Raw genomic sequence first — 144179 nt, 5'->3', positions numbered from 1 at the left:
TCAGAACATGAAGACGATGAAGGTGGTTGGAAAATCACTGAGGTCCACTGGTTTGCCCTGAAGAGAGCCTCAGAGAGTGGAGGAAATCTGGACCTGTTCCTCCGCTTCCTCTGTGGCCTTTCCTTGCCGTGCAACCAAGAACTAGTGGGGGAACTGCTGAAGGCTCCCCAGGACTGCAGGCAAAGCAAGTCATGGACAGTCAAGTTGATCAAGGAAAGGATAAAACGGAACCCTCCGGAGAAGAATATCAACTTGTTCTACTGCTTAAATGAGCTGAAGGACGACTCCTTGCTGAAGCAGGTCCAGAGAAAAATGGAGTCAAAATGTATTGACTGGGACAACATGCCAAATGACATGTGGTCTGCCCTGGCTTTCTTCTTACTGACAGACAACGAAACCATGAAGTCCTTTTACCTGAGGAAATACGTCCCATCGCCTTTGGGGCTCAAGAAGCTGTTGGTGGTGGTCAAGGCTTCTCAAAAATCAGTGTAAGTGCTCTAAAGTCCTTCGAAATACGTAAAAAATCAGATAGCACAATGGAAAATCTAAAAACAAGCGCAACCAGTCACCAAACACGACGACCAAACAAAAAACAAAACAACTGCAAATACAAAACACACAACAACAACAAAAACCCAAAACAATTGCATCTCACAGAACCCAACAATGAACGCATTAACTCCCAAAGATGTTTTTGGAACACTTAGATTTGCTACCATTTAATTTAATTTAATGTAATTGCTGGCCAGCACTAATTTCAATGTATATTATGCTCCAACTAAGTCTTTGATATCTGTATGACAACAAAGAAAATGTTGACCTAAGGTTCATCTTAAAACACTGGCAAATACAGAATCATTAAGAATGTCAAATGTGTCGAAACTTGGGTTAATTCAAAGGTTTGATCTTGAATAAAATATAAACGATTCACCCATCGTGGTCGTACGAGACGAACGTCCTTGTTGACGACATCCAAAATATTGTAAATGAAGACTGCTTCACAGCCTGTTCATGAGTGTTCCTGTTGGTGACATAATATCGCAAAAACGATTAGTTTTCAGATTTGTCAATTGGTTTTGTGATTTGCTCTTGTTTTATTCCTCATCTTGAAATATAATTTATTAGGATTCAAGACAGCGTACTAAAATTAGCAGGCCTTATGTTTCGCTCACCCTCACGTTTTCCTCCTGCCTTTTTTCTCCAGTCAAACTTTTTGTCACCTGGACAAACGCAGCTGTCACCTGCTGGCTTCCGTTCTCAGCTCTCCATCCAACGTGAGGCATCTGGACCTGAGCTGGAACGATCTGTCGGACGACGGGGTGGAGATCCTCTCGAAAGGACTGGCCAGTCCACGCTGCATCTTACAAGTCCTCAGGTAAGGAGCTCCTCCTCTTAGTAATCTTCTGTGGTTCCGGTCAAACAATCAATAGAATCACTTCTGTTGTTATCCAAGGAAAAGGCAGACAAAACGTTACTTTCAGTAGAACCTTCACAGCTTTAACCAGGTAATAAACATTTGTTGCAGGCTGGCAAACTGCGGAATCACGAAGGGAGGGTGCGTTTTTTTGGCTGAGGCTCTCCAGTTAAACCCCTCCCGTCTTCAAGAGCTGGACCTGAGCTCCAACGATCTGTCGGATGAGGGGGTGGAGATCCTCTCAAAAGGACTGGCCAGCCCACACTGCATTTTACAGGTCCTCGAGTAAGGACCACCTACTGTTCATAATTGTCTGTGGTTTCGTTCGACCAATCAATCGAATCACTGCTGTTATTAGCATAATGAACGATTCACTCATCGTGGTCGTACCAGACGAACGTCCCTGTTGACAACCTTTAAAACAAATGAAGACCGCCACAGCGCATCCTGTTGGTGACATCATCACTAGATAATACAACATATCAATAAAACGATTAGTATTTTCTGATTTGTCACCGGGTTTTGTAATTTCCTCTTTTGTTTATTTGTCATCTTGAATTAAAATCTTATCATTATTCAAGGCAGCAGACTAAAGTCAGCAGGCGTTATGTTTGGCTCACGTCTTCCTCCTGTCTGTGTGCTCCAGTCTATGGAATTGTAAGCTGGGAAAAGGCAGCTGTCACCCGCTGGCTTCCGTTCTCAGCTCTCCATCCAACCTGAAGCATCTGGACCTGTCCGAGAACGATCTGTTGGACGAAGGTGTGGAGATCCTCTCGAAAGGACTGGCCAGCCCAAAATGCATCTTAGAATCCCTCGAGTAAGGAGCTCCTCCTGTTCATAATCTTCTGTGGTTCCGGTCGACCAATCAATAGAATCACTGCTGTTATTAGCAAAAAGAAAGATTCACTGAATGTGCTGGTACGAGACGAATGTCCTTGTTGACGACATCCAAAACGAATAAAGACCGTCACAGCCAGCACATGAGCGTTCCTGTTGGTGACATCATCACTAGAAAATACAATACATCATATCGATAAAACCAAGGGCGTAGGTTTGGTCTCAATATTGGTAGGGATGATATAACAGCACAACACGCAGGTACACTTTTTGCTTGGGACGGGACATAAGACCGAGCAGACTGCGTGAACGGCGGTCAGGGCTGCATTTCTCACCAATAACAAGCTATTTAATTGACAGGCTAAATGATAAGTCTGTATTGATTTATATTAATTTACACACTGCAAATTTACAGTACAACGTGTTAATCTGATCATTTTTCTTAAATCTAGTGGAATAATTTTCTTCATCTTGTTTTGAGTTTTAAAGGCTAACAGATTAATCTGTCAGATTCTTCCACGTACATGTAACATAATTTTGTACTGAGAGAGAGTGAGGGTGGGAGATGGGAATAATCAGCCAATCAAACGTGCGTTTGAGGAAAAAAACACGGACTGGCTCATTAGCAAGTGAAAAAGGGGTAAATGTAAGTCTGATAATCATAAAAATAATTCACTTAATAATGGTAGGGTCAATTCCATCACTTCAATATATGGGAAGACAATCTAAATGAGCTGTATAACTGAACACATTATATAATGCAATTAAGGTTGCTTAAAAGTTGGTGGGGACAATTTGAGCATCCTGAAAAGTTGGTTGTGTTTTGTTGAGCATCCTGAAAAGTTGGTCGTGTTTTGTCCCCATCATCCCTATGCAAAACTACGCCCTTCGATATAACGATTAGTTTTTTTCAGATTCGTCACAGGGTTTTGTGATGTGCTGTTTTATAATTTATTATTATGATTCAAGGCAGCACAATAAAGTCAGCAGGCGTTATTTTTCACTTGCCCTCACGTCTTCCTCCTGCCTGTCTTCTCCAGTCTACATGATTGTCACCTGGAAAAAGGCAGCTGTCACCCGCTGGCTTCCGTTCTCATCTCTTCATCCAACCTGAAGCATCTGAACCTGTACGAGAACGATCTGTCGGACGAAGGGGTGGAGAACCTCTCGAAAGGACTGGCCAGTCCACAATGCATCTTAGAGTCCCTCGAGTAAGGAGCTCCTCCTGTTGGTAATCTTTCAGGTTCCCTTCCTGACTTCAGGCAGTTATATCATTTGCTGCAGGCTGTCATCGTGCAAGATCACCAATAAAGGATGTGTTTTTTTGGCCGAGGCGCTCAAGTTAAACCCCTCCCATCTTGAAAAGCTATACCTGATGGACAATCAAATAGGATATGAAGGAGAGAGGGTCTTATTGGACGTCCAACGGGATCCCAGCAATCGCCTGAACACTCAGGTAGGATCAAAACATTGTTGCTTGTCTGAGTGTTCGGGGTTTCCCCTAGGATTTTTTTAAGCTGTGGTGGTGGCGGGCTGGATCGGATTCAGACAGCGTGCCGTGGCAAAAATGTTTTTATATCGTAACAAATAGGATTTTTTCTTTTTTTAAAACAACATTTATTTTTTTCCAAGAAGAACCATGACCAACATCTATTTGCAAAGTTTGCATCCAGCCTTCACTTGATTTTTAAAAACAATTTGAGGGCTCTTTCATGAAGGAAATCAGCAATAGGTGGTCCATATATAGTCAATGTGATGCGTGCTACCAGATTGTCCCCAGCCGGTTTTGAAAAAGGACAAGAAAAGATGGAAATATGGACATATGGACATGGTCCATGCAGCGTTTTAATGCTTATTTGTGAGTGCAATAAAACTCAAATGACATTATCTCCCCTTATACTTGAAGTAAAAACTGACATGGACCTCAACTTCAGCACTTTCAAATGTGACCAGCCAGTTGCACGTGGGTGACGTAACTACAGCGTGACGAGGCTAAAAAGATGATATGGGTAAAGTGTCGCCGACACGTTCCGTGTTAAAGGGTTAAAATGCCTGTGACACGATACAAAAAACTCTTAAATAGCATTATTATTCATTCATTGATTTTCCATGCCGCTTATCCTCACGAGAGTCGCGGAGGTGCTGGAGCCTATTCCAGTGAACTACGGGCAGTAGACAGGGTACACCCTGAATTGGTTGCCAGCCAATCGCAGGGCACACTGGAAAAAAAAACAACCAATCACGCTCACACTCATACCTATGGACAATTTAGTCTTCAATCAGCCTACCAAGCATGTTTTTGGGATGTGGGAGGAAATCGGAGTTCCCGGAGAAAACCCACGCAGGCACAGGGAGAAGATGCAAACTAGACAGGAAGGACGGAGCCCGGGATTGATCCCTTGATATCAGAATTGTGAGGCGAATGTGCTTACCACTTGGCCACCGTTCATGATTATTGGAAATACATTGCTTGATATATTTTAATATATATAGACAATTTGACTATATACAACAATTTGGCAAAGCACAGATGACGAGAAATTAGTCTTTCAATCTGCCGTTTAGCCACGCCTGTCGTTATAGCGCTCTAGCGCCTACAGCTTGGTGGTGACGTCAGCAGAGTAACGATTTCAGCTGATTTAGAACCCCACCCATTGAGGGGGAAGAGCTAGAACGAGGAAAATGCGAAAAAGTAGCATTTCATTGTTTTAATCTGTCTCCTCCAATATTTTTACAGGATATTCGTTTAAGTATTTTCCCCAATTGCAAAATAAATGGTATGGTCATGACAAATAACAGTCTTGTGCTAAATGGAATATGAAACAATAAAAATGCATTTACTCAGTACGGCAGGGCTAAACTACTGCATAATGGTCAAAACTGCCGACTTCTTAAACCTCCCGAACAGTATTTTATGCCACCGGACTTAGTCCGGCTTTTGTCATTTCCCTGTCCCAGCTTTGGAGACGGAGGAAAGAGCCTATAAAAACAGAAGGCGTGACAGCTAGGCGCTAGGTGCTAACCCGAGCCGAGCGGCACTGCCAAGTCTCTTTGTCGCCTTTCAAAACTGAAAAATCACACAAAACTACCCCCGCTCGTGTAACACAAGGCAGCGGGGGTGATTGTCTTCACCGATCGTCCAGCCCCCGGCGGCGAGCGAGTTTCGGCTCGTTGTTCTGCTGGGGCCCCGGCGGGCAGGCAGTGCTCGTCGCCGGGGACGCAGAGGGGAATGAATGCCGAAAATAGAGCATTCTCAGGGGACAAACAGACCGACGTCGGCGCGCGTGGCTGTCCAATGCCAAGCCGAGGATAGCCTCTATAGGCAGGCTTGCGAAGAGGACTGAAGTGGAAGTGGGTGGAAGTCTGGACACAATCGAGAAAGGCTTAAACACCGGAATTACTGTACTGGCCCGAATATAACATGGTGTTTTTAGCATTGAAATAAGATTGAAAAAAAGGGGGTCGTTTCATATTCGCGGTCTAGACATTATACCCATTCACAACGCTAGATGGCGCCAGATATCATTGAAACGATGTTATGTCATGCCAGATCTCAGCAGTCTAAACATTATACCCATTCACGACGCTAGATGGCGCCAGATATCATTGAAGCGATGTTCTGTCATGACATCTCAGCTACTCTCAAGTTTGCATTATTTTATTGCAATGTTTTTCCTTATTCAGATTTGTTTCAAGACTACAGTTACAGTTAGACTTCACTTTGATGGTTAATGCAGTTATTGCAATTTTGTTGTTTTATCACAATAGATTGGTTTATTTACATTTCAAAAACCAGAAGCCATTCATTTACGAATGTGATTGCACTTTAGTTTACATATTTGAATGTTCAGATATTAAGATTTGAATGAGGCAAAATAACATGCTTTTTCTCTCAAATATATTGTTATAATCATTTGTTTCGGATGTACTGTAATTATTTTCTGTATAAAAATTTGGTGTTCAAAAAGTCTTTTTTCAAACTTGAGTCTTGAAAAAGAGGGGGCCGTCTTATATTCGGGCCAGTACGGTACATTCATCAAATTGAAATACCTTACTGTGGATCTTACCCCGAGTTCCAACTCCGCGGAGTCCGCGCCTACATCAGGCGCAAGTTTACAACAGGAGAACTGATGTGATTTTCAAAATAAAGAGAGTAAAGGAACAATTTGTAATTGACGTGCTATTTCAGATGACTTACGGCAAATAGTACGTAATGATTTAGCTATATATATTCATATAGACGTTTGTTTAATTATCCAAATTATAAATTAGAATATATCTTTAAAAAATATCTCTCATTTGCAACACGTGGCGGTACATTGCAATCTTTTATGTGTTGGGGAAACCCTAGTGTTTATTCATGTTCAATTCCAATTCTTTGTGTTTTTCTTCAGCTTTGATTAGTCGGACTAAGAGCGCTTGATCCCTGATATCAAGATGGGTGAGTCATTCCAAATATTTGTTATCAGAAGACGTTGAGCCCATTTGATCTCCTTCCGATTTAGTTGGGGCCTACTTACTGTCCGACGACCTCAAAAGCATCAGGTGTTGGCGCTACGGGCAAAAGAGGCCCCACTCACAATTTGAGGAGGTTCGCCAGCTGGCGTCGGGTGTTTTGCTGCGACGCCGCTACCGGCAGGTGGAGTTCAAGGAGAAGGTCTACGATACTCCCGCCAAAATGCTGGCATTTTTTTCTGATATGCATTGAAATGTTTGTCACGATTATACGTCTAATTGATTTGGACTGGGAGGGGCTGACCAAAAGACTTCCAGCACTGTCAATGGCAGCCAATGAGTTCAATAAGTACCCTTTGAAAGTTTTAACTTATGTTTTTCACAAATTAAAAACAAAAATGTCATACGTACACTTAAAATTGTTTTGTCTATTTTGATTAAACATGGATTGTTTTCACATCTTCATGTAAAAAAGAGGATCAAATGTTGTTTTGTACGAGAACAGTAAAGCCCCAACCTGAAAGAAAACATCGAAAATCACCAAATAATCCACCACAACCTGAAAAGAAAATACACTGGAAATGTTTCATACACTTAACAAGCATTCCTGATGGTAAAGAAAAATATATGACTTTCAACTTTCAACGCCCTCCCCCGCAAGACCAAACTTCCTCAAGGATGAATCATTGTAGAAGGTGGTTACTTCGGTATCGTTCCTCCAAACAGTTCATTCACAACCGACACAACAGTAAAGCATTGAGACAAGTCGTCACTCGCACACTCTGGAAAGAGACGACGTGAAAAGGCTGGCCGGGTAAGTTTTCTGTTAAACTGAAAGGAAAGCCACAAGTCGCTCATTCCAAAGTTTGCCCGTAAGTGCTCCTTTGGTATGTTAGCTTCCCGTCATGTGTGATCACGATCATGTGTTTAAATATTCCTTTCCTCATCCTCTTTTGAGAGAGACAAGGGTTCATTATCAGTTACACAACTTCCTCTTCAGAACAGTGACTTTCCTCATTGATGCTTGCCATGCAGGGTTGTTAATAACACCGTTACAAACAGCGTTATTTTTGTCAGTAGAGAGTAATCTAATTCATTAATTTTCCCATCTTTCAACACCGTTACCGTAACTAAGGATTTGAAGGCTTGTGTTACTACCATTTGGGTGAATGACGCGGGGGGGGCAGAGGCAAAGTTTGTCTTTTGTGGCAAAACATGTTGATGACCCCAAAACACAGCGTCAGGAATAAAATTAACAAGATATATGCTCGTTAGTAGCTTAGCCCATGCTTATAAATACAGGAATCCCAGCTGTGTATATGTGGGGGTGCGTGCGTGTGTGAGCACGCGTGTTTTTAGTAGACGCCGATTTTTGCGTTCCACACCCTTGCGAAACGAATCCTAAAACAAAATTAATTTTGACCGATTTAAAAAGTATTGTTTTTGTTCATTTCATTAATTTTGGTGGGGTTTTTTATTGCTTTACAACTTTTACAGACAACATTTTATCGTCAAAGTTCATACTGTATTGGGAAGTCAATTACAAGCAATGACATTTTTGGCCACCAGGGGGTGGCTATGCCCTCCCAAACCAGCTCCCCCTTAATCTTCGCGTATGGAGGGGGAAGGAGGGATGGGGGTTGTGATACTGTTGCAAACGCGATGCTGCGTGGCTCGGAGCGTTAGCATAGCATTCGCGTTCTCGCTAGCATTAGCATTTAGCATTGCGAGCATCTTACATCCTCAGGCAACAGCGCATGATGTCGGTGAGTGTTCTTGCTCACTGACTCTGAGTTTGAGTTGCCGTGTTAGGCCGCTATTGTCTGTTGTTCCTCTCTAGTCTCTCTGCCGGGAACGCAGTAAAGAGTTCCCCCCGGAACACAACATGCCCCACATTAGTTCCATAGGTGAATTAAGAACACTGAATGAATGGTCACCACGCATAGAGTTTGTGGCCTTCAGGTTGGTACTATTAATTGAAAATAACGAACCGTTTCTCTGTTGAGTATGCATTATCATCAAGTGGGCGTTGTCCTTTTAGACCAGGGGCGGGCAAACATTTTGGCTCAGGGCCACATTGACTAAAAATTTGACACATGGGCCGGGTCAGCACTAGATGCATACATATCAAAGATAAACATAAAAAAGGCATTACAGTGTTATTACTCACATTACCTTTTAATGGGAACAATGTTGTTGATCACCCGTTTTTGCCATTGCATCAAAGTCCAGTGTCAGTTTTGTTGTGGCAATTCTCAGAACAGACCTGAGGTGTTCATCACTCAACTGGGATCGGTGGGGTGCTTTGTTGGTGATCATCACACTAAAAGTCTGTTCACACACATACGTACAGCCAAAGAACACCAGCATCCTATCCGTCCTGGGAGTGGATCTCTCCTGACTGTGGTACTCCCCAAGGTTTCTCATATTCTCCCAAAGACTCTGGAGTTTTGGGAGTTTTTCCTTGCCGACATGGACGGTCTAAGGATGGGGAATACCCAGGACTTGAACTTTATTTTTTCATCTTTGTTGCTTCATTTGCTGTTTCTGATTGTGTATCATATTGCCTCTGCAAAGCCCTTTGAGACAACGTTGTTGTGATCCAGAGCTATACAAATAAAAGTGAATTGAATCCTCTGTGTCATCTTTTGGATGTTTGGAAATTTGGCTGCATTTAGTGCAGCATAAAACTCATTATTTTTAAGAAAGTTGAACTTCTCCTTCAAGACAGTGTCACACTGGAGATCAATCAGTTCCAACTGCAACTCTTCTGGCCAGTGTTGTCACAGATTACTTGAAAAAGTAATTTAATTACTGATTACGCCTCAAAAAAGTAATCTAGTTACTTTACTGATTACTTCATTATCAAAGTAACTAAGTTACTTTAAAAATAATATATCAGTTACTTTGTACCCATTTTTCTCCCTTTGCCACCTCAACATAAGAATGACAACAGAAAAATGTCATTACATGACTTTACGATGATTGAATTTAAAGGGGAATATTAGAATTTTGCGCTAGCTTAGCCACTCCAGAGCCCTGAAACTAACAAATATCTGACAAACTGCTTGGAATTTCTTGAAATCAACTCCACCGACCATTTAAACCCCGCTAACTCTAAGCCTAATGTCAAAACTTCTGAATTTCGGGTTATGGTTAACAGCATATCAGTGCTAATGTAAAAACAATGCAAACTGACTGCACAATAATCAACAACACACAAGTGGATTGTACAGTACGATAAACACAAAGGTGGTGGCGGGCGCGGATGCGCGGGCACAATCCGGAAGTACTCCTCTCAACACACGCGCGGTCAATTTGGCCACAAAACGTGGCGGCAACTAAGCACTTCACACTCAAATGGACTTACAACACATCCCACAGATGCTAAACTAACACATCGCCTCACAGCATAAATATGCAACACGCATAATATGTAAACAAAGCTTGCCAACTTGGAGCGATGACTGCCCGTCGTTGCTACGGCCGCACATGAAGGGGGTCCAACTTTTTGCTGATACCCTCAAGATAAAGGAAAAATACTCACCTTCATTCATGGATATCCACAGATCACCATTCCCTCGCAACATCTCAACACTCGGCTCGAATGTCCACCCGCCTGGCCTACGCCTTTCTCAATCCCACAACACATGTGACGCGAGACCAAAACAGGAAATGGCTAGGAGGTTTTCATAGAAACACATACCGGTGTAGGTTCACTATCCTCTTCCCCTCACTATCCACTCGCTCTCGCTATATAAGCTATATAATTGGCCGAGGAAATGCTGTCCCGTGAAATGCCTGTTTAAAAATGTTCCCGTTGTTACTTTTTGCGTTCGCTTAAAAGTGCCCATTTAAAAAGGAAAAGCGATGGAAGATACTCCACGCAGAGCGTATTATTAACAAATGTTAAAGTTGTATGAACATATAGCGAGAATAAGGAACGTCACTGACAAGCGCAGGCCCCCGCAAGTGAATAGTGAGGGGAATAGGATAGTGCACCTACACCGGGAACCTTTTATTTTAGCATTTTCTATTCAAAATGCTCTTCGTACATGACTACAATATTCTTCATTCTACATACGTTATGAGGCAATGAAAAAATACTAACCTAGAGACACTAAGGAAACTAACTTTAATCAGATTACTGGTGTAGAAAAAGAAACGCGTTAGATTACTCGTTACTGAAAAAAGTAATCGTAAATGCGTAAATTTTGATAATCTTGCGTCGTTACGAAAAAATGTCAATAAATGGCTCAGTGGCGCCCCCTTGACCCCTAAAATTTTCAAAAAGGCCTCTCCTCTCAGGTTTTCAACGTAGAGCGATGAAATTTGGGGAGTAGATACCTTATGCCTAACTGCTCAAAAAAGCCTCTTGCACTCATATTCCAAATCCAACAGGAAATCTGGTATTTTGGATCGAATGTGAAATTTTTATCGGTTCACAGTAGTTTACATTTGGAGGCTTGAACATGCACGAAAACTCACCAAAATTTGCACATTTATGCAACTTTGCGTAAATTTTGATAATCTACGAAAAAAAATAACGAAATGGCTCAGTGGCGCCCTCTGTAACATTTCAAAAAGGCCTCTTAAATTAGGTTTTTTCTACGTAAAACAATGACATTTGGGGAGTCGATACATTGTGCAAAACTGCTCCAAAAAGTCTCTTGCACCCATATTCCAAACCCAACAGGGAGTCGGAAATTTTGGATCAAATGTGAAATTTTATTGATTTACATTTGAGACCTTGTCACCGAGGGAAATAGTTGAATTGTCTTCAAAATTGGTCAGACTATTCAGGAGACATATGAGATCTTGAGTTTTCAAAATGGTGAGTTTTTATTCAAGGGTCTGACCTGGGTGTGGTCCCAAAGTCCGCCATTTTTGGGCAAAACACCAAATTCAGAAAATGATTAAAAACTCTGTCATACAACGTTCAATCTTTTTCACATCTAGCATGTATATGAGATATCCCAGCCTGAACACGACTGCATTGAAATATTACCCATTAGGCCTGGCGCCCCCTAGTGGAAACAGGAAATGGTCTTCTTTACGAGACAGGCTCCTCCTCCAAGAGAAAAAAATCTATTGACCTCAAACCTGTTTCAGGGGAGCCTCAAGACATGTGTTCAGGTTCCTGATGAAAAATATTGAGGTTTCGTTGAAGCGGAGAGGTCCAAACCAGAAGTGAAAATGACCATCGACAATTTCTCGTCAAAAACTTTAAACAGTCATAACTCGGCAGATATACAACATATCCGCGCCAAACTTCCCATGTTTGTTGAGATTTATACCCTGAATGGTCTGGTAAGGGTCATTTGCATCAACTCTACAGTGCCAACTAGTGGCGACAGAAAGAAGTTTTTAAAAAAGACCTCTCCTATTGGGTTTTTTCAACGTAGAGCAATGAGATTTGGGGAATAGATAACTTATGCCTACCTGCTCCAAAAAGCCTCTTGCACCCATATTCCAAATCCAACAGGAAATCAGGTATTTTGGATCGAATGTGAAATTTTTATCTGTTCACAGTAGGAGTTTACATTTGGAGGCTTGAACATGCACGAAAACTCAACAAAATTTGCGCATACATGCGGCTTAGCGTAACGTTTGATAATCTTACAACGTTACGAAAAAATGTAACAAAATGGCTCAGTGGCGCCCCCTTTAATTTTTCAAAAAGGCCTCTCCATTTAGGTTTTTTCAACGTAGAATGATGAAATTTGGAGAGTCAATACCTTGTGCAAAACTGCTCCAAAAACTCTCTTGCACGCACATTCAAAATCCCACAGGAAATCAGGTATTTTGGATTGAATGGGAACTTTTTATCGATTTACAGTTTGCACATTTGAGACCTTGGCACCTAGGGAATTAGTTTGATCATCCTCAAAATTGGTGAGACTGTTCATGAGGCATATGAAATCTTAATTTATCAAAATGGTGTGTTTTCATTCACGGGCCTGACCTGGGCGGGGTGCCAAAGTCGGCCATTTTTTCAGCAAAACACCGAATTCGGAAAATGACTGATAACTCCCTCATACAACGTTCAATCTATTTTAAATCTGGCATGTGTGTGAGGTATCCCAGCCTGTGCAGGACAAGATTGAAAATTTACAAATTGTGCCTGGCGCCTCCTAATGGTAACAGGAAATGCCCTTTTTTACGGGACACACTCCTCCTCTAAAGGGAAAAAAATCAATCAACCTCAAACCTGCATAAGGGGAACCTTAAGACATGTGTTCAGATGCATGATGAATATTATTGAGGTTTGGTGTAAGCAGAAGGGTCCAACAGGAAAGTGATAATGACTGTCACCATTCTGTCTCTCCACACATTTTGAACAGTCATGACTTGGCAGATATACATGATATCTGCTCCAAACTTCCCATGCTTGGTGAGAGTCTTACCCTGAAGAGTCCAGTAGTGGTCATTTGCATCAACTCTGTAGCGCCAACTAGTGGCAGCAGAATCTGTGGCCATTGCATGCTTGAAAACTCAAAACAATTTCTCATCCCAAAAAAAGAAGCGAGTTTAAAGCATGTTAGGTTCTAATTAGATGATTAGAGGGGGGCTGTCTGCCACCACCCCGTCCTGTGTGACGTCCGAGTTGCGCCAAAGTGCGAGGGCCCGTTCAGTCCTGCTTGCAGGCCTAGTTATTATTGTAACATTGGCAAAGAAGTCGCCAGCTTGTGCAACAGAACACGGCTACTGTTCGCTGTAGCCAGCGCCAACAACAACAGAACATGAAAAGAGAACGATAAAACTTCCCACTATTCTGCGCCTCACTCTCATCTCTCACTCTTTCGTCAGTCACATGGTGCGTTCAGGAACAGCATGCAAAACACAACCACCACATTAGAACCCGATTCGTTACATTATTATTGTTTTATTATTATTTCAATGGTACCTCGACATACGATCGCTTCGACACACGATCTTTTCGACATCCGACATAAAATTTGACTCGCCGTTTGTTTCTACATCCGACGACATGCTCGACATACGACGACATGACAGTGCCGCAGACGGACGCGCGGTGGATTTCTCTTGTGAGAGAAATCAACACAGATTTCAAAAAGGTTGGTACAGGTGGTGAAACAAGGAAAAGGTGACGCTTACAATTGAACTGAAGATGCAAATGATAGAAAAATATGAGCGTGGGGTGCGCATCTGTGAACTGGCTCAACAATACCGTAGAAGCCGTAGAATGTGTACAATCTCCACGGTCCTCCGACGACCTCCGTTCGCCAGCATAATCAGTTAAGGTGACAATTATTATTGTGGTAACACCGCCAAAGAAATCGTCAGCTTTGTCATGTTTTTATCATTTACTTCAGAACTTGTCCAACACAATACACCAACTGCCCGCCGCAGTTGACAAAACATTAAAGTTTAACAAAACATTAAAAGTGAAAGTAAACTCTCAACCGCACCACTCCCTATCTCTGTCACACCAGCGATGCGGTGCTTTCAGGTACAACACGCAAAACACATCCGCCACATTAGAACCCAATTCCTTACATTATTACAGGAATTGTTATTATTTTATGATTCCGTTTTTTTATTGATAATTTATTTGTTTTGCTATGTATAATTGTCATTTGTAATAGTACCAGCAGTATTTATTAAGGATTTAGTATAGGGCAGGGGTGTCCAAACTTTTTGCAAAGGGGGCCAGATTTAGTGTGGTAAAAATGTGGGGGGCCGACCTTGGCTGACGTCCTTTACGTAGAACAATATATATATGCAAATTTTAGCAAGCCATTCTGTGTGTCACATTTGCTTTATTATTTTTTCAAATTAATAATTTCAACAGTCTGGCAACTAGCCTTTGTGGCGTACTCTTTCGAATCTCGGGCTCTTGCGAAATACTGCTGCTTTGAAATTAAACTAGCTTCAAGTTGCTTCAATTTATCACTACTAAGCATGTGCCGGTTACTGGTTTCACGGTTTACTGTGGTGTGAAAACGTCGCGGTTTCAAAACCAATAAAATTTTCCGTCAGACCGTAGTACGGTATTCGCTATTTTTCATGTGTCAAAAATGCAGCCAATAGTGGCTTGGCGCGGCAGCGCTCACCCCCTCCCGTTTGTTGCTATGTATGAAAGTGACGCTATCGGCTAGACAGCCAGCGAACCCTAAAACAAATACTCCAAACATAAGGCGTACTTTTTCTTCAATTTATTGAGCTCTCAAATCGTGGTAAGTGGAATATACAAAATGAATACATTTAAAACATTGTACAATTGTATTTTTCCATGTGTGAGTAGCTTCAACAGATTAGCACCATGAAAAACTACAAAACACACATTTTCCTTTCAAATTTAATATACAAACTAACTAAAAGCTTACAAAGACGAATGTTAGCCTAGGCTTAGCTGGGAGAGCAACTTCGTCGAGTGTTACAGCCGCAGAGTGAGAAAACAAGCATGATTCGCTTGAATGAAGGGGTAAAGGCGATAGCATCAAAGATTGCTTATTGCGAAAGATGCTCTTGCCCAAAGCACAAATCCACGTTCGCTGGATCAAGGAGAGGTCTCACTCCCAATGTTTTTTTGTTTGTTTGTTTGTTTAGATGAAACCTTTCCACAACAATATTTACACTTTAAACCAGACATGTCCAAAGTCCGGCTCAGGGGCCAAATGCGGCCCATCCGGCCCCCAGCCTCAGTCATAAAATGAATAGCGTCTGGCCCACACATAGACTTAATAAATTGGTCAACAGTACTGCTACCAGCATATGAAATAGCTTACACACTAAATGCTGCTCCTCATTTACCCACTAAAAGGCAGCAGCACTCTTAAGCAACATTAGCACGTGTGACCCTTTACTCCCAATTTTCTAAAATGGCGACAATCAACAAAAAAAAAGAAAGTTGACTGCGACTGCCGACGCCTTAAGGATAGGTGGAAGTTGGACTAATTCTTCACAAAAATACGCAACAACCGTATCTGCCTCATTTGAAAAGAGACAGTCGCTGCTTTTAAAGAGTTCAATGTGAGGCGATATTATCAAAAAAGACACGCTGACATGTACAACAAGATTACAGGGAAGGTACGTAGCGATTAGGCATGTGCAGGTATGAGATTTTGACGGTACGATAACTGTGGGCAAAAATACCGCGGTTTCACGGTATCACGGTATTGCAATTATAGCTCCAAAACGTGTTATTTTGAGATGTATGCGTTACATTTTTTATTTTTTTCCCATTCAACAGTATTTTTTTTTTATTTTTCAGAACACAGTTGCAAATTGGAACATGAATATATTGTTAAAATAAATTATCAGTAAAAAAAAACAAATATTTTAAATAAAATTAAACTAAATATAACTTATAGACTATACCCACAGCCACAGCTCAAGTTGCTCAAGATTAGAGCAAGAACAAAATAATTTCTATAAAAAAGTAAAAACCCTTCTGAATAAAAATTTTTTAAAATTCTACTGCATGACTTTTTTTTGAGGGTGGAAAAACTCAAGTGAAGTTTCGCGATTTTCAGCCACTGTGTCAGCTCTAGTCTACAAGATGTCATGCCTTTGTGTTAAAAAACAAAGAATTCATAAGTTAATAAGTAAGTTAAAAATTTATAAGTTAGTTTAAAGTGTAAATATTGTTGTGGAAAGGTTTCATCTAAACAAACAAACAAACAAACAAAAAAACATTGGGAGTGAGACCTCTCCTTGATCCAGCGAACGTGGATTTGTGCTTTGGGCAAGAGCATCTTTCGCAATTAGCAATCTTTGATGCTATCGCCTTTACCCCTTCATTCAAGCGAATCAAGCTCGCTTTCTCACTCTGCGGCTGTAACACTCGACGAAGTTGCTCTCCCAGCTAAGCCTAGGCTAACATTCGTCTTTGTAAGCTTTTAGTTAGCTTGTATATTAAATTTGAAAGGAAAATGTGTGTTTTGTAGTTTTTCATGGTGCTAATCTGTTGAAGCTACTCACACATGGAAAAATACAATTGTACAATGTTTTAAATGTATTCATTTTGTATATTCCACTTACCACGATTTGAGAGCTCAATAAATTGAAGAAAAAGTACGCCTTATGTTTGGAGTATTTTTTTGGGGGTTCGCTGGCTGTCTAGCCGATAGCGTCACTTTCATACATAGCAACAAACGGGAGGGGGTGAGCGCTGCCGCGCCAAGCCACTATTGGCTGCATTTTTGACACATGAAAAATAGCGAATACCGTACTACGGTCTGACGGAAAATTTTATTGGTTTTGAAACCGCGACGTTTTCACACCACAGTAAACCGTGAAACCAGTAACCGGCACATGCCTAGTAGTGATAAATTGAAGCAACTTGAAGCTAGTTTAATTTCACAGCAGCAGTATTTCGCAAGAGCCCGAGATTCGAAAGAGACCACAAAGGCTGGTTGCGAGACTGTTGAAATTATTAATTTGAAAAAATAATAAAGCAAATGAGACACACAGAATGGCTTGCTAAAATTTGCATATATATATTGTTCTACGTAAAGGACGTCAGCCAAGGTCGGCCCCCCACATTTTTACCACACTAAATCTGGCCCCCTTTGCAAAAAGTTTGGACACCCCTGCTTTAAACTAACTTATACATTTTTAACTAACTTATTAAATTATGAATTCTTTATGTTTTTTAACACATAGGCATGACATCTTGTAGACTAGAGCTGACACAGTGGCTGAAAATCGCGAAACTTCACTTGAGTTTTTCCACCCTCAAAAAAAAGTCATGCAGTAGAATTTTTAAAAAATTTTATTCAGAAGTGTTTTTACTTTTTTATAGAAATTATTTTGTTCTTGCTCTAATCTTGAGCAACTTGAGCTGTGGCCGTGGGTATAGTCTATAAGTTATATTTAGTTTAATTTTATTTAAAATATTTGTTTTTTTTACTGATAATTTATTTTAACAATATATTCATGTTCCAATTTGCAACTGTGTTCTGAAAATTTTTTTAAAAATACTGTTGAATGGAAAAAAAAAAAAAATTAACCCATACATCTCAAAATAACACGTTTTGGAGCTATAATTGCAATACCGTGATACCGTGAAACCGCGGTATTTTTGCCCACAGTTATCGTACCGTCAAAATCTCATACCTGCACATGCCTAATCGCTACGTATCTTCCCTGTAATCTTGTTGTACATGTCAGCGTGTCTTTTTTGATAATATCGCCTCACATTGAACTCTTTAAAAGCAGCGACTGTCTCTTTTCAAATGAGGCAGACACGGTTGTTGCGTATTTTTGTGAAGAATTAGTCCAACTTCCACCTATCCTTAAGGCGTCGGCAGTCGCAGTCAACTTTCTTTTTTTTTGTTGATTGTCGCCATTTTAGAAAATTGGGAGTAAAGGGTCACACGGGCTAATGTTGCTTAAGAGTGCTGCTGCCTTTTAGTGGGTAAATGAGGAGCAGCATTTAGTGTGTAAGCTATTTCATATGCTGGTAGCAGTACTGCTGACCAATTTATTAAGTCTATGTGTGGGCCCGACGCTATTCATTTTATGACTGAGGCTGGGGGCCGGATGAAATTTGTCCACGTGCCGCATTTGGCCCCCGAGCCGGACTTTGGACATGTCTGGTATAGGGTTTTGGGCTGTGGAACGAATTAATATAATTATACTGTATTCTTATGGAAAAATCCCGCTTGACTCACGACCATTTCGTCTTAAAAAACACGTCTTGAAACGAATTAAATTCGTATGTAGAGGTACTACTGTATTCCCTTTTGTCCACTTCCAAAAGCATGCAATAAACAGCATATTATGACAAAACTCTTTCCGCCACGATTATTTTCTAAAATGGTTGACCATTTTTAGGTAGACAGAGTGGGGCAAATAATTATTTAGTCAACCACTAATTGTGCAAGTTCTCCCACTTGAAAATATTAGAGAGGCCTGTTATTGTCAACATGGGTAAACCTCAACCATGAGAGACAGAATGTGGGAAAAAAACAGAAAATCACATTGTTTGATTTTTAAAGAATTTATTTCCAAATCATGGGGGAAAGTAAGCATTTGGTCAATACAAAAATTTCATCTCAATACTTTGTGATGTACCCTTTGTTGGCAATAACGGAGGCCAAGCGTTTTCTGTAACTCTTCACAAACTTTTCACACACTGTTGCTGGTATTTTGGCCCATTCCTCCATGCAGATCTCCTCTAGAGCAGTGATGTTTTGGGGCTGTCGTTGGGCAACACGGACTTTCAACTCCCTCCACAGATTTTCTATGGGGTTGAGAGCAGGAGACTGGCTAGGCCACTCCAGGACCTTGAAATGCTTCTTACGAACCCCATCCTTTGTTGCAATGGCTGTGTGTTTGGGATCATTGTCATGCTGAAAGACCCAGCCACGTCTCATCTTCAATGCCCTTGCTAATGGAAGAAGATTTTCACTCAAAATCTCTCGATACATGGCCCCATTCATTCTTTCCTTTACACGGATCAGTCGTCCTTGTGACTTTGCAGAAAAACAGCCCCAAATCATGATGTTTCCACCCCCATGCTTCACAGTGGGTATGGTGTTCTTTGGATGCAATTCAGTATTCTTTCTCCTCCAAACACGAGAACCTGTGTTTCTCAAAAAGTTCTATTTTGGTTTCATCTGACCATAACACATTCTCCCAGCCCTCTTCTGGATCATCCAAATGCTCTCTAGCGAACCGCAGACGGGCCTGGACGTGTACTGGCTTCAGCAGGGGGACACGTCTGGCAGTGCAGGATTTGAGTCCCTGGCGGCGCATTGTGTTACTGATAGTAGCCTTTGTTACTGTGGTCCCAGCTCTCTGTAGGTCATTCACTAGGTCCCCCCGTGGGGTTCTGGGATTTTTGCTCACTGTTCATTATCATTTTGATGCCACGTGGTGAGATCTTGCGTGGAGCCCCAGATCGAGGGGGATTATCAGTGGTCTTGTATGTCTTCCATTTTTCTAATAATTGCTCCAACAGTTGATTTCTTTACACCAAGTGTTTTACCTATGACAGATTCAGTCTTCCCAGCCTGGTGCAGGTCTACAATTTTGTCTCTGGTGTCTTTCGACAGCTCTTTGGTCTTGGCCATTGTGGAGTTTGGAGTGAGACTGACTGAATTTGTGGACAGATGTCTTTTATACAGATAATAAGTTAAAACAGGTGCCATTAATACAGGTAACGAGTGGAGCCTCGTTAGACCTCATTAGGCCTTGTTAGAAGTTAGACCTCTTTGACAGCCAGAAATCTTGCTTGTTTGTAGGTGACCAAATACTTATTTTCCACTCTAATTTGGAAATAAATTCTTTTTAAAAAATCAAACAACGTGATTTTTCTAATTTTTTTTCCACATTCTGTCTCTCATGGTTGAGGTTTACCCATGTTGAAATTTACAGGCCTCTCTAATCTTTTCAAGTAGGAGAACTTGCACAATTGGTGGTTGACTAAATACTTATTTGCCCCACTGTATATTTACCTAGAAATAACCATTTCGATTAATACCCATTTTCGGCTTAATCTCTTGGATTTTAACATTTTAGCCAGATACTGTGTTTGAAAAGAATATCGCTAATTGACACTTTTGACCTCATTCTTTCCTTTTTACTGATTTAAATTTTGTAAAGTCTGACTTCTTTTATCCAGGAATCCTTTTGCTTGTAGACCAGCGTAATAAAATACAGAGCATCGCTCAATATGTAACACGTACTTTCAGGTTGTTTTTTTTGTTTTTGTTTTTTTTTTTGTCTTTTACATGACCTAAATTGAACACAATGATAAAGATTGAATTATTGGTCATTTTTATTTACGGGTCATTTTATTCTATATTGTTAACATTTCCCATTTTCTGTTTCAGCACAAGCACATACACTACAATAGATGCCTTATTTGATCAGTGTCATTGTTGTCAAGGTTCAACTTTGGTTTCGTGTAGAAGTTATATTTGAAACATTTGTATTTTGTTGTTTACCTGATTAGATTACATCCACACTCAGCACAGGACTGTTGTGGCTACATCCAATGTTTAAATAATTGGCAAATTACATGCTGCCCTTCAGCTAGGATGTCACATGCAGCGAAGAGCACCACACCTCCACAGCAAAGGTGAAAATGCAAAATAAATGAGTTTGCAGCATAACCAGGATTTCTCCTGCATATAAAATTTTGAGGTGGGCACCTCCAACTAATTTTGAGCTGCCTGCGGCTACGAAACCTTGGGCATCATGAAAACCGTTATCTGTTCAATGCTGCTGTAGTTGGGTGATATTTTTGACTGCATTGTATCTGACAGACTTGAAAGTTCAACCTTAAATCATTAATGGACAAGAAAAGAAGAACAAGTACCATACTCTCTTTTCTGTCACGGTTTGTATTTTTTAGTGCGTTTTGGTTTGGTTCTGTTTCTTGGATCTTAAAACGTCTTGACCTGTCCTTGTGATGACCAATTCATGTTACCTGTTGCTTCTATCTGGTCCTTGTGTGTCTGGCCAATCAGCTTCCCCTCTACCTATGTGCTCACCAAATTAATCTGGTCTCATTACACAACGACCTGTGCATTTAGGCTCCCTGGTTTAGTTCAAAAGGAGCAGTGTGATTTTCGTCCCGGCTGTGGAACGGTGGACCAGCTCTACACCCTTGGCAGGGTCCTTGAGTGTGCATAGGACTTCGCCCAACCAGTCTACATGTGTTTTGTGGATTTGGAGAAGGTGTTCGACTGCGTCCCTCGGGGAGTCCTGTGGGGGGTGCTTCAGGAGTACGGGGTACCGAGCCCCTTGGTAAGGGCTGTTCGGTCCCTGTACAGTCAGTCAGTTTGGTCCGCATTTCCGGCAGCAAGTCAGATTTGTTCCCAGTGAGGGTTGGACTCCACCAAGGTTGCCCTTTGTCTCCGATTCTGTTCATAACTTGTATCGACAGAATTTCTAGGCACAGCCAGCCAAAGTGTTAAGAGTGTCGGGTTTGGTGGCCTCAGCATTGCATCTCTGCTTTTTGCGGATGATGTGGTGCTGTAAGCTTCATCAAGCCGTGACCTCCAACTCTCAAGTGAGAAGTGATTTGGATGAATATCGGCACCTTCAAATCCCAGACCATGCTCCTCAGTCGGAAAATGGTGGCGTGCCCTCTCCGGGTCAGGGATGAGATCCTGCCCCAAGTGGAAGAGTTAAAGTATCTTGGGGTCTTGTTCACGAGTGAGAGTAGGAGGGAGCGGGAGATTGACAGGCGGATCGGTGCAGTGATGCAGTCCGTAGTAGTGCCAAAAGGCGAAGCTCTCGATTTACCAGTCGATCCACGTTCCTACCCTCACCAATGGTTACGAGTTATGGGTCGTGACCGAAAGAACAAGATCACGGATACAAGCTGCTGAAATGAGTTTCCTCCGCAGGGTGTCCGGGCTCTCCCTTAGAAATAGGGTGAGAAGCTCGGTCATCTTGGATGTACTCGATGTCGAGCCGCTACTCCTCTGCGTTAAGAGGAGCCAGTTGAGGTGGCTCGGGCATCTGGTTCAGATGCATCCTGGATGCCTCCCTGGAGAGGTGTTCCGGGCATGTGAACCGGCGGGAGGCCCCGGGGATGCACTGGAGAGACTATGTCTTTCGGCTGGCCTGGGAACGCCTTGGGATCCCACCAGAGGAGCTGGCTGAAGTGGCTGGTGAGAGGGAAGTCTGGGCTTCCGTTCTAAAGCTGCTGCCCCCGCGACCTGACGATGGATGGATGGATGGATGGATGGATGGATGGATGGATGGATGGATGGATGGATGGATGGATGGATGGAGGGAGGGAGGGAGGGAGGGAGGGAGGGAGGGAGGGAGGGAGGGATTAGTTCAATCCTTGTCAAAGTCATGTTTCTTTCCTGTGCCATCATCCTGCCTTGTTCTTATAAATTTTCAGAATTGTTTTTTCCAAATTTTTGCCTAATGCTTTTGGACAGATGCATAATGGCATTTGTTGCAAGTATATGAGACAGCTTATTACACAAATTTAAGGTGTTTACAGTAAAAAAAAATATATATGGGTATATATATGGGTGTTTTGTTGATGTCCTAATATTTATGGATCTTACTGTAATTGCCCAAAAGAACATGGACCCCAGAGAGCTGAAAAGCTGCTCCAAGTTATCATAAAATTGTTTCAAGCTAAACTGGTGGTGCTTAATTTGAAGGTTTAAACGTAAATTTTGTTATTCCATTTCATGCTTGTTGAACATATTATTTAATAAAGATAAAGAACAAAATCTACAAGTACAAGGAAACATTCACACTTGTATCAAATTTTCACTATTTCTGCCCCCATTTTGAGCCAGAAAAAACTCTAGTAAGGTAATTAAAGCTATAGATTCCACTACTTTTTTCCCCACTGATGGGGAAAAATGAGGTGCCTATTCGAGGAGAGGCCCATATTTGTTTTAATGGACAAAGCACCTAGCGATTTATTAAGACATAGTGTCAATTAGTTTGGAAGCTGCAATTTGATAATACACTGTATTCAATCCATTTTGATTATTTGCAACATGAAAAATAATTTGTATATATATTAAAGGGATGTTTTTTTTTTCATACAGTTGTTGGAATTCAACTGTGTTACATACACTGCCAATTTGTGACACCAAGAATGCACACATCTTATTTACCTTACCAAACATGGTTAATCAATTTTTACTCTTAACTCCGTACCTAATTCAAAGGACGCGCCTGGTGCTGACATTGGTTTGTACGGTGCAATGCCGATCCCTGGTGGGAAGATGATGAAGTACATGTTCACCAGATACCATTCTGCAAATTAAAAATAAAGATTTGTGGGTACAATGAAGATAAAGTGTGCAAGAGTGCCCGCAAATTCAAATTTATGAATGAATGGGGTTCAACGCAAAATTATTAAAACATTCATCCATTCTCTCCAGCATTTGTTCTCATTACACTGACAGGTGAGCTCGAGCCGACCCCATCTGACTTTGTTCGAGGCCATTTCGTGATATATTTCAGTCAGTTTATTGTAATATTCTGTTGAATTCAAATTAGTGTTATGTTTTATTTTAGAAGGCTATTAGATGTGTGAAGTCGGCTAGTGCTTTCACACCAAACTCATTAAACATGGCTTCATAGAGCTTGTTTTGTGCACATGATATTGTAAAGCCTTCTACATATTGTTTTCACACACCTAGAAATGATCAAATTGCCCATATGGATATACAAGGTCTACCAGGAAAGTTCCATATTGCCAATGAAATCTAAGGTGGAACATTTTGACTAGTATATGATTATTCCATTTGGTGCAAAAACAATATAAATACATATGAGACATAACCTATTGAATGGTGGAAATTGTTTGAAATTTCTCTTGGTCTCGTTTTTCACATAATGTCTTGGTTATACACATAATGTCTTGATTTTGGGGTACGTAGACTTTTTACAACCGTTGTATGTGAAAGCATGCCTCAAAGAATTTCAATAGCTGGAGCCGAGTTGACAGAGACTCCAGGATGGTAATTAGAGAAAGCTAAGCTCATTGATTGTAGTATAGTTTAAAAATAAAAGAATAAATTGTTTTTAAAAAGCTGTTTATGTACCACAATGTCTAATGCCTACTCTACCATGTATTGATTGTGCGTCCTTGGTCTAAAGGGACGGGACTTGATAAGCATATGCTTCTCCCGTCAGCCCTTGTCTTTTCTTTGTTTTTTTTTTTGTTTTGTTTTTTGTTTTTCTCTGGTTAATCATATCACAAAGCCATCTTGTAACTGTCAATGATACCGATGATGATGACAATAAATAAATAAATAGTTAGAAATATATGTTTTGTGATACCAGTCTTGAAACTTTTCAAACATACCTTGTTGAACGTAGATGATCGCAGATTGAGATCAAGGAGGGACAAGGAGGTTTATTCTGCCGTTTCTTTTGATTCCTATGCTTACCATGCATTCTTTCCACATGAATGAGCAAATGCAATCTCCAGTCAACAAAACAGCAGATAAACTCTGATGTGGTGTATTTCATTTTACCTTCACTATCGTCTGTCATAACCCACCCAGACGATAGTGTGTTAGAGAAGCCTGCTGAAAGAAAATCCCATTACTATCATTATAAATTGTGTTCTACAAAGGTACATTCTCACAATGGAAGTCAGCAAGCTTTCTTACCTGGTTGAGAGAAATCCAGCTATGAAATCTGGAAATTACATTAGCAGGTGAAAAGCAAAGACAGCCAACACTATTGATCTGAGAAGTTTAATTTAGTTCTTCGACTGTTTGTCTCACTCGGCACTCAATGGGCAGATTAATTGAAAATTAAAAAATCAGTCATGGAAGACAAAAACACAATGGTTTTAGATTGTTTAGCCCATGTTCATTTACTTTGTTAGCTCAACCAATAACGGTCCCGAAACCATTCATTTTTAGCTGCATTTGCACCTTGAGTTTGTTTTTATTTCTGATGGACACAATCGTGACTGGATTGTATCGTACAGGTCAAACAGCAACTGCCTGTCTGGTTTATCAGTGCAGTGTCCAATTTGGAGAATTAAGAAGGTTATGTTTTTATTTTCCTAAGAAGAATGCTGAATTGGAAAACATTTCTGGTGTGAGAGAAAGTAATGAATTGAAATCCCTTTTCATAACTCGAAGCATTATCCGAACATCCCTGCTATATAATACTGCTTATTAGCAATATTGCATTGCAAGGAGGCATTTTCAAGCACACGGCTGTTTACACAGCATCTCTACTATAAAACTTCATGCTCTTATTGGCAGCCAGTCCCACTTTACAATCCCCAGACAGCAATTCTGCATTTAACATCATCCATAAAGGCTTTTATCCCAAAGTAAAGTATGAGTGTCCCTTCCACTCAGATGAATTGCTAATTGCGTGCAGTGATTTAATGTTATTTATTCCTCAGCAAGGTTTTTATGTTGGTCCAAATTAAACATATTGGAATTGTTGTGCCTAATGAGGCTGTTGGATATGATAGAGTGACTCCTGAAAGGCCCGACAGTGAAGCCACTAAATTTGCTTGACGCCATCAAATGAGAAACTATCATCATACATGCTTGTTTACACTGTGGTCAGCAGACAGGCTGTCAGAAGGTTTGGGGGAATTTTGGTGAAAACAATGCTTATTTTGACTGTTCACATCCTCTCAAATAAGCACATTCTTTTTCCCATATAATATGCTCATTCTAGTGACATACATATCTACAATGATGTTTGCAGCCACTCAGGACATCAATTGCAGCAGTTTGCAGCAGCATTTTCCCCTTCAGAATAAAACTACACTTGTTGTGTTGCATTATGGCTGCAGCTAACTGGTGTAAGAAAATAAATCAATCAGTCCATGGGTTAATAAGATCTGGTCATTTTTACGGTACAAACATCAAAAATCAGTCTGAAAGAGTGCCACTTTGATGAGTCTGTGGGGGGGGGGGGGGGGTCAACATGAAAGGTTCCATCCTAGAAATCAAACATTTCACTCTGCTTCTTTGCCAGCTTGGCCACCTCTTGTCGTATCGCCTGTACAAGTGCAGAGGTGGAGAGATTGCTCAGGGGAATGCTGTCCGTGTCCTTCCCCACCTGCTGCAAGCTTTTCTGGGATGCTGCTGTGCTCTGGGTGGTAGGCTGTTGGTCCAGAGTCTGAGTGTACTGTAGTGGGAGTATGGAGGGGCTCCCCTGTGGGTAGCGAGGATGAGGGAAAGCCTCGACATAACCCGGCAAAGGAAGCTATAAAAAATAAAAACAAAAAAGGTTCGATGACAAAATTCTGCGTTATTGATTATATAATCAAAGCCAAAACTTTTGCTAGTATTTCTTGAGTTAGTTAATTAGAGTGATGAAATGTAGTGGTGCCTTGAAATACCAGTGACTTGACTTAATTTTCCTACATCCCACTTCAGTTTGACTGATTTTTTGTTTGTTTGTTTGTTTGTTTGTTTGTTTGTTTGTTTGTTTGTTTGTTGTGTTTGTTTGTTTGTTTGTACTTATTAGTATTTAATGTGAAAGACAAACACAAAATTGCATACAATTGTGCAATATAATATGTTTATATGTTTATAATGACCATAACATTATTTTATAATCTTTTTTTTTCTTTTCTTTTTTTACAAAAAAATGAAAAGTATTGTCCTAGCCCGCATGAGTCCATACCTTGTGGAACCACTTTTTGCTCCAATTATGGCTTCAAGTCTTTTTGGATATGTCTCTATAAGCTTTGCACATCTTGACTTGAGACTGAGGTCTTTGCCCATACTTCTTTGCAAAACAAGGATTTGCTAATAATAAAACCTTTCATAGCTGCTTTAAATTTCCTCAAAACTTTATCCCTGACTTGGACTTAAAATTAGTTATCAGGTCAAATATAAAATGGCATAAATATAATCAATAATAGTATATCATACTCCCACGTGACACATTAAAACTGTTCAGACCAATCGGACACTCAGATTCCCATTCTCCGTGTCAAGCGGCTGAACAGGACAGGTTAAAAAAAAAAAAAATTGTCATCAGGTCAACATTGGATCGTCCAGGAATCATCAGGTAACTTCTGAAGACAACTGGATACTTTAAGAAAACAGGCTTAATAATTTTGCACACCACAAATTTCATGTATACTTTTCTTTCCAGGGCACAATTGTATGCAACTTTGAGTTGATATTTTACATAAAGTTCCAATAAAATACTGTATATGTACTGTATGTGTGGTCTTAACATGACAAAATGTAGAAGTGGTATGAATGCTTTGGCAAGTGACTTATGCTGCCCAAAAGCTTAGACTTTTAGTCCAATAGAATAGAATAGAATAGAATAGAATAGAATAGAATAGAATAGAATAGAATAGAATAGAATAGAATAGAATAGAATAGAATAGAATATTTGTCATGGTAGCAAATACAACAAAATTAACATTCAAACCAGTCAGTGAATAAGGATTTGAAAAAAAAAAGCTGTAAATAAATTTAAATATGACACATTGAATTTCAGTTTCATCCTTGTGTCTACTCTTACTAGAGTTCAAAGGGATGATAGCAGTTGGATGAAAAAAAAATTCTACTTGTCCTTGTTTTTAGTGCTCTAAACCAGTGGTCCTTGACCTGTTTTGCACCACGGACCGGTATGATGTGGGCATTGTTCTTCACTAACCAGCAATGTGTGGCAGACAAATACAGTAAATATAAAATAACACGTCAGGGCTTAAAACAAACATTAAGTGCAGGGAAAATGTAACCCACCAGATGCTGAATCAACCTTTTTAACAGCGGCTCTCCTAAAATTTGACGCCAAACATCCTTTGTTGCAGGCACAATAACTTCTTCTCCAATAATATAAGGTTTCTTGGCTTTGGCATTACAGTTCGCGGCGAGGTATGATGCTCTTAGCTTATTCGCCTTTGTTGATGTTGTGGCCCTCACTAATCTTTTCTGTCCTTCATGCTGGCGCTTTTCTGTTTCAGAAATTCCAAAGGCTTATCCATTATTCCAGGTTGCTTAGTCTCTGTGCCGAAGCAGCTTGGAAGGCTTCATTGCCTCGTTTACAAACTTTTGGCCACATATTATGCAGACTGGACTTTGCGTAGGCTCCTGTTCTGACTCATCAGGTGGCCTTTTCCCCATAAAAAGCTGTCCGAAGATGTCTGTTTTTCAGTCATCTTCGCTAGCGTGTGGGCTTATTATTTCCAGGAACAAATCTGATGCGCCTATGTCATATGTCATTATCGAGGGCAAGCGCACATAGATACTGTATATAAAAATAGATGCTAGCTCCCATTGGTGTCTATGGCAACATCCTACCCAATTTTATTATTATATCCATGGACTAATCATAGCAAAATGACCAGACGCACCCCGTCCGCCATTGCTGAAGTGTGCTTCCCTCTAACGTTACTGTTTACACTGACTGACGCTGGGCTGCTACTGAGGTGTGTAAACACCTCAGTAATGGGGACCACATATCTCTACTAATCTTTTGTCAATAAGTTAGAATTAGTCATTAATAAATTATTTATTATTTCTGTGCGGCCCAATAGCATATTCACCAAAGAGCGGTACCAGTCCTCGGCCCGGTGGTTGGGGACCACTTTTCTAAATTACCTTCCTAATGGCTAAATAGCATCTGTGTTGCAGGGCTTTAACCCTTTAAGCTTTGACTTGAACCGAAACACTGCAGCAACACATGAAGGCAGACTACATAAATATACTTATATTTTTAGCCTCTGCCTAGAACAACTAATACTTGCTGAGAGAAGAGTTGTTTGCTCAATGTATAGTACAATCCATCCATCTATCATACTGGCCCCAGGTAGCCAATACAAGCACACCAGAAAAAGCAGCAAAATGACGATGTAATTGATGAAGTGAGACTAAAACGGCTTTTGTTTTAATTGTCATTACTATGTGTTTTTCATAAAGTAAATGGTGTTATACTTATATAGCGCTTTTCTACCTTTCTACCTTTTCTACCTCAAAGCGCTTTACACTATCTCGCCATCTACCTATTGGTGACGCAGCACCAGGAGCAATAAAAATGAATAGTGGTATTTTGCCAATAATGTACACATTTCGAAATTTTCAGGTTTTTTTTAATATATGTACTAGAATATATAGGTGCAGGGCTGGAATAAAATGGGACATTTCTCTTTCAGTTTTTTTAAATTACGAGCATGTTCAAGGAATGATTTTAACTTGTATTTCAAGGCACCACCGTATTCCTATCATGAATTTGAAATTTTAAATGATGTTAGTTACAGGTTTATTTCAAGTCTTCCTTACAGAGTCTGCCCACTGATGTGACACATCTTCTGGCTCAGGAGGATAAGACATCCAAGAAGGACTGTGGTACGAAGTGGGCGAGGCGGACACGTAATAGTCTGAGTAGCCCGACCTGCTGGCTGGGATGGAATAGACTGCCGTTATTGGATTTCCTGAAGAGGGGGAGAACATGAAATAGAGTAACACATTATGACTTAAGTTTAAAATGTCACCTCACTTTACTGACCACTCACCTGAGTAGTTGGACACAGGCTGCTCTATAGTGATGGATGGAAGTGCTGCTCTGGAACTTGGCCCATATGGGTTATTGTCATGTAGACTCTGCATGTCTGTGACAGATGTCTGAGAGCTCCTTCCCTTGGGTCCCAGGTCAGAGATGGAACTGAATGGGATTGCGGGGCATACATGCAGATTTATACCAAGCAGTCGCCACTAGAGGGCAGACATACTACATGTGGATTAGCTATTAGCTCATTAACATTCTTGCCATACCTCAATGCACTAGTTCAATATTAAAATGTATACATGGTCTGAAATCACGCTGGTCACAGTACATTACCTAGAGAATATCAAGTCCCTGAAAAAGGATGTGAATGTACGTTGACTATGCAGTAGACAGAGTGTGTTCGGCAATGTGTCTATGAGAGAAAACTAATGAGCATTACCGTCTTAAGGAGGTGCCAGGAGGTGGTCCAGTACGAGGCGGTAAAGGAGGAGGAGAGCTAATTGCCATATCAGGCAACTGAGTGAAGTGAAAGGCCTGCAAGAGATAATGAAACATGCTTAAGTTTACATAAACATGATCCTTTGAGGGAGAGGTGTTCAAATTTGTATTATTACATGGACTACTTACCAAAAAAATCAATAAATGCAAGGGCCACTTGAAAATGTATTTAACACGCTAACCTCACACATCAGTGCAGATAAAGATATTTAAAGCAAACGCTTATTTTGTATTAGTAGAAGCACAGGTTAGTGAAGTCAGCAGACACGCATAAAGCGTCTGAGAACTTATTTCTCCACATTTTGAAACCTTATTAGTCATATCTAGCATTTTTTTCATTATGCAAATTTGGCTGGCTTGTTAACAAATACTTTTATTTGACCGAAGCAATTAGTATATTGATGTTCACTTCCACTGGAGTGTCTCTTTAAGCTTACATGGGTTATACTGAAGTTTTTGTTCAAATAATTATAGTTTACACGGTTATACCTCACTTTGATACTATTCGTTTGGCAGTCTATAGCATTTGGTTATTCGCTTTTGGAAAATTTTACTTTCCAAAGACAAAGCTATATGGTGGTTTTAAATACTTAATATGTAAGTATTTTCTTATGTTTATCTTGTTGCTAAACCCATAGACCTCACTATCAGTTGACAAGACAGCTCCCACTAACACTGGCTTCCCGCTGGGGGCCGGACCAAGCACAGCTAAGTTGGCTTTGACTATGATAAACTCAAACACACGCTGCGTTCAAACGCCGGATTTAGGTGGAAACAGGACTAATTTTTTATCACATACAACCAAGAAGGATTGTCTCAAGAGTGATTTGGTCGAGGATTCAAGGTAATTATTATATAAAAGAGCCCAATGCATGCACTTTCAACCTAAAAAGCTTTTTGTTTTGTGACAGCTGCCACATTGGATTATACAATAGCGCAGTTTTAGTTGGAAATATTTATGTAAAATGAAATATGACTGCCCGTTTCTTTGCTTATAACCAAGAATCTAGACTGTTCTGTAAAAATTCCGGTGATGTATGCATTTAGTTACAAGAACTTTCAACTTAAAAAGCCATATTGAATCCATACACAGTAGCGTAAGTTTACATTCGAATGATCAGGTAATTTTCGGCCAACTGCCCGTTATATGGCAAAAAAAGTCGTAAGTTAGACATTCCTGCAGCTATACATTTTTTTTTTTTTTTTTGCCTTTTATGTGTTTCATTTTATGTAACATTTCAATCTAAAAAGACGAGGGCCAGGTCGCCGGCAAGACGTGCCTCCGTGCTGAGGCAATAGTAACATCGGAATTCAACCTAAATAAGTTGTAATTGTATATAGAAAAATGCAAATTCTGCTTTTGGTGAGTAAAAATTAAGATGATTCTAAATGCTTTCCTCAGGTTAAGTTTCTGATGTGAAAATTGAGGTACAGTGCCTTGCAAAAGTATTCGGCCCCCTTGAACCTTGCAACCTTTCGCCACATTTCAGGCTTCAAACATAAAGATAGAAAATTTTAATTTTTTGTCAAGAATCAACAACAAGTGGGACACAATCGTGAAATGGAACAAAATTTATTGGATAATTTAAACTTTTTTAACAAATAAAAAACTGAAAAGTGGGGCGTGCAATATTATTCGGCCCCCTTGCGTTAATACTTTGTAGCGCCACCTTTTGCTCCAATTACAGCTGCAAGTCGCTTGGGGTATGTTTCTATCAGTTTTGCACATCGAGAGACTGACATTCTTGGCCATTCTTCCTTGCAAAACAGCTCGAGCTCAGTGAGGTTGGATGGAGAGTGTTTGTGAACAGCAGTCTTCAGCTCTTTCCACAGACTCTCGATTGGATTCAGGTCTGGACTTTGACTTGGCCATTCTAACACCTGGATACGTTTATTTTTGAACCATTCCATTGTAGATTTGGCTTTATGTTTTGGATCATTGTCCTGTTGGAAGATAAATCTCCGTCCCAGTCTCCAGTCTTGTGCAGATACCAACAGGTTTTCTTCCAGAATGTTCCTGTATTTGGCTGCATCCATCTTCCCGTCAATTTGAACCATCTTCCCTGTCCCTGCTGAAGAAAAGCAGGCCCAAACCATGATGCTGCCACCACCATGTTTGACAGTGGGGATGGTGTGTTCAGGGTGATGAGCTGTGTTGCTTTTACGCCAAACATATCGTTTTGCATTGTGGCCAAAAAGTTCAATTTTGGTTTCATCTGACCAGAGCACCTTCTTCCACATGTTTGGTGTGTCTCCCAGGTGGCTTGTGGCAAACTTTAAACGAGACTTTTTATGGATATCTTTGAGAAATGGCTTTCTTCTTGCCACTCTTCCATAAAGGCCAGATTTGTGCAGTGTACGACTGATTGTTGTCCTATGGACAGACTCTCCCACCTCAGCTGTAGATCTCTGCAGTTCATCCAGAGTGATCATGGGCCTCTTGGCTGTATCTCTGATCAGTTTTCCCCTTGTTTGAGAAGAAAGTTTGGAAGGACGGCCGGGTCTTGGTAGATTTGCAGTGGTCTGATGCTCCTTCCATTTCAATATGATGGCTTGCACAGTGCTCCTTGAGATGTTTAAAACTTGGGAAATCTTTTAGTATTCAAATCCGGCTTTAAACTTCTCCACAACAGTATCTCGGACCTGCCTGGTGTGTTCCTTGGTTTTCATAATGCTCTCTGCACTTTAAACAGAACCCTGAGACTATCACAGAGCAGGTGCATTTATACGGAGACTTGATTACACACATTTGGATTCTATTTATCATCATCGGTCATTTAGGACAACATTGGATCATTCAGAGATCCTCACTGAACTTCTGGAGTGAGTTTGCTGCACTGAAAGTAAAGGGGCCGAATAATATTGCACGCCCCACTTTTCAGTTTTTTATTTGTTAAAAAAGTTTAAATTATCCAATAAATGTTGTTCCACTTCACGATTGTGTCCCACTTGTTGTTGATTCTTGACAAAAAAATTAAATTTCATATCTTTATGTTTGAAGCCTGAAATGTGGCAAAAGGTTGCAAGATTCAAGGGGGCCGAATACTTTTGCAAGGCACTGTATTTATTAGCTGTTGAAAACTTGCACTAAATAAAAATATTTAGGTTGCTATTTTGGGCAAAAACGTATATGATATGTTAATATTGCTATTGATCCTGAAAATATAGGTGATTATCTCTGCTTTTGGAGATTTTTTTGCATCTAGCGTAAAATTTGAGAATTTCATAGCCATTTTAAGTTTTGCTATACTTGTATTAAAAAATAATCTTTTTTTTTTTTTTTTTTTTTTTTTTTTTTTTAGGGAACGACTGAATATTTTTTGATGTCGCTGCTCAAGGTGACTCAAATATGCCTTTTAAAAAAAAAAAAAAAGAAAATGTTAACTGGGCCAGTGTTTTGAAATTCCTGATTAGCAACGCTTAATTATAGTATCATCCTTACTGGTTTAGGTAAACTGCACTGGTATACGTCTGCTCCATAAGACGACCCACACTGCAGTCCTCCACGACCACAGCTTATAGTGCCTGGGGCACTGGTCACCACATCTGCATAGGGAATTGAAGGTGGAGCGGCGCTGTATTGGTCGGGCGGGGGACGGTGGTGGTGGGAGTGCCTCCCGGATGTGGAGTGTCCCCCTGAGGCCAGGCTGAATGCCTCCTCCAGAAGCAGGTGCATCTGCTGCCGCACTTCATCAATGGATGGCTGTGAGCTCAGGGTGGATGTCTGTGACTGGCCTTTCAGACCGCGACCGTACACGAAGCCCCTTTGATCCATTAAATGGTCGACGTTTGTTTCCTCAATTAACTCAGGCTCGGTCTGGAATGATAATCAATGAAATGTAACAATACATTTTTAAAACACATTGTTCTTGTCCTCATCATCAATCATTGCAATTCTTTACCACACCATATTTTTTTATAATCTTCTTTTCAAAACCATTCACCTAGCCTGTATGTTCAGTGACAAATGAAAGCAAGTTGAGGCTGCCCTATTTCCTGTAAAAATATAAGATTACCAAGGGATACCTGCCATTTTTCACCTCATAAATCTGCTCCATAACCCCCTGAAACATGGAAAGGGCGAAACATCTGCAGTGATTCAACTACACTGGTCCCTTTGTAATCAACAAAGCAAGTAAGGGTGTAAGGTGAAATAAAAGTGATGACAGAGCAGAGCACAAGAAGTGTTTTAAAGTGTTTAATCAAGTCTTTGTTATTGCTATGTAGTGTTTTGCGCAAAATAAGAATGGATGGCAGACATTAAAATTCACCATAACTGAAGATTTGCGGGGGGAAATTATCCATATTAATACTAGCTTCATTATTCTGTTCCTAACGAATGAGTAAAAGCCTACAGTGAATCAGAATTCATTTAGAGAATCTTTTTCCAAACCTAGACAAAATGCAAAGGAGTGTGAGGTAGAGTGGGGCAGTGACATTTCAGTCACCGATATCACTGCTTATATGATTTACAAAAGAAATGCTCACAGTAAAAACACAGAGAGGGAACAGTCTGCTCGATCACACTAGACAGCCGGCAACCATAATGGAACAATAAAAGATGGCAGCATGAAGCAGTCAGACGGATATGCATTATATATCAAGACCTTATAAATGTTCATTCGGGATTATAAATGAATCAGCCATCTTCTGGCAGTTTGTAGGTACACACAGTGGCCACACCAGAGAACAGCATACCTGAGTTCTTTTGTTGTAGTGTTAAATAGGCCAACAATGCACACATGTCTAATTAAAGATTTTGATATGTTTTTACAATGCATGTCACTACATTAAAATGGTTAAACATAATTTAAGTTTATTAGAAAAATGATCATGCTGATATACAGTAATGCATTAAGTAGTACGTGTTTTTCAGATTAATTGAAGATCTTAAATTATTGCTTGGAGTGAATGTGTGTGTGGTTGTTTGTATGGCAAGCCGCTTGCACATTTATTTCACAACCTATTTGTATGTTAAATTGTCCCCGTTTGGGGTGTGACAAAATATCAAAATGGTGATATATCGTGATACTTTGTATCCCAAAAGGCGATCGATATCCTCCTGCCAGGAATCCAGATATTGTTTTAAAAAGATGTCACTATCTCAAAAAAATAAAAAATAAAAAGGAACCAACAAGTTGCTACCAAAATCTTCCACCATAATAGTAGCCTGGTACACCAGACTCACCGCTGTTCCAGCTATTGAATCTGGCCACCATTCTGCGGATAAAAATTTCCAGGGCGGAGCAAGCCACAGCAAACAGACAGCGGAGTGGACCAATCAGCGACGGGCGGATGTCATGTTATTAAAACGACGAGGGACTTGCGCGCGGAAGTAAACATACGAGTAGAGCGGAGTTTATTCAACATGGCTAGCGTGAGACAGACTGTTGTCAATTACTTGTGTCGATGTGTTTTGGGAAATTTAAAACTGATTTTACCGTGGATTGGAACATATTCTCGGCTCTCCTGTTCGCCATCTGTGTTGTTGTGGAGACGACTTTCGACGCGGAAGAGTGACGTTGCTCGTTAAGAACACGACACGCGAATAAACGAATCTGATTGGACGGTTGATTTTGTGCTTGCTCAAGAGGCAATTAGTGGGCTGGGTCCCACACTATTCTCACAGTGTTTGAAATATACAAGAAGAACAGTCTGGCTGTGCCAGGCAACCATAATAGTGTCTCAGTTAACTCTAAGGTTGCATTGACGGTGCACGACACCCAGTCCATTTAGACCGTGGGTTTTCAGGGCATTTACAGGTCACTTGCGTTTCATTTTAGGGCATTTATAGGTCATTTCCTGTTGAGTTTGAGTCACTGCCTATTCATCTGGGTGATTCCAAGGTCACTTCCTGTTCTGTAACTCAAAATCAATAGGAAGTGCCCATAAAATACCCCAATATCAACAGGAAGTAACTGAACATCAAAAGGTAAATGACCTTAAATGGCCCAAAATTACCTCATTGCCTGGCATTGGCTGGTAATGACGGCCATAGACGTTCAATCCGTTTGAAGTGGGAGGGATGGCAGTAAATGAACAAATGTTCATTCGCTGCCACCCTCCTATTTCAAATGGATTGGATGTCTACTAGTGATAAACTCATTCCGATTCACAGCAGAAGCTTGTTTTTCTGTGTATTAGTTGTTGGTCAGAAAATCATTCTAGGATATTCTACAAATGTATCGATAATCGTTGTATCGCCATATCGTCAGATCATCGTTATCGTGAGCTTTGATTTGCAAATCGTATCGTATCGTGAGGTACCAAGAGGTTCCCACTCCTAGTCCCTGTACTGATATGCTATTTGTTCTCACTAGCTCAACAGTTCAGCACACCTGTTGAATGACTAAGATGCACTACTAGTAGAACAACTTTCTTAGTAGTTACAACCATTCCCCTTGCTGCATCACCAGTGGGTAGCTGGCGATGTAGTTAGTGTAAAGCGCTTTGAGCTCTGAGTTTTTTTGTTCCCATCGTTCTTGAGGGGAATTCTAAATCAGGCTGGTTAGGACAACGATACTTTTCGCCAAGATTATCATCCATTGAATATGGTATGCACACCTGTGTTGTGCCAGTGTAGTTACCCCCGTCAAAAATTGTATCCCCTGTGCGGAACCGCTGCACTGATTTGCTTGATTTCCGTGTTTTGGTTATGTAGTTATCTTCGAGGTTTTAAAACATGGCCCATCCATCAAAAAAAATCTATCGTTTAACGTAACATATGTACTGAATGTAAAAAAAGACAATGATTTACTGTTTTACTCGTAGGATGACCTATAACTGTTATTACCATAATTCAAGTCATGTACAGAGTTTCTCCAGTTTTATAAACGTCAATGTCCAAAATATATAACTGCGGTTCTTTTCTGGCTTCAATTAATTGTTTAACTCGTCATAACTCATAACTAATGTGTGCGTGTGTGTGTGTGCGCTCCAGCGGCCAGGGGATACAATTTTTGACGGGGATAACTACATTGGCAAGACACCCGGTGGTGGCTCTGGTGTACAATTAGTCTTTAGTGGGGCAAAATGAAACTCCGGTCACCATTTCGGCGGTGCTCTCTGGCGTTTCATGGTCCACATTTTCAATCCTTGGTTCTTGCTCAGCAGTTGTTTTCGCTTTTGAAAGCTTAGGTTTGAAAAAATTACGTATATCCATCTGGCCTCTCCGCGCCCCCCTTAAACTCTGCACTGATTATCAACATGTGATTCTGTACATGTACCATTATTTGTATATGAGCTCCCTCTGTTAGTATCTGAAAGAATCACTAAGTAGAGTTCAGTTGTATTTAACTTACATTCAATAGATTGACAGATGGTCTGGTACAGATTGGTAAAATATTTCAGAGCATAATTTGACTAAATTTTAAAGTATAGCTTTTTATAGCATATATGTCCTTCATTAGATGACATTTATTTGTTTTTCATGGTATGAAACTTGATTTTGTCTTATTTCTCAAAATTTGAATTTGACATTCTGTGGTATGTTAGTTTATGGCATGACTTACATCATATCCACTGTTCCGGATGCCTTTCCTGGGTCTCTCCCTCATCACAAGCAAATCCATCTCAGTTCCTCCAGGACTCGGACTGTTTAGGCTCTGCCTGCTGCGATATGATGTCTGCCCTACTTGATTTTGCCTGCAGCATACATTAGAAAAAAAAAGTAACCAATAATACACCAAAATGATAAATCATATTGTTTTTCCAGGATTATTTCTACTCTCAGATTATACAAAAACTGGATCCAAATTTAGGCAACTATGCTGATAAATACAGCTTTAGAGTATTATTTCGAACTGGAGCAGCCAAGCCGTAATGAGAACGCATTTAGAACAAATCAATTAAAAGCCATTCATTTGTTTTAGTGTCCCTTGAGCGCGACAGAAGGTTTTATGATGCCAGAAAACATAAACAAGTTGGGGTAGAGTATAATTTAATTGCAGTTATGTGGATTTCACTCAATCATTCCTCACATTAAAAGTGATAGGAAATCATCATTTGAATCAGTAGTTAAATTATAAGTTTACTTCTTGGGGGATCTGCAGGTTTATCTACATGTTCACAGTATAATGTATTAGGTATGTACAACATTGTTTCACACTTTGTATGAATCCCAAATTCAACTGTCTTTCTACAAATAAACTTTGCACATGTTTTCACCTCACGTGAGACTTGACATAGGTAGAATTTCGCTCGTCATCAGGGTCCACCAACTTCTCCTGGCCATGCCGCTGCGAGAGGGCCCGGCTATTGTAGCTACTGCCATCCATAGGTGCATTGTCATAATAGCCCTTCTTCTTGGCCTTGACCCTCAGCTTGTTCCTATAGTGCTCGGCGTCCGCTCGCTGCTTGAGAGCTAAATTCACCTATGGGAATGGAGGACAGGAGAGTGGAATGAAAAAAAAAAGACAATTATAAAAGGTCATTTTGGTAATAGGGTGAGTGAGCTCATATGAACTATTATGGCATAAGTACTCCGAATATGGATCTCCGTGGTCATACACTGCTGGCCAAAAATATTAGCACCCCTGCAATTCTGTCAGATAATGCTCGATTTCTCCCAGATAATAATTGCAATTACAAATGCTTTGGTAATAATATCTTCATTTATTTATTTAATGAATACCAATAATTTGAAGTTGTTTTTCAGATATGCCACTACCTTTACAATTTTCTTTTCTTGTAACCTTCCCTGTTCATCTGTTTGAGACACAAACAGAATGGGAATCTGAGTGTCTTTATAGTGTGAAGAGTTTTAATGTGCCACATTGGGAGTTTGGTGTACACCCAATGTGGTTGTTATAGTTGTTTCTTTTACAGTTCTGTTTTTGACACTTTATGCAGGTATACCAGTATAAAAAGTAGAAGCGCCACCATAATTAACAACTATTTGACTATCTATTTATGAAAAAGAAAAATGTAAAATATTCTTTATAAAAAATAATAATAATAATAAGCTGCCGTTTTTTTTTTGTCTTATCTTTTTTTTTTTTTTTGAGAAAAAAACATGTTTTTAAAAGTACTATATTAATTTTATTTTATGAATAATTTTTTATAACAATAAAGAAAAAATTAGAAAATCTTATTTGCTTGACATTTAACCATTAAAAAAAAACCATGAAGTAAAATATTATCATTATATTCTTTTCATTCCCATGTTCTAGTTTTTATTGAAATACATTGCTGGCCAAAAGTATTGGCACCCCTGCAATTCTGTCATATAATGCTCAATTTCTCCCAGAAAATGATTGCAATTACAAATGCTTCGGTAGTAATATCTTCATTTATTTTGCTTGCAATGAAAAAACACAAAAGAGAATGGGGAAAAAAAAAAAAATCATTTTACACAAAACTCCAAAAATGGGCCGGACAAAAGTATTGGCAGTCTTTGAAAAATCATGTGATGCTTTTCTAATTTATGTAATTAACAGCACCTGTTACTTACCAGTGGCACATAACAGGTGGTGGCAATAACTAAATCACAGTTGCAGCCAGTTAAAATGGATTAATGTTGACTCAACCTCTGTCCTGTGTCCTTGTGTGTACCACATTGGGCATGGAGAAAAGAAAGAAGACCAAAGAAATGTCTGAGGACTTGAGAAGCAAAATTGTGAGGAAGAATGATCAATCTCAAGGCTACAAGCCCATCTCCAATGACCTGAATGTTCATGTTTCTACCATGCACATTGTCATCAATAAATGTAAAGCATTGTGGCTAACCTCCCTAGATGTGGACAGAAAAGAAAAACTGACGAGATATTTCAACAAAAGATTGTGCGGATGGTGTGTAAAGAACCTTGACTAACATCCGAACAAGTTCAAGCTGCCCGGCAGTCCGAGAGTACAACAGTGTCAACCCGTACTATCCGTCAGCGTCTGAATGAAAAGGGACTCTATGGTAGGATACCCAGGAAAATCCCACGTCTGTCCCAGAGACATAAAAAAGCCAGGCTGGAGTTTGCCAAAACTTACCTGAGAAAGCCAAAAACATTTTGAAAGAATGTTCTCTGGCCAGATGAGACAAAAGTAGAGCTTTTTGGGAAAAGGCATCAACATAGAGTTTACAAGGCGTTCAAAGAAAAGAACACGGTCCCCCCAGTCAAACATGGCGGAGGTTCCCTGATGTTTTGGGGTTGCTTTGCTGCCTCTGGCACTGGACTGGTTGACCGTGTGCATGGCATTATGAAGTCTGAAGACTACCAACAAATTTTGCACCGTAATGTAGGGCCCAGTGTGAGAGAGCTGGGTCTCCCTCATAGGTCATGGGTCTTCCACCAGGACAATGAGCCAAAACACATTTCAAAAAGCCCTAGAAAATGGTTTGAGAGAAAGCACTGGAGACTTCTAAAGTGACAGCAATGAGTCCTGTGGAGACATCTGAAAATGGCAGTTTGGAGAAGGCACCATTCAAATCTTATAGACCTGGAGCAGTTGGTCAAAGAAGAATGGTCTAAAATTCCAGCAGGGCATTGTAAGAAACTCATCGGTGGATACGGGAAGCGGTTGTTCGCAGTTATTTTGTCTAAAGGTTGTGCTACCAAGGATTAGGCTGAGGGTACCTATACTTTGGTCCGGCCCATTTTTGGAGTTCTGTGTAAAATGATAATGATTTTTTTTTTTTTTTATTTAATTCTCTTTTGTGTTTTTCATTGCAAGCAAAAATAAATGAAGATATTACTACTATTTGTAATTGCAATCATTTTCTGGGAGAAATTCAGCATTATCTGACAGAATTGCAGAGGTACGAATACTTTTGGCCAGCACTGCATAGGCTTGAACATTTGGGACCTTTGAATCAAACGATGACTTAAGGTATTGCTTAAAGGACAGGTTTAAAATGCCAGAAACTCTACCCTCACATGTTAAAGTTTGCCTTTAAATCTACCAAACAAGTGTGGAGGTTATTGTGATTGGCTAGTTATCGAAATGTGCCATGCAATTTGCTGGCAGTCCAGGAGTGTCAAGAAGGGAAACAATCTCAGTCAATGCATTACCTCTCCATTGAGCATGGCTGAGTTGCGATCAGAAGAAAGATGTTGTGAATAGTTGAGCTGAGCTGTCATGGGTTTTATTGAAATGAGCTGCAGGGAGCCAGATGAGGTGTCATATGGATCTGAAAAACAAAGTAAATTCACTCAGAACCCACTACAATTAAATATACAGCATTTTTAGGTCACAGGGGAGTATGAATTATATTTTTGGCATGAAAATTCTTATGTTTGTATCTGATAGACAAGGACTTGAAGCATTCTGCGAAGATGAACAAGATGAGTGGTATGGAAAGTTGAAAGGCAGATTGGCGAGCTAACTAGTGTTCTAATTAGTCGGGAGTCTGTGTGTGTGTTTATGGTATGTCAAGGGGTTAGTTACACAGCACCAACTGTGACTACAACTGGCATATTAATAATGTGTGCTTTTTGTGCAAAAGCATCACATCCATCACGGCATACTGCTGAGTGGTCATATTTCTGCTATCACAAATGCAGGAAAGATGTATGAACTTTTTGCGAGGGTACATTTACAGGTATGTGAAAAAAGAATGGATATGATTGTCACATGACCACTTGACCTTGCTGCTGGAAGCATGAATGATTTTGTATTTACACCCCCCCGCGTTTGTGTGACGCTCACCATCTCTCTTGCGCGTCTCCTCCTTTGTTGGTTTCTGCTGTGCTGTGACTTTCGGCGCCGCCAAGCGCCGGACGGAATTCCGCTGCTCTGATTCGCTGCTGATGACGGAACCGTCCTCACTCAACAACTTGCTGCAAGTAACCATAGCAACAGGGGAGGCGGTGAGCTCTGAGAAAAGCCGGGCTCAAAGCCACGTTATGTCACTCTTCTCTTTAACAGCCTCACCTGCCCAAATATATTGAATTACAATAACAATTGTTTGCTCAAAAATAGATTTATCCAATATTATATTCATTTTCAACGCTAGCCCAACCTAAAGCTAGGACAGAGGATCGATCTATAATTTACTCTTGCATCCAGAAGCCTTCCTTTATCCTTATTAACTAATACACTGCTATTGACTACGATTGATGTGACTGTGCTCTTAAAAAAATTGGCTGTTTTTACTTCGATCACACAGTAACTTTGACATCTTCCCACAACATAACACTCAAACTAAAGAAAGACATCTAAAACCTTCCTACTGTTCTGACAGCTTAAATGTTATTTCATAATTAAACATTGGCTATCACTTTCAATGGTACAGAAACATGATTATTTGATGTCAGCCAGTTAAAATTGATTTGATGTCTAATGCTGGCAATGGCAGTGGATGAGTTCATGATGAATAATCTCGGTATAAGTACATGCATCTCTGTGTCTGTATTATGTCAAAGAATGGTGTGATAGAGCATCATTTTTCTATTAATTAGAAAAATGCTGGCTCTGTCCGCATGGTGTTAAAGGGCCTCTAAACGCAGCACTAAGGCTGGAATTAGAGCCGCGCCGACAGTGACATCAAAGCGCCGCAGTCCATCCCTTATTTGTCTGCAAAGAATGATAACAGCGAAGGGAGAGACAGAGGAACAGAGGATGCCTTCCCTGCTCCCACTGAGGCGGCGCTGCATGGCCTCAACAAAGACGTGCACTGTGTGATAATAGAGACATAAAGCATACATTTACATTGGCTGCATGAGAGGGGGAAGTCGGGTTAAACGATATGTAGAATCACGACAATCGGGAAGAAAGAAATTCTAGGAGTGAAAATCTTTCCTGTAGGGAGAATGAAGCATACTGCAGATAACGGTGACTTCATTTGGCATAGGAGTGGGATGTGTTGTGTATGTAAGTGTTTAAAATGATTGGTCAAAATGAAGCCTTCCTAATTTCAGTCGTGATATTGTATATTTCTATCAAATCATCATCCAACTATTTACAGTAGTACTAGTTGCCCATCCTTTTTTTTGGCTCATGTCCTTAAAGGTAAACTGGAGCCTGTACCAATTGGCTTTGAGCAAGAAGCAAGGTAGACCTACTTCAAGTATAGGCACACATAGGCAAACAACCATTACACCGTCTTTAACATGTAGTAATGATGTAGGAGGAAGATGAAATACCTGCAGAAAACACTCAAAATCCACAATAGACTGCCAAAATAAGATTAGAACCGAAACGCCAGAACTGTAAAGTCACATGTGCAAACTGGAAATGTTGTGTTAGGTCTTCTACAGTTTATATATATATATATATATATGATGCATTAATGCAGATGTACAAAGGTTAATATAGTAAAATATATTGAGGGTTCTACACTATGTTCTTTTGTGCCAAACTGAAACAGGCATGTCTTTACAAAAAAAAAAAAAAAAAAAAAAAAAAGGAACAGCTCTGAATGGTTTTCACTAGGGTTGTTCCGATCATGTTTTTTTGCTCCCGATCCGATCCCGATCGTTTTAGTTTGATCGATGGCATTTACATTATTAACATTCTTTCTGTGAGAGGGATCCATGGATAGAAAGACTTGTAATTCTTAAAGGATAAATGTGACTTTGTATAATGTGACAAAATATTGCCATCTAGTGTATTTGTTGAGCTTTCAGTAAATGATACTGTAGCCATTTAACTGTTCTGCCCAAATGCATGATGGGAAGTGCAACCATGACTGTGCGTAGTGGTACCAATTGATATATCTTCTCTGAGTTGGGAAATAACATAGGGTCTTAAGAAAAAGATCAATTACTACCTTGCTTCCCCACATTGCTTCCCACGATATTTCTAATCATAGGGAGAGGGAATGTAAGGCTTTAGCCAATTAAAAAAAGGCTCCAAAGGCTGCCAAAATTCACTCTTCTCATTTTACGCTGCCTTTTAGCTTTATATATAGGTAAAACGGCGCCATTACAGATTGAACGCGACAATGCGTGAGTGGGTCACGCAGCGCATGCGTTAATTGCGTTAAACATTTTAACGTGATAAAAATTTATTTTTCAATTAATTACTGCCGTTAACGGGATAAATTTGATAACCCTACCTCAAGCCTAAACTAAAGACTGGATGAGTGTAACATATTATGTCTGTAACGTTAAATACAATTAGAAAACGATTTAATTAAAATATATATATATATTAAAAAAAGGCATGTCCGATATTTTTTTGCCGATTCCGATACTTTGAAAATGGCGTCATCGGACCCGATTGATCGGGATGCCGATCGATAGGGACATCTCTAGTTTTCACAAGCTTGGGAGTGTAGAATTGTCCAAAATAGTTAAAAAATGACAGAGATAATGCTCTCCAGACATTTGCCAATCCTAAATTGATTTGTCATGGTTTTTGGGTTGGGTTTAGGTTCACATTTATTAAGGTTTGAACTTTAGGGATTGACTTTGGGATATCTAGTTTGGGGGTTTTAGCTTAGGTTTAGGGTGTGTCATGGTTAAGGGTGTAATTTTGTCGCTGAATTTCTGTTTCCCAGACCAGTTAGCAATTTACACTTAAATGCAAATTATCCGTTGATTAATTAAATTTCATCTGTAAGTTTATCTTAACTCTAAAATGTATGTACATTACTGAATATTTTACTTACAAGGTCATTCCAAAAAATTCTAACTCAATCCAAAGAATAACATTTAGCGGTTTAGTAACACTCGATTGCAAATAAATCATGCTAATAAAACATGCTTAACATCAGCTTGTTTACAGACTTAATGTTAGTTTAGTACTGCTCACACAACCATTTTGTTGAAGCTGTATTTGCTTTTTGAGTGACCATTTATCACGACTCTGCACTTTCATAATCGCATGCCATCATGCACATTAGTGAGGCTTTGGTCAGAACATGAACGGGACCGATTAGGGAACTGACATTAGACTTAAATCTTGCAAGCAGTTAAAAAATAACTCATAATTATTATTTTTTTAATGTTAGGTATGACTGTCGCTGTGAGTAAGTGATTAACGTGATCCGATCTGTCCCCGCTTCTTGCTTAAATTGACTGAAATTTCGTCCAGCATAATTGCGTCCCAGCATGGGTAAGCATGTAAAATGGATACATGGATGGTCCCATTTAGGATTGTAACATGAAGGTAACTTTAAAGGCATCTGACTCGCGATTGACGACAGTGAGTCATCCTGACGTCAAACGCAAGATCAGCTTTCTCCTCATATTGCCCATTCTGTCACATATATTTAAGTTTAATCTCATTATCCTGCTCCAAAATTGAATCCAGGCTTTGAGAGATTTGCCCTTTTTGTGGCGCCATTAAAGAATCAGTCATGATTTAACATGACAATTCATTTTCAGAACAGCACTTTTTGCTATCAAATACGTGGATGGGTCACTTTGACCTGGCCACACGCAGACCTCTGCTTAAGCCTGTCTATTTTTCAACATTAAGTCATTAGGAAGGCACTCTGAGTTCTCAGAATGAGCTGGGCTTTCTTGGCCATTATGATGTACGGCATTTGAATAGAAGTGAAATACCTTTTGTTTTTATCACTGGTGAGGTTCGTCTTGTTGACTGTGCCGTCGTATTTCAAAGTCTTCTCTAACGAAAGTGGTGCATCCCGAATTTTCAGGGACAACATCAAAGTATCTTGACCAGCAGGTAAGGTCTCCTCATCTCCTCCCTGCTGCCCCAAATGCTGCTTTGCATAGTCAAAACCTTGAACCGGCTGAGAGGAAGAAGGATGAGGAAAAAAAGAGTAAATTATAGGAACAATATAAACCAGTAATTTTGTTTTACTCTACTATCAGAGAAACAAATTATTTCTGACACCTCTTTTGTAGTGTTAGCATTAATAACATCACCATTTACACTGGGTTGTTCAAACTTTGCATCGCACTGCAATGATGAACGAGTCATCTTTCTTATAAAATGCATATTTAAAGCTATTATCATAAATAATTTACGGCATACAATGCTCTCAAGATTTGGCTTTAGAGTGGATTTAACGATGAACCGAAAATAAACTTTACAGTGAACTTTATTTGGCCTTCTCTGAAGATTTGAACGCATTCAATGTTTCAGTACCTCCCAGGTGTGCGGAAACGTATCGGTCAATTAATTACACATTTTACACAATATTGTAGGTGTTACATTTATTTTCTAAATACTTCAATGAGATAGTAATATAATAAATAGATAGTAATTTAGGTACAGTATTTAGTCTATTCCAAAAGTAGAACATAGATATCCAAAAATAGATGAAAATGTAACTCATATTTCTCAAGAAATTAGATAAAAACTGTTTACCCCACTGCTGTGCCTCCAATGGGAGAAGATAAATTGATATAACTAAAGCCCTTTTCATCTTTATCCAACTTGGTGTCCAATAAACACTCACAGTGGGAGAGGATTAGATGAGATTGGCAAGTTTTCATAAAAATATAATGATGGATTTAAACATTAAAATACATTAGGGGAAACGCAGGAGGAATGATTTACTGTTCGAAAGGTAGCAATCACATGAGACGCGCACACACACACACACACGGGCACAAACTCAGATGAAATTACATTGCTTCAAATGCATCCATCCGGTGTTGCAAAATCAATGTGACACTCCACTGAATAAGCTCTCTTTGTATTACGGTTCATACACCCATATATAGTCTATAGAAATCACTGAATATTTAGTCATGACTTATTTCAGTTCTGTTGAAATGAATTACAAGAGCAGTAAAGTAAACACTGACCGCAATATTTGTCAGAATGAAGCAGTCGCCATTTTTACTCGAAGGGAAATCACTATGTGGGAGGTTTTTTTTTTTACCTGGGAAAATCACAATGGGATCGATTGTGTATTGCAATAACTGTGGATTACAGACGGTAGTGTTGTATTTTTATTGGTATCAATAAAGCAGCGGAATCTGCTGATGGTGTTGCTTTTGTTTTCATTCATCTGCACTGATCCATTCTGGTGAAGAGAAGCCAGACTCAGCAAAAATAACAGTACACAGGAGGGGCTCAGATGAGTTTGAGAGGGATATATCGACACCCGGCCTCTTTGCAATCTTGTAAGTTCACACGTCTGTGCTTCATAAACACTCCATGAAAAATCTGGCTGTTGTCAAGTAACATCTGGAGACTGCTCCAGGCCAATTGTCTTTCATCCAAGAGAGTCCCATTGTAAAAAGTGTTAGTGCTCCAATGGGCTTATGAGTTGTTAAGTTTTCATCAGCGCGGCACAATATACAGCACAGTCGATAGCTTCTAACCCCTGATTTGGCACCATGCAAAGACCGAAAATGTTGTACCTGATGATAGTAGTTGACATCCCTCCGATACGTCATCTGAAAATGAGGTAAAGTGCTTTAACAGTTCATAATTTAAATCGAAGATACTTCCAACTTGACATCAGGTATAGCTACAGTAAGGCTCATCTTAATCATGGATGTATAAATGAAAGATTGATTAGAAAAGATAAATGGCAGGATGTATAAATTCAGAGATAGATTATAGTTTGATCCCTCTTTTTACTTTTAATCGTCTCAATCAATCCACATTATATCACTGAGCAATGTATTACGTCTATCCATTTTCCATACTGCCTGGGAAGCTGGTGCATATCCCTAATGACTTTGGGTGAAAGGCTGACTGGTTGGCAGTCAATCACATGATATACTGTATATAAAGAGAAGGACAATGGAACATTCATGGTGATAGGAATTAGGATTAGGCACCACTTTTCACATTTATTCTGAAATTTGAAACACTGCTGGAAACAGGACACCAAAAAGAAATATATATTTTAAAACGCTGTATGTAACAGTCTGTAACTCATGTAAACCAGTTGCAAAAGCCACGTGTGAGACCATTATATTTTAAGTTGCTTTCGGCTGGATGTGTACAACGTTACCTTAGCTCTAGGATTGAGGTTTCCGATGGCATCTGCTTTAAAGTCCTTTTTGTTTCTTCTGCACAGAACAGCTGTGATTATGAGGATGATGAGTGTAACAACGGCTATGGGTGCCAACACTGCAGCGATTATCCAAAGGTTATTTGGAGGGTTCTTGACCACAGCTGAGGAATGTAAAACATTGTCATTATCATCATCATTTTATTGCAACAATCATGCTTTTAATTAAATGGAAAGTTTGTTTTTTTTTTTTTTTTGGGGGGGGGGGGGGGGGGTTGATGATTGGTACAACATTCTTCATGTTAATGTTTAAAAAAAAATGGAACAAGAATGGTAAGGTAGATGGTTGGTCTTTTTTTAGCTTCGTTAATAGAAAGTTATTGCTTTGCCACCAACTTGTGCCATTTGATTCTAAGGAACTACAGCATATACTGTATAGTATAGTGATGGTGAGGAGCTTCATTTGGATGAAAGTAATTTTATGCTATCATCGTGTAGGATATATACAGTATCACTTGGACACCCCAAGCGAGAGGCAGGCTTTTCTGACACTCGTATATTGAAAAATTTCTCACATATTGAGACTGATTTTCTCTCGTGAAGATGTTTATATCGTGAAAAACTTGGAAGCTGAGGTGATTGTATCATGAGGGTCCACTGTATATGAAACTATAACTCTCTTTTGGAAGACATCAATTGCGGATTTTTACTATTCACAGCAGGGATTGGTCCTTAAAAGGAACCTCGGCCTAAAGACTTGTAGGCTCTAATAAGCCACAATTGTTCTCTTTTACTAAAATACGTTATTAGAAACACATAAAATGTTGCCATTGATTTAAAAATCTATAATATTTAGAACATGTTTTGACCGACAGAGAGCGGCATGTTTTATGGACGTGTGGTAAAAACGTGTGGTGTGGTAATGCGGATTTTTACTATTCACAGCAGGGATTGGTCCTTAAAAGGAACTTCGGACCTAAAGACTTGTAGGCTCTAATAAGCCACAATTGTTCTCTTTTACTAAAATACGTTATTAGAAACACATAAAATGTTGCCATTGATTTAAAAATCTATAATATTTAAAACATGTTTTGACCTACAGAGAGCGGCATGTTTTATGGACGTGTGGTAAAAACGTGTGGTGTGGTAAAAATGTGGGGGGCCGACCTTGGCTGACGTCCTTTACGTAGAACAATATTTTTAAGCAAATTTTAGCTAGCCCTTCTTTGTGTCACATTTACTTTATTATTATATATATTATATATATATATATATATATATATATATATATATATATATATATATATATATATATATATATATATTATTTTTTTAATTAATAATTTCAATAATCTCGCAACTAGCCTTTCTGGCGTTCTTTTGAAAAGGTAAATGGAGAGTACTTGTTTAACGCTTTATCTACATTGTTACAATGCCCAAAGCGCTTCACATTAGCACACATTTATTTACCCATTCAGACACACACGTTCACACACCCTTCGACAGTGGGCAATCATAGCCAGGAATCGAACCGCTGACGCTTCGGTCCCAGGACAATTCAAGCTACCAACTGCGCCACGGCCACCCTTGACTCTCGGGCTCTTGTGAAATAGTGCTGCTGTGAAATTAAACAAGCTTCAAATTGCTTCAATTTCTCGCTGCGTATCTTCCCTCTAATGTTGTCATACATGTCAGCATGTCTTGTTTAGTAATATTGCCTTACATTGAACTCTTTAAAAACAGCAACTGACTCTTTGCAAATGAGGCAGTTGTTGCGTATTTTAGTGAAGAAATAGTCCAATTTCCACCTTTCCTTGAAACGTCGGCTGTCGCAGTCAACTTTTTTTATTTTTGTTGATTGTCGCCATTTTAGAAGGTTGGGAGTGAAGGGTCACACGGGGTAATGTTGCCTGGAGTGCTGCTGCCTTTTAGTGGGTAAATGAGGAGCAGCATTTAGAGTGTAAGCTACTTCATATGCTGGTAGCAGTACTGCTGACCAATTTATTAAGTATGCGTGCGGGCCAGACGTTATTGATTTTATGACAGAGGCTGGGGGCCAGATGAAATTTGACCACGGGCCGCATTTGGCCCCCGGGCCGGACTTTGGACATGTCTGACGTAGATTGTCACCGTCACTCGACGAATACTACCGGGTTACTGCAATTCCTTCTACGCGGCGAGACGTCCACCACATGCGCTCATCAGTTAAAATTGACGATTACTTAGTATTTGTGCTTTTATTGTGTCTTATACTAACTTTTCATTGCCTAAAAATACGTTTTGCATGTGTTTCCCTCTCATACTTTTAAGCATTCTGTTTTCTTGTGGTAGTTTTAAAAAAGATAGTTGATCTGTTGACCACATTAGTCATGTAGCATATTTAAACCACCCTTATTTGATATTACTATGTTTAAAGTGCATGTGACACGAAAAAGCATGTTTATTTCATAATACACGCGGTATTTTATGCCCCTGAATGATATGGACCGCTTGGATGTGTGTGGACGCGATCGCTATATTTATTTAGTTTTTTTAATCCCGCGCCATGAAAATGAGTGACTTCCGGCTTGGGTCTTGCATTGGGGAGGAGGGCGCTGTGACGTGTACGGTAGAAGACATCCTCTTCACTATACAGTGTACTGTTGTGTATGAAGACGAAGGATTCAGCTGATTTTGCGGATTAATACGTTTATTTTTCGCATCACGCCAGCCAAACGGCTGCAGAAAAATCATTTCGTATGAGGGAGAGGCGTATGCGCCTTTTTGGAGTTTCAAAACGTTCCCATTCACCGTGGATATTTACTGTGGGACCACTGGATTTACGAGGAAGTGAGTAAACATTTTGTTTTGTATTATGTCAAATACGAATACAGGACTACTTACGTTTGATCATTGATAGGCATGTAAAAAGCTCTCCTCATGCTCATTAGCAGCACGTTAGCTGCACAACAACTCCAGCCACCCTCCTGCGGGGAACGAACTGTAAATTGCTCTCCGCCAGGCGGTTTGCCAATCCGCAAAGACAATCGACAACCGGGTCGTCATGTCAAATAATCCAGGCTAGTTATGTGTGATTTTCCGCTTCGAAGACTTTGAAACATCACTCAGTTGGGGTTAGCATGTCGGCTAGCTGTCACTCCTTCTGGTTTGTTTACATTCTCCGAAGCCGGGGAAGGGAAATGACATATGTCCGATTTAGGTGTCATAAAATATCGTTCGGGAGGTGCGACAGTAAAGGTGAAGTCGACAGTTTTGACGTTTATGGAGTAATTTTGCCATGTCGTTTTGAATGAATGGATTTTTATTATTTCATATTCCATTTAGCACAAGACTGTTATTTCTTATGACCATGCCATTTATTTAGCAATTAGGGAAAATACTTGGATAAAAAGAATATCCTGTAAAAATATTGAAGTAAAGAGACAGAAACAATGACATTTTGCCGCTCTCTTCGTCGCGTTTTCCTCGTTGTGAATAGTTCCCCCTCGACGGGTTGACTGGTCCTTCTCAAGCCATTTATATAGCTAGTGGGGAAAAATACTTGGATAAAAAGAATATCCTGTAAAAATATTGGAGTAGAGAGACTGAAACAATGACATTTTGCAGCTCTCTTCGTCGCGTTTTCCTCGTTCTGAACAATTCCCCCTCAATGGGCTGAATAGTAAAACCGATGAGCCCAGTCTACCGCTGACGTCATCCACCTGTTGGGGACGCTAAAGCCCTATAATGGTAGGTGTGGCTAACCGGCAGATTAAAAGACTAATTTCTCGTCATCTGCGCTTTGCTAAATTGTTGTATATAGTCGGATCGTCTCAAAATATGATTCTAATTCACATAATAATGCCATTTAAGACTTTTTTTCTCGTGTCGTATGCTCTTTAAAGGCATCTTTAGTATGTTCTGTCTGTATGCATCTAAACAAAACAAGCGGAAAGCACACGGTAATAGTTTGGGTGTCAGATTCGCCTCTTGTAGACGTTTCGTCGGTTCGGCATATTTTGGCAGAACACCGTTTTTTTTCATACTCTCGTCTCGTCTAATCCCGTCTTCCCTGTTCATTATGCTTTTGCTGCTCATTTTGTGAAATACTGACAGTGCTGTTATGCTCATTCATGTTTATCTCAGGTTCAAATTGAAAGGGTTGAACAGATGACATGTTTATATCACTAGAGTCATACTTTGGAAGTCGGGCAACGTAACCATGTTACGTCACCGCCCTGCGACGTCAACAACTATGGTGATCTACTTGTTAAATTAATTTTACAAATTGTATAAAAATGAAAACATCTGAGGGTTTCAATATGAAATTATTTTAACTCATAATAACGTTTATCTTTTAAGAACTACGAGTCTTTCTATCCGTGGATTGCTTTAATCCCCTTTAAAGGGGTATTTGACTGTGTATTTGTAACATATAATTATGTGCTTGTTGAACACAGAATATAGCACATACTCTCCTAAAACATGCATGTACCTAGATGTGGCCATTGTGCCTATGCAAAAAATACCCAATATTCAGCTCAAACTAATGTTAAATATATTATGGCCGAAAATCTACTGTACGAGAGGTTGCAGCAGGCTCTTAATTCCCTTGACTGTCTCCCTCTTGTACTGTTCACCAAGCACCGAGCAGCTCTGCAGCTCAAGCAAACAATGTTTTGCCAGCTGCCTTTCTGTGAGATGACAGAACACAAAGCTTCCAGCAACCCCGTCTTTCTTTAAACTCAATGTGTGGTTTGAGTTCTTCAACGTCCACTTGTCAAATACTTAAAGGATGCTGTTGCTTACGTTCTGCTTGCAGCTGAACAAAGTAGCCCAGGGTGAGCGCCATTGTCTGAGAATCCACCGTGTTGAGGACCTTGGCAGCTGATGCACCAGCTAACGGAATGCCATTGTGCTGCACATAGTAGGTCATCTCCGCTGGGTTTTTCAATCCCGGGACCCTTCTGAGACTCACCATCTGACCAGACCAAACAGAAGAAGATCATTACAAAAAATTAGGACATGTGTTGACGTCGTCACATTAGGATTAATAAATCCAAAGGATAAGAATTAAGATCAGTTCAGCCGTAACTGATTCTCAGCATGTGCTTCTCAGCCACGATAAGGAAATGTATTCCATCTGAGACTTAGAGCACCAAGAACGGGCCATGCAGTAAAGTGTAAACTGATGTCAGTTACTGCTTTGTCTAGAATTCAGGGACAACTGAGAAAACTCAAGGTTAGGGTATTTTATTTTCATCATATATTGCAGCGATTCAACCAATGAGCAAAGAGCAGTGATTTACGTCATTCATATGGTATCAGTGGAGAGTGCAAATATAGGAAGGACTTAAGTGTCCAAATGCAGACGGGAAACATCCTAATCTGACCTTTCATGCTTTGAGGTAGACATTCTCCCCGCATGCTATAAATTCATTTGAGTCACGCAGTCGCATCTATTATACATGATTACTTCTTCCAGAGCAACTGAGATGGACCATCCCCATGGACCATGGCATCTATCATACCTGGACGGTGTAGCTGCCTACAGCGGTAGCTCGTCTGAAGCGAGTGCCGTGCTGGCCTGCCAACACAAACAACTCCGCGAGTCGCTGCTCCATCAGACTGGCAAAGCTTTGGTAAAGTTCAGATAGGCTGGCGTTATCCACATCCTGGATTACTGTCAAGGGGGGTGATACATGAATCATTAGCAGCCTTTGCTATGACTACACAATAGTACTTATCTACTATGACAGAATATTAGGAAAAAAAGTTGTTGTATAAAAATGCATGATAAGCTTATAGATGGTATATGAACACAATTACATACTGTAAGTAAACAAAATAACTATTCTTACTGAATTTATACGCTTACCTGTTATAACCCAAAAGTCTCTGGTGGCAATGGAGGTGTTCAGGTTGTGATATTCCAGTGCTGAAACGATAAATTAAAATATTTACAGTGTTACATTTACATATTCTGACTAAAATTTCATTAGGTTAAATTGATCAGTCTGATCACACAACTGAGTTGAATGCAAAATTTTGTGTTTTACATTAATGAATCATAAACATATTGTATATTTAATACAGAATGGGGATTTTGTTGTATTGCAATTATAGATTTACCACTAGTTAAAAAAATTAACATATAAAAAAGTCAGCATTAAATAAGATGTATTTTTTGTGATGAGAAGCAATTATTTAATTACATTTTGGCAATAATTTGTTTTGTATACATATAGTTATGGCGGAAAACACAGACAAGGCTTTTTAAAATAAACTGCTGTATTTTAAGCCAAAAGAACTCTTGTGTTTGATAGAACAGTATGACTATATGCTGCCATAGCAGTTTCATGGCGCATTAAGCCCCTGAACTTTTTTTTATTTGTCCTTTTTACCCCGGAGACTCCGTTTACAGACACCGCGCAACCGCTTTTGTTTCAACCCAGCCATAAAAAGAAGGTAATTATATTTATTATTTGAAATGTCTATAATGTTTAGCTTAGAATCATTAATAGGTGTCTAATATTTATTTTATGGTACCACAGATTAGCTTTCCAATTTCGTTGTTTCTTCGGCTTGCAATGACAATAAAGGAATTTAATTTAATTTAATTAATTGTTTTTTTGTTGTTGTTTTGTTTTGTTTTTTTTTGTTACTGACGCATTTTCCCCAATATTTTAGATGAAAAATAATTGAACCAAACACAGAAAAATATGGAATAAAAACATTCAAAAGGGTAAGTATTTGAAAAAGAAAATCCCGACCACTCTTCGATGTCTGCGATTTCTGCATTTCAACCCTTCCTATATTACCGTGTCTCACCAATAAAATCCCCAAAAAGTCCAGCTGTGGCCATTCACAGCTGTGTCTTGACACTCGGTGAGACATGCTACACGGAGTTTTTGGATCAAAACAAGGTAAATGCGCGATAATATCTCGTTAAAATCGTGGTACCTTTAATTATGCTCTCATGCTCTAACCTCAAGTTAGGGTTTAGGGGTTTAATTTTTTTTTTTTTTTAAATGCCCTCCTGTTCAAAATTTTTCTTCCCCCAGAAAACTGAGAGTTTAAGCTTTCCAATGATGTTATCACACATGCTTATAGGACAATTTTAAAATTTGGCCAAATTGGGGGTCTCAGAGCAGAACTTCAAGTCACCTGAGTGTTTTCCGCCTTTATATATTTGAGTATTATTAGAAATTGATTTGAAAATATTTAAAAGTGTCCATCCTTAACTAAATTATATGTAACACAATTGGTTACATTTATCTATAGTTCACTTCATCAGACATCAAAAGTACATTTTGACAACAAAGTCTCAACATTATGTATTGTAGTTCATAATAAGTGAGTAAGTGAAAATAATTTCAACTTGTTGTTTGTTGGCACCATTCTGTTGCTTGTAGGACATGGGGAAAATACATTTAGTATTCAAAGCAAACAAACTGCTTTCACACCAACGCCGTGTTCTGTGTTAGTTGGGGATTCAGTCATTGTAATCTGGTTATGAGGTGTGAAATATCTGATTTAGGGTGATACAGATCAGAGCTGGCTGCATGTCAGACAAAAACAGCAGCAAGGAGAGCACGCAGCTGCCTAGGCTCTGGTCGATGCTGTGTTCTTTTTACATCTATTTCCTGCCTGATTAAGCTCCTGTGCTGCGGGCTGCTGCAGTGTTTGCGGGGATGCTGCTTCGCTGGCCTGTGAAAGCAGACTCATGTACACTCAGGCATGACAGCAGCAGAGCAACAGAATGGTGGCTGAGGAAAAAAGGATGGGAGTCGGTATTGAAAACATACAGTAGCTGCAGGGCTCTCTGTAAAAACAGTTTAATTGAAAAGTCCCTACAGGTCAAAGGTAGCATTGAAGCAGCTGGGTTCAATCTTGGATTTAAGACAGAACTGGGACCCGCTAGTCTTAAGGGTGTTCCAAGTCACACCAAACAAGTTAATCACAAACAAAGCATTGACTTGATTGTTGACAACTGTGCAGTACATGTGTTACTGTTCCACGTCAGTTATGTCGGTGTTGGTAGTATAATTTTAAAACGTTTTCCAAAAGCAGGGCCATGTCAAACAAACAAAAACGAGAAGAAAGTTTTTAGCCCTCTGTGAATATAACAGCATGATTTATGCATGCTGTTGATTTAATTCTCGCGGTTCATGCTCTGCTTCCTCCGGACTTATCATGGCCAGATTATTGACGACGTGCACGGTGACCCAATATCCCCAAATATGGACCCAGTGCTTCCGATCTAAAACGCCGGTAATTACATAGTGATAAAATAATTTGAGGAATAAGCATTTTAAGCATTGAAAAGAGACTATTTCTTTGAGGCCGCGAAGGACGCTAGTATTCCTGTGTGCCATTTTGTCACTTTACCACAAAAATAAGTGATGCATTCCCCATCGACCCTGGAGTATTACGCTACAATAGGTAACTCAAATTGTGACATGCATGGCAATTTAAACACCAACACCTCCTGATGGAGAAAATACCAGAAGACACAAAGGGACTGTTTGCCTTAACGTGTTGGCTGTTTTTTGATGTAGTTATTTTGAAATCTTGCATGGAAAGATCTAATGTTTAGAATTTTCGTGCATTAGAGGGGATTGGATATGGTAAGACTGAGGGGGGAAAAAAATACTATCAAACGCTAGTGTTAAATTAATGAATCTAGGATCAAAGATTCAAGAAGGAGGGGATGAATTTCTCACTATGGTGCAGGGCTAGCACCAAGAGAGCATTTAAAGGCTCTCATCTACTTCAAACTCTTTTGAAATTTTTTCTAAAGAATCTCATACACAGATGGAAAGACTTGTCCAATTCTGTCTTTTTGCTCTTCATCATCGAGAGACCGACGGCCACGCTGTGTTGCTATGTGGGATATCCAAAGCGGGCTGCCTGATTCTCTTCAACAGACATTACCTCATCCTGCTCTCATGCTTCTCATGCTTCAACTTCCTATATTCAAATATTCTTTAGTCTCATCAAGAAGTGAATCGGACTTGTTTGGTCAAAATAACAGTGTTAATGTGTGAGTTATTTGGAAACTTTTATATGATGCGTTCATTTCAACTTTCAAATTTGACACATTGTCTCTTAGTATCTAGATTTTCATTGTCACAATCCCACATACTGTTGTTATCGGTAGGTAAATTTCTAAATTCATCATTTATAAAAAATAAAAATAAAAATAATAATACGGTGATCTCACGTTTTTCGTCGTTAATGGGGACCACAAACTGCCTTGATAAGTGAAAAACCGCGAGTCACATCTGAGAGGCAATTGATGGCTGTTTTCAACAATGTACATTGAAAATAAAGACATTTATTGACTGAAAATGGTTCAATATTAGATGAAATGTGTTGTTTTCTCATGTGTTTTTATATTTGCTTTTTACCTAAAAAAATATATATATGTATTATCCGATTACTCGATTAATCGATAGGATTTTCAGTCGATTACTCGATTACTAAAATATTCGATAGCTGCAGCTCTAGTCATGTTACAAAGTGTCACAGCCAGTGTAAATAAAGTCCACACTTTGCTCTTTGCTGCTAAACCCTAAAAAGTATAAGACTGAAGTAATTCAATGGATTCAAAGTTCAAATTAAATTCGAAATACCATATTGCAAAGTTTTACTTCAGTTAGATCAAAATTCAGGATTTACAACTTCACCTACCCGCTGTTGATTTTTTTTTTTTTTTTGGTGCTCTGATCATGCCTAATGAAAAAAATAGAACTTCGGCAGCATCTTTATGCAAAGGTAAGAACTTTAGTCAGTTATTTAGTCATTGTAATTTAAAACATCCTGTAGCAGATTTAGGCTTTTTTAAACCTGTTTGGGGGTGTAAATTACTTGCAGATTTTCGTTTTTAGGGAAGATTACTGCTGCAAATCCTCTTTAGGTTCACAACAGGCATTGAGAGTTTATCCTTGATGGCTTAAAGTGAAAGTCAGTAGTTAAAACCTTGCATTGGTCTCCCATCAACTGCATGAAAAGTCTTCCCATGCTTTCTGCCTGAAAGTCAGTTACTCAAACCGTTGAGAAACAAACGGGTGCTCAAAAATAGCCAGAGATAAGGCTGCAACAACCAATGAGGCTCACACCACACATTACCATGGATCATGTTAATAAATGTGATTTACTGTAGTATGTACTCCTCGTACAACAAATGGTGATCAACGCCTTATCTCTCACATTACGCTTTTCACGCTTGGCGCAGATACCGGAGGGTATCACGGTACTGTGAACTGAGCTGTTAAAAGTGGTTGCATACACACATCAATAGAAGGTTATCTGTAGATCAAGGCTACGTCAGCAGATGCTATTGTATCCGATTTGGTGATGCGAGGTATGCAATTTTTACCTTCTCATGGACATTAATAATTGGCTCTGTGTCCATTTAATTTAATGGGAGGCTGATCTGATAAGCCCCCAAATAACAGCTGAGGGGTCTTGGAGAAATAGCTGTTCATTGGAGAAATTTGGCTTCATAGAGATTTAAATTTGAGCCTGGATGATGCTAATTGTACTACATTTTCCTCCATACATCCAAACCAAGAATATCAATAGACCACTTTCCCAATTCTCTGCCTTGGTAAAATGGCAAATAGGTGCTCCCCAGAGAATGCTTGAATTTTTGACAACCTATATGCTTTGTAGGGGTGTAACGGTACACAAAAATCTTGGTTTTGAGGTCACCGTTCGGTTCATTTTCGGTACAGTAAGAAAACAAAATGCAAAATATAAATGTGCAAGTTGTTTATAACACACCTTTGTGCTTTCAACAATAGGAACATTAGCCTATACAAAGCTAGAATTCTGCTGAAAAAGTAGCGGGGATTTAAAGATAATCCAACAACAATTTGCCTTTCAGACCCAGGTCAGCTTTCTGTCTGAAAGAAAGAAGAAAAAAGAAATCCTGTGCTAAAGAGAAAGGCAATCCCAATGACAAAGATTTTAACATGTATTTTACAAGGCAAGGCAAGGCAAGGCAAGGCAAGGCAAATTTATTTATATAGCACAATTCAACACAAGGCAATTCAAATGAAATGCCTCAATTAATCATTTTTTTTTCTTATGAACGGTTTTCAAAAGCTTTATTGGTGGATTTTCTCAAGTTAAAGCGCCACACAGAAATTAATAAATTTAATTGTGTAAGCAGGATCTGTCTATTATTATTATTATTTAATTAGAGGTATTTTAGCTCATATCAATTTATTTCATTTAAATGGGCTATTATTTATTTTATTATGTGTTTATATTTTACAAATGTGATGTAGTATTCATTTATATTGTATATTTTATGTTGTAGAACTTTAGTTCCTATGTGAATATTAGTTCCTACTTGTTTTGTTGTGGTAGGAGGGTTTTGTATTGAACACGGGGCCGTGTTGGTTATTAATATAGCAGAGAAGACAGCAGTAAATCAAAAAAGACAAGTCAACTGTGCCCTGATCTACCACTCAAGAGAGGGGTTACGGGTTACGATTGCATATTAGTTTGAAAACGACTCGATCCACCGTATTTTTACACGAGTGACTTCCGGTCTGCCCGACTCTAGCAACCGGTAGCAGTATTGACGCAGGAGGGTCGCGTCTCGCGTCAAATAATAAACTCTGTTCTTTTCGCGTGCGTCGTGTTGAGCCGCTTCTGGGACGCGTCGAACACGTGGCCGCATTGCGACTGGTGTGCATTGGGTGATTGACTTTAACGCCCGCGTTTCACTGCGCTCTGGCGGCAGCCACGTTGTCGCACCGTTGACGTTTCTTGGTTATACTGTCCTACCGTGTTGGTCCTCATTATAGTAGAGAAGACGGGGTAAATATAATCTACACAAAGAAACTGTAACCCAATCGACTCAAAGCCTCGAAAAGTAAGGGTTACATTACGTCAGAAACTCGTTTGGTACACCTCCGTTCCAAACCGAGCACCACGTACCGAAACGGTTCAATACAAATACATGTACCGTTACACCCTTAATGCTTTGTTAAAAAATCTATAATAAATGAGTTTAAAAAAAGAGAGAATTTATGCACTACGTAGATGGAAGAGGTTGAGAGCTGGTTCAAATCAGACAAGGCACAACAGAATCATTGGTGCATTCAGTAAACAGACGCTATAAGATGTTTGTGTTTCCGGGTTGTTAGAGCCAGGTCCAAAAGGGGTGGGAGAATCTCCTGCTGTTATTTATTTCCGGCACATATTGACTTGGAGTTTAGAAGAGTGTCTCACATCCTATGAACAGCAGTGACATTACTGAAGGACATGGGGAAACACAAACATCCCATCATTTGCAGCCTTGTCTCTTTGTAATCATTTTTTCTCTCTTTTCTCACACTTGGTAGCTTTCTTTCCTTCTTGGCACCAAAACCGTTAGGAGGCAACTTCACTCCCTAATGTAATTTTAATGAGAGCTTAATTCAATGCTCATTAACAGCATCTAGATACATCTTCACGCTCGGTGTAAACAAAATTGCCATATGTCAATAGTTGATTCATAATAATGCTCATAGCATCTGCCAAAGAGAAAATTGAATGTGGAAAATGTGTTAAACACAACTTGTTCCATTCAAATGCCTTTTCTAAATGTATTAAAGACATCACCGTCCTGATGCAAATTATAATTGAAAACTCTTACGAGGTCGGCCTTAAAGCGTTATTGCTGAGGTTGGCATTACGGCCTTAAAGCGTTATTGCTGAGGTTGGCATTAAACTTGAAATTGTTCTGTTTGCAAAGACAATTTGACTTGCTGCAGCCATGACATCGAAATCTAATCTTTTTTTGGCACATTATACAGAAAAACTCAGTGCAGAGTGAAATATCTACACCTCTGTTATCACACAGGAAAGTCTGGAGTAAATTTCAATATATCGTTTGAGAAATAAATGCAAAACAATACAGTTTATGCACTCTTTAATAGCCTTTTAGTGTCTTCCCTCAGGCAAAGCCTGACACCTGATTACTGTATTGTACCTCAGAGAAGTAACAATATGTTACAAGAAGAAACAGGAATATTGTTAATGATCTGAATTCTATCATGGAGCTAAATGCTCATAAACTTATTCTCATAGTTGCTTTTTATTAGACTAAAAATTTTGTGTTTGACTCAAAGTGGTTGAGGCTGCATATGGGATGAAAACAGACGGCACACTGTGTCTCTCCAGGAATGCTGTTTAGGCTCATGCTGATTCTCTGTCATCATCGCTTTTTTCTCTTTTAACTACATCTAAAACATACACTGAAAACTTGGCTTGGAAATGAGGCTGAGATGAAACATGTACAGTTAATTTGTTTTTAGCAATCATAATATTGCAAGGTCACAATATGGTTGAATCATGGGGAGGGTACAACCGATGTATTGTCTGATATTAATCAACAGTCCACAAAAATGTACGACCAGCACGCTTTGTTACACACAGGTTAAAAGGTTGACGTAGCATCAGTCTGAAGAAAAACCGGCTGGTTAAATAACATTCAATGTATTACGGCAGCCAGATTGTAACTTACGCTCTGCGACGACAAGCGGTGGGTAAAAAAGGAAGTAGCCCACCAACTCAGAGGACAGCTGACCAAGGATGTTTGAAGCAGTGGTGCCATTTAGCAAGACGGTCCCATTTTTCACACAGTAAACCAGTGACACAGCGGGAGACCCTGCAGCCTGGGAGACACTCAGCATCTGGGTAATGGAAAATTAAGAGAAAGTAAATTACATTGAAGGAACATCTCAGAAAAGCAATAAAGCACATTTTTATGGAATAACATAACCCATGTTTTTTTCCTCACATCACAATTGAAAGAATTTCCTCACCTGTACAGACAGTTTGCTGTTGACATTAAGCACTTTAGCCTGTGCTTCGGAAAAAACCTTCTCCAGCCTTTCTTCCATTATTTGAGAAAACTGACAGGAGCGTGGATCATCGGCAGCTCCCACAAATTGCAGAACTGAAAAAGAAAAAGTACATTGGTTTCTTTATTGAGGTTTTTGGGTATTTACATCTGTTAAAGGGACTATACAGAGTTTGTCACTACTTTTATTCACGCCTTTTATTCATGCATGGCACGCATGCTTGAACGAGCACAAACATAAAGCAACAAGTGTCTGGCCTATCAAATCAGCACCAGAAACATAAAAATATGGTGAGTAGCAAGTCTTAAGTGAGTTAAAAAAGTGTTTTTGCGAAGCGGAGACGAAGCAGAGGCTCAGTGAAACAGCGTTGCTACTGTAGGTACACACGTGGACGTGCACAGACGCGTGTTCACCCAGAGTGGCCGACCCAAACCCTGTCTGTTGAAGGTAGGAAAAAGGGGTTTTTGTAGCAGTCTCAGTTAAGATGTCAGGGTTCTGTGGATTTACCAGGGCATTAATAGAGCATGCATGGAGTAGAAATGTATTTTAAATTAAATCTTAAAATCAGTGAATGGATGTGCCAGAATTTTCTCCAGTTAAATGTGGAGAAGACGGAGTGATCATTTTTGGGCCAAAAAAGGAAAGGTCAAAGATAAGCAGGCACCTTAGCACAATGTCACTTACAGCTACAAATCAAGTCAGAAACCTTGGCGTAATTATTGACTTAGACTAAAATTTGATAACCATCTAATGTCCGTCACTAAATCTGCTTATTACCACCTAAAAATATAGCCAGAATTAAGGGACTTCTGACTCAACAAGACATGGAAACACTTATGAATGCATTCATTTTCAGCAGATTGGACAATTGCAACGGTATATTTTCAGGTCTTGATAAAAAATCAATCAGGAAGCTGCAGCTAGTACAGAATGCTGCAGCCAGAGTCCTCCCAAAACAAGGAAACTTGACCACATTACACCGGTTTTGAAATCATTACACTGGCTTCCAGTGAGTCAAAGGATAGACTATAAAATACTACTGCTCATCTACAAAACACTAGTGCATGTGACACGAAAAAGTTTCATAATACACACGGTATTTTATGCTCCTGAATGATATGGACCGCTTGGATGTGTGTGGAAGCGATCGCTATATTTATTTAGTTTTTTTTAATCCCGCGCCATGAAAATGAGTGACTTTCGGCTTCGGTCTTGCATTGAGGAGGAGGGCGCTGTGACGTGTACGGATGAAGGCGTCCTCTTCACTATACAGCCGTACTGTTGTGTGTGAGGACTAAGGATTCAGCTGATTTTTCGGATTAATACGTTTATTTTTCGCATCATGCCAGCCAAACGGCTGCAGAAAAATCTTGCTGTATGAGGGAGAGGCGTGTGTGCCTTTTTGGAGTTTCAAAAGGCTCCCATTCTCCGTGGATATTGGCCAAAACAAGCCCTACTACTGTGGGACTATTGGACTTACGAGGAAGTGAGTAAACATCTTGTTTTGTATTATGTCAAATATGAATACAGCGATTATAAAGTAAACACTACAAACTTTCTTTAAATAAAGGACTACTTACGTTTGATCATTGATAGGCATGTAAAAAGCTCTCCTCATGCACATTAGCTGCACGTTAGCTGCACAACAACTGCAGCCGCCCCCCTCCGGGGAATGAGCTGTAAATTGCTCTCCGCCGGGCGGTTTGCCGATCCGCAAAAACAATCGACAACCCAGTCGTCATGTCAAATAATACGGGCTAGTTATGTGTGATTTTCCGCTTCGAAGACTTTGAAACATCACTCGGTTCGGGTTAGCATGTCGGCTAGCTGTCACGCCTCTTGGTTTGTTTACATTCTCTGAAGCCGGGGAAGGGAAATGACATATGTCCGATTTAGGTGTCATAAAATATCGTTCGGGAGGTGCGACAGTAAAGGTGAAGTCAACAGTTTTGACCATTATGGAGTAATTTTGCCATGTCGTCCTGAATAAGTGCATTTTTATTATTTCATATTCCATTTAGCACAAGACTGTTATTTGTCATGACCATGCCATTTATTTAGCAGTTGGGGAAAAATACTTGGATAAAAAGAATATCCTGTAAGAATATTGAAGTAAAGAGACTGAAACAATGACATTTTGCGGCTCTCTTCGTCGCGTTTTCCTCGTTCTGAATAATTCCCCTCAATGGGCTGTATAGTAAAACCGATGAGCCCAGTCTCCCGCTGACATCATCTGTTGGGGACGCTTGAGCCCGATAATGGTAGGCGTGGCTAACCGGCAGATTAAAAGACTAATTTCTCGTCATCTGCACTTTGCTAAATTGTTGTATATAGTCGAATCGTCTCAAAATATGATTCTAATTCACATAATAATGCTATTTAAGACTTTTTTTCTCCTGTCATATGCTCTTTGATGGCCTTGGACCAAAATACATGCTTGATTTGTTAGATTCCTATGAACCATCTAGACCCATAAGGTCATCTGAAACGGTCACCTGTATGTTCCAAGAACAAGAACCAAGCAGGGTGATGTAGCATTTAGTGAGACCCCCAATTTAGTGAGACCCCCAATTTGGCCAAATTTAAAAATTGTCCGATATGCATGTGTGATACATCACTGGAAAGCTTATAATCTCAGTTTTCTGGGGGAAGAAAATTTTTGAACAGGAGGGCATTTTTGAAATTAAAAAAATGTTTTTTAAACAGCAAAACCCTATCTTGAAGTGAGAGTTGAGAGAGCAGAATTACAGACGCCATGATTTTAGCGAGATATTATTGCGTACTTACCTTGTTTCGATTCAAAAACTCCATGTAGCATGTATCACTGAGTGTCAAGACACAGCTGTGAATGGCCACAGCTGGATTTTTGGGGGATTTTAAGGGTGAAACACTGTAATATAACAAGACATATTGTTCTATCAAACACAACAGTTGTTTTGGCTTAAAATACAGCAGTTTCTTTTAAAGAGGAGTGCAAGAGCAGAAACTGCTTTTTCAGTCTCGTCTGTGTTTTCCGCCATATACACACACATATATATATTATATGTGTGTACTAGTATTTACATTGACATTAAGGTTTCCCTCAAAAATAAACCTTAGTGTTTTGGGGGTGGGCTGGGAAACAATGGTGAAGGCCTTGACTAACCTGTAACTCGACTTGATTTGACAACCTTTTACTTGACACAACTTGTCTTTACAACCTTTTGACCCTGCTCGATTCGACATGACCTCGAGACTCGACTCAACATAACCTTATGTCTCGACTCAACATAATTTCGTGACTCGACACAACCTTGTGACTCGACTTGATTTAACAGACTTGACAGGTAAGACTCGAGACTCCAGAGGTGGGTAGAGTAGCCAAAAGTTGTACTCAAGTAAGAGTAGCGTTACTTCAAAATAATATTACTAAAGTAAAAGTAAAACTAGTCATCCAAAAAAATGTACTTAAGTACAAGTAAAATAAAGTATTTGGTGAAAGAAATACTCAAGTAATGAGTAACTGCTTATGTTTGATTTTTTTTTAAACAATGATATATTTTTTTCTCAGCTAAAAAGGTATCTATATGAACTGTTTATTATTATGCTGTACTATATTACTATACCACATTAAGACAAAGAAATACAAACAAACAAACAAAAATCCATCGAGAGATTAAAAAAAACAGAAATGTAGTATCATTCAACCAAAGAGCATTAGTGCCCTCTAGTGGAGAAAATAGTTCCGAGTTGGAATGGTTGAATAGTGAATAGTTCTCTCATAGTTCATATTATGAAATTAAAAGGATCATATCTCAGTCGGTGCCAAATACAAACTGAGGGAGAGGTTAAAATATGCGCTTTTGAGTCATGTTTAGGGCAGCGCTCTACATCAAATACTTCATTTTTATGGTGCTTTAAAGACACAACGTGATTGAACAGGCCGGCGTGATCAGACTCATATCAACTTTATAAATCTGTATCTATATCTAAAAACAAAACATCCTGTCAAAAGTCAGTTAAATAAAAGTGTAGTCTAATAATACCGGTTTTACTTAAACTTTTGTTGGCCCTAGGTTGGCAAATTTAGTAATCAAACTCAAAATGCTTTGCTTTGCAAAAACTGACACCACATTTAGACGTTTTTTTTCTAGGGGAAAAAAACCAGCAACAAATCATGGAAAAACTAGGGCATGCAAAAATAAATTAGGTACCACTGTATAACAATAAAACTTCATTGAGTGTGATTTATTAAAATATAGCTTTATATGAAGTGCTCTCTCCTTTTTTAAATGCTTCTCAATATATTTAAAGCACAAACGCGACAGAACCATAATAACCTAACAATAGTTCTAAAATAATCTTATTTTCTTTTTTTCTTCCTGACCTGTTTTTAGCTGGAAGCCAGGAGCCGGGCTGGTCCGCCACATTGCAACGGGAATGGGAAGTGCAGTAACCATAGGAAGATACTGTCGCAAGTCTGCAATCAGCTTATCCCGACCATACCAGTCCAAGCCCGAGAGCACAACGGAGGGGACGTAAACCATGTCTCTTCCAGTGACGTGATAAGCCACTGTCATGTTGGGTGAACCAAATACAGTCTCCACCTAAAAAAAATACAATTGAAAGTCACACTATATCAGGTTATACATTTCACATAGTCACAACTCTGACATGCCTCTAAATAAATCTTAATTAATATGATGTGTTGTATTCTAATTCAAAGGTTCCACTGATGATAAAAACAACAATCTTTCAAAGTAAAGCATTAAAATAGATTAACATTCGGTCGATATTTTTCTTTAATGGCTGTACACTGCCATTGTTTGCCATAATCATTGTCACATCTGCATGTTTGCTCACCTCCCAACCATTTATAAGCCTTAATTAAACACACAAGCGACTGCCCTTGCCAGCAGCTTGTATCCCATCGAATTGGAGCACAGCGCTACTAAAAGAAACCCAAGGATCCCGTGGTGAAATGGGTTATTTGAGTGCAGCGAAGCAAGACTTTGTGAGCTTCAAGGACACATGAGAGAGCACTGACCTTAAGATTTGTTGTTTTGAACAACACTATAAAAGAAGTATTTATTCAATATGTTTGGTACTGTGGTTGTTGTTTGCAATTGTGTAGAACTGCACTCTTTGTAAGGTGCTATAATTACCTCAGTTTCTAGAATCAAAAAAGGTATAATGTGCTCCACTTATACCGCTGCAAACATCAACCACAATAGTGTACATTGTCAATTTCCTATCAGAAGACATGACAGCTTGATGATTGCTTCAATCCTTATTGAGACAGCGTACCTCATCACCCACTTCCTTGTGGGACCCAGTCACTCAACCTCATTTCTATATCAGTCCTGACATAGCCTACATGAGGGTCCTTAGTCTATGTGTTCAATTTACTTTGTCTTAATAAACTTCAAAATGTGTCACAATTGAAACAACAAAGTGTTGACAAATGCTGAGAAATCTTTAGCACAGGAACGCTCAGAGGCAGTTCATGGAAAGGTGGAGGATGATCACAATGAAAAACAAAGTGGCCTGATAAAAATGGGATGTGCTAACAAACACAGCGTTTATTGAGGGCTAAACTTGTTATGTTTTTGAGAGCGCCATTTTTGATCCGGGATTTGGATAGAGCCTGCGTGAGTGTAGGAGGAGGTATGCATCCTTTGTTTGAACGTGCTCTACATGCACTGTTTAAAGAAGGCAAATTCATAGCAGCAAGTGATAATCTGACCTGAGCTTGAGCTGAGCTATCATTCAGAGCTTTCCGGAGACCCTGACTGAGTCCCCGGCGCAGATTCTGCCTCTGGATGCTGTCCAGCCTGTTCCTCCTCACATAGATGGACACAACTATGACAAAGGAATGCAGGGATAAATAAAGAACTGTGATGTAAACAAAAACAAAGCAATCATCATAGCTCATTGTTACCTGTTCTCACCCACATTCTTTCAGTAATGTTGCACAGCTGAGGTGGAGCTTCTGTTGTGGTGGTGGTAAAAGGGGACATAAAGACAGTTGTGCCACCCCTTGGAGGGCTCGTCCTCAGGATGGGTGGTGTGAATATTCTTCTGCTAGATGGAGCCCTGATAGTTGTGGTAGTGGTCGTTTTCCAGGAAACAGTCACAGGCAGCACCGAGGTTAGAACTGTTGACTGCGTGGTAGTTACTCTTGGCGAAGGCGTTGAACTGTGGGGCATTCTTGTAGTGGTACTTGAAGCCAAACTTGTGGTGCTGAGCTTCACAGAGGCTGTTGTGGTGTCCTGTTGCGCAGTCAGAGGCGATACCTGAGATGTCCTCTCAGTGGGCCCAGGAGAAGAAGTCATTCCAGCGGATTTCGAGGGAGCTAGTCTGGCATCTTTGGAAGAAGTGGACGCAGACACTCTGGATGTTCTGGCGGTCAATTTGTCCGTTTCCACCACTGTAAGAAGACAAACATTAGTGTGAGATCGGAATCTTCTTGTTGATATAAATGAATCACTGTCCATTACTAATAAGGGAACCATTATTTGCATGTGCAGAATTATCCACCTTCCATTCTTAGATGCTCAGGTAATGGTCCATTCGCTGCTATTTTTAAATTTGGCTGTAATTTCTAATTCAAAGACATTGGTTTAAAAAGTGTTACTCTTTGGTGGTGCTCCACTTTCTCTATGTGCTGCCATCACTTTTGTGCCAAAGCTGAAAATAGCTCTTAATACCTCAGCGCTTCGGTATGCTGCCGATCATTGGAGGTGTCACTGCTAGTAGGGGTTTGGACTTATCTAAGAAGCAAGCACACCAGGCTCAGTCTGTTCCAGTAGGCATTTAATTACTTTTCCATAACTCTTCGTTGGAGTCCCATCGCAGTAATATGTTGATTGTTTGGTAGACAAGTGTGGTCCTTACTTCATGTTATAGTGTAATGATTAGTATAGCTCTGCCCTGAAGACAGTCTATCACTTTTTGAAAATGCCTGCAGTACATTTGCCATTCTCCTGGGTTCTACTCTCTTCACATTTATGACTTTATTACTCAGTCAGAGGAATGAATCTGACATGATATTCAAACTTTGATGAACACAGGCTTCAGAGGTGTGACTGCCACTCAAGTGAGGTATTGGGGAAGGTTCAGTTATAATAGATTCGAGCAGTCATCATAATTTGTCTCCCAGGTTGTCAATAAAAAGAATGATGGCAAGGACTTAACATTTGTATCTGCAATCCTTGTGTTGATGTTCAGGCACCTTAGCTAAGTTCTTTTCATTTAACACTATCCATGGAGTGAATTATGTGTCTCTACTCACTACTTGGAGATTATCAAGTGATGAATCAATTAGTGTACTTTAAATTTATTGCCCTTTTTACAGCTGGTGATGATGATGGTGCGGAGACAGTGCAGATGACTTTCGTGGTACCTGAACAGAAGTCATGGATTTTTTTTTTTTTGCTTTTTTGTGGGTAATTTGGTTCACTCACATATACCAAAAACATGCATGTTAGGTTAATGAATGATTTTATATTGCCCATGAATGTGAATGTATTTGTGAATGGTTGTCTGTCAATATGAGCCCTGCCATTGGCTGGTACCCCATCTACGGTGTGACCAAAGTCAGCTGGGATTGTCTCCAGCTCACCCGCAGTACTAATGAGGACAAGCTATATAGAAATTGGATGGATGTTACTGTTTAATTCAGTGGAACAGAGATAGGATTGATTCAATGACCTTGAGAGAAAAAAATCTTTGGTACTGCGCTGAGAGGCCAACAGAGACAATAAAGACCATATGGCGGAAGTGGCTAGAGACAGCCATGACTAAATGTGACTCCTAACATTTAAGAATAATACACTTCATAATCATGGAAATAGGAGAAATTAGTGTAGTAGGTAGACAGTCTTACACGAACTTCCTGGGGATGATGAAGACAACGTCACTGAGTCTCGGTTCGAATTGTGTGAAGGCCATTGGGTGATGTTGATGTCAGTGGAGAGTGTTGGGGAAGTTCGGCTGTTACCAAGGCTCTCTGGGTGTTTGACAGTTTCCGCCACTACAGTTAAGACAGATGAAAAGGCAGGTAGGCCCAATAGACCTTGCCCCTCAGATTCTGAGCCAGCCTCTGAGTGGGGCACCGCAAAAGGCACCCGCTGCTCAGCCGACGGATGAGCAGGAGCAGCTGGAACTGTGTGGTCACTTGGTAATGACAAGGAGCCAGAGGTATCATCACTGTTCTTTTCTGTCAATGAAATAAGAAGAAGACACAAGGTTAATATTCAAGGTAAAAGTAATGCAGACCTTTCTCTGAAAATGGTTTGTTCATTGCCAGGCCGGTTTAACAATAAGATTGCATGTACCCAAAAATTTAAAACAAAAAAAACTATTGGTTCGAAACTTGAGCCTCTTATTTGTAAATGGGTGCTTATAGGATCAAGGAGTCCAAGTTCTATATCACCTTAGACATTGGACTTAAACATTACGTCTTACTATATCTCAAACTGATATGATTATGGATTTTTCTGACCCGTCGACCATACCGTGAAGTGCCCCTCAGACATTGATTAGACTGTGTGTAGAACACTCTCACAGGGTTTGCTATGACACAATGTTCCTAAAATAACTCTTTACAGTGTGAAAAGAACTGAATCAGATAGGACAATGACAAAAGACTGTAAACAATCGGTGTTCAAAATACCAGGAAACTTTCTTGTACTTTCCTAAAGATTTTCTTTATCAACGCTGTCCCAGTCTGGATTTCCTAACTACAATATTGTGTTGCGTTGTTAGGAACTGTTGAAAAATGAAATTCAGGGTTGTGGGTGACATCCACTGTATCCCAACATTAGTCTTCTGTGCTATCTCATGCATTCCAACACACAATCAAATTTTAAATCACAACGAGTGTGTTGCTCTCCCCAGTTGATAAATGATAATTTAATCTAGCCTTGTAAAAGAAAAAAATGTAAAAGAAAAAAAAACTACAGCAGAGGTGGAATAAATGACTAAAATTCTAATTTACCCTGGTTATAAATTTAGGAAATGCACTTTGGTAACTTTTTTGGTAAAACCTGCTTGGGTTTGCTGAAAAGATTTTTTATATACATACACACACACATACATACACACACACACACATATACACAAATATATATATATATATATATATATATGTTGCCGCATTACAATAATAACCAGAAAGCATCAGTGAAACAGCAAGTGAGTTGTCCTTTTCTAGTGTAGGTGCCATTCTCCACTCACATCCAATCTTCAATAGGTCTATCAATGGGTTTCATCCATTTCCTGTCGCTATCTTCTATCCCATCTACATGCTGAAGTGCATGCAGATAACTGTCCTTCAGAGCCCATTACGGGATTTGAAGGAGAACTTTGAATATTAAGTGAACTATGCTGTGTTGAGCATAATCATTTAGATATATGTACAGTATTTTTAAAACGACTTCCACCATAGTTTTCCATTCATGTAAAACTACGTAAGATTTCAACATTTTTACATCAGTATGAGAGTAATGAAGAAATATCCAAATCCACTGACAAGTACACTTTTTAATCTCACAATTATCCTAGAAAAGTGATCTGTTTTCTTTACTTATTTACTTCATTTGGCAACTGTGTAAATGGGTATACATCCTCATCCTCTTCATGCTAGATGATCACGCACAGTGGCCCAGTGGTTAGCGCGTCCGCCTCACAGTTCTGAGATCAAGGGTTAAATTCCGGACTCCGGCCTTTCTGTCGTGCCTGTGTGGGTTTTCTCTGGGGACTCCAGTTTCCTCCCACATCCCGAAAACATGCGTGGTAGGATGATTGAACACGCTACATTGGTCCGTAGGTAGTAAATCCATAGGTACAGTGGGGCAAATAAGTATTTAGTCAACCGCCAATTGTGCAAGTTCTCCTACTTGAAAAGATTAGAGAGGCCTGTAATTGTCAACGTGGGTAAACCTCAACCATGAGAGACAGAATGTGGGAAAACCCCCAGAAAATCGCAGTGTGATTTTTAAAGAATTTATTTGCAAATCATGGTGGAAAATAAGTATTTGGTCACCTACAAACAAGCAAGATTTCTGGCTGTCAAAAAGGTCTAACTTCTTCTAACGAGGTCTAACGAGGCTCCACTCGTTACCTGCATTAATGGCACCTGTTTTAACTCATTATCGGTATAAAAGACACCTGTCCACAATCTCAGTCAGTCACACTCCAAACTCCACTATGGCCAAGACCAAAGCGCTGTCTAAGGACACCAGAGACAAAATTGTTGATCTGCACCAGGCTGGGAAGACTGACTCTTCAATAGGTAAAACACTTGGTGTAAAGAAAACAACTGTGGGAGCAATTATGAAAAAATGGAAGACATACAAGAACACTGATAATCTCCCTCGATCTGGTGCTCCATGCAAGATCTCACCCCATGGCTTCAAAATGATAACAAGAACGGTGAGCAAAAATCCCAGAACCACACGGGGGGACCTAGTGAATGACCTACAGAGAGCTGGGACCACAGTAACAAAGGCTATTATCAGTAACACAATGCGCCTCCAGGGACTCAAATCCTGCACTGCCAGACGTGTCCCCCTGCTGAAGAAAGTACACATCCAGGCCAATCTGCGGTTGGCTAGAGAGCATTTGGATGATCCAGAAGAGGACTGGGAGAATGTGTTATGGTCAGATGAAACCAAAATAGAACTTTTTGGTAGAAACACAGGTTCTCGTGTTTGGAGGAGAAAGAATACTGAATTGCATCCGAAGAACACCATACCCACTGTGAAGCATGGGGTTGGAAACATCATGCTTTGGGGCTGTTTTTCTGCAAAGGGACCAGGACGACTGATCTGTGTAAAGGAAAGAATGAATGGGGCCATGTATCGAGAGATTTTGAGTGAAAATCTCCTTCCATCAGCTAGGGCATTGAAGATGAGACGTGGCTGGGTCTTTCAGCATGACAATGATCCCAAACACACAGCCAGGGCAACAAAGGAGTGGCTTCGTAAGAAGCATTTCAAGGTCCTGGAGTGGCCTAGCCAGTCTCCAGATCTCAACCCCATAGAAAATCTGTGGAGGGAGTTGAAAGTCCGTGTTGCCCAACAACAGCCTCAAAACATCATGGCTCTAGAGGAGATCTGCATTGAGGAATGGGCCAAAATACCAGGAACAGTGTGTGAAAAGCTTGTGAAGAGTTAAAGAAAACATTTGGCCTCCGTTATTGCAAAGGGTACATAACAAAGTATTGAGATGAACTTTTGGTATTGACCAAATACTTATTTTTCACCATGATTTGCAAATAAATTCTTTAAAAATCAAACAATGTGATTTTCCGTTTTTTTTCCCACATTCTGTCTCTCATGGTTGAGGTTTACCCATGTTGACAATTACAGGCCTCTTTTCAAGTGGGAGAACTTGCACAATTAGTGGTTGACTAAATACTTATTTGCCCCACTGTATGTGTGTGTGTGCGCGAATGATTGTATGTCTCATTGTGCCCTGCGGTTGGCTGGCAACAATTCAGGGTGTACCCCGCCTACTGCCCGGATTTAACTGGGATAGGCTCCAGCACCCCTGCGACCCTCGTGAGGAAAAGGGGCATGGAAAATGAAAGAATGAATGAATAATACGGACAAATGCCATGTGACAATCTTGATCTATTATTTAAAGCTTGAAAAAATAGACTAGCATGAACCCAGCATGTCTCAAAGGGCGAATGAGCTGCTTCAATGATGCTATAAGGTCATTAAGTCCAACCATCAGATGACAAGAATAAGGAAAGGGTTACAGCACTGTTTATGCTCTCCTAACACAAATTTAGAGGCCAATGCCCAGTGAGTTCTTGGCTTGTAATAGTTAGCCACCTGCTCTGACGAAGTGGAGCATATGGGATGATTTTTCAACAATGGGCAAAAGAAAGCAACCTGATCAGATAAATGAAGCTTTGGCTCACAGGAGGGAAAATGGAAAGTGGAGCTGGCAAGATTGGAAAAGTAAGTGCAGTTAAAAGAGGCCCAAGAACAATATTGTGATTGGAGGTGAGGACATTTGGGAAAGAAATGAACAATGAAGTAAGAAACAGTAGTGGTCACGGTTCTTCAATTTAATGAAGTGTGTACGATCAGGGGTTAAAGGATTAGTAAAGTATAATGTCAATGTTTATAATTTGTATATTATACAATTAAAGATTGCAATCGGCGGGCAGCCAGTTCACGGTGGACTCCGCCTCCTGCATGTAGTCTACTGGGACAGGGTCCGGCATCTTGTTAAGATAAGCGGGAAGGAAGATGAATTAATAAATATAACTAAAAAATATAATGAATTGAATAGCATATCACACAAAAGGTCCACAACTCACTTGAGCTCTGTTCAGCAAGCAACAACTCATTGTGCATTTTTTTGTACTTTTTTTTTTTTTTAACTGTGGAATCAATTCATCTAATGTCAGTAGTTTAGTGTGTTTAGGGTGGGCCTTAGGAGTTAATCATGTATGAAAAATAACATTTTATACACACAGGAAAAAATAAACATTACACATTTCCATATACATACTGTATGTCTAGTACGTTTTTTACAATGATGTTTTAAGAGAACAAGTATCTTATAGATCTAAAACCTAAGGTGATAGAGAAAAACTGAGCTCAGTTTCAGATTCCACACCTAAAAAATAGTTAAAAACAGCTGTCAGACCTAAGACATCAAAAATGTTGTTCCCTAGTGTTATCTGTGAGGTGTTAAATCCCAATTTGTGTCATTTAAAAGGTCGCCTGATGCTATTCATTAGCTTGTCTGCTTTATTTGTTGGCGCTAAGCCCATAGAAAAAAGGCGAAGTTGTGTAGTTCTTTTAAAATGCACAGTGTGTATGTCTTCATAAGTCTAGTGAACTCCTCGTTGGAGTGACATTAAACAACTTGAAGCCTCTTTTTGTAGGTTTTTTTTCACCATCTGTTGAACTGCTGTTTGTTGTCACGTGAGTTGAGTTCACTGCCACCATACAGCACTTGTACTTCATATTTGCTTACAAGTCAAAGCAAAAAAAAACGCAACCTCGTATATTCGAAAAAATTCATGCGTTGAGTCAGTTGGGTTCATACAGCAGGTCTTAATGGACAAATCAGATTTTTTTCATGTTTTTCTGACTCAAGCAAGGCATTATTGGGGGTGGCGTGGCTCAGTGGTAGAGGCTCAATTCTCTGCCTTGATGAACTCGTCTAAGTGTCCATGAGCAAGACACTGAACCCCACGTTGCTCCTGGTGCTGCATCACCAGCAGGTGGATGGCGAGATAGTGTAAAGCGCTTTGAGTGCCTTGAAAGGTGGAAAAGCGCTATATAAGTATAACACCATTTACACCATTTACCTTGACAGTCTGAATTGGACAAGTCACATAGAAGTGGACCATTTCAAATCCGATCTAGGTCACTTTCGTATGTGGTTGAAATCCAAATTTTCCCACAATGTGCCTGCAGTCCAGTGTTGTTTTCGTCAACAATGATGATAACAAAAATATTTAGTCAAAGAACAATTTGTTTCATGACGATGACGTCACGATGATGCGCTGATAACGTGTCTTGGGAGACTAAAGCATAACGAGGTGGATGCCAGTTGTCGTCTGACGACATGAGAACGTGATGAAATTCGCCATAGTATATTACTTACTATATGTGTAGTTAGCACGTATTTAGCAGTGTTTGGTGATGTCGTGAATGTGACTTGCTGCCCCCCCAGCCCCCCTGCCTCACACACACGCTTACTCACCGGCCAGTGAGTTAGCCTGTGCCCATTCCAGGCTCCTTTGCTTTCTTATCTTGGATAGATATGTCATGTTGCTTAAGCCTTTAAAGGTCTGTGCTGAGTTATCATCACACACTAAACTAACTTGTAGTGTTAGCATAGCGTTCGCATTAGCATTTAGCGCAGTGACTTGGAGTCTTCTTAAACTCTTGGAAAACATTTTACATATAGTTCGTGGCTTCCAGGTGAGTTTAAATATTTGCAAATGTGCAAATTGCATATGTTTTCCTGCCTAGTGTATATTATCATCATGAAAAGGGTGATGTCCTTGTAGACTGTACAGTTATGTGCTCGTCTGTCATGTTCATTCAAAATTGTTGGAAACCTTCTCTTATTTCTTATTTATTTATTTATTCATGGTTAGTACATGAATAAATAAATAAACTTTTAAAGTTTATAGACGAAAACATTTTGAGGATTGTCGACTAAAACTAGACGAAATTTGTCTGAGTTTTTGTTGACTAAAACTAGACGAAGACGAACACATTTTGAAATGACTAAAATATGACTAAGACTAATAAGTACTTTGATCCAAAAGACTAAGACGAAAATTCAAATGACTGCCAAAAACAGCACTGCTACAATCTGAACTGTCTCCCAAATCGGAATTCATGCAGAAATTACGTTAGCAAAGAGCGAGAGAGGCAGGGAGGACGTCAGCAAAGGAGCTGTGCATTAGCGTTAGCGCCAAGCTTGAACTCAGCTTTTAGGGAGGAGGCGGGCAGGACCACAGTCATTTAAAAAAAATAATAAAATGGGAAAAATAGGATAAGCCTGAGAATGCTCGGTTTTCTTTCTGTGCGCCAAAAGAGCAATATTTCAATATTGCTTACATGGCTGAGTGTCTGGGCAACCTGATTGTATGTGTTTTATCAATCCATATAAACTTTGAATATAAGACTAAAGCCTGAGTTATGCTCCTGCGTTGCGGTGACGACGAAGTGACTACGGCGTCAATGAGCATTCGATAGTTCTGTGGTGAGGGAACGCGTTGCTCTGCAATATACTGCCAAGCCACTAGAGGGGTGTGGCATTATATTTGTACGGTTTTGGGGCATGCTTGTTGACTTCTGCTTGTCTAGTTTAACAGAGAAAAAAATAATGCAAGATGGAACACTTGAATGTAAATCTTCAGCTCATCAACATTGAATAAATGTTGATCATACAAATGTTGAGGGGCAGGCGACGCAGGAGACGATTTCGAGGCGGTCTGGCCGACTTTTGATGCCGCACAGAGAGTTCTAGACTCGGGTGGAGACAGCTAGCTGTGGCGCAGGGCCAGCCCAGCCTATACGCAAACTATGCAGCTGCTTAGGGCCCCTGACCACCAGGGGGCCCCCAATCTGGCAATTGTTTAATTTGTGTTCTATTTTGTTTACTACAGTTTGCTTTATTTGACTTTTGTGAGTTTTGAGACTTGATTACAAGCTTAAAAAAATAAAAGTTCTTCCTTAACTTCTTTCTTTCCTCTTTTAGAAAAATGTTTGGAGCTATCTACTGCAAGTACTGACAATCATTTGGGGTGAGAAGTTTGAAGTATCCAGTGCAACAAAATCTGATTAATATGCAAAATATGGATGTATGGGTTGGATTGCATGCATGGGTTTCACAGTACACTGTGACGAAATGGTGGGCCAAAAATATGGGGCCCTTTGCATTATTTTGCTTTGGGCCCCCAAATGGCCAGGGGCTTTTATAGGTCCTGCTTTTATAGGATCTAGACGTTTTTTGAGTGAAAGCAGTGAATTCGTCTTATTCTAGTCACGTCTGAGATGCAATTGTTGGCTGTTGGCAATCCTACCTGCCGGCTCTCCCTCGTGATCCCCAGATAGGGCGTTTCTTCCTGGTCCCTCATAAGCCACTAAAAGAAGTTTCCACAGTTACAGTAGGTGTGCAAGTGTCATTACTTGATTGCAAGTAGAGATGCCGATCGATCGGGTCCGATCACAGCATTTTCAAAGTATCGGAATCGGCAAAAAAATATCGGACATGACTTTTTTTAATATATACAGTATATATATATATATATATTTTTTTTTAATTAAATCGTTTTCTAATTCAGGCATGAAAATCTCTCACCTTTCGGCGAAATTCGCCGTTTTGAAGTCAAAAAGGGCGACCTACGTGAATTGCGTAGATCCGAGGAGAAATTCTTTTTGGGAGGAGGGGGGGGGGGGGTCGGGAGGTTTTATTAAATTATTATTATTATTATCATCATGTGATTAACTTAGTACGTAAACTGATCGGTTCTTTAAAAAAGTGACACGGACAGTCAGCAAATCCTTCTAGATGCTTCGCTGACGAGAACCAATCATCGGCCCAAGCTGCGGGCCATTATTCCAAACGCGCGCACTCCTTACGTGAAACAAGGAGTGCTCGGCGAGCCTTCGGTTGCATTGCAAAGCTGCGAAAACAAAAAAGCAGGCCTTATCCACACCGGGGCAGACCAGAGCGCAGCATACACACTTGCCTGTATTTGCCAGCAGATTGAATTTGGTGAGTAATGGTTTCAATCGTTTTCACATTTTGCGATATAAAAAAGTTACTGCCATTCGTTGCAGCTTGCGTTGAACACTGCCAGAGCTAGCCAAATCTCCCATGAAAAAAAATAGCTCCCGTTAAATTGGCATCAAGCTTGTGTATTTAGTGGTAATATAAACGAAGAAACACACTGTTGAGTCAAATTAAGCGGCATGCTCTCGGATTGAGGGGTCGCCTCGCATCGCATCGCTCCCGTCGTCCGCCTTAGACGCGTTATTTTCGGCTGGGACTTGAGCTGACGGCCGGTGTCGACACAACACCGGCCCGACGAGTGGTGGGAATGACTCTTGCTTCTTAAACCTTTTCAGAAATACAGGGATCCCTCGTTTTTCGCGGTTAATGGGGACCAGAACCCGCCGCAATAAGTGAAAACCGCGAAGTAGCGCCCCCCCCCCCCTTTTTTTTGGTGTGTGTTCAATGTATTTATTCAGATTTTACATTGGAAAAAAGATACATATATATAAGACATGTTTTTTTCACTTTTTTCACCAAAGTATCATTTATAAATGGTTTTCAAGCACTTCAAAATGTAAGAATTATGATAAGTTTTAAACATGTTACTGCCCCACCGAATTATTTTTAAACAAGAATAAAGTAGTAAGAAAATGCTTGGCTTTATTAAATGCTTCATACTGAGTCTACTCAAACCCTCTCAGGCTTTGTTAAACGGTGATTGACACATGTGCAAAATTTTTCTTTTTATATATATTTTTTGTTTGAAGCAACTTATTTGATTGAATTATAAAAACACAAATGTCCTAGCCAAAATGTGTCCCAAACGCAAAACAACATTACTTCAATGGAAAAATTTGTTTCAATCAAGAAAAATAGTTTTCAAATGCTTTTTTTGTCTCAAATTTATTTTGCAATCAAAAACATTTTTTTTTATTGAAGTGACTTTTGGGATTAAAAGTATAACTGTATTTTGATTGAAGCAACTTTGTTTTTGATAGAAGTAACTTTGTTTTTTGATTGAATAATAAAAACACAAATCTACCTCCATCGTTATTGAGAGAGAAAGAAATTAAGAAAGCTTTAAAACTAAAAGCCACCGGGGAGTCTGTTTTTTTTTTTTTTTTTAAATATTTATATTTCATTACATAGACATGCCTCGTAGGGAAAGGAGATTGAGGGATAAAAAAAGGAGTTGGATGAGGCTGCTAAAGGCAGCGGATACCTCATCAGCTGGGTGAATAGCAGACCTGGTAAGAACAGGTTTGCAAGGATAGTCGGGTATTAAATACAATTATAAACACATTACAATGTTATTTTTCTATAAGATTTTATGTCATTGCTTTATTAATCATTAGGTGCTAGAGTTGTTAAGTATGGATAATAATGAAATAATAGTTTTGAGAAAACTGTGCTGTTGGTGGCTCAGTGACCATCTGATGTGGTTTGTTCTCAGATGAACAAGTTGAGGAAGGAAGTTTTGATGCAGAGGTTGAAGGAAGAAAAGAGCTAGACTGACTGAGTCACAGCCAGAAAGTGTGGATGACAGTTTTGATTTCTATTCACTGTTGCCCCCTCCCAATTAAAGTATGTCACAGTCGCAGCCAATTATTATCTAAAGCTGGTTAAAATTGAAGTTATGTTGTTTTAAGGTGTATTAAATACTTGTTCATGTGCCCCTTTTGATCTACGAGCACCCGCCCCTCCACCGGTCTCTGCACGGCCCTGCTGAAACACAGTGTGGGTCGACAGAGCTCAATATTTTGTTGGGGTGTACAGTGTACTGGAACATATTTCCTCCACACCCTTCTCACCTTTTTAACCCCTGACCCATTTTCATGCCTGCTAATTGTATTTAACGTTATAGACAAAATGTCTTACACTCATCCAGAGTCTTTAGTTTTGGCTTAAAGTAAGGCTGTCAAATATATCGCGTCAATGGCGGTAATAACATTAAAATATTTAACCCAATTAACGCATGCGCTGCACTACCCACTCACGCATTGTCGCGTTCAATCTATAATGGCACCATATTACGTATACATAGAGCTAAAAGGCAACGTAAAATGAGTAGAGAGAATTTTGGCAGCTTTTGAAGCCTTTTTTTAATTGGCTAAAGCCTTAAAATCCCTCTCTCAATGATTAGAAATATCGTGAGAAGCAATGTGGGGAAGAAAGAAAGTAATTGATCATTTTCTTAACACCCTACTTTATTTCCCAACGCTGAGAAAATATATCAATTGGTACCATTACGCACAGTTGCACTTCCCATAATGCATTTGGGCAGAAGTTAAATGGCTGCAGTATCATTTACTGAAAGCTCATAAAAATCCACTAGATGGCAATATTTAGTCACAATATACAAAGTCACACTATCCTTTAAGAATTACAAGTCTTTCTATCCGTGGCTCCCTCTCACAAAAAGAATGTTAACTCATTTGGTACCAGAAACGTATAAAAACGTTCTATTTTTAAATGCTCCACTGGCCCACAAACGTATTTATACGTCTTTTGCGGGGTTTTTTTTGTTTGTTTTGTTTTGTTTTTTTTTACAAGAAGCATATATAGCTTCCGCTGTATCTGAGAAACAAAGAACAACGCTCCAAACCCCTTTTAAAGCAATAAAACTGGCCACTGGAGGGCAGTAGCGCATTTTGGAAGACCAGGCAACCGATTCAACAGCAGTGAACGGCCGGGCAGCTTTGTCAGAGCGCTGGTGGCATGAAGCCAGGCGGCACTCCGACCGGACAAAACAACGAGAGGACGCCTGGGACGCCAGGCGCTGGACGACCGTGCAAAACGAGTGAAACCCCCCGTGGAGCGGCTCGCCAAGCAGACCCCACAGAAATGCAAAAATAATCCATCTTTGTGAGACAGGCAACGATGAGGGAAAAGTTTACACAGCTGACGTGGCGACAACGGCGTCATCTCGGCGACAAACCGTCATCTCTCAGTAGTCGTGTGTGAATAAATTGTTACTTTGCTATCTAAAGCTCTATTTGTCTGGTTGTTCATGGTATTTTGTAAAAGGAAAACATTATTCAGATGTTTGGAATGTAACTAATGCAAAAAATAGCTGTTATAGTCAAAGTTATGTTTGAAATGTATGCGTTTACAAAAAGCTCATTTTCTCCGTTTTTTCATCAGAAATTGGAAAATTGCTCAAACTAAGCTATTTTCTAATGCTGATTTCTAAAGAATGGAAAAAGATACGAACTTACTTTTTTTTCTGCTGAAAGAAGAGAGTTTAATCTTTCTTTTGGTGGGTTCCAAGTTTATATAGCAATAGAACATAATTTTCTGTGGGCCTTGCAAAATCAGTCAAAATCCAGAAAAAACGGCCGGGAGCGAAGGGCCTTGCTCTGGTGAAAATGGCTGGGAGTGAAAGAGTTAATAATGTAAATGCCATCTTGAGGATTTATTGTCATAATAAACAAATACAGTACTTATGTACTGTATGTTGAATGTATATATTCGTCCGAGTTTTATTCATTTTTTTCTTAATGTATTGCCAAAATGTATATGATCGGGAAAAATTATCGGGAATGATTGGAATTGAATCGGGAGCAAAAAAAAGCAATCGGATCGGGAAATATCGGGATCGGCAGATACTCAAACTAAAACGATAGGGATTGGATCGGGAGCAAAAAAACATGATCGGAACAACCCTAATTACAAGGTTTAAAAAAAGTTCTTTAAGTTTCCTCCGTTTACATTTTTTGCACTTTATAATCGAAGAACTAATTGTAAGTTAGTCATGGCTTCTGTTTGTGCAATTCATTTGTTTCAATATATATGGCGGAAAAGACTCAGGTGACTTGAAGTTCTGCTCTGAGACCCCAAATTTGGCCAGCTTTCAAAATTGTCCAATATGCATGTGTGATACATCATTGGAAAGCTTCAAAGCTCAATTTTCTGGAGGAAACAAAAATTTGAACAGGAGGGCATTTTAAAAAAATAAATAAATAAATAAATTTTTAAACAGCAAAACCCTAACTAGAGGCGAGAACACGCAAGAGAAGAATTAAAGACGCCAAGACTTTGACTAGATAATATTATCGCGTACTTACCTTGTTTCGATCCAAAAACTCCATGTAGCATGTATCAATGAGAGTCAAGACACAGCTGTGAATGGCCACAGCTGGATTTTTTGGGTGATTTTATGGGTGAGACATGGTCATATAACAAGGGTCGCGTTGCAGAAATCGCAGACATCAAGGAGTGGTCGAGATGTTCTTTTTCATATATTTAGCGTTTTAAATGTTGTTTTTCAATTTTTCTTTGTTTGGATCGATTATTTATCATCTGACATATCGGAGAAAATGCGATAGTGAGAAAAAAAATACAATCACGCGATAGTTATGAGGTAGATATCTGTGACTTTTATACAGACGCCATTTTTTTATGGTGACGTCATTTGTTTAAACGTTTTATGTGAGTGAATAATTTTTAAAGTCGTTTTTTTTCTTTTAACGAAATATTAGACATCAATTAATGATTCTAAGTTAAAAATGACATTTTGAATAATAAATATAATGAATTAGCTAGGTTTTATGGCTGGGTTGAAACAAAAGCGGTTGCGCGACATCTGTACACGGAGGTTTTGATTTGTGTTTTTATTTAGTTATTTAGAACCTTTCCACTGCCTCAAAGATCATTTTTGCATGTATTACCCTCTCACACTTTTAACCGGCATTGTGGTTTTTTTTGTGTGTGTGTTAGCTTTGAAGCAGTTGACCACATTAATCACGTAGCGAACGAAACCGTCCTTATTTGATATAACTGTAACAATAGGATCTATTGTTATTAGGGTCCGAGCACTAAGCGTGCGAAGGCCCTATTGTTTTGCAAAGGATTTTTACGGCCAATTTGGAGGCCTGAACGTGCACGAAAAGTCACCAAAATTTGCGCATGAGTGCGGAAAATTGTAAATTTTGATAATTTTGCAACGTTGCAGAAAAATGTAACAAAATGGCTCAGTGGCGCCCCTTGAAATTTTAAAATTGGCCTATAACATTGAGAGGAGTCTGGCTGCAGCCCGCCTCTCTCAGTACCCTGCGCCTCTCTTCTCTTGGGAGATAACATTAGGGTCTGTCAGCGTAGAGCAATGAAATTTGGGGAGTCTATACCTTGTCCAAAACCGCTCCAAAAAAGCATTGGCACCCATATTCCAAACCCAACAGGAAATCGGTTATTTTGGATCGAATATGAAATTTTTATCGATTTACAGGTGAACTCATCTAAGTGTCCTTGAGCAAGATACTGAACCCCATGTTGCTCCTGGTGCTGCGTCACCAGTTGGTGGATGGCGAGATAGTGTAAAGCGCTTTGAGCGCCTTGAAAGGTGGAAAAGCGCTATATAAGTATAACACCATTTACACATTTACAGGGTGCACATTTGACTGTTCAGGAGACATATGAGATCTTAAGTTTTTAAAATGGTGCGTTTTCATTCACGGGTCTGACCTGGGCGTGGTGCCAAAGTCGGCCATTTTTTCGGCAAAATGACAAATTCAGTAAATGACTCATAGTTCCTTGAAACAACGTTCAATCTTTTTCATATCTGGCATGTATGTGCGGTATCCCACCCTTAACACGATTGCATTGAAATATTACCCATTAGGCCTAGCGCCCCCTAGTGAGAACAGGAAATGCCTTTTTTTACGAGACAGGCTCCTCCTCTAAGGGAAAAAAATCTGTTGACCTCAAACCTGCATCAGGGGAGCCTTAAGACCTGTGTTCAGGTGCCTGATGAGAAATATTGAGGTTTCGTTGAAGCAGAGGGGTCCAAACAGGAAAGTGAAAATGACCATCAACAATTTGTCTCGCAAAAAACTTTGAACAGTCATAACTCAGCAGATATACAACATATCTGCGCCAAACTTCCCGTGCTTGTTGAGAGTCATACCCTGAAGGGTCTTGTAGGGGTCATTTGCATCAACTCTACAGTGCCAACTAGTGGTGACAGAAAGGAGTTCTAAAAAAGGCCTTTCCTATTGGGTTTTTTTCAACGTAGAGCAATGAAATTTGGGGCGTCTATACCTTATGTTTAACTGCTCCAAAAAGTCTCTTCGTCGCCCATTTTCCAAATCCAACAGAAAATCGGGTATTTTGGATCGAATGTGAAATTTTTATCCATTTGTAGCAAAGTTTACATTTGGACGCCTGAACATGCACGAAAACTCACCAAATTTTGCACATACATGCGGCTTTGCATGGATTTCGATAATCTTGCGACGTTACAAAAAAATGTAACAAAAGGGCTCAGTGGCGCCCCCTTGAATTTTTCAAAAAGGCGTTTCCTATTAGGGTTTTTTTTTAAAGCAGAGCAATGTAATTTAGGGAGTCGATACCTTGTGCAAAACCGCTCCAAAAAGTCTCTTGAACCCATATTCCAAACCCAACAGGAAATCGGGTATTTTGATCGAATGTTAATTTTTTATCAATTAACAGGGTGCACATTTGAGACCTTGTCACAGAGGGAGTCAGTTGGATTATCTTCAAAATTGGTGAGACTATTCAGAAGACATAGGAGATCAAAAATTTTCAAAATGGTGTGTTTTCATTTACGGGTCTGGCCTGGGCGTGGACCTAAGTCGGCCATTTTTTCAGCAAAATGACAAATTCAGTAAAAGACTGATAGCTCCTTGACACAACGTTAAATCTTTGTCATATCTGGCATGTATGTGCGGGATCCCACCCTTAACATGAGTGCATTGAAACATTACCCATTAGGCCTAGCGCCCCCTATTGGGAACAGGAAATGTCTTTTTTTTACTAAACAGGCTCATCCTCCAAGGAAAAAAAATATATTCACCTGAAACCTGCATCAGGGGAGCCATAAGACATGTGTTCAGGTGCTTGATGAAAAATACTGAGGTTTGGTTGAAGCAGAAGAGTCCAACAGGAGAAGTGAAAATGACTGAAGCCATTTCGTTTCACCACAAGTTTTGAACAGTCATAACTTCAACAACATATCTGCGCCAAACATCTCGTGCTTGTTGAGTCATACTCTGAAGGGTCCTGTAGGGGTCATTTGCATCAACTCTACAGCGCCAACTAGTGGCAATAGAAAGTCACTCGTTTTTCCAATACATGTCCAGTTCTTTTCAGGTTGGTCATTGTAGTTTCAACACCTTTTGAAATATTTATTTTACGGCCCATATCCACATGTCTCTGTCTATTGCCGTGACGACCCTTTGTTCGCCATTAAAAGGATTTTTTTTCCCAGAGACTCAGGCAGCTTATAGAGCCACAGAATTTGGCACACTTGGTCGAATTGGCCCAGTTAGAAGATTCATTTTGGTTTTGAATAAGGGCTTGGCTGCACAGCTCAGTAGTAGCTCCTTTTTTGTAGTACTCTCTCCAATAGGGGGTTTTATCTCTTAGGTGTGTGAATGTAAAGAGGCAACTTTCGAGCATGTTAGGTTCTAATGAGATGATTAGAGAGGAGGATCTGCCACCACCCTGACCTGCACACTGTCTGAGTTGCGCTAGATTGCGAGGGTCCGTTCAGTCCTGCTTGCAGGCCTAGTTTGGTTTGATGCTTCCCGAGGGACTTAAATAAATGACAGACGTGTGTTATGGTTGTTGTAGTCCGAGTGGCCGGGGAAAAGAAAAAGAATAAAAGCTGACTCAAGTGAGTTCAGGAAATAAATTCTGTGCTTTATGAATAGAGAAAAGACGGAATTGAACAATAACTACATTGAAGTATTTTCTGCAGGCATTTTTTTTAGTATTTTATTCTTGTATGCATCTAAACAAAACAAGTATAGAGCGCGCGGTCGTACTTTGGGTAGGGATGGAAAAACCGAGGCTTTCCGAAACAATGAACCACTTGTGAGATAATTGCCCTAAACTGAATCACTGTTTCGAGGCGTTTGACACACTGCAAGAGCTCCATCTACTGGATAAACAGTGCATGTTTCTTTTTAAAACTAAAGTTGTCAAATTGCCTCAGCATTACATATCTTCAATAGAATTAAGTGGATGTCGTCTATTTCAACTGTGAGATCATATCGTCATTAAGTGTGATTTACACAATTAAAGTTGACCTTTTTAAGCCCGTGTCATTGCTTTGTCTGTGAAGACGTGATCAAAGTAGTATTTGTAATACACGAAAGTGCTAGTCTTGTAAGTGGCTCGTCCTAGATGTCGGGGAGTAACTCTGTATTGTTAGTTTTTTGTAAAGATCACAGTACAGTAAGCACTCCGATTGAGCGGGCGGGCTCCCATCGAGTTTTCATTTTCCTGTGGAAACAGTGTGACTCGATGACATCTGTGACGTTCGAGGCCTCGTCAGCAGTGGTCACGTGATTTTGGGCTTGCTCGGCACCGTTTTCGGAACACTGCTTTGACACACCTCAACTTCATTTGCTCGAATCTGAAGGCTCGATCATCCCATCTCTACAAATCTGCTGCATCGGCGAAACGTCCTACATGAGTCGAGTTTGACACCCAAGGTTAGAGATGGGATGCTCGAGCCTTCCTGCTCGAATCTGATTCGAGCAAATGAAGTAGAGGTGTGTCAAAGCAGTGTTCCGAAAACGGCATCGAGCAAGGCAAAAATCACGTGACCACTGCTGACGAGGCCTCGAACGTCACAGATCAGGATGTGTCAGCGAGTCACACTGTTTCCAGAGGAAAATGAAAACTCGATGGGAGCCCGCCTGCCCGGCCGCCCGCTTTATCGGTGGGAACGCAATAAAAAGTGGCAGAATAACGCAGTTTTTCGGCCATTTTTTGAGAGAAGAGATTTTCGCGAGTGCTACAAACATTTGCTCATTTTCAAGTCAGGAGTGTGAATATCATTATCACTTAAATTTCATTCAATTCATTCACATTTTTATCAGTGTTGTCACAGATTACTTGGAAAAGTAATGCAATTACTGATTACTGATTACGCCTCAAAAAAGTAATCTAGTTACTTTACTGATTACTTCATTATCAAAGTAACTAAGTTACTTTAAACGTAATCTGTCAGTTACTTTTTACCCATTTTTCTCATTTTGCCGCCTCAACATAAGAATGACAACAGAAAAATGTCATCACATGTAATTGACTTTCCAATGATTGAATTTAAAGGGGAATATCCGAATTTTGCGCTAGTTTAGCCACTCCGGAGCCCTGAAACTAATAAATATCTGACAAACTGCTTGGAATTTGTTGAAATCAACTCCACCAACCAATTAAACCCCGCTAACTCTAAGATTAAACCTAATGTCAAAACTTCTGAATTTCAGGTTATGGTTAACAGCATATCAGTGCCCATGTAAAACAATGCAAACTGACTGCACAAAATTGCAAAGGTGGTGGCGAGCGCGGATGCGCATCCACAACCCGGAAGTACTCCTCTCAACACACACGCGGTCAATTTGGCCACAAAACTTGGCGGCAACTAAGCAATTTACACTCAATCTGACTTACAACACATCGCACAGATGCTAAACGAACACATCACCTCACGGCATAAATGTGCAACACGCATAATATGTAAACAAAGTTTGCCAACTTGGAGCGATAACTGCCCGTCATTGCTACAGCAAAGCTACGAAACGGCCGCGCATGTAGGAAGTCCAACCTTTTGCTGATACCCTCTAGAATGAAGGAAAAATACTCACCTTCTTTCATGGATATCCACAGATCAACATTCCCTCGCAAAGTGTCAACACTCGGCTCCAATGTCCACCCGCCTGGCCCACGCCCTCAGTTCCACAACAAATGTGACATGAGACCAAAACAGGAAATAGCTAAGAGGTTGTCATGGAAACACGTACTGGGAACCTTTTACTTTAGCATTTTCTATTCAAAATGCTCTTCGTACATGACTACACTAATCTTCATTTTACATACGTTATGAGGCAATGAAAAAATAGTAACGCAGAGACACGAAGGAAACTAACTTTAATCAGATTACTGCTGTAGAAAAATGAACCTGTTAGATTACTCGTTACTGAAAAAAGTAATCAGATTACAGTAACTCGTTATTAACTAATGCGTTACTGACGACACTGATTGTTATACACTCGATAGTGGCATACGTTTATTTAGAATAGAAACAAATACGACAACCCCCCCAGAAATTAGACTTAAGTAAAAAATAAAATATTTCATACCCTTTCCTTACTTTTATTCGGCTCAATTATTTCCATTTTATAATTTTGGAAATCTTTATAGTATATCCATGTAATATAGTAATATCCATGTTCCTAAGCACTGTGCTTACTGTACTGTGATCTTTACAAAAAACTAACAATACAGAGTTATTCCCCGACATCTAGGACGAGCCACTTACAAGACTAGCACTGTCGTATATTACAAATACTGCTTTGAACACGTCTTCACAGACAAAGCAATGACACGGGCTTAAAAAGGTCAACTTTAATTGTGTAAATCACACTTAATGACGACACGATCTCACAGTTGAAATAGACGACATCCACTTAATTCTATTGAAGATATGTCATGCTGAGGCAATTTGACAACTTTAGTTTTAAAAAGAAACATGCACTGTTTATCCAGTAGATGGAGCTCTTGCAGTGTGTCAAACGCCTCGAAACAGTGATTCAATTTAGGGCAATTGCCTCAAAAGTGGTTCATTGTTTCGGAAAGTCTCGGTTTTTCCATCCCTACAGATTTTGGCAGAACACCGGCTGGTCTTCAAGGATACCAAGCTTCTTTGAAGCTTTGTCTCTGGGAACATCAAATAATATAATATTGGCTTTGTTCTAAAGATGACTAAGCAATCTCATCTCAATTTATTTCTACTATGCAGAAGAAGAAAACCATCACATCCCAGGGGAAAAACAAGGCTTAAGTCTACAAGCTTTGGCATTGTTTGCAGAGGACCACAGATCTGAAATGAACTGGACGAAACCCTTCAAACTCCCATCTCCATTTTTAAGAAAACATTGAAAACACACCTCCTTGCAATGTATGCTTAATATGCTGTCTTTAAATAACATTACTAAAGTATCACATGTCAAATCCGATGTCATCAGAATGTTGTAAGTTGTAATTTTCCATAGTGAATTGTTATGTATATGGTTTGTTAAGCTATAGCGTCCACACACATTCAAACGGTCTATTTCATTCAGGAACAGAAAATATGAAAAAACTTTTAAAAAGTCAAAATAAAACTTACCTCTTGATGGGTCACCCATCAAAACCAGCCAAAGTAGAAGTAGCATGTCTGAACAACAAGATTTCTCCCAGTGGAAATTTGTCATGCGTGAACCGGTGCTGAAGCGAATTTGAAAATCTCCTCTTTCATGTTTGCATAGTGTTGTATCGGTCGTGAACGATTCGTTCTAATTGAACGAATTGTTTGGGTGAACGAGACCGAACGAATCACCTTCTGTACTGATTCGTTCTATGAAGTTGGCTAGTGACAGGATATGTCGTTCACTTGAGGAAACGAATCCATTCCAGTTGGTTCAGTAAAAAGACTCGTTCAAACAAATCGTTCACCGAATCGTTCGCCCACCTCATCCCCCCACCCCCACTCACCCAAATGAATCGTTCGGTTAGTGACGTTGACGAACGAATCTTCAAAGACCTCTTAGCAATATAACTGAACGGGAAGTGACATTGCTTGGTCCCTCCCCCTCTTGCACACAGGCTCCTCATTGGCCGCTTGTCGTAGATGTGAGTGAGTGAGTGAGTGAGTGAGTGAGTGAGTGAGTGAGTGAGTGAGTGAGTGAGTGAGTGAGTGAGTGAGTGAGTGAGTGAGTGAGTGAGTGAGTGAGTGAGTGAGTGAGTGACAGACTATAGCATTCTGTTTTCACTGCCTCGTCTCTACCCCGCCGTTGCGAGGGAGAACTTCCGCGTCGTCCTTCATATTTCCATGGGATCAAAGTCATGGCTCGTGCTTGCATTTTGATTTAGGACACTGTTAAACATTTTCCTTTAGTGGATTTGGGTTCGTGGGCGCACGGACTTTCTCTAGCATGATCTTGATCACATATACAATATTGCCGCTACCAGCCTACGTGACACGCTTGCGGTCACGCAAATGAAAAGAGAAATCGAGAAAGTTTAATTTCCAAATATGGAGCGACCAACACATTATATTTACCTCATGCTCTGTTGTGTTTTTGTTTTTATGCTCCTCACTATTATTTTTGGTAACTATCGTTAAAACTAAAACAGGAAACATGGCGATTAAAGTGGCAAAACACCTAGTGAGATGATAAAGTAAGAAAAATTGCAAATAGTGTAGAATTTCCTCCTTTTCTCTCCTTTTCTTCTTCCCTCTTTCCCCCTCACAGGCAGTCCACTATCCCCCTTTTTGCTTTTGTTATGTCACCGTTCGGACCTTTTGTTATTTGTTCGGACCTGTTCAGAAGTGTTAGGACCTTAAAGCTACCGTACTGTTAGCGGGTGTAGCTTAATGGTTATGGAGCTCGTCTATCACTAGGCTTGCCACCCGTCCCTTGAAATACGGAACCGTTCCGTAATTGGGATTTAAAAGTTGTGTTCTGTATTGAACCAATACGGAACGCAGTTTATTCCGTATTTCACAATTGTCCCATGGGTCGACCCCGCGCGACCCGCAGCTCCTCCGGTGCGCCCTGCCCATGCACGTCTGTCACACACAAACACACACCTGCGCTCATGAGTGACCACTGAGCCAACAATAATGAACAAAAAGGGCAGGAGATATTGAAGACTGCAAGATAGTTATCTGCCTGCCCGCTGCTATCTGCCCTGCGCTGCGCTCCACTTCCGGGGTCGTTGCCTAGTTACCTCGCTCTCTCTGCTCAGTGCACCGCCCCGCGCGTTTTCAAAACTAACATGTCTCTTCAACATTAGAAGTTCAGGACACCCCACGTCATCCTCAAAAGAGGAAACGTCTCCAAAAAATAGACTGAACTGAAGTGGCTCGATAGAGTCACCGATGATGATTATAACGCGAACTGCAAGGCAGGCAGGAGAGTTTTTGCAGTGTCTCACGGAAGTGTAAAACAGCATGCTGCTGCACTAGACCTCCACAAACGGAATATAAGATCCCAGAAGAGCCTTCGTCACAATTCTTTGTACCTGAAACATCCCCCGAGCTTGATTTGGTATGTTATTATGCTCTTGTATATGTATAACATATAGGCTATATTTATATTTACCTTCATACATCTTGCATTGATAGGAGCATAGCTAGGCTATTTCAGTTGCTAGTATGGTTGATTATTTTTAGGAATGTTGATCTTTTTTTTTTTTTTGAAACATGCATTTATTGTCACTCAATATGGAATGAATTTATGTACCCATAAAGAACATGTTATTTTGTTACGCTAACTAATGCTACTCATTTGGAATTATTCCTAATAGATTAACAGCAAATAAATACTGAATAAATAGTTCTACTGCAAATATATGCTATCTATTGATTGATCATCCCACTCCTACCCTCTAAATTACTGCAGCTGAGGTGACGCAGGTATACCACACAGTAAAATGTAGCCAGCCAGAGCTACAATAGTGCTGAATGTGGACACAGGCTCAATCAGAAGATTTTTATGTGATTCCAAAATGGTGAAGAAAATGACTTTGGGGAGAACAAGCAAGAGGCACTGTTGAAACAAGTCCTGGGTCCAAAGGCAGTGGGTGATGTGCTTAAGATCTTAACGTCACCCATCCCATTCTCCATACAGACCAGACCGATGCCTCGAATAAATTGAGCAGGAAGACGTTCCCCTTGCTGTCCAGTACTTCAATCTAGAGTCTGGCTCACCAACAAAATGCTGGACTTCATAGAGATTGCAGACGAGTCAGCTGCTGGAATTGTAGCTATCTTGGAACATTCCCTTAAGAAATTTGGGTTGTCAATGCATCACGTGACCGGATTCAGTGCCGACAACACAAATGTTAATTACGATATTCACAACTTCGTTTTCACTAACCTGCAGAAAAAAAAAACAATCTGCTGCAAGGTAACTGCCATGCCCACAAAGTGCACAATACAGTTTTCTCATCTAAAAATACATACATTTCTATGCATTTTAGGAGTTTTGTAGATGCCCCTTTTTTCGGCCGTAAGGCTTTGGGCGCGAGGGGGGGTGTCCCTTATTTCTATTTCTGAAAGGTGGCAACCCTGTCTATCACACATGACAACGCTGGTTCGAATTTCACTTGAGATCTCTAACAGACCTGTTAAGTTTCACGATTTGGTCGGGAGACTCCCGATTTTGACCCCAATGCTCACGCCTCACGATTAGAAAGCCAAATCTCCTGATTTTCCAAAAATGTCATTTTTTTTTTTTTTTTTTTACGTTTTTGTTTGTCACCGTTTCGTAACGATAGCATTCGGCCCGATTCGGAAAGTGACCAACAACGAATAGCCTGGCCGTCTCCGACTTCCCCGCCCTCACTCCCCTTCAGAGCTGGAAAAGCCCAACCAATCATCTGACAGGGAGGGAAGAGGCAAAGCACCACTGACTTCCCAAGATGCTGGCACTAATAAACCGGCTTTTAGACTGGTTCAAGTCTTTATTTTGGAAGGAAGAGATGGAGCTTACCCTGGTCGGCCTCCAGTATTCGGGAAAAACGACGTTCGTCAACGTAATTGCCGTAAGTCTTACCTGCCAGCGATAGCTAACTAGCCTAATGCTAATAGCATTAGAGCTAATGATGGGAGAACGATGAGGAAGAAGTCGCTGCTTTACTCTGTGTTTTCGTGGATTAAACATCATGGAATATTAAACCACTGCGGTCCTACCCCCACAATATATGAATTTAAGTGAGAAAGCATATCGTTACTTACTTGAAGTTTAATCATTTAGATTCGCTATTATGCTAAAGCTAAAGTGTATACTATACACTTTATTACATTATATCATTATTACTAGAGCTGGGAATCTTTGGGCACCTAACGATTCGATTACGATTACGATTCAGATGGTCCGATTCGATTCTAAAACAATTATTGATGCACCCCCCCCCCCTTTTTTTTTTCTTTTTTTTTTTAAATATTTTGTACATTTGTTCCAAAATTGTTCAAAAATACTCTCAGGCTAAACCAAACTACTATTTCAGTATCAAGTTAACATATAGCAGTAAACAAATATACAAAAATAACAGTAAATAAAAAACTCCAGTCCCCATTCTGTATCAGCAGCTTTAAACTACATTCAATTAATTTAATGTTGTGAATCAACCGTTAAAATTGCTCCCGTTAATCCATAATTTCCCTTTTGTCAACTTTCGACATGTGAAAGTTTTAAAACTATTTTAAAGATAGATTCAAGTCAATATTTTACTGATTTAGGAGTATTTTAGATAAAAAGTTAATTAGGTTTGCTTGGAATGTTCGCTACAACAGCCTTGCAGAGAAGTGTACTGCTTTAAGATGGCGGCCGTTTACTACGTCTGCATCTAGCTTTTTGTAGATGTGCTGCAAACGCTACCGCTACCGTAGTGCATCTAGTCTTATATAAATGATATCTACCGTAACATTATGTGGATGACGTACTTTTGTAGCAGCTTCAGGTATGTTGTTGTGTTTTTTTATCTCGTGGCATGAGTTGAGCTAGAGCCGTGAGTTGAGCATTGGCATTACCCGAGGGGCCGGGTAATGAGAAGCATGATGTTTAGCTACTCTCGCTCCGCTGCTCATTGACCGCGCGGCGCGCTGAGTGTGTTGTACTTCCGCTTTACTTGGCATATTTCAATAATCGGAATTTGGATGTTTGTGAATCGTTTTCCAATCTTCCACGGCCGAATCGCGAATAATCTAAGAATCGGAAATTTTGCACACCTCTAATTATTACTGTGCTGAAACAAAAAATATAAAGTTTCAATTCTAGGTTACAATTCAATTAAAAAAACTGCCATGACAAAGGTACTTTTAAAAACAAATATGATTAATTTTCTAAATGATGTAATTAATGTTTTTAATCTTGCTGATTTAGTCTGACGAAACCCTAATTGGAGTGATGGTTGATGAGATGAAGAGGCTGCTGAGGAAGCTGATGTCCAAATTTGTGCAAATGGATGTGATCAGGAAAGCTGAGGATATCCTAGATGTTGATTACAGGAACAAGGAGAACTGGCATGACACAGGCAACATAGCAGTATCACATGATGCCAGACAATACATGAAGCAAGTTGAAGACTATCTCTGATGCCACCAAAAAGAGGTTATTTGACAGTGTAGTTAATTTTTACACAAGTGTTGTGACCAAAATGAACTTGAAAAAAAATGGTTGCAATTTGTCTTAGCGATTGTCGCGCGCGCGCGCCATCGGGGTTGGCAAACAGAAATCTCCCTATTTGCAATTTCTACAACTTAACAGGTATGCTCTAATTATACTGTTCTCAATTTTAAAAAATGAATGATGGCTGCTTGTCTCACTCATACAAACACTTTTACAATAAATACATAAATGTAAGATGAAGCACGCATTCTCTATAATTGTGTCAAGTATATTGACAGATCATAATTAATTATCTATTTTAGCATTTTCTATTCAAAATGCTCTTCATACATGACTGCAATATGCTTCATTCTACATACGTACATTATGAGGCAAAAACAAAATAGTAACGCACAGGCACTAGGGAAACTAACTTTAATCGGATTACTGGCTTGGAAAAATGAACGCGTTAGATTACTCGTTACTGACGAAAGTAATCAGATTACAGTAACGCGTTACAGACAATACTGGTAGTATGCCATGTATCACCCTACGGTGAATCTACTTCATTAGTTTGGAAATGCAACAAAATCTGATTAATGTACAAAATATGGATTTATGGGTTGGATTGCATGTATGGGTTTTTTCCACAGTACACTGTGACGAAATGGTGGGCCAAAAATATGTAGCCTGGCTCTTCCAGACTATTCTCCCTGTATTTTTCAAACACTGATAGTATAGTCTGGAAACCATCCCATTAACGGCCTTTTCGAGCAGGTACAAAATCAATCGACAAATCAGATTCGTTTATTTGCGTGACGTGTTTTTAACGAGCAACGTCACTCTTGCGCGTCGAAAGTCGTCTCTTCAGCAGCACAGATGGTGAACGGCAGAGCCGAGAATATGTTCCAATCCACGGTAAAATCAGTTTTAAATGACCAAAAACACATCGACACGAGTCATTGACAACAGTCTGTCTCATGCTAGCCATGTCGAATAAACTCCGCTCTCTTCGTATGTTTACTTCCGCGCGCAAGTCCATCGTCCTGCGGTCGCCATTTTACTAACGTCACGTCTGCCCGTCGCTGATTGGTCCACTCCGCTGTCTGTTTGCTGTGGCTTGCTCCGCCCTGGAAATTGTTTCCGTGGGAATGGTGGCCAGACTCAATAGCTGGAACAGCATTGAGTCTGGTGTACCAGGCTAAAAAATATGGGCCCCTTGACATTATTTTGCTTAGGGCAGCAAGTTTCAAACTGGCGTCGAGCACTGCGTCCAAGGTCTGCAAAGCGCTCCTGCCCGATTTGTTTGCCGTGTCCTACAACCAGTCAGTGGGAAGCCATAGCAGATTTCTGGCGTCTATGGAACTTCCCAAACTGCGTTGGAAGCCTTGATGTTAACGTTATCATAAAAAGCACCGAGGCACTCTCAATCAGTGATGATGTATCGTGTGTGAATTGTCTGTTATTGAAAATTAAAGATCAAAACAACTCTTTTAACACCAAACCTGTGCTTTATTCTTCATATACTTGAAGTGTGACATGTAAATAAGTCGCAGACTCACAGCAAACATATGTACACAATAAATATTGAAGTGCACCAATCAAAAATACGACATAAAGTGATAAAAAGCTGGCAGTTTTTGGCCAACTGGATCACCGCTTCGTGTGGCCACTCGATTCCGAACACACACGTCTCGGTAGTTCTTCCATTTTTTTTATTCAATCGCTGACCTTGCCATTTGGCAAACTTTATGGGCTTGGTCCATTTTTGCGTGTAGAAAAATAATGTTTTACAATGGCGGTGATTTCGCACTGTACCGGAAAAAATAGTCTGAGCGAACCAATCACAGTCTATTTCCGCCTCGTCATATGCGTTAACGTGACGCTAGGGTTTGAAAAATCAATAGGACCGCGTCAAGGTACGGCGCAGGGTCGTAAATCAGGTCTTCCTTGACGGCGCAGGTCTAACTCGGCCTTAAACGGGGATTATTTATGTATGATATTTGTGCCCTTTGTTAGGAAACCAAAACATGATCACCCTAGACTAACGTAGAGTCAGCATGTGTAGTCATTTGTTTTGAAGCTTCTGTGCATGCAGGTCAGTTTGTTTTGCATGTGTAGTGCGCATGCGTAATACATGAACGGGCACAAAGGAAAAAATGCAGTCTGAACATGCACGCCAAAAAAACAGGTATGAAAAATTGTGCATCAAGACCTATGGTTTGAACCTCGCCTTACTAATCAAACAGTATAGTCTAATTGTATAATTTAGTTAAATCAAACTAGCATTTGTGACACTTTCAGTACATCTGCACACTGATGCAGGCACAGCAAAGGCGATTGTGTTTCAGCAAAATTTTGGACAGCCACAGAAGAATAAATTGAACAATAATACAGAAAGTTATATTTTGGTTGTCTTGACAGTTTTGTCGACTGTACTAAATCAACTTAAAAGAAATTGCTAATATTATTAATTACGGAACTTTATCTCAGTCACAGGAGATTGCAGGTGTATACTACAAGAACAAAAATACTTTATTATGTGTTTCAAAATGTTTTCTTCCAACACTTCATTTTTTTCCCATTTAAAACTTTCTCTCACAAGTTCAAACAAATGTTTTATATTCATCCCCTGAGCAGAAAGAACTCTGTTTGAGTAACCAACAGTCTAACATATCACTGCATGCTCCATTGTATACTACTTTTCCTTTTGCTCTCAGCTGTTTTTGTGCTCTTGAGTGCAGAAAATGGTAAACAAGAGAGTACATTTCCAAAGAGAGGCGCAGAGAACCCTGGGAGCAGAGAAACACATTTCAGAACCAGGATCGTCTGCTTGTGATGAGGTGCCAGAGGCAGCCCTCAGGTTTGGACGCTTTTCATAGAAAACACATACACGCGCACACTGGTTGGTAATGCAAGCAAGCTCTTCTTTTTGTGTGACTCTGTGTCAGTGGGATGTTGGAAAGGTCCTGACATCCAGTGATGGTCACTGCTGAGGTGACACAATGCAGCACTTTCTATTTTCTTTAGCGACATGTATCAGCTGTCTGGAGCTCAGCCCGGGAAACACTTAACTACTGCAGCCGTGCAGAGATGTGGACATGTGGTCGATAAAAGGGATGTTTATCTTCTCTTTAAAGAGATTTTCGTCTTTCTCAGTGACAGATGTCATTCGGTTAGGGTGCCTCCAAAAGAAACGCATCATTCATTTAAAGTACGGATATCCTTTAGGATGGAGCATACCATCTGAATGAAGAAACTTGGTGTGCACTCATAGAATTTTTGGTAGTATTGGTTAATGTTGAATTGCAGACGTAGATTTGTCTGTAAAGTCAATGAGACTTCAAACTGTGGCTAAGTAAAGAGTAACAATCTACTCCGGCAGTCATGTGTCAGATTGCCCATTATCCATTTTCTCAACCACTTGTACTATTCATCATTAACAATAGTCAGTGAACCAACTTATTAATTAATTGATTAAAAATAAAGTAATTTTGATACATTTTATGGTAGCCTAAGAGCCATAATCTAACCTGAATAATATGGGAGGAAGATGTAGCATTCAGAAAACATGTAAACTCAACTCCGATTTTACTCTTGATGTCCGTCATTCAAAACCAAAAGAGTTCTTTGACCCAACACACTTTAAGTTCCCTTTTACTTCCCTTTCTAACAGTCACTGTATTGTTCTGTTCCATCTGCCAGAAAAAAAGTGTCTCTGTGTGGACACTGAAGCTTTTTGTCTAAATTGGCCGAACATACACATTTCAAACAGAGTTGTGGATGTGTTGTCTTGTGCACTTACGGTTGCTGGAGTAAGGAGTTATTCTATGACACACCTGCCGTCATTGTGCTCAAGGGTGCAAGGTTATCATTGCTGTGTTACACCACCCACACTGACTGAATCACAGGGTGTGCATAATGGCCAAGGCCCAGAAAATGCTTGCTTCACAATCTCTGCAGTAGGTCATCCAAAAGGTGTTTGATGGTTGGAGCTGTCTGCACGGAGCCGCGACGCATGATGCGATCCGTCCCCCTCGTACAGGTCAAGACTCGCACCCGCGCCGCGTCCAGCATGGCAGGGGAGCGCGCTAACCACTAAGCCAAAAGCCCAGGCTAGCAGGTTTGGCTGTCAGCACACCCTCTTGAAGGCATTAAAGACCAAATGTGAAGTAATTTCATGAAATGCCAAATATGGTCACAATTAAAGTAATTAAAAATTGCCCAACAAATAAAGCATGAAAAAATAATTTATATGTTGTATATTTGACAAAATAATCGCGTTTCCGAAGTTCGAGCCTGAAAGGGGACGAACCCGGAAGTCATATGTCACACCGAGAACAGCGATGGCAGCGCTCCATACGGCCGCCCTACAAAGCCCTTCAAACAATGATTTAAACAGCGATATAAGTTGATAGACCAAGCGCAATTGAGGAGATCCAAGTTTTTGAAGAGTTGGAGGAAGAGGAGGAGGTTGGAATTTTATTTTGGACCGTACATGTATTAGCCAGACACTAATCAGGATGTAAACAATGTGCCCAGACTACCTGACATGGAATGGAGACAAGACCCATCGAGATTATAAGATTGGTAACATATAGGCTGTTATCATTTTTATGATTTGAAGCATGTCAGGTAAATAAACCACCTTCTATTGCCTGGGATAAAAGAAAAGTTTTGACGAATCCCCGATCGTGTTGTGGAGTGGGCGATGGAGGCTAGCGACATTGGCTTTTGTTTGCCTGGCATGTTTCGGCGAGCACCTCCGCCTTCGGACCCTCTGACGGAGGCGGGGGTGTTCGCCGAGGCATGTCAGGTAGATAAACCACCTACTATTGCCTTGGATGACAGAAAAGTTTTGGCGGATCCCCGATCATGTTGTGGGGTGGGCGGTGGAGGCTAGCGACATTGGGTTTTGTTTACCTGACATGTTTCGGCTAACACTTCTGCCTTCGGACCCTCCGACGGGGGCGGGGGTGTTCGCCGAGGCATGTCAGGTGGATAAACCACCTACTATAGCCTTGGACAAAAGAAAGGTTTTGACGGATCCCCGATCGTGTTGTGGGGTGGGTGGTGGAGGCTAGCGATGTTGCCTTTTGTTTGCCTGACATGTTTCGGCGAGCACTTCCGCCTTCAGACCCTCCAACGGGGGCGGGGGTGTTCGCCGAGGCATGTCGGGTGGATAAACGACCTACTATTGCCTGGGATCAAAGAAAAGTTTTGACGAATTTATAAGTGTAGGCAAAATGAACTCAATACAACTATGATCGGGGATTGTCACGAGTTAGCTTTCAGCTGGCGTTATTGGCTTCTACTGTTCGTTCCGCAGCACGATCGGGGTTTTGCCTCGAGTTACCTTTCGGCTGGCGTCGCTACCTTCTACTGTTCATTCCACAACAGTTGGCAGCTCTGCTTTGACAAAGTCATCAGTCATCTATCCAAAAATCACGCTTACTTTTTTGCAAATCCTTGATCATAAGCAGACCGGTTGAGGAAGCAGGCATCTTCGAAGTGTTTGTAGCAGAGAACACTACTCAATGATGGCGTGAAATTCATTCGCTTCGTGCGAACGAACGATGTCCATTTACATGCCCTGCTATCCTTTGGCCACTCATACAACTTTTCTTTCGATTGAGAACAATAAATCGCCACACACCGCAGTGGCATCTTACCGAGAAGCAATGCAACAATAGTGTTCTATGGCGGACTTCCCTCGCAGTTCTCTGTGTGACGTCATTTCCGAAGATTGTCGAAGAAAAGCATTTTCGTTGTCAAGGGCGTTGCTATGGGTTAAACAAGGAATCTGGAAGGGTTGCGTTAAAAAAATATATAAATAAAATATGCTTATAATTGTTTAGCCATTGACATTATTCAAAAACATGGTTGGCCAACCTTACTTCACATTTGGTCTTTAAAATGGAGGTTCCTATGCAACGCACACAACAGACCTGCGTTCACCCGTTACACTCACCCCCCGAAACCTGCACTGCCGATGCAGGTCACGGCACCAATGTAACCGGTCTGCATAGAGCCGCACCGCATGATGAGTCCAGCACGCCATGCGAGCGCGCTAACCACTACGCCAAAATCCCAGGCTAGCAGCTTTAGATGCCAGCGTGACCTCTTAAGGGCATTGGGAGGAAGGTGTTTTTGCAACTCACACAATGGACCTGCGTCCACCCGTTACATAATTACATATATATAACTATATATACATACATTCACACCTACAGTATATATGGCGGAAAACACAGACAAGGATAAAAAAGCCGTTTCTGCTCTTGCACCCCTTTTTTAAAATAAACTGCTGTATTTTAAGCCAAAAGAACTCTTGTGTTTGATAGAACAATATGTCTATAGACCCTACTCACCAACGTCACAAAATGACGTGTCGCTGTATCCGGCCGCCATATTGTCCGTCATTGTTTAGCCCTATTCTCAATGGTTTCAATTAGTCGTGCAATTTATAGAGCAATTCATGGAAGCCCCGGTGTTATCTGACGCTGTAAACTCATTGGATGCGTTGCATAAAAGGCGTTATGTGGAAAAGCTTCAGTTTATCCATTCGCCAGATCCATATTTGATGCCTAATTCGATGTTTTTCGACCCGCTGTCTTCGCCGTCTCTGCCTGACATCTGCTACCCTGATATCTACAACTATCTTGTCCACAGAAACTCAGCCTATTCTCAAGAAACTTTGAAAAACTTTAAGAGCAGCATTCTAAGCAACATTACCCCGTGTGACCCTTTACTTCCAATTTTCTAAAATGGCAACAATCTAAAAAAAAAAGTTGACTGCGACGCGTCAAGGATAGGTGCATATTGGACTATTTCTTCAATAAAATACACAACTGTGTCTGCCTCATTTGCAAAGAGACAGTCGCGGAAGATACACAACGAGAAATTAAAGCAACTTGAAGCTAATTTAATTTCACAGCAGCAAGAGCCCGAGGGTCGAAAGAGAACACCACAAAGGTGAGATTGATGAAATTATTAATTAAAAATAATAATAATAAAGCAAATGTGACACACAGAAGGGCTTGCTAAAATTTCTTTAAATGTATTGTTCTACGTAAATCAGCCCAGGTAGCCCCCCACATTTTTACCACACCAAATCTGGACCCCTTTGCAAAAAGTTTGGACACCCCTGTTTAACCGATGATCCGTAGACGAGGCCAGCTTCTTTCACTTGTTACCAGCTAAATATTATTCAAAAAATAAAGATGGTGGAAGAAATAAGCATCTTGAATTTGAAACGGTATGTTGTCGGCGATTAGCCTAGCAATGATCTTAATTGTGGCTGTCAGCCCAAAACCCTCTAAATATATATTAAATGCATCTTACCAGATATAAAATGACTACTACATAATCTGTGGTAATCGTTTGGAGCCCAGTTTTCTCGTCGAATTGCAGCAGTACATCTCCCTCTCCTCTCCGGGTCTCTCGGAATACGGTAGAACTTAAAGTCTCTCCGTCTATCTTCTCTGTTATTGCAACCGACCGCCACACACGCCTTCACCATTTTGATTATTAATGTTAACGAGCAGAAAAACACGCCATAGTAGGAGGAATTTACGTAGCGGTAATGCATCAACACAACGAGTTGACGGACAATATGGCGCGGGGGCGTGGTTGTGACGTCATGTGAGTAGGGTCTATATGCTGCCATAGCAAATTCATGGTGCATTAAGCCCCCGAACTATTTTTAATTTGTCCGTTTTACCCTGGAAACACCCGTTTACAGACGTCGCGCAACCGCTTTTGTTTCAACCCAGCCATAAAAGAAGGTAAGTAATTATATTTGTTATTCAATTTCTAAGCTAAAAAGAATTTGAATTTTCAATCAATGTCTAATATTTCGTTTAAAAAAAAAAAAAAAAAAACGACTTCAAAAAATTACTCTCTCGTATATTTTAAACTTTTAAACAAATTACGTCACAATGAAAAAAAATTGGTGTCTGTAAATAAGTCACGGATATCTATTTCATAACTATCGCTTCATTGTTTTTTTTGTTTTTTTTTTTTGTTTTTGTTACTGTCGCATTTTCTCGGATATTTTAGATGATGAATAATCGATCCAAACAAAGAAAAATTGAAGAAGAAAAAAAAAACAATGAAAAGGGTAAATATATGAAAAAGAAAATATTGACCACTACTTGATGTCTGTGATTTCTGCATCGCGACCCTTGTTATATTACCATGTTTCACCCATATAATCCCCCCAAAATCCGGCTGTGGCCATTCACAGCTGTGTCTTAACACTCGGTGATACGTGCTACTTGGAGTTTTTGGGTCGAAAAGAGGTAAGTACGCGATGATATCTCGATAAAATCATGGTGTCTTTAATTATACTCTCGCGTGCTCTCACCTCCAGTTAGGGTTTTGTTGTTTAGAAAAATCCTTTTTTTTTAAATGCCCTCCTGTTCAAATTTTTCTTCCCCCAGAAAATTGAGATTTTAAGCTTTCTAATGATGTATCACACATGCATACAGGACAATTTTGAAATTTGGCCAAATTGGGGTCTCAGAGCAGAGCTTCAAGTCACCTGAGAGTTTTCAGCCGTATATATGTATATACTGTATATACAATATATAAAATTTTCCCTTCAATGATTTCCGCCCAAGGCAAGAGAAAGCTATTACTCAGGTTCGTTTTAAAAGTAACAGGGGACACATTCTTGTGAATTCCTACATGAAAGATTATGCATCTGTTAGCTCAAACACTTTGAGGAGAAAAAAAGAGAAATAGATGCCAGAAGCTATTGATTTCTTGGCCTCAATGTGCACATTCAGAAAGATGCAATTTTTCTAAATGGTGCATAACTTGTACAAAGTAAGCTATTCCAGGAAAGTGTTCAGAAGCCCTAAATTGGCCAAGGCCAATCATATTCGGGATTTTAACAAAATGGAGGCCACCTGCGCCACTACAAGGTAGCAGAACAATGTTTTTGAACAATTTAAATATAGATCATCGTATACTCATATTCTGAATAAAATACCTTCAATGAATATCGACTAGAATACAGTTTGAGGAGAGTTGTGTAAATGCACGCTTCACTACTCACACTGGCAAGAATTTGTATGCAATTATGATTCTCTTCAAGGCAAGGCAAGGCAAATTTATTTATATAGCACAATTCAACATAAGGCATCACATGAAGATCATAAAAATCACATTAAAATCAATAGATGGTAAAAAGAAAGACAATCGAAATAGGAAATAAAATAATACATAAAAATCGCGTTTAATCCCGAATACAATAAAAAATAAATAAATGAAAAATAAAACAAATACTACTACTGCTAATAAGTGAAATCAGCAATGGAGATAAGCACAAGAGGAATAGAAAGCAAATAGATTAAAATATATCGACAGTTATGGATATGCAGTGCTAAACAAAAGCGTTTTTAGCCCTGATTTAAAGGAGCTAACAGTTTGAGCATACTTCAGACCTTCAGGTAACTTGTTCCAGAGGTGAGGAGCATAATAACTAAATGCTGCTTCACCCTGCTTGGTTCTTGTTCTTGGAACATACAGGAGACCAATTCCAGATGACCTTAGGGGTCTAGATGATTCATAGGAATCTAACAAATCAAGCATGTATTTTGGTCCAAGGCCATTAAGGTTTTGTAGACAAGCAGTAGTATTTTATAGTCTATCCTTCGACTCACTGGAAGCCAGTGTTGCGATTTCAAAACCGGTGTAATGTGGTCCAGTTTCCTTGTATTTGTGAGGACTCTGGCTGCAGCATTCTGTACTAGCTGCAGCTTCCTGACTGATTTTTTATCAAGACCTGTAAATATACCGTTGCAGCCGTCCAATCTGCTGAAAATGAATGCATGCATACATTTTTCCATGTCTTGTTGAGTGAGAAGCCCCTTAATTCTGGCTATATTTTTTAGGTGGTAATAAGCAGATTTAGTGACAGACTTTAGATGGCTATCAGATTTTAGGTCTGAGTCAATAATTACGCCAAGGTTTCTGACTTGATTTGTAGCTGTAAGTGACATTGTGCTAAGGTGCCTGCTTATCTTTGACCTTTCCTTTTTTGGCCCAAAAATGATCACTTCTGTCTTCTCCACATTTAACTGGAGATAATTCTGGCTCATCCATTCATTGATTTGATGAATGCATTTACTCAGGGAGAATAAGGGACTATAATCATGTGGGGACACAGAAATGTAGAGTTGTGTGTCATCTGCATAGGTATGATAGGAGATATCATACTTTTCCATAATCTGAGCTAGGGCAAGCATATAGATGTTCAATAAGAGTGGTCCAAAAATTGATCCTTGAGGGACTCCACATGTGAATTTGGTTCGTTCTGACTGATGGTAACCGATTGACACAAAGAAATCCCTATCATGTAAATAAGATGTGAACCACTGAAGAACAGTGTCAGTAAACCCTACCCACTGTTCCAATCTGCTGAGTAGTATTTTGTGATCAACTGTGTCGAATGCGGCGCTGAGACACACAAATTTTAAGACTGCTTCCTACATTGTTTTCTCTTTTATAATTAGAAAAGCATTCTGAGCAGTTATCTTCGAGAATTACTAATAATGTTCAACCTAAGGACAGTGACAATGTCTCAAATCTACTTAAAAGGTTGCATTTTAGAGTTGACGCATTGGCATGACAGTCCTTGGAATTCAAATGGACTGGTTAAGATCAAAAGAATTGGGATCCTGTTACTCAGGAACCTCTCAACATTAGAAATTTATAGAAAGAAGACCCATTAACAGCTGATATAAGAAGTCATCCATTAGTTTTAAAAGAAACAGAATGTACACTTATATTATACTATATTCCAAATGTAATTATGGTGGTATTTAAAAAAATGAAATTCATGATAAACCTGACATTTTCAAAATATTTCTGGGTTTAAGAGAATATGTCCAACACGAATGTATCACAGAATGGGATGTGAATATATATATATATATATATATATATATATATATATATATATATATATATATATATATATATATATATATACTGTATATTATTATTGTCTCCACATTGCTGCTCATTTTAGCTCATTTTTGGGCTGACAGTGGCAAAGTAATTCATCAAATTAGCAAAAATCCAAAAGAAGTACATCACTATGCCTCTTCAAATAACATCTTGTCACTGTGTGCCGCATCTGCGTGCAGAGAGGAGGATGTGACTGCATTAAAACTCATGGTCGTCTGCTGCGTGCATGATGCGAGAGGAGACAGGACGAGGAGATAACTGCATGCTGTGACTCTGATGGATCTCGTAATCGGGGCGGCCGGTTGACGTGGAGGATGTGAAATGGCAGGTGGGGGTCAAGGGAGGGCGGCAGCTAATGAGATTACGTACAAGGTGAGCACGACTGTCACCTTCTGAGTTATGCATTTGCCCCACTGAAGTTGGCAGACCTAATACTTTGATGGGGACATTTTCATTAATTGGAAATTTCACTTTTAGAGGATCAACATTATCTCACAAGAATACAAGTCTATAAGTAACAAGCCCTCTAAAAGGTGCGTAATGCGACATATAACACTTGTCCTCACATGGAGCGTAAGGTTTTTGACCAAAAAAAATGCTGTATATACAATATACAGTGGTACCTCTACAGACGAAGTTAATTCGTTCCAGGACCTTGTTTGTAAGTCAAAATGGTTGTATGTCAAGCAGAATTTTCCCGTAAGAATTCATAATAATTCCGTTAATTCGTTCCACAGCCTGAAATCCTTCTCAATCTTTAATAAATACTGCTGGTACTATTGTAAATAGCAATTACACAGAGCAAAACAGATAAAATATGAATAAAAATCGGTACAATATTATAATAATAGTAATAATAATAATAATACCTTTAATAACGTAAAGAATCGAGTTTTAATGTTGCAGTTGTATTTTGCGGGGTGGACCTGAATGCACCGCGTCGCTGACTTGACAGAGTAAGAGAGGACTTTTTACTTTCACTTTTCATGTTCTGTTGAAGGCGTCAGCTGTGGCGGACAGTAGGCATGTTGCGTTGCACAAGTTCTGAAATAAATGATAAAAAGCTGACGAAACAGGCCATTTCGTTGACAATGTTACAATCATAATAATTTTCACCTTTTTTCACCATTTTCACCCAACTAATAAAGACTGTTGAACGGAGGAGGACCACTGAGATGGTAGACATTCTATGGATGTATTGTTGAGCCAGTTCACGGACACGCACACCAAGCTCGTATTTTTCCATCATTTCCTTCTTCATTTCAATGGTAAGCCTCACCTGTTTCCTTTTTTCACCACCTGCACTACCATTGTTGTTGTTCTCTCACAAGAAAATATGCTGTGTGTCCGTATTGTGGGAAAACAGAAACTGCAGCGCTGTCATAAATCATCGTATTTAGAGCATGTGGTCAGATTTAGAAACAAATGGCGAGTCAAATTTTACGTCGAATATCGAAAAGATGGTGTGTCGAAGCAATTGTATGTCGAAGTACCACTGAATTTGCAAGTACAATCCTGATTTCCCATTTTCATACAGGTTTACCTCTCATAACAGCCCGATGAATAACATTGCAAAATATATTAACTTGGTGCATATCAATTTTGTGGAATAAGCCTGACTTTAGGCCGCATTTTATTTGAAAGCACTTAATACCGTATTGGCCCGAATATAAGATGGTGGTTTTTGCATTGAAATAAGACTGAAAAAGTGGGGGTCGTCTTATATTCACGGTCTAGACATAACACCCATTCACGACGCTAGATGGCGCCAGATATTATTGAAGCGATGTTCTGTCATGACAGATCTCAGCTACTCTCAAGTTTAACCAGTTTGCAATATTTTATTGCAATGTTTTTCCTTATTCAGATTTGTTTCAAGACTACAGTTACAGTTAGACTTCACTTTGATGGTTAATGCGGTTACTGCAATTTTGTAGTTTTATCACAATAGATTGGTTTATTTACATTTCAAAAACCAGAAGCCATTCATTTACGAAGGTGATTGCACTTTAGTTTATATATTGTTCAGATATTTAGATTTGAATGAGACAAAACTAACATGCTTTTTCTCTCAAATATATTGTTATAATCATTTGTTTTAGATGTACTGCAATTAGTTTCTGTATAAAAATTAATTTGGTGTTCAAAAAGTCTTTTTTTCAAACTTGAGTCTTGACATGGGGGGGTGTCGTAATCAGGGCCGTCATATATTCGGGCCAATACGGTATATTGTATAAATAAACAGTGTGATTAATAAACGGAAGTTGAAGAGTGTGAAGAGGCATTGGTAACCTTCAATGTTTCTGTCTACAGCCCACTGCTGAACACATTTGGACAGTCTACAGTAGCTCAATGCACTGTCTCAACGTCTAAATCCCAACAGTAACATGTACCAAAACTGCAACATAGCAGGTATTCTAAATGCAAAAATATGTCATCTAATGCTACTGATAGAATATTATCAAATTCAAAAACAGTTAGTGTTAAAAAAAAAAAATTGTACATTTGTCTACAATTGCATTATAATAAAAGGATTAAATTAGGAAATCCTTTGAAATATATTGTTGCGTATTTAGTTTATTTTTAATCTAGGTATGTATTCTGAACTGATGAAGAATGACAGTCATTTGTCATTCCTCTGTATAAAAAAAAAAAAAAAAAAGAAAAGAAAAAAAAGAAATCTCAAGACTTTTATGAAGGTTGATAGCTGTTTGTTTAAGCATAGGTGTCCAAGCCTTCCTCAAGGGCCGCTGCGAGTTCTGGTTTTTTTTCCTACCGATGGAGCACGGACCGTTTAACCAATGAAGTTTCTGCCAAAACAAGCAGCACCTGAATACATTCAACTGATTACACTTATGAAACACCAGATTGGTGCAAAGATGTCATCCTGTTTTGTTGGAAAGACATCCAGCACCCACCGCAGCCCAATATGGAATAGTTTGGAGACCCCTAGTTTAAACAGTTAATGCATGCAAATCTGTCTAAACATCTGGGAATTAAATGAAAGGAAGTGGAGCGCAACCCAAACTGACACACATTATGTTAGTTTGTTAGTGTTTTAAGCACTGAATCTGCATGCATAATTTACAGTAAGTGCTTTGCATAAACCGTGACCGTCCTGATTGTTTTAACTGTAGTGTTGTCACAGAAACACAATGGAAACAGTGGCTATTTGCTCTGGCCACAAAGTCACATTTGTTGTTTGTGTACTGTGGGAAGACAATTATTCAGTTTTCTCACAGGGTGATACTGCATGTACAGTACATGCAGGTGATCTCAAGTTCTGGTCATCTGCTGCGACAGAATGAGCACAAAGGCATGTTGACGACTTGATGATGTGCCGGTGTGACTGTGAGAGACTAATCATGTGTCTCTCCGTCTTACTCGTTAATTGGGCCCGAAGAGACATTTCAGAGCAAGTCAGAGCTTCTTAAGTCATCTGACAGACTGTATAGACCCTACCCACCGACGTCACAAAATCACGTGCTCGCTGTATGGTTCCGCCCACTTGTCCGTCATTTTGTGTCTGTATTATCAATGGTCTCAATTGATCGAGCAATTTATAATGCATTTCATGGAAGACCCGGTGCTTTCGGATGCCGTAAACTCACTTGATGCGTTGCATAAAAGGCGTTATGTGGAAAAGCTTCAGTTTATCCATTCGCCAGATCCATATTTGATGCCTAAATCGATGTCTCCGCCGTATTTGCCTGACATCTGCTAGCTACCCTGAACTGTACAACTATCTTGTCCACACAAAATCAGCCTATTCTCACGAAAGTTTGAAAAACTTTAAGAGCTTGGAGGCTTATAAATACTTCGTTGCTGGTTGGGTGAAACAGGTCCTCGTCCACGAAAATTCGGCAGGAATCTATCTTGTGCATGGAAAGGTGAGTTACGAAATTTTCAATTCAAAATCTTTTGTTATTGCTAACATCCACTGTCAAGTCTAATGTATTTCATGTCGTTTGTCAATGGAGTAAGGGCTTTTAATGTTTATATGGTTTAGCGATAGCACTCTCACTACATACATACGTGTATGTTGTCGGCGATTAGCCTAGCAATGATCTTAATTGTGGTTGTCAGCCCAAAACCCTCTAAATATATATTAAATGCATCTTACCAGATATAAAATGACTACTACATAATCTGTGGTAATCGTTTGGAGCCCAGTTTTCTCGTCGAATTGCAGCAGCCCATCTCGCTCTGTTCTCCCCGAGTCTCTCGGAATCCGGTAGAACTTCAAGTCTCTCCGTCTTCTCCGTCTATCTTCTCTGTTATTGCAACCGACCGCCACACACGCCTTCACCATTTTGATTATTAATGTTAACGAGCAGAAAAACACGTCGTAAATAGGAGGAATGTACGTAGCCGTAACAGGGAAACATGATGTGTTGACGGACAATTGGGCGGCACCAGTCAGGAGGAAGGAGTTGTGACGTCACGTGGGTAGGGTCTATAGTAGTGCCTTATCTTACGAGTTTAATTTTTTTCATGTTTGTTGTCTAACAACTGTGGTTTAGTTCGGTGCCACCAATTAATGATCGAGACCTATATTTGTCTTCAGTTGTGAGCGAAAATGTATCAACCAGGCGACACTGTCTCCTTAGTCAGGTCACTAAGGTGTCACTACAGACTGAGTGATAGCTGTACTGTATATCCATAACAGTGTACTAATAAGTCATGCTGCTGTTTCAGATGAATCAATCTCCAAAAGGGAGAAGCGGAGGTTGGTCAAGGCCAGAGGAGGTTGAAGGGAAGCGGACAATGAGGGATAATAAGGTGAGAAAAGCCTGCTAAGCTTTCAGTTAAAGCCTACTGAAATCTTGAGCATAGCAATACCGACTAAAGCTTAAATGCCCTGTAGTCCGAGGTCTCTGCAAGCTGCAAGGCACAATCAAATCCTGCCCTCTTTTACTCGAAGAAATTTATAAGGATTTGGGCTTCAAAAAGGGCTGCACTCATTGGGCTATAAACTGAAATGAGATTTAGTTGTAGCCTTGAAACATTAAGTTAATACAAATTGTGCAGTAGAATATTCTTTGGATGCACGACGCAAAATATTGTTTGTTATTTTTGTTTGTTGCCTCAAACTGCTCTCCAGTGGTTTCAGTCGTGTCGAGAACATAGGACCTTCTGGGTAATGAGTGGAAATTTTTCCTTCTCACGGAATTCTCTCTTGTGGGGTGCCACAAGGTTCAATTTAAGAGCCTGTTCTGTTTGCAATGTACTTGTTACCTTTAGGATCAATTATTTAAAAAAATAAATTAAAAAAAACATTTTTATTTTCATGCAGACAACTTTCAGCTGTATTTGCCCTTGAGACTAACTGAACGAACTGCTCTAACTAAATTAATGGACTACATTTCTGATATAAAGCAGTGGCGAGCACAAAACATTTTACACCTTAAGAACAGCAAAACTGAATGTATAACTTCTGGCACACCATCCATTATGAATGTTCTTGCACCTAACTCTGGTGCTCTGGCTACCTCTTTTAAGACACATGTAAAAAATCTTGGCGTGATATTCGATAACAGGCTCAACTTCGAATAACATATTAGTTCTGTTGTAAATAGAAGTTTTGTCCAGCTCCACCTCGTGGCCAAAGTGAAGCCTTTTCTTAGCGTCCGTGACCTTGCAAAAGCAATTCATGCTCGAGTCTGGACTACTGCAATGCACTTTATGTTGGTCTTCCAAAGTTCTCTATTTCACGTCTGCAACTTGTTCAGAATGCTGCAGCTCAATTTTTAACCGGTACATCCAGACACGGACATATGCTATCGTCACTCCCCTAGATTCCAATTCATCTCATAATTGACTTTAAACTTTAACTGTTTGTTTTTATTTCTATTACGGCCAGGTTCCTTCCTACTTTTCGGAGATTTTAACCTTCCATAACTCTGGCAGGGCTCTTTGTTTTTCCAGCCAGCTTCTTCTGCAAGTTCCAAGGTCGAGACTTGAACAGTGGGCTCATCGATCTTATGCAGTTGTTCCCCCCAGGTTGTGGAATAGCTTGCTCACATCAACACCGTCACTAATCTAGGCCTTTTTAAATGGAGGTTGAAGACTCACTTTTTTGGACTATTTTTTCTCCTGACTATAGGGTAGCCTGGTTTTTAGGGTTTTAATGTGTTCAGATTGTATGTTTTTTTGTTTGTTTTATTTGTTCTAATGACTTTTAGCACAACGCAACACTTTTCTTTCCTCAATTTTATTGGATACCGTATTTTTCGGACTATAAGTCGCTTGCCTGGTACACCAGACTCACCGCTGTTCCAGCTATTGAGTCTGGCCACCATTCACGCGGATACAATTTCCAGGGCAGAGCAAGCCACAGCAAACAGACAGCGGAGTGGACCAATCAGCGACGGGCAGACGTGACGTTAGTAAAATGACGAGGGCAGGACGAGGGACTTGCGCGCGGAAGTAAACATACGAAGAGAGCGGAGTTTATTCAACATGGCTAGCGCGAGACAGACTGTTGTCAATGACTCGTGTCGATGTGTTTTTGGTCATTTAAAACTGATTTTACCGTGGATTGGAACATATTCTCGGCTCTGCCGTTCACCATCTGTGTTGCTCTGGAGACGACTTTCGACGCGCAAGAGTGACGTTGCTCGTTAAGAACACGTCACGCAAATAAATGAATCTGATTTGTCGATTGATTTTGTACCTGCTCGAGAGGCCGTTACTGGGCTGGTTCCCAGACTATACTCTCAGTGTTTGAAAAATACAGGGAGAACAGTCTGGCAGAGCCAGGCAAATAAGTCGCACCTGAGTATATGTCGCACCAGTCATAAAATGCCCAACGAAGAGGAAAAAAAACATATAAGTCGCATTTTGGGGGGAAATTTACTTGATAAAATCCAACACATAGAATAGATCGGTCATGTTGAAAGGCAATTTAAAATAAAAATACAATAGAAAACAACATGGTGAATACAGTATGATAATGTACAAAAAGTAATGTACAATATGATAATGCTACATGATGCATGAACGTAACATAGCTATTAAGAGTTATTCAGATAGCTATAGCATAAAGAACATGCTAACAAGTTTACCAAACCATCAGTGTCACTCCAAAACACCAAAATAACGTGAAATTATATAATAATGTGTCAATAATTTCACACGTAAGTCGCTCCAGAGTATAAGTCGCACCCCCAGCCAAACTATGAAAAAAACTGCGACTTATAGTCGGAAAATTACGGTAGTACTTTCCTTCCTTATATTTATCATATGCTATATTTTGCTTTGTTATTAAGTACTTTGAGACCCTCTCAGGTTTTTGTAAAGGGCTATATAAATTAATTTGATTTTTGGTTAAAGTTCTGAATAAAGGTGTGGTAAATTACTATCAACTAAATGCAGCAGATACTGTAATATATTGGTGGAGGTCTGCCTTTTGCTATTGTTTATTTTGTATTGGCCGGTCTAATTTAATGTTAAATGTACTTAAGATTGTGAATAAAATTGTGGACTCTCGAAAACAAGATGATGAGTTCAAAGTTCATCCGGATTTACTTTATTATGTTGCTGAATGAAAATACTTCGCCATATTTATGCCCAGGACAAAGCCCTATCTAATAGAAAAGTAGTTCTTTGCTGCTAACTTGTGGCCTCTTAAGGCAATCACAAACCTTTTTCTGGGACACCGATTGCTCGTGAATAGTCACTATTTGCATTTGCCTTATGTCTTTTTTCTCAAACTAATTAGATTCATTAGAGCCTATCCCAGCTGACTTTGGGGAAGAGCAGCCAATCACTGGGTACACAGACAAACAAGCAGTCACACTTATATCCAGACTTAAAGCATTTGCCAAGAAGTTTTCATTAATCAAGAACGAAAGTCGGAGGTTCGAAGACGATCAGATACCATCGTAGTTCCGACCATAAACGATGCCGACCAGCGATCAGGCGGCGTTATTCCCATGACCTGCCGGGCCTCCTGAACTGGGGCCATGATTGAGAGGGACGGCCGGGGGCATTCGTATTGTGCCGCTAAAGGTGAAATTCTTGGACCGGTGCAAGACGGGCGAGAGCGAAAGCATTTGCCAAGAATGTTTTCATTAATCAAGAACGAAAGTCGGAGGTTAACAATTAACATAGCATTTTTTGAATATGCAAACTCAAAGGAAGGCCTCAGTTAAGATTCAAACACTGAACATCAAATTGCGAACTGAACATATTAACTACTAGGCTACTATGCCACCCAAGTAACTAGTGTGTAAAACAAATAAACACTCAGTGATACTTTTTCTCCTTGGTCGAATATGGGAACCAGGATATTTTTTTTTAAATGGGGCCAGTTATATAGACCTAATGAAATGGCTTCTCCCTGCACATCATTGCACACCAAACCGCCATCATCACAGCAACACCACCTAGTCTATCAGTTCAAAGCGATCACCTCTTCAGCGCTGATGCTCCACAGCTGGTGCAAAGTGAAATCTCCGCAGGTTCAGGCTGACAGAATGATAGATCGGTTCTGCAAGGAAAGCCTCAGCCGCTGTGTAGCAGCCTCGCGCTTTACTGCAGCTTGTGCTGTGATGCTTGTGGACACCCCACTGTCATGGTTCTAATGAGGTCAAAAAAGGAGAGAAAAAAATCTCCATGCTCATTTCCAGCGACACTACTTGATGGACAGGTTCCGATCATGTCACTAGATCGACCTTTACCCGAGACATAGGGATGCTGTAAAGTATACCAACATTATTTGATGTATTTCTTACTGTACTGTTCCGATTATGAAAGTAGAATGTCTTTTACTTTTTCCACCATTCTCTTTACAGTGTGCCAATGAATCAAATTGTAAGATATAATTATGAAACAAGCAAGTCATTTAGAGAACAAAGAGCTCCCTGTGGTCTGTATAATTCTTATGATAATTACATGGAAATTTCAAGCCGAAAGAGGTTTTGTTTCAGAGCAATACCAGAGGCAGGCAACATAGCAGGGCATGTGGTTAGTGTATCTTCACAGTCAAAGGTGGCTATTTTGTGAATCTCACATGGACCTTTCTGTGTAGTACTTCTACTGTATGTTAATAAGGTTCTAAATTTTCTGTCATGTTGATATGAGGCAGCACAGTGGCTGTCTTGTTAGCACAATGCCTCACAGTTATGATATCAAGGGTTAAAATGTAGCGTTTGCATGTTCCTCTCATGGCTGTATGGTTTTTCTCTGGGTACTCCAGTTTCCTCCCACATCCCAAAAACATGCATGCCAGGTTGAACACTCTAAATTCTCCATAGGTGTGATTGTGAAAAGTTCTTTATACAGTATGTGCCCTGTGACTGGCTGGCAACCAGTTCAGGTTGCACCCCGCCTCCTGCCCAGCTCCAGGGACCCTTTTGAAAATAAGTCGTACAAAAAGTAAATGAATAAATGAGGCTTAATCTTCGTGTTAGCAGGGGTTAAAATAAGTTGGTGGAGTTGATTTACACAAATTCCACTTTGTTTGCAAGTTATTTCTTAGTTTCAGGGCTCCGGAGTGGCTAAGCTAGCGCGAGTCAGGCACACCATTATAGCATGCCAATAAAAAAACGATACAGATCCAACAGAGTCAAATAAATTCAAAACACAGATCATTGTTTCAAAACACACATGCGGCCAAAAGAATGTCACACCAAACCGCCGTAATTCATTTCATTCTGCAGGACTATGTTTTTAGATGCGTAATACGACCCCAATAAACAGGAGTGCTTCGGTCACTCGTTCTCATGCTGTTTTCAAGACAAGTGGAAAGTTGGACTTATCCCACTCGGAGGGGACCAGTTGCGACCTTAAAGCATTCCAAGTGAATGTAAACAAGATGGCTGATCGCCACAAGTTGTTTTTTATTTTGGCCTTCAAAAGACATTTTGACCTCCAGCAAACCTGACTTCTCATAAGCGATCAAACAGTGGAGGTGTTCTAATGGTATTTTTCCAGATCAGAGGTTGGAAACTCTGACTTCCCACCTTCCTTGAATGCAGCATCAGTCTGCTGAGTTAACTGATGGCTAGCAACATAGCGAAATGTGCATTTAGAGGCTGTGGAAACATACAAAACAAACGGGCAAAGGAAAGTTTCCACAAATTCCCGATGAAGAACGAGGGAAAAATATAAACTGATCACTTGCTGCTGGCTACGACATAAAAAATCAGTGGTGAAAAAAAAAACGATGTGAAATCACTCCGCCCTGCTCTTCTGCAGGGCTTCTGGATTACAAATGCTGCTGTTCACACTGCAATTATTGAAATGCAATGGTATATTTTAATAACTTTATCCTGAAAACATAGCCAATACTATTGATTGCATGGGTCATCGATGATTTTCATATGTGCAGGTGGCATGCTATAATGGTGCCATTGACTCGCGCTAGCTTAGCCACTCCGGAGCCCTGAAACTAACATTTAACTTGGAAACAAAATGGAATTTGTTGAAATCAACTTCACCAACTAACTAAACCCCTGCTAACTCGAAGATTAAGCCTAGTGTCAAAAATCCTGAACTTCCGCTCTAATGTGACATTTTTTTTTGTCTGTATTCAACACTTACTTTCATCATTGTATAACCAGCCTCTCACACAAATTCAGTGGCAATATTACAGGATAAGTGATAGAAAATTGATGGCTGGATTGACACCTGACAGCAATAATGTTGTCAACTTTTACACAGAGGACATTAAAGGGGGGCTTAAAAAATCAATATATGTCACTTTATTGTTGACAATACGACCATCTGCAGACCAGCAGTCTGCCTTTTGCCCGATGTCACCTAGGATAGATTCCCAGAACAGGATAAGGGTGCTGAAAATGAATGAATGAATGAATGAATGGTATTGTGTTATTCTAGGTTGTTTTACAAAATATTTTAGTTATACTTTTATTATCAAAATCCTCAGCTGTCCTTAAATATATCCACATTTGATACCACCGTGCTAAACTACTTTGAAAAAATACTAAAAATACTTAGTATTGCACTGAAATCAAGTCTCATCCATTACGATACTAATGTGGGGCACAAGCCGACGAGCTGTGTTATATGATGCGTCTTCACAGAGACCACTAATGAAACACAAATTAGATTTTTAATGAATAAAAGAAGAAATTAGAATAGTGAAATGTTAAGAAAGGGGCACCGTGACGTATGAGCATTCAGGTGAAACCATCTGCTATGTTCTCTGTTTAAATTGGGGAAATTTCATTAACCTGAATATTAGAGAGCAATCTCATCATATCACATCGTTCATGTCCACTCACTGTAGCAATAGTAGTGCTGCACATTTCGTTTCAGAGCCCAAAAGGCAGAGAAAGACTGTTGAGAAGTGTCCTTAGAGAAACCCTCCTTTCTAGCTGCTGGGCAGTGTGGCGTCCATATAGCAGCTTTCTTTTAGAAAAAGAACTAGGCCAGATCACTGCATGTCAGGATGGAGAAATTTGATGGATGGGGGATCTGAAGCTCATCTCTCATGCCATATATGCTAAATAAAAAAAATCTCTCGATCATGTCCTTTTTTTTTTAGTTTAGCTTCTTTGCTAACTAACCTGACATAGCATGACAGACTGTTTCAAATAATAAGGGATAAAGCCAAGCTGAGTCAAAGCTGTAAGGAAAAATAAGTGGCCATTAAAATAACCCTAGACATTGATAAGAAAAGTCACAATAGAGTAGTGGTTCTCACACTGCGGTCCCCAAAAAGCTGGATCAGCAACAATTGCAATAAATTACGTATATCGTACTATAAGTGCTTACTGTTCATATGGGAACTGGCACGTTAATAAGACAAATATACCAAACCAATGTCTCTTCCTTATTATAATTTTGGGAGAATTAAAACTCAAATGCCTATGACGTACATATCACCACATAAATTTAACATATTCTCATGTCAAGATATACACAGCTGGCCAAAAGTATTGGCACCCCTGCAATTCTGTCAGATACTGCTCCTAGACAATGATTGCAATTACAAATGCTATGGTAGTAATATCTTCATTTATTTTGCTTGCAATGAAAAAACACAAAAGAGAATGGAAAAAAAAAAAAAAAATCATTTTACGCAAAACTCAAAAAATGGGCCGAACAAAAGTATTGGCATCCTTAGCCATAACCTTAGTAGCACAACCTTTAGACAAAATAACTGCAAACAACTGCTTACAGTATCCATCAATGAGTTTCTTACAATGCTCTGCTGGAATTTTAGACCATTCTTCTTTGGTCAACTGCTCCAGGTCGCTGAGATTTGAAGGGTGCCTTCTCAACTGCCATTTTCAGATCTTTCTACAGGTGTTCTATGGGATTCAGCTCTGGACTCAGTGCTGGCCACTTTAGAAGTCACCAGAGCTTTCTCTCAAACCATTTTCTAGTGCTTTTTGAAGTGTATTTTTGGTCACTGTCCTGCTGAAAGATCCATGACCTCTGAGGGGGACGCAGCTTTCTCACACTGGGCCGTACATTATGCTGCAAAATTTGTTGATAGTTTTCAGACTTCATATTGCTATGCACGTGGTCAAGCAGTCCAGTGCCAGAGATAGCAAAGCAACCCCAAAACATCAGGGAACCTCCGCCATGTTTGACTGTGTGGACCGTGTTCTTTTCTTTGTAGGCCTCATTTTTTTCCCTCGTAAACTCTTTGTTGATGCCTTTTCCCTAAAAGCTCTTCTTTTGTCTCATCTGACCAGAGAACATTCTTCCAAAACGTTTTTGGCTTTCTCAGGTAAGTTTTGGCAAACTCCAGCCTGGCTTTTTTATGTTTCTGGGTCAGAAGTGGGGTCTTCCTGGGTAGCCTACCATAGAGTCCCTTTTCATCCAGACACCGACAGATAGTACGGGTTGACACTGTTGTACCCTCTGACTGCAGGACAGCTTGAACTTGTTTGGATTTTAGTTGAGGTTCTTTATCCACCATTCGCACAATCTTTCGTTGAAATCTCTCGTCAGTTTTTCTTTTCTGTCCACATCAAGGGAGTTTAGCCACAGTGCCATGGGCTTTACACTTATTGATGACATTGCGCACGGTAGACACAGGAACATTCAGGTCTTTGGAGATGGACTTGTAGCCTTGAGATTGCCCATGCTTCCTCACAATTTTGCTTCTCAAGCCCTCCGATAGTTCTTTAGTCTTCTTTCTTTTCTCCATGCTCAATGTGGTACACACAAGGACACAGGATAGAGGTTGAGTCAACTTTAATCCATTTTAACTGGCTGTAAGTGTGATTTAGTTATTGCCCCCACCTGTTATGTGCCACAGGTAAGTAACAGGTGCTGTTATTTACACAAATTAGAGAAACATCACATGATTTTTCAAAGGGTGCCATTACTTTTGTCTGGCCCATTGTTGGAGTTTTGTGTAAAATGATAACGATTTAATTTTTTTTCCATTCTCTTTAGTGTTTTTTTCATTGCAAGCAAAATAAATCAAGATATTACTACCAAAGCATTTGTAATTGCAATTATTTTCTGGGAGAAATTGAGCATTATCTGACAGATTGCAATACTTTTGGCCAGCAGTGTATATGTGAAGGAAGGCTGCAGAAAAGGGCATTACGGATCATACACAAAGCTGGTTATCAGGATCATACAAACACACTATTTTATAAGTCCTATATTGCTCAAGCTTTCGGATATCGTACAATACCAAACAGCACAAATAATGTTCAAAGCTATAAGAAATTTATTACCTCAGAATATTCAGCAGTTGTTTACAAACTACGAAAAAAGTTACAATTTACGGGGATATTGGGACTTCAAAGAACCCAGATTTCAGACGACAAGGAAAAGTTTTTGCATATCAGTATGTGGGGTGAGACTACTGAAGAAATTTAGTGTGGATTTAAAACAATGTATAAATATTGGACAATTTAAGAAACTGTATAAAGATATGATTTTCAAAAAATATAAGGATGATGGAAATATGGATAACAACTAGGGTGTTGTGGTTATTGGGATATGGGACATTGCTGTCATTTATTCATTTATTCATGTTTTCTGGGCTGTTTAATGGACTGGGCTTTTGCAACATTTGAGTATAGGTCATATGCAGGGTTATATGGTGAGATTGTATATGTGTTAAACAAGAATGTATATATTTAAATGTAAGGAATGGAACTGATATGTCAGGACTTAAGGACAAGGGGTGGGAGTAAATAAGTTTTTACTTCTTCACACTCCTTTTCGAATATTCATATTTTGTTTTTTCTTTTTTTTTTCATATTGTCACCAATTATCAGTACCTATATATTGAGTATTCGAAATAAACGTGTTCAATCAATCAATCAAAAGACGACCTCGGAAAAAATATGTTACAGCTTGGAAGCACTAAAACCTCAATTCAAGCATTTCCAACCTGGATAAATAACTGCTTTGACACACACCATGCCTTTGACAAATTACTTCTTACTTTTTTTTACCGAGTAGTTGTGACCATCAGGTGGCCAAAGCACACCAGAAGAATTGAGTTCAAAAGCAGCAGTTCAATTCTTAGCATTGTGTTTAGATTTCTCATTACTCTTTGTAGAATTTTATAGTGTGCTTTTTTTTCTTGTTTATATACGCATTACAAATATTTAGGTCATTTTGGGGGGCTGAAACAGCTTAACAGAATTCAAAATTTACATTCATTTTAAAGATGTGTATTTGAGATTTTGGAGAGTATGATCACAGAACAACAAATGTCATTTGTGGTCAACATTTGAACATTCCTATCTGTCATAAAAACAAACAGTAGTTAGTCAACTACCGTTGTGTTTTTTATCTTATATTCTAATTTGTCAAATATGAACATGCTTACCGCCATGTCATCTTCATAACATCCATTGAACACATCTCAATGGGTGTCATTAATGTAGTTTCCGATGTTGGCCACAAAGGAATAAAGGACTGACTTGGAACATCATTACTGTGACAAATGGTAAGAAGACTAAAAGGCATCAACATCTAATGCTGCTCTTCACCTCCATTGACCTGCTCGTAACGGCTGAGATGCTGGAAAGACAGTCAGAGTGCATTACAACAGTGCAGTAAAATGGTTCTGGTAAACGTACTGAATCAAGCAGCTCCTACATTAAGAACACATGCATGTACACTTAAAACATATTCCCACCAGACAGCTTCTGGTTTTCTCATGGTGTATTCCAAAAAAAAACAACAACAAAAAAAGCTGAAATTCTTTTACAATGCCAGTTCTGTACTGATTTGAATACTGCTGCCCATAGGAATATTACCACATGAGAATATTGTGTGGATGGAGCTTAATTGCTATGGATGACATTATGTTGTCTTCTTTTCACAGCAAAATAGTTGATACTGAATCAAAATCTTCTCTGACGTTAGCAGCCATGTTCTGCATTCCTTTTTTGCTACAATTGCTATAAACAGTGATAAATTCTACACAAGGGACCAAGTAGGAGAGTTGATAAATTAACTTTTAGGGAAAAAACATATCAAGTCAACAGAAACACCAAATGAGGACATGTTCCAAATAAAAACTGTGACCTGTGTCACAGTTCTGCACACAAAAAACCCAGGCAGAGGCAAATGAATAGCCATAAATCTAATGTAACCTGGTAGGATACCATAATGTCCCCTCTCTGCCCAAAGTCATGGGAGTGGTTAGCTCAGACAAGCATCACACCCACACACTCAAATGATGTAACAGCACAACTCTGATGGATGATGGGAGGGGACTCCACCGTTTGTGTCACGGTAGCGTGCAGAAGTGATTTGTTTGTAAATGTGCAAAGAGGTAGCTCTCCAGGGGCGGCGCTGGAGCACATTGGGATTGTGCCTGAGATGAACTTGTCCTTTGGGAGCCAGCTGTGTCATTTGAACACTGACACAAGGACCACAAAGCACTAAAGCAAAGACATGAATCAAATAAATGTGACATGCTAGAAGACAACAGTGTATTGCTAAAGGCAGTTCAACATTTTTAACTGATTGCACTCACCGGCAAAGCTCAATAAACCTATGATTACCTCCAGCAAGGAGGGTTTTTTTTGTCAGTTATTTTTTGGAATACAGTATTTCACAAAATCTAACAATATTTATTTTGCTTGTCCTGTTCAAGGTCTCGACTGAGTTGGAGTTACAGTGGGGCAAATAAGTATTTAGTCAACCACCAATTGTGCAAGTTCTCCTAATTGAAAAGATTAGAGAGGCCTGTAATTGTCAACATGGGTAAACCTCAACCATGAGAGACAGAATGTGGGGAAAAAAAAACATAAAATCACATTGTTTGATTTTTATAGAATTTATTTCCAAATTACAGTGGAAAATAAGTATTTGGTCACCTACAAACAAGCAAGATTTCTGGCTGTCAAAGAGGTCTAACTTCTTCTAACGAGGTCTAACGAGGCTCCACTCGTTACCTGTATTAATGGCACCTGTTTTAACTCATTATCGGTATAAAAGACACCTGTCCACAACTCAGTCAGTCACACTCCAAACTCCTCTATAGCCAAGACCAAAGAGCTGTCGAAGGACATCAGAGACAAAATTGTAGACTGAAGAAGACTGAATCTGCAATAGGTAAAACACTTGGTGTAAATAATCAACTGTGGGAGCAATTATTAGAAAATGGAAGACATGCAAGAACACTGATAATCTCCCTCGATCTGGGGCTCAATGCAAGATCTCACCCCGTGGCGTCAAAATGATAACAAGAACGGTGAGCAAAAATCCCAGAACCACACACGGGGGGACCTAGTGAATGACCTACAGAGAGCTGGGACCACAGTAACAACGGCTACTATCAGTAACACAATGCGCCGCCAGGGACTCTAATCCTGCACTGCCAGACGTGTCCCCCTGCTGAAGCCAGTGCACGTCCAGGCCCGTCTGCGGTTCGCTAGAGAGCATTTGGATGATCCAGAAGAGGACTGGGAGAATGTGTTATGGCCAGGTGAAACCAAAATAGAACTTTTTGGTGGAAACACAGGTTCTCGTGTTTGGAGGAGAAAGAATACTGAATTGCATCCGAAGAACACCATACCCACTGTGAAGCATGGAGGTGGAAACATCATGCTTTGGGGCTGTTTTTCTGCAAAGGGACCAGGACGACTGATCGGTGTAAAGGAAAGAATGAATGGGGCCATGTATCGAGAGATTTTGAGTAAAAATCTCCTTCCATCAGCAAGGGCATTGAAGATGAGACGTGGCTGGGTCTTTCAGCATGACAATTATCCCAAACCTATAGCCAGGGCAACAAAGGAGTGGCTTCGTAAGAAGTATTTCAAGGTCCTCGAGTGGCCGAGCCAGTCTCCATATCTCAACCTCATAGAAAATCTTTGGAGGGAGTCGAAAGTCCGTGTTGCCCAACAACAGCCCCAAAACATCACTGCTCTAGAAGAGATCTGCATGGAGGAATGGGCCAAAATACCAGCAACAGTGTATGAAAAGCTTGTGAAGAGTTACAGAAAAAGTTTGGCCTCCGTTATTGCCAACAAAGGGTACATAACAAAGTATTGAGATGAAATTTTGCTATTGACCAAATACTTATTTTCCACCATGATTTGCAAATAAATTCTTTAAAAATCAAACAATGTGATTTTCTGGGGTTTTTTCCACATTCTGTCTCTCATGGTTGAGGTTTACCCATGTTGACAATTACAGGCCTCTCTAATATTTTCAAGTGGGAGAACTTGCACAATTAGTGGTTGACTAAATACTTATTTGCCCCACTGTATATACAGTACACGCTGGACTGATCGCCAGTCAGTCACAGGGCACAACCTCGACTGTAGTTGGTGAAACTTGTTCAAATTGCACCCAAATGTAAGAAGCACTAAAAGTGTTTAAACATGCAGGCTGCAGGACGTTTCGGAAAGATGGATTACTCATTAATAACATTTCAACAAGTGTCGAACTGTCTCCTTTTAATGTGCTCTTGAGTTTGTAATGCTTCACAGGAACTGGTGAGGCAAATTGCCTCCTACACTCCAGACTTCTGATGCGAGAAACCAAGAATAATGGGGCTATAAGATCAAATAAAATGTTGTTTAAAAATTGAAATAAATTGGTATTGAAACAACAAGTAGCTTTTATGAGTCAACCTTTAGGGGCTAAGTGAGGACACTACATCAGTTACTGACTGACCTCATGGCATCTTCAGGTTAAGTACAGGACTGAGTGACATGTTGGTTTATGTAATGAAATCCCATGAATAACTTTGAAGCGAAGAATAATTCAAGACTGTGTGAAATGGATGAAATTAATATTGCAAAATCATAAATATTTCTAATTTTACTTTTATTTTAAAGCCACAATATTAAAGAAAAAAATCTTTAGGGAAATAATGTGGCCGTATGAAGGGAGAATTGACTCGGCAAGGTGATTACGCATGTGCCAGTATGAGATTTTGACGGTATGATAACCTTAAGCAAAAATACCGCAGTTTCATGGTATCACAGTATTGCAGTTACAGTGGGGCAAATAAGTATTTAGTCAACCACTAATTGTGCAAGATCTCCCACTTGAAAATATTAGAGAGGCCTGTAATTGTCAACATAGGTAAACCTAAACCATGAGAGACAGAATGTGGAAAAAAAAAAAACTGAAAATCACATTGTTTGATTTTTTAAAAAGAATTTATTTGCTAATCCTGGTGGAAAATAAGTATTTGGTCAATACCAGAAGTTCATCTCAATACTTTGTTATGTACCCTTTGTTGGCAATAACGGAGGCCCAACGTTTTCTGTAACTCTTCACAAGCTTTTCAATCTCTGTTGCTGGTATTTTGGGGCATTCCTCCATGCAGATCTCTTCTAGAGCAGTGATGTTTTGGGGCTGTCGTTGGGCAACACGGACGTTCAACTCCCTCCACAAATTTTCTAGGGTGTTGAGATATGGAGACTGGCTAGGCCACTCCAGGACCATGAAATGCTTTTTACGAAGCCACTCCTTTGTTGCCCTGGCTGTGTGTTTGGGATCATTGTCATGCTGAAAGACCCAGCCACGTCTCATCTTCAATGCCCTTGCTGATGGAAGGAGATTTTCATTCAAAATCTCTCGATACAAGGCCCCATTCATTCTTTCCTTTACACAGATCAGTCGTCTTGGTCCCTTTACAGAAAAACAGCCCTAAAAGCATGATGTTTCCACCCCCATGCTTCACAGTGAGTATGATGTTCTTCGGATGCAATTCAGTATTCTTTCTCCTCCAAACACGGGAACCTGTGTTTCTACCTATTTTGGTTTCACCTGGCCATAACACATTCTCCCAGTCCTCTTCTGGATCATCCAAATGCTCTCTAGCGAACCGCAGACGGGCCTGGACGTGTACTTTCTTCAGTAGGGGGACACGTCTGGCAGTGCAGGAGTCCCTGGCGGCGCATTGTGTTACTGATAGTAGCCTTTGTTACTGTGGTCCCAGCTCTCTGTAGGTCATTCACTGGGTCCCCCCGTGTGGTTCTGGGATTTTTGCTCACCGTTCTTGTTATCATTTTGACGCCATGGGGTGAGATCTTGCATGGAGCCCCAGCTCGAGGGAGATTATCAGTGGTCTTGTATGTCTTCCATTTTCTAATAATTGTTCCCACAGTTGATTTCTTTACACCAAGCGTTTTACCTATTGCAGATTCAGTCTTCCCAGCCTGGTGCAGGTGTACAATTTTGTCTCTGGTGTCCTTCGACAGCTCTTTGGTCTTGGCCATAGTGGAGTTTGGAGTGTGACTGACAGGTGGACAGGTGTCTTTTATACCGATAATGAGTTAAAACAGGTGCCATTAATACAGGTTACGAGTGGAGCCTTGTTAAACCTCGTTAGAAGAAGTTAGACCTCTTTGACAGCCAGAAATCTTACTTGTTTTCCACTCTAATTCGGAAATAAGTTCTTTAAAAATCAAATAATGTGATTTTCTGTTGTTTTTTTTTTCACATTCCATCTCTCATGGTTGAGGTATAACCATGTTGGCCTCTCTAATCTTTTCAAGTAGGAGAACTTTTGGTGGTTCGAACAATTGGTGGTTGACTAAATACTTGCCCCACTGTATAGCTCTAAAATGTATTATTTTGAGATGTATACAAATACAAATTCTACTATTACTTGGAGCACCAAAGATACTATGTTGTCATATCAGAGCCGACTACAGTAATCCCATTCGAGCATGTTTGCATAACAATATAATTAAAATACACAAAAGAATTTCCTTTTCACTTTTACAAGACACACAAATTGATCATTCTTTGTTAGTTGTGGTCGTGAGAAAAACAAAAACAGGTCACAGACAAACAAAGTCCCATTCATTGTCTCCTCTAATTAAAATGGTGTGAACAGGCTACCTAATGTTAAATAGGTTACAGTGGTGTAATTCAAAGAGAAGAAATATGTAGCATGTTCCAGCTTTCTCCCACATTCCAAAAACATACACTTTACATTCAGTGAAAAATTGTCCGCTGGTGTGGATGTGAGTGTGAATGATTAGATGAGCTTCATAAAGGATTACAAAATAAAATGTAAAGTAAATGGCATCTCTATGAATCTGAACAGCTGGCCTTTGTGTGGCAGTGCCTCAGACAAAGATTTGTCTGCCATTAGCATGTACAAGCACTGAAATCCACAGCGCAAAACTGGAGAGAAACGTAGCTCATACCACACAAGCATAAATATTCCCTTGATTGCACTGAACTATACTAGGAATAATACTGAGCAGATGGTCAGCTGCATCAATTAGAATAGATGTTTGCCTTTGCCATTATATGTGTGGGATTTAGAAGGGATGCAAGCATTCAATGTGCTAGACCTTTTAAATGTCATAACAATATGAAAACAAAAACTCAGACATAATTTCCAGTGCCAATAAATGCTTAATTACTTGACACCAGTGTTTTCAATTTGGAGGCTGAAACGCCTGGCCTGCAAGAACTCCAGACAGATGTGTGAGTGGAATCTAAACGCTGACGTTTAGAACAATGCGTCGCTGTTTATAGCGTGTTTGCATATTGACTTAATGATGAGGCACAAGCCCCATCTACAGAGACAAACATCGATCTGGAAGAGACACATTCATTTTAAGCAAGCCCCAGCTTAATTAACCACTGTGCGCTAAATCACCGCAGTGAGGTGAAATGAGGGAAAAGGGGTTGGCCGCGTGTTGTAGAGGGTGAGTCACAGTTGTTCTTTGTGTAAACAGACTTCCAGGAAATTTTTTTAAAATTGGTGGCAGTTTTGAAATGCCTCATGCTAGTAGAGGTGGGAGGGAAAAAATGAATGGCAAAAACAAGAATATCACGTACAGCTCTTTGGTCAATGAATAGATTTCGAGTTAGACAGTCATTGCAGGTGACAAATGATTCCTCAGATCATCACATGTATGACTCTTCAATGAAACGGGGTTCATGAACCCAGTTAGAAAGCAGGATTGTTAAAGCTGAGACAGTCAAGATTGTTCAATGATGGAAGTATCAAATAAGCTTTTATTGTATTTTACTGCTGCTGTCAACTGCGTATAATGGAGGTTGGAAAATTACCGTCTTTTCCACACTATAAGGTGCACCTAAAAGCCCTCAATTTTCTCAAAAGCCGACAGTGCATCTTATGCAGTGTATCACAAAAGTGAGTACACCCCTCACATTTCTGCAGATATTTAAGTATAGTATATCTTTTCATGGGACAACACTGACAAAATGACACTTTGACACAATGAAAATTAGTCTGTGTGCAGCTTATATAATAGAGTTAATTTATTTTCCCCTCAAAATAACTCAAAATGTAGCCATTGATATCTAAACCCCTAGCAACAAAAGTGAGTACACCTCTTAGAAACTACATTCTTATACAGTATGTCCAAATTAAGTACTGCTTGTCATTTTCCCTCCAAAATGTCATGTGACTCGTTAGTGTTACTAGGTCCAGGTGTGCATAGGGAGCAGGTGTGTTCAAATTTGTAGTGCAGCTCTCACACTCTCTCATACTGGTCACTGAAAGTTCCAACATGGCACCACATGGCAAAGAACTCTCTGAGGATCTTAAAAGACGTATTGTTGCGCTACATGAAGAGGGTCAAGGCTACAAGAAGATTGCCAACACCCTGAAACTGAGCTGCAGCACAGTGGCTGAGATCATACAGCGTTTTAAAAGAGCTGAAAGAGCTGGGTCCACTCAGAACAGGCCTCGGGTTGGTCGTCCAAAGAAGCTGAGCACACGTGCTGGGCGTCACATCCAAATGCTTTCTTTGAGAGATCGTCGCAGGAGTGCTGTCAGAATTGCTGCAGCGATTGAAGAGGTGGGGGGGCCGCCTGTTAGTGCTCAGACCACACGCCGCACTATACATCAAATTGGTGTGCATGGCTGTCACCCCAGGAGGACGCCTCTTCTACAGACGGTACACAAGAAAGCCCGCAAACAGTTTGCTGAAGGCATGTCAACAAAGCACATGGATTACTGGAACCATGTCCTATGGTCTGATGAGACGAAGTCTAATTTGTTTGGTTCTGATGGTCTCGAGCATGTGTGGCGGCCACCAGGTGAGGAGTACAAAGATACAGTAAGTGTGTCATGCCTACAGTCAAGCATGGTGGTGGGAATGTCATGATCTGGGGCTGCGTGAGTGCTGCAGGTGTTGGAGAGTTACATTCCATTGAGGGAAAATGAACTCCAACATGTACTGTGAAATGCTGCAGGAGGCATGATCCCCTCCCTCCAGAAACTGTGTCGCAGGGCAGTGTTCCAGCATGAAAATGACCTCAAACACACCTCCAAGATGTTCACTGCTTACTGAAGAGGCTGAGGGTAAAGGTGATGGACTGGCCAAGCAGGTCTCCAGACTTGAACCCAATAGAACATCTTTGGGGGATCCTCAAGCAGAAGGTGGAGGTGCACAAAGTCTCCAATATCCGGCAGCTTCGCAACGTCGTCATAGAGGAGTGGAAGAGCATTCTAGTGGCAACCTGTGAAGCTCTGGTCAACTGCATGCCCAGGAGAGTAAAGGCAGTTCTAGATAATAGTGGTGGCCACACAAAATATTGACAGTTGACATGTTTTATGCGAATATTGACAACTTTCACAAAGGGGTGTGCTCGCTTTTGTTGCCAGGGGTTTGGGGTTTCGATTTTAATGGCTATATTCTGAATTTTGAGGGGAAAATAAATTTACTCTATTATATTTAAGCTGCAGACTACTTTTCATTGTGTCAAAGTGTCATTTTGTCAGTGTTGTGTCATGAAAAGATATACTTAAATATCTGCAGAAATGCAAGGGGTATACTCACTTTTGTGATACACTGTAATCTGATTCATCTTATATATGGATCAATATTGGTTAATAGTGGCATGACATTTCCTTTAGCACAGCTCCATCTAGTGGATGCATAACGCAATCCCAACCACTACTACAACTGCTACTATTACTACTGCGCCTTATAATGTGGTGTGACCTTTATATGAAAACAGTTTTAAAATAAGCCAATTATTGAAGTTGCGCCTAATACTCCAATGTCCCTTATAGTGCGGAAAATACGGTCCCTGAGTTTAAACCTTTCAAAAGGCAAGCATTTGTCAAAATTTTGAATGGTTACACTCGTATCTTGTGATACGAGCGACTCAACTTCTGAGCTTTAATCGTTCACCTGATTATTTGCTTCAACTCGCAATTGCAGATATTCTTTCAAATTTTGTACTTGCATTCGATAGGGGTTGTCAATATGCTCGTAATCAATCTCTCTCAGTGAGAGAATATGCGTGTGCTATGGAAGTAGCGTTATTTATTTATTTACAATGCCTTGCAAAAGTATTCGGCCCCCTTGAACCTTGCAACCTTTCGCCACATTTCAGGCTTCAAACATAAAGATATGAAATTTAATTTTTTTGTCAAGAATCAACAACAAGTGGGACACAATCGTGAAGTGGAACAACATTTATTGGATAATTTAAACTTTTTTAACAAATAAAAAACTGAAAAGTGGGGCGTGCAATATTATTCGGCCCCTTTACTTTCAGTGCAGCAAACTCACTCCAGAAGTTCAGTGAGGATCTCTGAATGATCCAATATTGTCCCAAATGACCGATGATGATAAATAGAATCCACCTGTGTGTAATCAAGTCTCCGTATAAATGCACCCACTCTGTGATAGTCTCAGGGTTCTGTTTAAAGTGCAGAGAGCATTATGAAAACCAAGGAACACACCAGGCAGGTCCGAGATACTGTTGTGGAGAAGTTTAAAGCCGGATTTGGATACAAAAAGATTTCCCAAGCTTTAAACATCTCAAGGAGCACTGTGCAAGCCATCGTATTGAAATGGAAGGAGCATCAGACCACTGCAAATCTACCAAGACCCGGCCGTCCTTCCAAACTTTCTTCTCAAACAAGGAGAAAACTGATCAGAGATGCAGCCAAGAGGCCCATGATCACTCTGGATGAACTGCAGAGATCTACAGCTGAGGTGGGAGAGTCTGTCCATAGGACAACAATCAGTCGTACACTGCACAAATCTGGCCTTTATGGAAGAGTGGAAAGAAGAAAGCCATTTCTCAAAGATATCCATAAAAAGTCTCGTTTAAAGTTTGCCACAAGCCACCTGGGAGACACACCAAACATGTGGAAGAAGGTGCTCTGGTCCATCCATCCATCCATTATCTTCCGCTTGTTCCGGGGTCGGGTCGCGGGGGCAGCAGCTTTAACAGGGAAGCCCAGACTTCCCTCTCCCCAGCCACTTCAACCAGCTCCTCCGGCGGGATCCCAAGGCGTTCCCAGGCCAGCCGAGAGACATAGTCTCTCAAGCGTGTCCTGGGTCGTCCCCGTGGCCTCCCGCCGGTGGGACATGCCCGGAACACCTCTCCAGGGAGGCGTCCGGGAGGCATCCGAACCAGATGCCCGAGCCACCTCAGCTGGCTCCTCTCTACGCGGAGGAGTAGCGGCTCGACGCCGAGTCCCTCCCGGATGACCGAGCTTCTCACCCTATCTCTAAGGGAGAGCCCGGACACCCTGCGGAGGAAACTCATTTCGGCCGCTTGTATCCGGGATCTTGTTCTTTCGGTCACGACCCAAAGCTCGTGACCATAGGTGAGGGTAGGAACGTAGATTGACTGGTAAATCGAGAGCTTTGCCTTTCGGCTCAGCTCCTTCTTCACCACTACGGACCGGTGCAGAGTCCGCATTACTGCAGACGCCGCACCGATTCGCCTGTCGATCTCCCGCTCCCTCCTACCGTCACTCGTGAACAAGACCCCAAGATACTTGAACTCCTCCACTTGGGGCAGGATCTCATCCCCGACCCGGAGAGGGCACTCCACCCTTTTCCGACTGAGGACCATGGTCTCGGATTTGGAGGTGCTGATCTTCATCCCAACCGCTTCACACTCAGCTGCGAACTGCTCCAGTGAGAGTTGGAGGTCACGGCTTGATGAAGCCAACAGCACTAAATCATCTGCAAAAAGCAGAGATTCAATGCTGAGGTCACCAAACCGGACCTTCTCAACGCTTCGGCTGCGCCTAGAAATTCTGTCCATAAAAACTATGAACAAAATCGGTGACAAAGGGCAGCCTTGGCGGAGTCCAACCCTCACTGGGAACGAATTCGACTTACTGCCGGCAATGCGGACCAGACTCTGACACCGGTCGTACAGGGACCGAACAGCCCTTACCAGGGGGCTCGGTACCCCGTACTCCCGGAGCACCCTCCACAGGATTCCCCTAGGCACACGGTCGAACGCCTTCTCCAAATCCACAAAACACATGTAGACTGGTTGGGCGAACTCCCATGCACCCTCGAGGACCCTGCCGAGGGTGTAGAGCTGGTCCACTGTTCCACGGCCGGGACGAAAACCACACTGCTCCTCCTGAATCCGAGATTCGACTTCCCGACGGACCCTCCTCTCCAGCACCCCTGAATAGACTTTACCGGGGAGGCTGAGGAGTATGATTCCTCTATAATTGGAACACACCCTCCGGTCCCCCTTTTTAAAAAGTGGGACCACCACCCCGGTCTGCCAATCCAGAGGCACTGTCCCCGATGTCCACGCGATGTTGTAGAGGCGTGTCAGCCATGACAGCCCTACAACATCCAGAGCCTTTAGGAACTCTGGGCGGATCTCATCCACCCCCGGGGCCTTGCCACCGAGGAGCTTGCCAACCGCCTCAGTGACTTCAACCCCAGAGATCGAAGAGCCCACCTCAGAGTCCCCAGACTCTGCTTCCTCAAAGGAAGGTGTGTCGGTGGAATTGAGGAGGGCTTCGAAGTATTCTCCCCACCGACTCACGACGTCCCGAGTCGAGGTCAGCAGTACACCATCTTCACTATACACAGTGTTAATAGTGCACTGCTTTCCTCTCCTCAGACGCCGGATGGTGGACCAGAATTTCCTCGAAGCCGTCCGGAAGTCGTTTTCCATGGCCTCACCGAACTCCTCCCATGTCCGAGTTTTTGCCTCGGCAACCGCCGAGGCCGCAGTCCGCTTGGCCAGCCAGTACCTGTCAGCTGCCTCCGGAGTCCCACAGGCCAAAAAGGCCCGATAGGCCTCCTTCTTCAGCTTGACGGCATCCCTTACCGCTGGTGTCCACCAGCGGGTTCGGGGATTGCCGCCACGACAGGCACCAACCACCTTACGGCCACAGCTCTGATCGGCCGCCTCAACAATGGAGGTGCGGAACATGGCCCACTCGGACTCAATGTCCCCCACCTCCCCCGGGACAAGGGAGAAGTTCTGCCGGAGGTGGGTGTTGAAACTCTTTCTGCTCTGGTCAGATGAAACCAAAATTGAACTTTTTGGCCACAATGCAAAACGATATGTTTGGCGTAAAAGCAACACAGCTCATCACCCTGAACACACCATCCCCAATGTCAAACATGGTGGTGGCAGCATCATGGTTTGGGCCTGCTTTTCTTCAGCAGGGACAGGGAAGATGGTTCAAATTGACGGGAAGATGGATGCAGCCAAATACAGGAACATTCTGGAAGAAAACCTGTTGGTATCTGCACAAGACCTGAGACTGGGACGGAGATTTATCTTCCAACAGGACAATGATCCAAAACATAAAGCCAAATCTACAATGGAATGGTTCAAAAATAAACGTATCCAGGTGTTAGAATGGCCAAGTCAAAGTCCAGACCTGAATCCAATCGAGAATCTGTGGAAAGAGCTGAAGACTGCTGTTCACAAACACTTTCCATCCAACCTCACTGAGCTCGAGCTGTTTTGCAAGGAAGAATGGGCAAGAATGTCAGTCTCTCGATGTGCAAAACTGATAGAAACATACCCCAAGCGACTTGCAGCTGTAATTGGAGCAAAAGGTGGCGCTACAAAGTATTAACGCAAGGGGGCCGAATAATATTGCACGCCCCACTTTTCAGTTTTTTATTTGTTAAAAAAGTTTAAATTATCCAATAAATTTTGTTCCACTTCACGATTGTGTCCCACTTGTTGTTGATTCTTGACAAAAAATTAAAATTTTATATCTTTATGTTTGAAGCCTGAAATGTGGCGAAAGGTTGCAAGGTTCAAGGGGGCCGAATACTTTTGCAAGGCACTGTATTTAATTCCTACATATCTACAGTATACTTGCTCAGTTTGGGATTTAAAAATAGGTGTTTGGCATAGAGGTGTTATACAATGTGTGCAGAGCATATCACCATTGAGTTTAACACAGCTGAAAAATATGTGGAAGCTTAAAATCACGCTGAAATTAGTTGACAGTGTACACACTGGAACAAATCAATAATTCTTCTTTTGATTGTTATGCTTTTGGATCAAAAAAAAAAAATCTTTATGAAGGCGTAAATTTAGTGAACAGCTCTTGAAAAAGAGGCTCAAACTATACCCAATTGTAGTAGTAGCTGCTTCTGTGTATATGCAGTACAAAGAACTTTGACTGTATATATCTTTTAACATTACTATGAGGTACGACAGAGGATTAGGGCCAAATAAAGGAGAAGGGGGGAAAAAAGGACTACGAGATTACTACTACGACGCATCATTATAAAGCCATCTATTAATTATAATTTGATGTAGATGAGCCAAAGGTAGTAGCTTTACGGCGTAAGTGACGTAATAGAGAATTGGAACAATATTGTGCATTACCTGAGTCTATATTTTAGAACCTCCTTCATAAATAAGGAAATCCTTTATTTTTTGGCCTAATGTTTTGGCCCTAATCCTCCGTTACATTACGACGAGGTGGTAGTTTTCCAGATTAAAATATTACATACTAGTATATTATTATAATATTTCTGTTATTGTTTGGATTTTTAGGGGAATGTTGGAATTAGTTAATTGTGACCATGCTTACACTTCAAAACATTGTTCTTTCTTATTTTTGTGTTTTATTAATGAGACAAATCCTACTCAATATTGTAACATTTGCAGAAGACGTTTAGTGTACAGGTCTGGAGAGCATTCATTTTCCAAACGAAAAAAATAGCCATGCAACCCAGAACTTCAAACACAGTAAATCAAAGCACTCATATCTCAAGGCAATGCTATAATACGTTATCATCGACATTATTATAAAAACATGGTGAAAACAGTTTCTGTAATTTTTTTCTGTTCAGGGACATGGGGAACCTGGAACCCAAACCCCTTATGTGCACTCATACAAAGCAATATTTAAGTACCCCTGACACCTACAGTGTGACATTTTTGACTAGTGGGAACATCATTTTACATTAGCTGCACTCAAGCATGGGACTCTGGAAGCTGGAAGAGATGGGCACATGCACTGGCATGCTATGCAGATGTATCATCAGTCTGATCGTCTGCCCTAAAACCTTACATAAGAGTTATACAAGAGTATAATGGAAATGTTAAAAAGGAAAATAGAAATGACACAAGAATTAACTAAATATAGTTCGTCAGTGTCTGGCGGAATCGTCCTATGTGCAAATTGGTCAATTTAATACTTTTTAATGACTAGATCAGAATGGTTAAAGCCCATATGGGTGTTTTATTTTATGTATTTATTTACAAATATCAACCAATCTAAAGAATTTGCTAGCTCATGTTGACGTTGAAGGTTTTTTTTTCAAGGGAGGCTCCCTAAGAAGGGATGGTTATAGAGAGGCAACGAATGCTGTTGATATCACCAAGATTACTTTCTACCTTTAAGGCACTCAAAGCACTTTGACACTATATCCTCATTAGCCTCGTAATGCCAGGAGAAACGTTAGGTTCAGTATCTTGCTCAAGGACACTTAGACAAGGTCACCAGGGTGGAGAATTGAAGCCACAACCGCTGGGTTGGGGAACTACCGGTACTACTCTACCACTGAGCTGCACCGCCCTAAAAAAGTCTAATAGTACATAATAATACTAATGGTAATATAGTATCTGAAAACACTATTAGTTTTGTTCTTTTCAATGTGGCAATAATACTCTTCGTTGAATAGGAATAAAAGAATTACTTCAACTGAGCCACAGGAAAGTTGCAGAAAAACACAATTTGAATACAAACAGTAAATATGATTGCAAATAAATAATGGAAGGGTAGAGCAGAGATTATACAGACTAGTCGACCAGTCAATTTGTTGACTATTAATGCATTATAACGTTTTGATTGTGACGTCAATTAGTCACTAGTCAAAGGATTTTGTACTGCTTGCACTAGGGTTAGCAGAGCAGATGGGTATGCTGAATAAAATCAGTCTGTCACCTTAAAAGGGGTTTAACTTTTATTTATGAATGTTTTGTTTAGGTGTCGCCCTTACAACTATTATCGAGCATGCCCACCCCCTTGGCATGCTGCAGCAGGCTTTCCGACAACTTTTTGGCCCACGCTGTCATAGTGGAAGGAAAGAAGTTAATTATTCCAATGCATTCAAGGAGCCTTGTGAATATTTGCAGAACACACTGCAGTGGTGGACTCACAATAAGGACAAGTTTCACCGCTTGGCCAAGTTATGCAAACATTACATGGCAGCAAGTGCACCAAGCAAGACTTTTTTTTTCTAATTCCCCTGGCTGAAAATAACATCACGCCACAGCAGGCAAGCCAGTCCAAATCGATGTTTCTGGGTTTTTACATGTATATTCTGCAGAAATTTGTTCTATGAGCTGTCCATTGTAGGTGTATATAGATTCTTGCAAATCATTCCTTCCTCCAGTCATTTCTCTCTAATTATATTACTGTCCTAAAAGAAATGTTAATCATGTCATCAGTAGACTAACTTTCATTGATTTATATTTGTGTCAACTTCGGAAAAAATTCGTGAAACCCCTGCGGCAGGAACTGTATTAGAAAACCTGCTCAGTATGACTGTGCCTTTAAGATAAGGAGCGAGGCTAACCCCAGATTGGACACCTGTCACTCAAAGTGCTGACACTGAGCCCATGTCCATACGTAGAAGGGCTTTTTAAAAATGAGTGTTTTGCCCCATCCGTCAAGAAAAAAAAAAAACTCAACGTCCACACCACGTTTGTAGGAAAGATTTCATCCAACCCAACCACATAGGTGTTTTGTTTTTTTTTTTTTGTTTTTTTTTACATATTTCTTGATATGCATTCAAGCACAAAGTGAATAACAAAAACTAAAATGGTTCAACAATCGCATTTTGTCTGTTTAGCCTTACATTGTAAGATGTTCAAGAACCTTTAGCATGTTAGCACGGGTCGCTATCGTGTGCAGTCGCTGATGTGTTTATACTGTATATGTGCATTATATACATGTGTCTTTAATACATTCATAATGTATATGTGATGTTTTAAGACTCCAAATCCTCTGTGAGCGTAAGCACAGTCCCTGAATGTAAACACAGGTCACACATATGACGTTTAAACATTTTTTGTCACAGGCAGTGACGTTTCGACTGTTTAAAAAACGCAAACCTCCAGTTATTAATGTACAGAATTCCCAAATCTTCAGTTTTTTAAAACCCTAATTTTTAATGGCCAAAATGTGCGTCTATGTGTGGATGATAGGCCAAACCATAGAAAAAGTTCTTCATTTTGAGAGATACCCTTCTACGTGTAGACATGGCCTGAGACATGACAATACAAATATTTACATTCAAACCTTCTGGCAGACTCAAATATGAAAGTTATGTGTTTGTTGTTTGAATCAATATATAAAAGTACTATTCTTTACATAAAATTACTATACATTATACATACATAAAATACTGTAGGTCTTTCCCTTTTTTTGCCCAAAGAATAATTTTTTTAAAAAAGTTAAATGTATATTTTGACAAATGTTTTATAAGCACTACAAATGTAATAATTATAATATAAATGACATATACAGTATATATATATATATATATATATATATATATATATATATATATATATATATGAAAACAATGATTTGTATATGTATGCATGCATATATCTAAACATTTTTAAATAAAATACAGTATTTATTTTTAATTTAAAAAAAAAAATCTGTAATGGACTAAAGGCGCAAAGTTTGAAGCACGATGTAGCGAGGGATCGCTGTACTTTGGTTCGAGTCTTGGGGTAGTCTCGTATGCCTCAGATTGGTCCTTGGATATCTCAGTTTTGTTTTGTTTTCATTATTTTTCCCAAATCACTTTTATATTACAATACTTTAGTTTGAGTCTAAGGGTTCTCCAGTGTCCCACAGAAGTGGACCCATTCTTGGATAGCTCCTTGTTTTTTTAATAAAGGGACTTGCTCTTCAAAATGTTTCTTTAGTAGTTTTTGTCAACAAAGGTTTGAATCGAACGTTGTATCACCTGGACCAATGTACCACATGAAAGTTAGTGTAAGTCAGTACTTCTCAAATGGTGGGGCGCGCCCCCCCAGGGGGGCGCAGAGCGATGCCAGGGGGGGCGCGAGTGACCTCGGGGAACATGCTTTTTTTTTTTTTTTTTTTTTTTTTTTTTGCCGTACTAGAATAAAGTGTACTTGCACATCCACTCCGTGGGTGGCAGTGGCGCTCTCATTTTCAAAGTGCGTGCAGTATTTTTGAAGTAAGCAAGAGCACACGGAAGAGACTCATGCAGAGCTGGACTCACGCAGCGACCCGCTGTCTTCTTCGGTTCTCACGTGTCCGGCCGAGAAGTGCCGTTTTCGGCTTGGGATCGTCACGACCACCGCCCTCACCTACGGTTCTCCCTCGGCCGCCGAGAATGCGCTTTTTTCGGGCCGTTTGCCTTTGACTTTTAATATAGTGGGAAATGAGGAAAGACCACTGTTTACTGAGTCTAAAAATGATTATAGCGGAGAAGCCAAATCAGTTAAGATGCCACTTAAAGACATTAGACCTCAATCTCATTGATAAGCCGCTTGATTGTTTTTCAGCGAAAACGTGCCGAATATTGCCAATTGTCACAATCGTCCTGCTTTGTCAGTGTTATATCAGTAAACCAGTGAGCACTGTGGTGAATCAGCGAAAATAAAAACTTTCCTTCTGTCCAAAGACCTTTTGCCCCCCTTCTATTCAGTTTTGTCTTTTTTTCGGTCAAATGTTTTGGCATGTTGTCCTGAAGAGTAAATGTTTCTAATCAATTTGAATTTGTTATTATTTACGGATTTTATTACATTTTATTTTTCAGTATCAAATGGTCAAAAATGTACCTTGAGTGTATTTTTACAGTTTGGATGTGACTTTTTTATTTTTTTTATTTTTTTTAACTTCAGGCAAATTGATGCGCGTTAAGTCTTTTCTGTTACAAGCAACACAATGTTAAAAAAGTTATACTTTATTATAAGTTGATCTATGTTACTTTTTTTCTTTAATAGAAAAAAAAGGACACAATGTTAGGCTGAGGCGTACTTATAATAGTAATATAGACGAATGATACTATTTACAGTGGCGGCAGAGAGTTGGGGGGGCGCGAAACATTTACGTCTTCCTTGGGGGGGCGTAACAGAAAATAATTGAGAAGCACTGGTGTAAGTCAATACAGATTTATTTTGCATTGATCATTTAGCCTATCAATTAATTAGGTTCATATTCATAAGAAATGTAGCCCTGACCCGTTCAATAATCTGTTTGGTCTTATTAATGTCCCGTTGCCAGCAAAAATTGTACATGCAGGTTATACTGTTATATCATCCCTGCCAATGTTGAGACCAAACATATACCCTTGTCTACTGTATTAGCAGCTTTTTGGTACCGTCTGACATAACAACCACCATTAAAATGGGTGTATTGTTAAGGGTTAATTTAAAAAATAGATTAATTTTTAAATATGCCCTAATGCTAACCACTTTGAACTTCTGGAAAGTGAGAGTGTTTTCATGGCAAAATATGCTAACTGTTTCCACTGTTGCCCTTGTTTGTGAATGTTTTTTAGAGTGCTTTGCTTAAGGGCATGCATGCACTTGAAGTTTGCACAGTCGTTATGAGACTTGTGCTGCTCTGAATTGTCCCGCTGAAAGGTAAATTCATGCTTGTATCGTTCCTTTAATTTCCTTCAAAATTATTAAATCAAGCAAAATGTATCTTCAAATGCAATCATCTGAAGCAAAAAACAAAAAAAACAGATTAAGATTAAAATTAAAATTCATGACCAAGGGATGGTTTGAATCTCAGTTCATGCCTTTATGTTTGGAGTTACCATGGATCTACGGATTTCTCCCACACTACAAAAACTTGCCTTAATTTCAAGATTCAAGACTTTCATTACCCATAACATTTGAATGGTTTTATACCTGGTGATTGACAGGTGACCAGTCCAAACGGAGTTCCATTTCTGGCAAGGAATCAGCTGAATAAACAGGGCTAAATTGATAGGTGATGCACGTACAAATGGACAAGATAATTATTTAACTATTTTTTACGATTAACTATTTTTATATTTTTCTAGTTGGAAGCATGTACACACAGACAACTTTCCTTGTCATTCCTCACTTCTTAGCTATTTTTTTTAAATATCATTTAAAAGGGATTTTTTTTTTTTTTTTTCCAAACACATGCATCACGTGCATTTTAGCGGATAGAATCTTGTTTAATGAAGTTAAAACGCATAATTTAATTTTTGCGATGTGTAATAGCGCAGAATATATATATATATATATACATAGATATAGTATATATGCAAATATTTCCCAGATGTAAATGATAGGTGAAACAGCCATTGTGAGACATTTTTAAATCACAGCACTATTTTAGCTAATCAAATGTGAGCGTCTCAGATTGTCCCACCTACTCGTGAGTCGTCATGCATTGGCTACCCTATAAAAAGTTTAATAAACCCAGGAAGTGAAGCGGGCTTTGTCTGAGTCTCAGACAGAGAAAGGAGAAAGACAGCGACAGATTGCACAGATTCAAAAACTATAAAGGGTGTGTGCTTACTTTCGTAGCTACTATTTACCTGTTTTGTGTGCACTATATTAGCGTGCACCATTATGAGATTAAATCATAACATTTTCTGGAGAAACAAAAGTCTTTTAAACCAAAAATATACTGTATATACATTCCTCATCAATTAGTAACAAAGGTAATGATGTAACCATCCGCTTTATTGTATTTTACATAGTTAAAACCCACAAGTGATTTACATTAGAGATCTACCTGAAGCAAAATTCTTGACCAAAACCAAATACTGGAAACACTTAGCCCAATGCCGAAAAATACACATGCATATAATTCATTTTTTGAATTATTATTATTTATTTTATTATTTTCCAATTAATGCTCTTTGCCTTGGCATTGGTTCTACAACCCTGGAGACTCAAGACATTTAGTTTGAAAGGTGCCGAGTCTGAAACCCCATGGGAAGGTGCATTCCCGGCAGCAGTAAACATTTTGTGGAAAACTCTGAACGGTGCTGGCGTCATCATTGCAACACACGTCACGGCCGATGAAACCTTGATCAATGCGCTTTCTTGGGAGTTTGGGACGCTCGACAAATGAGTCTCACACCTCCAATTGCCAAGCTAAATGAGATCTAAATGTTCATTTGTGTGGAAAGGTAGTTCACAACAACAACAACAACAACAACAACAACAAACAATTCCGTTCTCAACTAAACTAGTAAAGCTCTTTACAAGGCTATTACAATCTCTCCTACTTCTTAAAATAAGACTTGTGCAACAAATGGAATCGATCGAGAACCAGGCAAATGGGCAGAGTTATAGCGGTGACGAAGCTGAGCAGAATCACTCCCGACTGGATTAAACAGTGACTGGCTAATTTATATATTATTTTGATACTTCTAAATCCTTTCAAACCACAGCCATGTTGGTTGTGAGCCAGTAGTGTTGTTTCTCACCGTGTTTTGATTCACACTATTTAGTGGTAAACTTTCAGTCTTTTAATCGAAAACTGAAAATGCAAAAGTTCTCGGCGCTGAATTTTCAGTCACATCTCTAGTTTGCACCGATGTATGCCACAGTAGCATAGATGGAGCTAAAGCCAAGATACTGTAAATGAAACTCCTCAACCTGCTTCAACATAGCTCCTTGGCACCTGGATGGCAGCAAAATGGTTATAAATTGCCCCCAAAATCAATCTGTGAATATGCAAGGGCACACTGCATTTGCTACCATCAGCACAAGAAACATTGCACTCCAATGAACATCTTTGCATCCCGTTGTTTCTAACGCTGGTTGACAGTATTGCAGTGTGTGTGCAGCTGTTATGTGGTGGTGGTGGTGGTGGTAGTCACCTCTGCTGAGGCACAGCTTCTTTCATCTTAGCCATGTTCTAAACAGTCAGCACATCCAGTAGTATTAAACATGTGCCCCAGCAGCATCCACTTGTATGCACTTGAATTGTTGTGTGGGGTCAGATATAGCTTGTTGTGTCAAAGTTGTACTAGAAATAAACAAAATGGAGCTTAATCAGTGAGCAAGTCTCATTTTTACAGGCAACCTTGACCCCAGAGATAAACCTACACTTGGCAACATTATGTGTGTCATTAGTGCTGACCCAGATGCTCTGAAACGCATGCGACTGCACTGCTTTGCCTTCCCAGAATAACTCTCTTCAGCTTATTACAGGAAAAGATCATAGTTAATGTCGGGGAAATGCTAAAAAAGAAGATTATAAAGTAAGTTTTAAAAGTTGACGGTGAATCACGGTTGAGCTTGTAATGAGAGTTGGCTGAGGAAATGAAGGCTTGTGCTGTGAATGTGACAAAAGAGGTTCATGCACTCCACCAGCCACTTTTTATAGGTAGCATTTACAAAGATGAATGTTGTTTTTTTGGGTTGACACTATCATGGAGCTGTTGAAAAATATGTATTCAGTATTTTGTTTATATTTGCAGAACCATAAGAAAACTCAGCTCTCTTCTAATGGATTAGCATGTTTTCACCATGCTTGCCTCCTTACCTACTCCAGAAATATGCATGTGATAATAATTATAAGTCTAAGGTGTGAATGTGAGTTGCTACAATTGTTTTTCAGATGGGACTGGATCTTTTTGTTTTACATTACCAGCAAAAATCTGAAAAATGCGGGCGATTCAGGACATTAAAAAAAAAAAAATCACAGCAGTTTATTGAGAGGCTAGTGATCCGACTTGAAAAGATGGTTTAAGTTATAAGCGTGGTCACGAAACAAATTAAACTTGTATCTCAAGGGAGCACTATATTGTCTTTTTTTTGGTGTGTGTGTTTTTTAGGGGCCTGGAACCATAAACGGAGTTTAAGGGGGGGCCAGGCCCCCTGGTGGCCGAAAAGTGTCATTGCATGTAATTGACTTTCCTATATATGATTTTAAAATTAAGAATTTTCCAGTCAAATGTTGTCTATAAAAGTTGTAAAGCAATAAAACAACACAAATGAACGAAATTAATTTAAAAATATATTTTTATAATGGGTCAAAATAATTTTTCAAACAGATCATGTGACAAGCACCTTAGACAGTCATTTGCTTTACTTAGCCAAAACCACCCGAGGACCAAAGAGGCAAGATGGATACACGTAATTTTTTCCTAAGCTTTCAAAAGCGACAGCAACTGCTGAGCAAGTACCAAGGATTGAAAATCTGGACTATGAAACGCTAGAGACCACAGTCAAAATGGTGATCAGAGTTTCAATTTGCCTCACTGAAGACGCTAATTGTATAACAGAGCCACCACCGGTGTCTTGCCAATGTAGTTACCCCTTCAAAAATTGTGTCCCCTGGCCGCGGGAGCACACACACACACATAAGTTACGAGTTATGTCGACTTAAACAATTAATTGAAACCAGAAAAGAACCACAGTTATATATTTTGGACATCACCGTTCATTAAACTGGAGAAACTCCATACAAGACTTGAATTACAGTAATAACAGTTATAGATTAGGTTTTTTTTTTTCGATGGGCCATGTTTTACAACCTCGTAGATATCTACATCACCAAAACATGGAAATCAAGAAAATCAGTGCAGCACAGTGGCTCTGCCCTAGGGATACAATTTTTGACGGGGGGAACAACATTGGCACGACACTGGCAGGCGTACCATATTAAATGGATGACGATCTTGGCGAAAAGTATAGCTGTCCTAAGCAGCCTGATTTAAAATTCCCCTCAAGAATGATGGTAAACAAAAAAATTGCTCATTTTCAACTTATTATTATATTCTTGTAAATTAATTTTATTGTTGACGCTGCATTTTTGGTGTCATCAATATGTTGTGCCCCCCCGTCCCAAAAGTCAGACTCCGCCTATGCCTGGAACTATTTAATGTATTTCCATATTTCCATTCACTTTAATGTGAGAAATGATTTGACATACAATGGTGATCACGCAACAGCTTAAACTATGGTCAGGCACCACCAATATTCCGCTGTGATTGGCTGGCGACCAGTAATCTCAGCTAAAGTCGTGACCCTAATGAGGACAACAAGCATTTAAAATGGATGGATGGATAGATGCTTATGTCGTTATATTTTGTCCAAATTTTTGCATTGCCCCCAAATGACTTTATGAAATCTGAACTGGCCTCTCATGGGATAAAGATTCCCTCCCTTTTGCTGGGTAATGTTTAATAACCAAAATATTAGAATAAGCTCTTCATAGTTGCAGTGCAGTTTTGCACCACTGCCAGCCAAAATAGTAAACAAAAACACTGTTGACTGCTGCACTGCATCACACAGAGAGGTTTCTAACATTTTGGTTTGAGAAACACAAGTGACTACTCCCATTCTATGTGAGAAAACTCCAGTTTTATACCATTGCGCCCACATTGTTAACGTGCAGTATTTTCTAATATTGGAAGTCATTAGATTAATGCAGGTGTCATCAAGCTTAAAAACAATGGAGATGGCTCTTGTTATATTCCAGCTATTCAGGTGAGCTCAGATTTATCCACTGAGTCGTGCAGCCTGCAGCACAACAATACCGTGTGAAACACAAAACTCACACACAGTGGAGAGAGATAGGAGGAGACGGATGGTGATGATGCATCCATTTAGATGCTTTTTTTTCTGTCTCTTACCCTCTGCGGCCAAAGAAGACCGGAGCAGGAGTAAAAACATCCCCGCAGACAGCGCACACTTTGCAGGCATTCCCACTGCTCCACTCCGCCACCTGCTCCTTCTTCTCGCACGCTTCCCCTCTTCTTCTCCGCCCCTTTCTCCGGCATCCCTCGCCGGAGCAGGGTCCTTTCCACGGGCTGCCCCCGGCGCACACTTCCTCAGACCGGCAGCCATATCCGGTGGATGAGTTGCTGAAGTTTGGCGCGTAAATAATACATTGGATCAGGCTTCGGTGGGCTCGTGATCCGGTCTCGTGGACAGGGCTACGGGGAGGAGGGAGGGGGGCACAGGGTGCGAGGGCTTGGGGTGCTTGACGCTGCGTTGAAGCCGGATGAAATAAACCCAACCGGTCCACCTCCGCTCGGTCCACCCATCATCATCATCATCTTCCTCTTTGTCATCATCATCATCATCATCATCGTGTGTCGCAGGACTGCCAAAAGGTGAAATTGTTTGGCCGCTACAATTTTTATATGTTCATACATTTTGTCAATGCATTGCAATAGTTAGTTAGATTAATTATTCATTTATTTTAAGTGAACAGTCCATGTTGTAACGTTTGGCAGTGACTCGATTTCTCTCCAAATTTTATTTGGTAAGTGTACCTGGTTTTGTCCACACGAGGTCAGCACAATGCAAGAAAACAAACAGCAAGGTCGTGTGACTGCAGCGTTTAGGCTTATTCCATCAGCAACAATACACTGCAGTTCTATAAAAGATATACAGTATAC

General features: G+C 40.0%; 2 protein-coding genes across 6 annotated transcripts in view; one reads left to right on the top strand and one right to left on the bottom strand.

Moving 5' to 3' along the window:
• Nucleotides 1-9222, top strand: part of LOC130918400 (NACHT, LRR and PYD domains-containing protein 3-like) — a 19322-nt gene extending 10100 nt beyond the window's left edge. The window contains exons 2-9 of one of the 2 annotated variants that reach the window (XM_057840114.1): nucleotides 1-488; nucleotides 1205-1375; nucleotides 1526-1699; nucleotides 2061-2231; nucleotides 3292-3462; nucleotides 3536-3707; nucleotides 6646-6692; nucleotides 6757-9222. The exon at nucleotides 1-488 is cut by the window's left edge and continues 1457 nt beyond it. In XM_057840114.1, coding sequence (XP_057696097.1) covers nucleotides 1-488; nucleotides 1205-1375; nucleotides 1526-1699; nucleotides 2061-2231; nucleotides 3292-3462; nucleotides 3536-3707; nucleotides 6646-6651 — 1353 coding nt within the window. In that variant the 3' untranslated portion in view covers nucleotides 6652-6692; nucleotides 6757-9222. The remainder of the gene's footprint in view (nucleotides 489-1204; nucleotides 1376-1525; nucleotides 1700-2060; nucleotides 2232-3291; nucleotides 3463-3535; nucleotides 3708-6645; nucleotides 6693-6756) is intronic. The other variant, XM_057840191.1, reaches the window with a different exon arrangement.
• Nucleotides 9223-24644: 15422 nt separating this feature from the next.
• Nucleotides 24645-143825, bottom strand: kiaa1549lb (KIAA1549-like b). Of its 4 annotated transcripts, none has more exons than XM_057833979.1 (22): nucleotides 143409-143825; nucleotides 69663-69995; nucleotides 67716-68204; nucleotides 67521-67636; nucleotides 66162-66381; nucleotides 61757-61890; nucleotides 61456-61624; nucleotides 53806-53865; nucleotides 53459-53610; nucleotides 52737-52908; nucleotides 47949-48112; nucleotides 47347-47382; nucleotides 45571-45761; nucleotides 41768-41898; nucleotides 41131-41249; nucleotides 38297-38502; nucleotides 37642-37774; nucleotides 33573-33947; nucleotides 30072-30166; nucleotides 29640-29788; nucleotides 29407-29558; nucleotides 24646-26365 (listed from the first exon to the last, which is right to left on the bottom strand). In XM_057833979.1, exons 1-22 carry the CDS (start codon nucleotides 143620-143622, stop codon nucleotides 26099-26101), a joined length of 4077 nt encoding a protein of 1358 aa, XP_057689962.1. In that variant the 5' UTR covers nucleotides 143623-143825; the 3' UTR covers nucleotides 24646-26098. The 4 variants fall into 4 exon arrangements, with proteins under 4 accessions (XP_057689969.1, XP_057689962.1, XP_057689978.1 ...); XM_057833995.1 differs by lacking the exon at nucleotides 143409-143825 and adding an exon at nucleotides 89187-89535 and having other exon boundaries at nucleotides 24647-26365; XM_057834002.1 differs by lacking the exon at nucleotides 143409-143825 and adding an exon at nucleotides 87664-88288 and having other exon boundaries at nucleotides 24647-26365.
• Nucleotides 143826-144179: the final 354 nt, after the last annotated feature.

This window comes from Corythoichthys intestinalis, chromosome 1, assembly GCF_030265065.1.
Source record: "Corythoichthys intestinalis isolate RoL2023-P3 chromosome 1, ASM3026506v1, whole genome shotgun sequence".
Classification (NCBI taxonomy): domain Eukaryota; kingdom Metazoa; phylum Chordata; class Actinopteri; order Syngnathiformes; family Syngnathidae; genus Corythoichthys; species Corythoichthys intestinalis.
Note: the sequence above shows the minus strand (reverse complement) of the source record. Positions and strands in the feature narration are given on the sequence as shown.

Bases quoted from the DNA above. Each gene is read 5' to 3' on its own strand.
- kiaa1549lb (XM_057833979.1), bottom strand. From the start codon at position 143,622: ATGGCTGCCGGTCTGAGGAAGTGTGCGCCGGGGGCAGCCCGTGGAAAG. The intron at 45,762-47,346 runs GTACAACATTTT...TCTTCCTCTCAG, and splicing joins ATGTCAACTACTATCATCAG to CCGGTTCAAGGTTTTGACTA. The intron at 26,366-29,406 runs GTAAGGAAGACT...TATTTTTTATAG, and splicing joins CACATCAGTGGGCAGACTCT to CTTCCTTTGCCGGGTTATGT.